The 144,179-nt window shown below is 40.9% G+C and overlaps 1 protein-coding gene across 1 annotated transcript; it reads left to right on the top strand.

Annotated features, from left to right (window-relative positions):
* The first annotated feature begins 72,408 nt into the window (after positions 1–72,408).
* Mtpn (myotrophin) lies at positions 72,409–104,687 on the top strand. Its single transcript, XM_059257569.1, has 4 exons — positions 72,409–72,787; positions 89,474–89,587; positions 90,377–90,460; positions 101,481–104,687. Exons 1-4 carry the CDS (start codon positions 72,716–72,718, stop codon positions 101,565–101,567), a joined length of 357 nt encoding a protein of 118 aa, XP_059113552.1. The 5' UTR covers positions 72,409–72,715; the 3' UTR covers positions 101,568–104,687.
* The last annotated feature ends 39,492 nt before the right edge of the window (positions 104,688–144,179 follow it).

The raw sequence follows: 144,179 nt of genomic DNA, 5'->3' as shown, positions 1-144,179 counted from the left end.
ACCACTGCCAAGCACCAAATATTCTGGTCATGCCACTCATATTAGCATCTGTCATGGGAGACAGTGTTTTCTGTAGTCTTTCTCTCCTTACCTTAAATTCTTAATGATCAGCCCACTTCTCCCTCCCTGGTTACCACCCTTGGTCTTATACCAGAACTATAGTAATAGACTTCTATCTGGTCCCCTACTCTTCAATCTCATTGGACTCTAACCAGTCCCACCTATATATCAGATTCATCCTAAAGCAAGCTGCATAGGACGTGTCATCACCTTGGGTTAAATTATTAGTGGGGATCTCTTGCCTTTCAGAGAATGCCTAAGTTGTTAGGCTCAACCAAAATCTGACATCAGTCCAGCTCGCCACTGTTGTCTCATGCTGTTCCCAGGCTAGACCCCTTCTCTTCCCCATTTCACCACTCCACTCCATCATGGAGCCCCAAACACTCACACTCAGGGTTCAGACCAACCACTTCCCAGTAGAGATGCCACCCAACCTTTCCCCTATGCCCCTTCCATTGCCTAGGTCAGAGGTCAAAATCATGGCCCTATAGATGAAGGGGGCACCAGCCAAGGAATACAGATGGCCTTGGGAAGCAGGAAAGGGCCAGTAAACAGAACCTTTCATGACCTCAAGGAAAACCAGGGCCCTTCTAGCACTGGTTTCGGCCTAGGGACATTCACTTCTGATGTCTGAACTTCAGGGTTATAAAATGATGCTGTGTTCTTCTTCCCAAATCTAATTGAAGTACAGCACATCTCTCTCACACTGTATGTACTCCCTAACAGCTCATCCCTTAGGGAACCCTTTTGCTGTCTCTGCCCAGCATTCATCACTTCTACTGATGATCTGGCCCGTGGCGTGCTCTATTCCGAGTCATCAATACTGTTTTAATGCAGGCATTCTACCCCTCAATAAGACGGAAAACTCTGAAAGGAGGTTGTGTGTAAACCTTATGGCACTTTTCCATCACAGCACCTGTCAAGCAACTCCAAATATTTTTCTGCCCAAAAGCTTTAATGGCTTTCCTTCACATCCTGTCAAATTAAGTGGAAACATTCCAACATAACGTCCTGGGCCTTCCATGATTTGAGCCAAACCTTTAGCTTTCTCTCCACTGTATACTGCCATGTCCCCAAATCCTTCCTAAACTTACCATCTCCCTGCTTCTATCAATGTTGTTTTCTGTTTTCTTCTGTTCTGCTCACCACAGCACAGCTAGCCACATGCCACTGCTCAGCTCTTGAAATGTGGCCAGTTCTATCGGAGATGTGCTGTGCATTCTAAGTCAATAGATTTTAAAGACCTAATTTGAAGGGGGAAAACAAAGTATTTCAATAGCCTCGTTGTATTTGTAATACTTTGATTATCTGGGTTAAATAAAATATATTATTAGAATTAATTTTATCTATGTCTTTTTTTGTTTGTTTTCTTGACACAGTTACTGGAAAATTGTGAATTCTACTTGGTACATGTTATATTTGTATGGAACATGGCATCAGGAGGTTCTCTCTCCACCACCTCTCTTGGACCCAACCTGGTCTCCTCTCCAGCTTTGATCCAACCACCAAGGCCTAATTGTCATCCTACTGGCACTGATTCTTTCCGGATTCGTGATCCTCATGATCAAGTGTGGTCCTCCCTTGTGAGCCACTCCCACATCACCTACGTCATCCATCATGCCATGGGCTGCGTGGTGTCCACAGGCATCAGTGGACTTTTTTCCTCACATCGTTTTCATCAACTAGGAGAGTTCATCAAGCTTAGCCACAGCTGTCTGTATTAAGCTCCATGGAGGGCAGGTTAAGGGTTCCCCAAGATGCCTACATCACAATCCCCAGACCTGTGATCTGTTTCTTTACATGACAAGGAGGGATTAAGGTTGTCAATCAACAGTCCTTTGAATAAGAAGATTATCCTGGATCATCCAGGTGGGCCCAAGGTAATCCAAAGAGAATTTCCTGCTTTGAACATTTGTGTTCCCTTCAGAATTCTTGTTGAAACTTTATCCTCAAGGTGATAGTACTTAGAGGCGAGGCGGGAAGGTGGTTAAGCTATGGGCCCCTCTACCCTCATGGATGGGATTCCTAACTTATAAAAGGTCTCTTTCTTCCACGTGAGGATACAGTGTTAGTCCCTTCTGGAGGTGAAGCAACAGCTGCCTTTTTGGCAGTGACAGAGTCATCCTTGACAGACACCAAACTTAACTAGGGTCCTGACGGTGGGCTTCTTAGCCTCCAGAAGTATATGACAAAGCTTTCAATAGTTGATTAATTCTCCAATCTCTGTACTATAGTAGAAGGTTCTTGTTGTGGAGGGGAAGATGAAGGCAGAAAAATCAGGGAAGAAGATGTGTGGCTGAAGTAGAAGCCAGAGTGGCATTGTTGCTGGCTTTGAAGATGAAGGGACTACCACACAAAGAATGAGGTGGTCTCCGAAAGCTGCTTAGGGCAGGAAAGGTCCCTTAGCACTTCCAGAGGCGGCCACAGCCCTGCTGACAGCTTGGCCCTATAGACTAGTGGAGCCCTTTGTAATTTACTGACCTCCAAAAGTATCCAGTAATAGCTCAGTGTTGTTTTGAGCTGCACAACTTGCCACATTTTGTTCTAGCACAACATCCCACTACAGCTCAGCATCTATCAACTGACGTGTTCTACGAACAACACTACAGGGCAGTTACTACTTTTGCTCTATTTCACGGGTGAGCAAATTGAGCCTCAGGAAAGTGACTCAAGGTCTCACCACACAAAACTGGTAATTGGTAAGGCCAAACATCAGACTGGAGATGCTCTGATGCCAAAGCCGATATGAGTAATCATTTCAAATCTGTCTCAATGTGAGTAAAGAAAGGCTCACAAGAGATTGTAGTTAAAGAAGTAAAAGAAACAGCATCATTATCTCTTGGCTAGGCAACTCATGGGAAACAAAGATTTTTTTTTTTAACTGAACTTGTAAAGTACAGAACGTACAGGCTGCATTCCACCTTCCCAATGCAGAGCAAAGCAACTAGGCAGCATGTGGGAGCCTCAGAGTTGTCTCTCTGGTGCCCACATTTTTTTTTATGAGAACCAGGGAAAAGGAGGGTAGGAGTGAGGCTTCTCTCTGCACAAACTGACTCTTTCTTTTGCTTATGTAGCCTCCCCAGATAAGGCAGCAGATCATCTGAAGGAAACAGGAAGCCTGTTCCTTCTGCACGTCACTTCAGACTTCAGCTAAAACAAGTCTTCCTTTGCGTGCTCCACCCCACCCATCTTGCACAGCAGCACAAATCTTTCCCTTGAAATACTGCTGCAATGCAATATTTTTTTCAGTTTACTTTTGGGAGTTATTTAATTAAAATTTGTCTCCCCAGTCCCTATGATAATGTCCGTCTTGGTTCACATTTGTCCCCAATGAATCATTGATTATTGTCTTTCTTAAATACCCCATCCTATACACATGCAGTAGTGGGGAGGGGAGGGGGGAGAAAAGGAGGGAGAAAAGATAGAAAGAAAGAAACAAACAAACAAACAAATGGAAGAAAGAAACTGAAGGAAGGAAGGAAGGAAATGATTATGAATATATGAATATCTTACTGGCAAACCAATCAGCTCTGCCTCCAAGTTTGTATTCCGAGTTGAGTCCTGCCCTTCCTTATTGCTGTTACCAATGTCCAGCCCTTCAAGGCCTTTCATTGGAGTTACATGTATGGCATCCTGCTCCTATTCTGTTATCTGTAAATTTGTCTAATACATGGAAAGAATATTTGCAGACGCTGTGAGTAGAGCTGAGCAGGGAAACATGTGCTTAGCATGCTGGAGGCCCTGGGTTGGATACCCATCCATTACTACCAAAAGAATAAAATACACATGCAAATTCTCCCTATATCATTTAGTCCTCCGTCTATTTGGGGGGAAACTGAATTCTGTAGATTGGATTTGGGCCAAATAGAATGTGTTCATCCTGGTTTCTGCCACCTTTTTCTATTTATTGCTCCTATACAAAAATGTCACTGTAAGTCTGAAGAAGCACATCATAGCTGCGACCACACCACCTCTCCTTCCTCATGAGAAATAAAGGTGGGATTCACTCAGGTATGAGATAGAAGAGGAAAACAGTCTTTGCGAGGTTTCACCTCCCAAAATCTAAAGGTTATTCTTTGTATTTTTCCTAGTTGTGGAAGTTAGTCAGAGTACATAATGTTTTGGTACCCAGTGAGCCAATAAACAATATATTGTCTATAAGAAGATATTTTTAATGAGAAATAAAATTTCCATTCCATGCTGTAAAGCATATTGTGATTTTTGGTTTAAAATTTTTTTATTCATTTCACATACCAACCACAGATCACCCTCTCATCCCTCCTCCCGCTCTCCCATAACCACCTAACCTCCCCCTTCCCGACCCACCCCTTATTCCCTCCTCCAAAAGGGTAAGGCCTCCCATGGGAAGTCAGTAAAGCCTGGTACATTCAGTTAAGGCAGGACCAAGCCCCGCCCCTCTGCATCAAGGGTAAGCAAGGCGTCTGACCATAGGTAATGGGATCCAGAAAGCCAGCTCATGCACCAGGGATAGATCCTGATCACACTGCCAAGAGCCCCTCAAACAGACCCAGCTACACAACTGTCTCCTGTATGCAGAGGGTCTAGTCTGGTCCCATGCAGGGTACATAGCTGTTAATCTAAATTTCATGGGTTCCTATGAGCTTGGTTCAGTTGTCTCTGTAGATTACCCCATCATGGTCTTGATCCCCTTGCTTATATAATCCCTCTTCCCTCTCTTTGACTGGACTTCCAGAGCTCAGCCTGGTGTTTGGTTGTGGATCTCTGCATCTGCTTCCATTAGTTACTGGATAGAGTCTCTATGATGACAGTTAGGGTATTTAACAATCTATTTACTGGGGTAGGCCACTTCAGGAACCCTCTCAACTATTGCTAGTAGTCTAATCTGGGGCTGTCCTTATGGATTCCTGGGAATTTCCCTAGCACCCTGTTTCTCCCTAGTCCCATGATGTTCCCTCCATCATGGTATCTCTTTCCTTGCTCTCCCACTCTGTCCCTGTTCCAGCTTGACCATCCCGTTCAATTATGTTCTAATCCCTTATCCCTTATCCCTTACCCTCCATTGCCCCCTCTCCAGTTTGTTCATGGAGATCTCGTCTATTTTCCCTTCCCAGGATGATCCATGTGTCCCTCTTAGGCTCCTCCTTGTTAGCTAGCTTCTCTGAAGCTGTGGGTTGTAGTCTGGTTATCCTTTGCTTTACATCTAGTATCCACTTATGATTGAGTACATACCATGTTTGTCTTTCTGAATCTGGGTTACCTCGCTCAGGATGACATATTTCATGATATCATTGTTTTTCACAGCTGAGTAATACTCCATTGTGTATATGTATCACATTTTCTTTACCCATTCTTTGGTTGAGGGGCATCTAGGTTGCTTCCAGGTTCTGGCTATTACAAATAATGCTGCTATGAACATAGTTGAGCAACTGTCCTTGTGGTATGATTGAGCATCCCTTGGGTATATGCCCAAGAGTGGTATCATTGGATCTTGAGGTAGACTGAGAAGTCGCCATACTGATCTCCAGAGTGGCTGTACAAGTTTGCACAAGTTTGTGTAAAACTTACAGATGAAAAAGTGTAACCCTGAAAAAACCAGCTTTTTTATTATTATTATTAATGAGATCATTTATGAGTTCTTTGTGTGTGTGTGTGTGTGTGTGTGTGTGTGTGTGAGAGAGAGAGAGAGAGAGAGAGATAGAGAGAGAGAGAGAGAGAGAGAGAGAGAGAGAGAGAGAGAGAGAGATATGCATGTGAGTATGCAGATGTGTGCACCGGTGTGCACACATGTGGAAACCAGAACAGGACATCATATGTCTTCTTCTATTGCTCTCCACTGTTGCCTTGAGATGAGGTCTGAGCCTGAACTGGAAGCTCACTAGCTAGGAAATCTGACCAGCAAGCTCTTGGGATCTACCTGTCTCCCGGCACCCCAGTATTGGAATTACAGGCTCATGCAGCCATGCCCAGTTATTATGTGAGAGCTTGGGATTCCAATCTGGGTCCTCGTGTTTGCAGAGCAAATGCTTTTCACCACTGAGCCATCTCCCCAGACCCTGAATTCTAAAAATGAGATGGAGAACAACAGTAAATTTGGAAACAAAGTGGATTGCAGCTCTCATTAACTAGGATCAAATGGCATTTTATTTAGCTTTCATTTTTAATGTATCATAGCTGAGACTACATCTCCCTAGTGGTAGAGATCACTGACATTATTTTACTGTTTAAAACATAAAGAGTTTCCAAGCAGCATATGTCACTGACTCGAGTATATATATATATATTTAGCCTGTTGACATCCTTGGACACCTCCTAATTCTTACCCCACCATTTTACAAAATAATACCCTGCACACTAGAGGGAAAACTATCCAAAGAAAGAAATGCAATCTGTAACATGGAAGATTTAAGAAGAAAAGCAACAAGCTTGGTTTAAAAAAAAAAAAAAACAGGCATGCAGAAGGTAATGGGCAGGATCTGCAGAGTACACGTGTCCCCTTTCTCTCAAATCCTAAGAAGTTAATCTTGAAACAAATTATCTAACAGAAGTCAAGAGTGAAATGGCAGTTAACCAGTCTGGAAAGAACAAGCATAGAGATGGATGAACAAAGGTTTGCTATGGGGAATAAAAATAAAGACAAGAAAAATAAGTTCTAGTGCTCCGTAGCAAAGTAGGGAGATTGTAGTTAATAATTCATTATATATTTCAAAGTAGCTACATTTCATTTGAACATGCCCAACACAAAGAAATATTAACTGTCTGAGGGCATGGATATGGTCATTGCTCCTTCTGGATCCTTACACCTTGTATACATGTACATATCATTATTGTGTGCCAATTAAAAGTAAAAAGAAATTTTAGAAAGAGGTGACTACACAACAGAATGTGCTTTAAAGATGGGGTCACCAAAGGGTCAATTCTCTAGTTTCTATTTTTATTAAGTAAGCAAGAAAGTAACCTTGCAAACAGGAGCAAACAAGCTCAGGAACCAAGCAATTTGAGTCTGTTAGTTGCCAGGCATTGAGAGCAAAATCTAAGGAGAAACAGAGCCTGGGATCCTGCAGGTCCCACTTTGAGAGGAAGAAGACATTGCCTTGTGAAAAGCTGAGTTGAGGAAATTTCTCTATTTGCTTCTGTCTTCTATTGCCAGAGAATAGCCTCTCAGTTTCTTGTCTAGAAACAAAGTGTTGCGGTCATTTGGACTGGGTATTAGAAAGAACTTTTAAAAGATCAGGGGATCACACAGACATAACCCTCAGAGAACAGATTCAAAGAGACCTAAACCTTCTGACTACTACCTACCACAACCAATGCAGCTTGAGTCTGAAAACCTACCGGGGTGGGCAAGAGAATTAAGAAAGGATGAACACATGTACAGAAAAGTTGGGATTAGGTTGGCTGTGCACACTCTGATGGAGTGGCACCAACTACCACAAGAACCAGGGACCATACAGCACAGGGCAGAGGAGTTAGTCTTAGTAGGAGGTGTCTGTGGGCAAACAGTCTCAGGATGTAAGTATCAGGAGGAGGAAGTGGCAGTTGCTAGTTTTTTCATACACTATTCACTTGTACTTGGGCCAAAGGAAGACTTTGCCTTTCATAGCTGACCTGGGATAAAGGCTTTACCAACTTCCCACAGGTCCAAGACTTTGGTCCTTGACAAGGCTGTGCCCATGTCAACAATACACATCCATTCACTTAAGATTTCATCCACTCTTTATACATTCACTCAAGACTTTTTCATCTCCCCACAGCAACCCTAACCCAAAAAATTCAAAACGTGACATGCTCCAAAATCTAAAACGCTCTGAATTCTGAAACAGTGACATGACACACTCAGCTGTAGATTTCTGTATTAAGCATGACCAACTGGTAAAAACCATAAAATATCCAAAATCCAAAACCCTCCCAAATCTGAAACACTTCTGGTCCCAAGCTCAATCTATATTTATACTCATCTTCAAATCCCAGACAATGTGAATATAGGGAATATCTTTTAGTTGTCTTTATAACTGTTGTTGCACCTAGCTGCATGCTGATCATAAGAGATTTCTTTAATACACACTTACTGGTCAAATGATTTGGTAAAGGTTTCTTGTGATGTTTCCTAAAACGTGTGTGTGTGTGATTCTGTCAAGCCCAACAACCTCCCAAGAGGGAAAAAGAAATAGAGACCCAAACCAGAGACATGTTAGATTTCGTGATGTTAGATTCCATCTCCTGGTGCTTCTTCCTTTGTTCTCAGATGGTTCTAAATTGCAGATTAGTCTACTAATTAATATAATTAATTAATTATATATACTAATATGTACTATTAGTATGTATCTTATATACTAATTAATTAATATATAATTATATATAATAATATACTATTAGTATATGTTTATATACTAATTAATTAATATGTTAATTAATATGTTAATTAATTAATTAGTATATAGACAAATGGAGATGGAGCATTATCTGCCTTGTGCTTCTCAAGCTGAATCCCTCTTTCTTCAAGGACAGTTCGTGTCTCGACTAAGCACATTTTGCTCCGTGCACAAGGCACCCTCCGCATCCCATGACTGGTTGAGATGAGAAGAGGCCTTGAATGAATGTTCATTCACTGAAACAAGCAGAACCACACTTCAGGTTCTTCAGGCTGAGTCCTATGTTCTAGTGTTTTTGGTTGGATTAATCTTTAGGTTTTTTTTTTTAATTATTTTAAAAACCACCGAAGTCATCTGCTTTGTCATTTTTCAAATAACTGTTAAATAGTTCCCAGCTCATTTGGTCCCTTCAACAACAAATCACATTTCTCTTTCATGTTGAGAAATTTGTTATTATTCCTTGAACTGTTTGCATAACCATTCCTTATGAACCCACAACCACACAGAACCAGACTCGGCACCTTCTGGGTGTTTATTCCGTCCACTGGGAAGGTTGCTGGTGTCTCCCTTGTCCTCTTCCAATAGCAGATGCCAGTCCCTCCTGCCATGTTTTCAGGCCTTCCATCCCCTGCCTTTCTTTTCTCAGTACAACGTTGTCAGTCAGTCTCTTGCTCTGAATTTGCAGAATGCGTCTGTAGAGGAAATCCTGCAGCATTACTGGTTAAATAGTCTTAACTGAACTCCCCAGATTGCCTACTTCCCAATTCCTAAGGCAAGTGTTGTTTGGCCATCAAAGACTTTCTGGTCATTTCTGGACTTTAGTTTACTTAATGATATCTTAGAGTTGGAAAAACTTCAATCTGATATCATATTCTCTTTCTTCTTTTTGTTTTTCAGTTTGTGGTAAAACTTTCCAAAATTCAGAAATTTTGAAGGAACTTCATATACTCTCTTCCTAGACAGTGTTTATTAACATATTACTACCTTTCAATGATTTATTTCTGCTTGTACACCTATATACACACAAAACTGGGACTAGAGGGGTAACTTGAGTAGATCACTTGACTGTTCAGAAGAAAATCTTAATTTTTCAATTATATTCATTTAGTTATTGGGAAGGGAGAACACATGCCATGGCATAGTTGTAGAAGTTAGAGGACAACTTGTGAGATTTGGTTCTCACCTTTCACCATGAAGACCCTGGGGACCAAATTCAAGTTCTTGGGTTTGGTGGTTTAGTGACAATCACCTTTATCTGCTGAGCCATCTCACTAACCCCATAAAAAATTTAAAATAACAAACTTTCTAATGGAAGGTACAAGAGTAATGAATGGCATTTCATCCAAAAATATTTCAGCAAGGATCTCCTAAAAGATATTCTCTATTCTCCCAATCACAGTCAAGAAGGTTACCAAAATTCTACTGTTATAATTTAACATTCAATCTGCCTCCCATTTTCCATACCTACTTAGTCATTATAGACTTGACAATTCCCCCAATGTCTACAAGCTTCAATTCCCTTATCAATAAAATGTGATCAATAAACCTACCATGACAAGTAGTTGTTAAATTATAAAATGTCATTCATTCATTCAACAAATATAGAGTACCTACTACTCAAGCCAGATGCTGGTGTAGGTAGACATGGAGAATTAAATGAAGAAAGGGTGTAGCATACCTACTCTGATCGGGGGAGTGAGCAACAAGCTTAGGATAGCAGTATAAACCTGTGAATATCGTAATTCAGACTAGCAGTTGGATAGTGAGACATAAAAGTCTGTCAAAAGATATATGTATTCCTCCTACATTTTAATCCAAAATTTTTGTGCATATATATTATTAATCTTTTGGTGTCGAAACAAAGCTTCTTTTTGAGCATGAATCTGCCAAATGATATATAGGCTACCTCCAAGATGCACCATCTCAGACTTCTGGTTTCCATCTAGGGACAATGTAAAAATTCTTATATTTATAGTGGAAGCTTAATTACAAAAATGACATCAAGCTGGGGGTAGTATCATCTTCCATCCCTGCACATGAGAGGCTAAGACAGGAATATTGAACATTCAATGTCAACCTGAGATATATCTGTATCTATGATTGATAGATAGATAGATAGATAGATAGATAGATAGATAGATAGATAGATATAGATACAGATATATAAAATACTTGAGGTATACTAAGTAGATATATAGAGAGATATATATCAAGATTAAATACATTGATATCAAATGGAAATTTTGTATTTCTTTTCTGTATTTTAAAACAGCTCAAATTATAGTAAAAATATTATTATTATCATTATGATTTAGAACTCTTCCAGTAGAAATTTTGAATAAGAGCAGAAGGAGTGGTGATGAGTCACCTGTTACCTCAGGTCACATCCGATCAGTTAACTGCGGTTACGAGTTGTGTGCTGGCACAGAGGAGAGACTGACGAGAATTGACATACTTATCTCTGCAACTGTGGGCCTCCAAACGTGCATGACCGGCTTGCCTGAAGAGTGAGTTCCTGCACAAAACAGGCTGCATGTGAGAGGCTGTATTGAACACACAAGATCAAAAACAAACAAACAAAGAAAAGAAAAAACCACTTGACTGGTGAAGCTGTCTGCACCGGCATTCCTCACACCCCAAGGCACACTTCCTCAACCACCTTCACCTCTTGGGGCAGAAAACTAAGTTTTGGGGCAAAAACTTTCCCTTAGCAACTAGTGTGCTTACTTGGGGAGGCTACCTCTTGAAAAAGAGATCAGATGGTCAGCTGAGCAGTAAAATGAACAGTCTTCCCTCCCACCATCCAATCAGCTTTCAATCTAGGTCCTCATCTGAGTGTATAAAATGGGCAATTTTGTGTAATATGTGTTTAAAAAGAAAGACTGCAACATTAAAGGATAACTTATTGAAGCCCATAGCTCTTTCCCCTCAAAGGGTTTTTAGAAGAAATGTAGATAACAGTTGGATAACATTCAAAAGCATTGTAAACACTATTATGAGAGAGCTCCACTGATGCGTGTATACGGAAGAACACAGTGGTGTTTTAATGAAGCAACAAGCAGGAGCTGATAGAAATTAAAAATGGGATAACCTAGACAAAATGCTTCATAAAAGGGGTGGAAAACAAGACCAGGGGAACCTCCGAACTAGTAGGGAACAGAAAAGAAAACAGAAAAATTGAAAACTAAAAAGGGAGGCCAGTACCTGACTATTGGAGTTCTCAAACAGAACAGAGAACCAGATGAGTGGAAGTTATGCTAGAAGTAATATTAAAAGAAGGTCTCTTCAGTTAAGTCTCAACATTCAAAAGCCTATCAAAAACCCAGTAAGGTTTATTAAAACCTCTAATCACATAATCATGGAGTTGGGGAACAGCAGGTGTGAAGAGAGGAACACGATCACACTTACCAGAATAGCCTGAGACTCTCCCCCAGTACAGTCACTGGGTACAGGAGAACACAATGAAATGCTAACACAACTCTCCCAGGGTTGTTTAGGGGTCTAGGTTGTTTGGTTGGCTGTTTGGTTGTTTTGTTAGTTGGTTGGTTGGTTGATTGGTTGGCTGGCTGGCTCACTGATTGACTGGCTGGCTGGTTGACTGGTTAGTTGGTTGGTTGGTTGGTTGGTTGGTTGGTTATTTGGTTGGTTTTGCATGGCTGGGAATCAAACCCAGGGCCTTACACATGTTAAGCCAGTGTTCTGCTCATATGCTTATTATCCTAGCCCCAGAAAATTATTTTCTACCTGCAATTCTCCCACACACTCAAGAAATAACTGTACATAATCAAATAAAAAATATATGATAATAACATATATAGCTGTGCACAGAGTGAAAATTATTTCCTATAATAAATTTCTAAGGAAGCTACTAGACTATGTAGCTTAGTAAATTAAAGGAGAAAATCAAGAGAAAGCTTTGAATCCAAATGTGCACAGTATTATAAAATGTGCTTTCTTTCTCAAGCCATCAATCAAAGGAAGCTTTGGACAGCAGCAGTACACCTGGTCTCTACATCAGCTAGCCCACAGCAACTCAGCAGTGACTGTAGGAAGAGGATGACATGTAGGGCATGGGGGTGACAATGAGTGACAAGATCAGTAAAATATGTAACATGCTTTTCTGGATGGTTGACAGATACATTGACCCATTTGGAGAGAGAAAAACATATATAATAATTCATATATAGAAAACAAAAAAGACCAAAAACTAATTCACTATTAGTGATGAGGGAAATCACAATTATACAAAGAAAATGCCTAATCTGAGAGCAGCATTTGGTTCAACTACAAATAAGGTTGATAAAGTCATCATAATATCAACTGTAAGTACAGGTTTAGCCAAGTGCTGTAACGGAATTATAAAGAGTAGGAGGGAGTGTGGCATGAGGTGGGAGGGGGATCCTCAATCAATGTAACAGGAAGTCAGTGACTACTGACTAAAATCAATCCAAAGCCACAGCCAAGGCATGTTGCTCAGATACATGGAGAAAAATATCAATAGAATCAAGTAAACATTATTAAAAGTGGCTGTCTCTAGGAGCCACCGACAACAGTGCCCAGCACATTGTGTATTAATCAGAATTATTTCAGGTGCAAGTGACAGAAACTCAAAGTAGTGGAAGCAGGGAAATGAATGGCTTGGTTTATACAGCTTAACAAAACGTGAATCACACTGGCAGGATCCAGACTTTCAAACAATGTCCAGCCAATGTCTACAAGAAACTGACTCTGATTCTCCAGTCCTCAGCCCTATATTCTTTCCCTGGGACTTGGCTGCATTTTCAAAGCAGCTTTCCCGTGAAGGAACAGAGATGATGCTCTATAGCTCTAGATTTATGACGGGCCCTTAGCCTCCAGGCTCTAACTGGGAGACAAACCATCTATCCTGGCAGTTCCAGCCCCAATGCCGAGTGAAGCTGATGTTCATCTCCTCTTTGTCACTGTACTAGTTATTTTTCCCATTGCTTTGGTAAATTAATAAAATACCTTACAAATGCAACGCGAAGGAGGGAAGACTTAGATTGCTCTGTGGTTTCCAGAAGCAGTAGGGTCCATCCTTGCAGAGAAAGCAGAGTCACAGATCTGGTTCCACCCAAGGTAGAAAGAGTAGACAGGCATGGGCAGACAAGGAGGCAGAGAAATCAGGCCCAAACTAGAAGCAAATACAGCCTTCAAAGACCTTCCCCTAGCCACCTACTTTCTCTAGCTAGACTCCATGTACAAAAGGCTTTGCAGGCCTCCAAAATAGCGCCACCTGCTGGGCAGAAAGTGTATGAACACACCAGCCCATTGGGGACACTGCGTGTTCAAACCTTAACAATCATGTTTCCATCCTTAAAGCAGTCTCCTTGGCTAGGGGAATTTGAGGCTATGACTAGTCAGGCCTGGCTCAGAATCATCTGTAAGTCCAGTTTCAGGAGATCCAACGCCCCCTTCTGGCCTCTACTACAGCCAAGTTTGCACAGACATACATGCAGGCGAAACACCCATACACATAAAAGTCAATAGATATGGATATAGAACTTTAAAAGTCCTTATTAAATGAGATGAAAATTTAAAAATCAGTATATTTTTAATAAAACATTATTCTCTAAATGTAGGTAATCCCCATCAAATCAGATAAAAGCCTTGTCTCCAAGAAACAAGGATTTAGGGGCTGACAAAATGACTCAGCAGATAAAGGCACTTGCCATGAAGCCTGATGGCCTGAGTTTGATATCCAAACCTACATGGTGGAAGGAAAGAATCAAGTCTCTCAAGCTGTCTTCTGATCTCCCTACGGAACACTTGAAACATGAAAATGCATGTACACACATAAATACACATATACATACATACATACATACATACATACATACATACATACATATACATATTTTTAAAATGAAAAAGAGGGACTCTTTCTGTAGACTGCCTTCAGAGGTCAGAGGTCTCCAACATCAACTCTTCCCCAGGCCTCTAGTCCATTCCCTACTCTGAAGATTTTGGCCTACCTATCTTTCTATAGCAACATGAGCCAACTCCTTGAAATGAATGTCTATCTGTGTCTTTCATATAGAGAGACAGATACGGATGATAGATAGATAGATAGATAGATAGATAGATAGATAGATAGATAGATAGATAAATAGATAGACAGATTGATAGATAGATAGAATTGATTGATAGGTAGATCATTCATGGATAGGTTCATTGCTGTGGTATGTAAATATTAAAAATCACTATAGGTTAAAGGACAGAGTAAAAGAGGGATGGATGTGGGTTAACCAAAACTAAATATTATGAAAAACTCTTACAGAAACTTACTACTTGTAAGCTAATTTAAAAACGTAACTTTTTTAAAAGGAGTTTGAACATAGGTACCTTGCATGGATGAACAATGATTCCCTCAGAATGGGTGAGTTAATGAGTGCAAATCTCCAGAACTAGTTGTTAGAACTCTGCTGCTAAAAACACAATGCCCTTTGGCTGAAGGACATAGGAAGTCTAGCTGGAACTGACCCGGAAGCTTTTTCCCTGGTGTCCAGCTTCCACAGCTCCAGAAGCTGCTATGCAGGCCACTGGGAATGAAAAGCCATCATCGGAGTTACTCAGCAGTGAGACCTGAATGCTGCGATAGCGACCTGCCTGGCAAGATGTGCCCAACTGGTACGGTAGTGCCATACCTGTCAGGGATGGGAGTTAACCAACCACTTTCTGATTGAATTTGGGGCCTGTTCCACGGGTGGGAATTTATGCCTGGTACTATGAACCCAGTCAAAAGGTCATAGATAGGCTGGGGGAGGGGAGGCTGCAGGTGTCCTTTTAAATGGACATATTGTCAAACTACCTTCTAAATATTAATGTTTCTACCCAAAGATGAGTGTTGTTCTCAACCTGAGCCAGAGAAGCTTCTCTCTGCAGTAGACAGAAGAAAATTCAGACTCAAAACTGGTCAAAGTGCTGAGAATAAGTGCTTGGTGAGTGCTCAGCCCTGAATGTGATGTCAATACTCACTCCCTCAAGGCTCAGGGAACATCATGGAAAGGGAGGGGAGAATGTAAGAGCTGGAAGATGGAGAGGAGTGCTGTAAAGCCCTGTCTTCTGGATATTACATAACTGCTGTACTCATGAACTCACAGCCCTCTCTGGGTACCTGCGTAAGACCTACATGAGATCAAGCCAACAAGATCAGTCACTATTCCCACAGTCGGCACTAGTTGGACTCCGTGGGTTATAAAAAGAAAGAAGAGGATGAGAAAGGGGACAGGTTAGAGCATTTGTGGGAGAATGGAAGAGGGGAGTTGGGTTTAATATGCTCAAGGTGCATCGCAAACATGTATGAAATTCTCCAATAATGAATAGAAGGTCTTCATCAGCTGGTCTGCACTACCTTACGGGGACACCAAAGCTCAGAATTTCTCAGTAACAAATGCCTATGGAAGGGTAAAGGGATGAATCATTCAAACTGATTAAATAAGCATTTATCTGTGAAATGTAATTTTCTATTTTTTTTTCAAACACAGATGATAAAGTCTGTTTACAGACTTGAGAAAATGGACAGAAGTGAACTAAAAGATGACTCACAGTGACCGGAGGCCTATATATAGCAGATAACAGCTGGTAGCTAATGAAAGATGATGTCATTGATGGGGTTCCCAGCCATGGCTGAGCGCTAAGTGGAGACTCCTGAGAACACTTCCTTTCAGGGTTCTCACCCAGTGAACAATGACACCATCTTCAGCAAACTTTCACCTGTCCTCATCTTCCTATGACCTAAAACATGATCACTGTTGGGGCTTTCATTGCTTAGAAGACAGGATTCTTTCAGTAAACCTTGCTCAACATCCCTCAGTATCAGTGTCTTGGGTACCACCAGATTTTTCTCAGGCCCTTAGACATTACCTAAGTAAAACATCCTTAAAACTTAACTCAGGAGCTAGAGAGTTGGCTCAGTGGGTGACGAGCACTTTTTGCTCTTGCAGAGGACTGTGGTTTGACATGAATCCCCATGTGTGTGAAGCTAAGAAGACAGTCAACCTTCCTCACTCCCCATAGATAACAAGAATAATTTAATACTATCTACAGAGTGCTGTTTGATAAGGCTCACAGTTTTTAGTAAGAAGGGTTATTTCTTAGATTTTACACTCCTGGCTCACTAACCCCAGTCTCTATTGAAAGTGGTGAGAGGCCACTGGCATGCCAACACCACCTCACTAGAGAAAGTTTATCATGAAGCTTTCTGCTGGAAGCAGACAGCGAATAGTGTGGATTTCGAACAACCCTGCAGGGAAATCTATTTCTTATGAAGGAAGTGTAAGTCGGAAGTTGACTCAATGCCAAAGCAGATCCCCAAGACAAGTAGAGCCAAACCATTAGAACCAAAAGTCGCTTTCCTATGCTAAACAAGAAGGAAAAGGGTCCACTCCAAGTTCAATTTCACTGTTTATGAAACATCACAACTATGATATGACCAACGCAGATAGATAAAATTATATGCCAGAAAGTAAACAGAAAGATACAGTGATATAAAATGAAGCATGATTAAATGGAACATTAACAAAAGGGTAAATTAAGAATCTCAAAAAAATGATGAAAATGGACAATATTAGGTGAAAGAATATTCTAAAGGAATAGCACAAAAATAAGGCCTTATAAAGTATAATAAATCCAACTGTGATAAAATGAGGTAGCCCTGCGGTTAAAAAACAAACAAAAATTAAATTAAAGGAATATCAGGAAGAAAAAAAATACAGTTATAAGTAGTTTGAGAAATTCAAAAGTCCTATGATTCATAGCCTATTAAAATGTAAATAGTCCCTTGCAGTATGATGACTAATGATTTTTTCTGCCAAACTGAAGGTTCCAGTTACAATTTTATGGGGCTTATTTCCCTGACAACTATCCCTTCTTATTGACATTTCTATAACTTCAGTTGCCTGCAGTCAAACTCAGTATGGTGATTTGAATGAGAACAGCTCCCATAGGCCCACGTGTTTGAATAGTTGGTCCCAGTTGGTGGAACTGTTTTGGAAGGATTAGGAATTGTGGCCTTGCTGGAGAAAGTGTGTCACAGGGGACAGGCTTTTGAGGTTTCAAAAGCCCACACCAGGCCCAGTTTCCCTATCTTCTTGCTTTTTGTGGACCAGAAATAAACTCTCAGCTACTGCTCCATGCCTGCCTGCTGCTGTGCTCCTCACCACGATGGCTGTGGACTCTCACCTTTTGAAACTGTAAGCCCCAATAAACTCTTTCTTCTGTAAGTTGCCTTGGTCATGATATCTCACCATGGGAATAGAAAAGCAACTAAGATACATGGTCAGAAAACATTAAGTGGGAAAATCCCAGAAACAAACAATTCATAAGTTTGCACATCACGTCATGCTGAACACATGGCCTCTGGGATGGAAGTCATCCTTCTGTCCAGTGTATCCATTGTGTATACACTGCCTGCCTGTTACTTATCTAGGAGCTGTCTCAGTTATCACATTGCAATGCTTGTGCTTGCTTTTACTTAGGAATGACCCACAATGCCTTAGTGTAGAGATACTAGCTGGCAACTGTGGCATGCCAAAGAGAAAGCTCGAGGAGTTTAAGTGCAAAGGTGAAAGTTGTTGGCTCTCTAAGGAAAGGGGGGAAATGCCAAGATTGCTGGCATCTCTGGACAAAATGCACTATGCACAGCTTCAACACCATCCTCAGCTTCTCCCCCCTTCCAACTCACCTAGGTCTTGAGGCATGGTTCTTAGGAATAATTGGGGCTCAACATTACCAAATCAATAAACATTTGAAGGTGGTTCTCATGGTGACTTGAAGTAAGGTTTTCAAACCACATTCCTAACTGCTGGTCAGTAAATACCAGAAGATTCACATCATAGTCAGTACATACCGCTAAAGCCAATCAGCTTCTTGGTAGACTGATTGGGAGTCAAAATCAAGAGTGACCTGCCTAAAACTCCCTGCTCCTTGAGAGCTGGTTCTCAGCATGAGACACAGAGCCTGGGAGTAATTAGCCATTGAACAGAGAGAAATCTCCAGCGGTATGGAAAGTGCATGCTAACAGTGTCATTAGGCTGTCCCTTTCATCTCAAAACACACTGCCAGTTTAATCAGTTCTCAACACACATCCCAGAATACGACTTATCTCAGGCTATAGACTGCAAGGCACTTCAAGCTCTTGGGGCCCAGATGAGAGTGGCAAGGACAGAACAGAAATGGGTCAAGGTCACAGGCTGCAGTAACCAGGAGCCAGGCATCATAGCAATGCACTTGTCAGTGTTTTTCACAGTAGGATCTGTGGACTTCCTTTCTTACACTCTCTGGGAGTTCTAGGTCAATCAGATCTCTGGACCAGATCTCAAACCTAACAAAGCAGAAGACTGAGGTGTGACCCCAGAATCTGCATTTTGACCAAGTAAAACTCCTCGACCTCCTATCCCCCCCCCCGCCGAGTTTGTTGGTATGCTCACTAACACTAGAGTTGCAGTGAGTGATGTAGAAGCAAAGGAAATGGGGGAAAATTGATGCTAATCAGCCAAGAATGTCTAGTCAAAGCCAAGAATGTAAAGCAAAAACAAAGGGCAAATCCAGCAGCCATAGTGGGAGCATGAGGCTGGAGTCTATTTCCTGGACTCAGCACTTCCTGGAAGAGGTAGTCCCATCTCTCCTACAGGCATGCCTCTGTAGCTATTAAAAGCATGGTAGTCTGAGGTCACACACAGATTCTTGATAATTAGACTGTAAATCTTCTTTCAACTGTTTAAAAAAAATCAAAGACATTAAATTGCAGGCATCTTAAAGACTAGGACAACACTGTTAATTTTGAAAACACACAGCAAGGCAACAGATTCTGCATCAGAGGGAGGGAGAGATCTTGGGAGGTAGAGATGGGAGTCACCAGCCTGACAGAGTAACGTTGCGTGCTACCAGAACAATGTGTACTGAGTGGGCTTAAAGCTTCAACAACAGTGAGAGCCTCCCTTTCTCATGGAAAGCCTACTCAGATGATCACAGGGCCACACACATTCTTCAGAGTCCCCCCCCCATTCCTGTGTCTGCTTACAGAGAACTCTGGTCAGTCTTCATCCAATCAGGGATGTGGAGATGCCCACATTTTTCTCGCCCTGTCTGTAATGAGGTAGGTATCTAATTATGGGTAAGGAGTCAGGAAGTTCATATGGCCGGGTGCTTGGCCTAAGCTGCATCCTCTCAGCCAGCATTATTATTATTATTATTATTATTATTATTATTATTATTATTATATTACTATTGACAGAAGATATTTGGGATTTGGTCAGCCTTCTTCTTCATCGCTGCTTACTTGGCCTATAGCCTCCTCTGAAATGCCAGCATTTAGTTTCCATGTTCAGTTTAAGAAAAACACAGCATGAATCTCTCTGGTTAAAGAAATCAGGAACTCTTCATAACCTCTGATTAAGACTGAGAAAGAGAAGAGCTTCCCATCAGGACTACCTTAATCCATTTCTGAATGGCTGCTGCTAGAAAAACACAAGCAAAACAGAAGGTATGTCAGCTTTGTGGACTTCTGTGTATCCAGGGAACAAGCCTGGGTAGAAAGCAACCCCGTTCTGGCCCTCCCGTTATCAGTTTTGGGTGGACTGAGGGTAAGTGCCATGCTTGCCATTTCTGCAGAGCTTGTGTTTCTGACCTTCACAGGTTTGCACATCCCCCGTCAGGGGTCCCTCCCCGTTCATCTGGAAGAGACTGGCCTATCCTTCATGATTTAAATCTTATTTCAGCACCCTGATCTTTTCAGACACAGATCAACACTTCTCTTTTTGTAAGTATTTCTTTTTTACTTCTTAAATTATGTTGTGTGGGGGTAGGAGGGTGTGCACCTGAGTCCAGTGCTCATGGAGGCCAAGAGAGAATGTGGGATCCCCTGGAGCTGTAAGCTGGGAACCGAACTCCAGTCCTCCTAGAAGAACAGTACACATTCTAAACCTGTGCTAGCTCTCTAGCCCCAATGGTTAGATACTTCTTTAGGCAGCTTGAGCATGTGATTGTTTTCTTCCCTCGATTTCTATCCTTATTTATCCATGTCTTTTACTTTCCTCTCACTCCCTACCCATTAGACTAGAAACTCTGGATGGTATAGGTAGCTACTTCACCATCTTTGCCATCCCCATCCCTTAACTCAGTGCTAAGCGTACAGTGATGCATAAGATGTGGGGGAGACTGGTAGATCAAAGAACAGAACAGACAGATGATAGGGAGACACAGCTACAGACAGCCAGATGCAAAGCAGAAAGAGAGACCCCGGAACAAAGACATACAAAAACAGACCAAGAAAGAAAAGAGAAGGCCTGGAGGGACAAAGAAAAACAGGAAAATAAAAGGACAGACTTGTTAAGGTGTTAATGATTGCTAAAGATGCCTGGGAATGGCGGGACAAAGGCCATCGCAACCAGGGACAGCGGCAAATGGAAACGATTGAGAAGCACAGGGCTGGCTCTGGGAAACTCTATCCAGAATCCAGAACCTGCATCCTCCCAAGACAGCAGGCAGAGAGATGCAAGCATCCCTGAGCCCTTCCCCATGAGGAAGCATCCAGCCTCCACTGTGTCCTGAACAAATGACTGATCCATTATTAATAGCATTTCCCGGTCCTTCTTATCTTGGTGTTTAAATAAAGAAGAGATGAGTTTAAACAGATTCGTTTTTAATTGTGATCACTAAATCATTCTGTTTACTTGCCTGTTGTGGGGCTTTTAGGAGATAATTTAAGCCTTAAAGTTTGCATCATGAGGCGCTTTTTCTGTAGGCATGCCATAAATTTGCGAGATGAGCTGTGATTCATTCCTGTAGGTGTTAGTATGTGATTATGTAAGCACTGCCAATAATGAAAAAATTTACTAGAAATGTGGCAGAGAATAAATAAAAGCAGAAATAGCTGTGGAAGTGTTGCTTCTCTGTATTATAATAAAAGATGGGTTGTGTGTGGAGAAGTAATTTATACCAGTAATTTATAGCATTTTTCAGATGATCGTCCGTCTAATAATTGTGGACCAAATAGGAAAGCAATAAAACAAAAACACAGCCATCTAAACAAAAACAACTAATCAGAGGTTCTCCTTTTCACACTGTTTTCTCACAATGAGTTGGGTTATGCCTCCACAATGACACAGCTCTGTGAGCAAGGGCCCACACCATGCACAGGCATTTCAGCATCTGCCAGCATTTATCCATAGTCTGCAGGAAAGTCCATGTGGCTGAGATGTAAGTGATCCTTTGTTTAGCATTTAGCACTATAGCACATGCAAATGGGCTTCATGCTCCTTTGCCTGTCTTTGCTGAAATTCTCTGCAAGGCCCTGTACAGTTCCTGGCACTCCACAACTGCTCCCGTCACGGTGCATTTTATGTAACTGAGAATAGATTAATCTCAGAATGGAAGGAGGCCGGTTTTTACTTTGAGACTACAAGGTAGTGAACCTCCCCCTCGCTGATGCTGAATGTGCCCTATGCACTAAAAATGCTTCGTTTGTTCATTAGTTGCTTTTTTCATATCTGACACGAAGCCACTTCAGAGAGAAGGATTTCTTTTGGTTCGGGGTTTGAGTAGACAGTATGTCGCAGCAGAACATTGAGTGCATGGAGGCTCGTAGCTGTGGCAGCAGGAACATGAAGCTTGCTTGCATTTCAGAGACTCAAGAAACCGGAAGACTGGGCCTGGAAGCAAAGCTGAGCTGTAACTCTTAAGACACGCCTCTCTACCCCTACAGGCCTACTTCCTCTAGCTAGGCCCCCCCTCCCAAAGATCTCACAGTCACTCAAAACAGTGCCACTAGTTATGGGCCAAGTCAAATAGATGAGTCTGGGAGGGACATTTTACATGCAAGGCTTAACAATTGACCAAATTAATGAATGAAAAAGAAAGCCCAAAGGGTCTATTTCTCAGCTTAGCATTAAGAACTAACTAACTCTTGGACCTCTGGTAACCCCTAAACATGTATCCAGGCATGTTGGTATCTTACAGATACAAATTTTAATGCTTGGACTAGATACTCAAATCTGTGGCCCCAAATGAAATTAGGAAACCCCTGCTACAGAATAATCTTAGCCTACATGATGCTTTTCCCTAAAACATCCTAGGAGAAATGTTTCTTACACGATTAAAACATGTAGGAAAAGCTTTGCACCTGGGGCAAGTATCATCTTTCATAAAACCCAAGAACTAATGATGAAAAATAGGAAACAGAACTGGGGGGGGGGGGAGAACACATTATACCCAGAGGCACAAGGCAACAATGTGCCCAATGAGACAGACAAGTTCTAATGAGGAAAACACAGCACACACTTGCCATACCACCTGTGCTTGGGATATATTAGAAATGAATGTCATTGCAATTAATAACCTTATCCCTCCTGCCCATATTCATCAGGAGGAAAACAAACAGAAGTTCAGTAATTGCAGCACTCAGAAAGCAGAGGGTTGTTAGTGCTGCAATAAATTCCAAGGAAAAAGGTGTTTCTCTTTTAATGAAACTACTAGCAGCCAACGGATAATATAAGGGAAATTTTGTGGCAATTCTAGACTGTTGTTTCATAACAGCACCCCTAGAAGTCTGACTTCAGCCATCTAGTATGAGGGGCTCCTAAGAAAGCACAGCCACAGAGCCACCCAGCCAGCTCCACTAACAGCTCACCCTGCTTTCCATGCTTTCTAAATGATTAAAAAAAAAAACTCCTGATACGGAAAAGATTGCTAATGTTACAGGAACTAGCTTCTTCGAATGTCTTAGTCCTTCCTAAGGCAAATTAAACCCAGGTACCAAAATAGGAAGGAGGCAGAGGTAGGAAAGCCTTGCCCTAGAGGGTCTCTCCGACAACAGCAATCAAAGAAAAATCTATGTGAGGGAGGGAGTCGGGTAGGACAAAGAGTTTCTGTCGTTGCTTATTGTGGGGGTTTTTGTTTTGTTTTGTATTGTATTGTTCTGTGGCAATCCCATACCTGTATATAATATATTAGTAGCATTTTCACCCTCCCATTTCTCTCTCTTATTCTCCTCCCATTTCTTTTTCCCAAGTCCCCCTCCCATTTGTATGTCTTTTGTTGATCACTTGTTTTAGCTTTCTGTCTTTTGTGACTCACAGAGTTTAATCAGGGTTGCGTATAGGAGCGTGGATGTGGGCTCATTAGCTGGAGTGTGGACGACTTGCACCGTCTACTCCACTGAAGGAAGTGACTCCCATCCCCAGGCTGTCACCTTCCGTAGCTCCTCAGGGGCAGCTATGGCCTATGAACCCCCCCCCACCCATGATAGAACGTAATTACACATTGTGTTTAATACCATTATAGAAGCAAGCCAGAAGTTCAAGTTTAAAATGACAGAGGCCCTTTTATTAGATAGTAAAAAAAAAAAATCTTCTTGAAGAAATGTCACTAGAACAAATACTTTTTTTTTTGGTTTTGGCTGGGATTTTTGTTTTTTAAAGAGCAATGATCAACATAAAATGAAAAAAAAATCCAGTGATTGAGAAAAAAAAGTGTTCAAAGACTATTAAGTTGTGAAAATCATTAGAAAGGAAAGGGGAGAGTGGATAAATTCTGTCTTTAAAAAGGGGAAAGTCTAAACATACAGTTAGAAAGAACAGTGCGGATTATCGGCTCCTGAAGCCTATGGGTAAGAGCTCAGACTGTGTGCTCAGTACAGTGGCAAATCATTGAAGGGTTTGGAGCAAGGACATCATCTGTGCAGTTTCTATTTCAGGATAATCAACTTTGCCTGGAGCCAGAGCTCAGTGGCAAAACTCTTGCCTTACATGTACAAAGATCTGAATTGGATCCCCAGCTCCACGGAAGAAAAAAGAGGTGGGGAGGGGAAAGATGAACCCCCTTTATAGTACTGCATGTGAAGAATTAGTGTGGAAAGATGAAATGATACTGAGCTACATACAATAAGTGGTAGCACTGGGTTAGGAGAGAAGAACAATTATAGTACATTTGAGAAATAAACAGAATTGTCTGATGAACTAGAAATGTGAAAGAATGAGAGGAATCAAGTATTAACCTGCTGTGGGATAGTCTGTATGTCAAGTGTGTTGCTGATTGGTCAGTAAATAAATCACTGATTGGCCATTGGCTAGGCAGGAAGTATAGGCGGGACAAGGAGAAGAATTCTGGGAAGTGGAAGGCTGAGAGGAGACACTGCCAGCCGCCACAATGACAAGCCGTATGGGAAGATGCCGGTAAGCCACGAGTCATGTGGCAAGGTATAGATTAATAGAAATGGATTAATTTAAGCTGTAAGAACAGTTAGCAAGAAGCCTGCCACGGCCATACAGTTTGTAACCAATATAAGTCTCTGTGTTTACTTGGTTGGGTCTGAGTGGCTGTGGGACTGGCGGGTGTCAGAGATTTGTCCTGACTGTGGGCCAGGCAGGAAAACTCTAGCTACAAATGGCGTCCAACGTGTTGGCAAGAGTTTCCACCTAAAACCTGAGTAAAAAGATTCTAAAATGGAGCTAAAAACAGTTGTCTCTTTCAAGCTAGCGGCAGCCTGTGTGTTTGAGCTACTATGGCGGGTTCCTGGCGTGCATGCAGTATGGCGGGAATGAGGCCTCTGCAAGTGGCACATTAAGCTGTGTGGTGGATTTAGCCTTTGCTAGTACAAAAAAAAAAAAAAAAAGAGGTTTCTGGGCTACACGCTACTTTGATAGAAGCATAGACCCACTATTTCTGAGAGTTGATGGCTCCCAGAGCTGGCAGAAAACGTACTACCGCCATGTTGGGAAGCTGAAGTGGGCGGAGCCAGCAGCCATAGCGCCAGCGCCGTTTCAGGCTTAGAAGGGCTGCAGTTTAAAGCAATAGGCTCAAGCTAATATAAAAAAATAAGCCACATAAAGATGGCTACCACACAGAGAATTTGGATTATGTTCTCTTTGATATTCGTAACTGAAGAAAAACATTTGATTACAAAAGCTGTTGAGTTATGCCAAAATGTATATTTTAAAGGTATCTTGACTTCAAAATTTGGATGTAAGGATATGTTGCTTTGGAAAGGAGACTCTGCTTTTGTTTCCACAGAAAGCCAGAGACTATGGATTTGTTCCAGATTAAGATACATCAGGTTTGACCAGCCAAGACCACCTGAAAGGTCTCCGATGACACCATGGCCCAGACAATCCAACATCCAGAACGGTTTGAAGGCATCTGGCTCAGATGATACAGCCTCATGGACTATTCCATAATTCTAAAATTTTCTTTGTTTCCCCATAAGATACAGCGCCCCCCTCCAGCAGGAAGTAGTAAGAGAAGCTACGCCCAAATTCCCAAATTATATGTAATTTTACTTTGTTATGGTTAAAACCTTCCTTTTTTAAGAAAAGAAAAGGGGAAGTGCTGTGGGATAGTCTGTATGTCAAGTGTGTTGCTGATTGGTCAGTAAATAAATCACTGATTGGCCATTGGCTAGGCAGGAAGTATAGGCGGGACAAGGAGAAGAATTCTGGGAAGTGGAAGGCTGAGAGGAGACACTGCCAGCCGCCACCATGACAAGCCGTATGGGAAGATGCCGGTAAGCCACGAGCCATGTGGCAAGGTATAGATTAATAGAAATGGATTAATTTAAGCTGTAAGAACAGTTAGCAAGAAGCCTGCCACGGCCATACAGTTTGTAACCAATATAAGTCTCTGTGTTTACTTGGTTGGGTCTGAGTGGCTGTGGGACTGGCGGGTGTCAGAGATTTGTCCTGACTGTGGGCCAGGCAGGAAAACTCTAGCTACATTAACCCTTGGATTCTTGGACAGGATCAAGGGCCATTTGCTGAGATTAGGCTTTATTTATAGGAGATGTTCCACATCCATTTTAAACTTGTTCATCTTGCCTGTGAGATGTTCAGTGGAGATATCAGTAGGCAGTTGGGTTTATAGTGGAGACGTAAATGTGGTTGATGTCCTTCAGCATTACACAACTATTAGAATCTACAGGGCAGATGAGGTCCAACCCAGGAATCTCTGGAGAAGGGAAGGACAAGCTTAGAGGACAAGCTGAAGAAGGGGAGCTACTGAAGAAGCAAAGAAAGCAAGGAGCCCCGCCAGAGGACTGTGCTCGAAGATGAAAGAACAGCTGTATGTGCTAGATGGCACCAAAAAGGGAAATCTAGTTGGATTTGTACCCTAACTTTAATGGCAGTAATTTCAGGAATGATGGTAGTCATCTGGTCATTTCAACTTAAGAAGGAAATGAAAATAAAGAAGCCAGAATTATGTCAATTGATTGCTTATACTGTGAAGAAGACCTCTAGTCAACTGTGCGTTATCAGTAGTTAAGATTTTAGGGAACCAAAACCTATTCACAGATTTTTGACTATGTAGGAGGTTGTCATACCAACTTCCATAGTTCAAGGATCCAGTTGAATACTTTAAAAATTAACAAAAGTTTTTGTCTATACATAACCAATTACATACCATTTTCTTCTCCATAGCGATACAACCACCTCTCTGTATCTGTCTTACAAAGGATAACAACAATTCTACCTAAAGACAACTCAGAGACAAAGTACCTGTTTAATAGAAGCAGGGCTCTGGGTTTGATTCTCAGCACCACAGAAAGTAAATCATCACCATCATAATTCTTGTCACTTTGGATCAGAGTGATACTCTTCTTTTCATTACCTGTGTTCATCATCTAGCAGGCAAAGCAATTTGGGGATTGATAATAAAACTTAAAAGTACATTAATGGATCTTAAATTCATGGACATTGCTTCTTTAATTGCATTGCTTGATGTATGGTGGGCAGTTTTTGCATGCAATTAAAGACATCAAGGAATGCCGAAGTGCTTAGATCACATCCTAGGAACTTCAAAGCTGAGACAAAGAGGTGAGGAGAGGAGAGGCAGTTTTGTAAAGGTCTACCACTCTAGCTCAGAATACCAGATAAAAGCTGCCAGCTGACTTTCTGAAGAAACAGTCTAAATATCAGTGGCATTTATTTTACTCAAAAAACCTGTAAGTATAACCAAAGAAGCAATGTCCATGAGTGTAAGCATGTGTTAAAAACATTGCTATTGCCTCACAATTACACTAAATTTAATTAAATGGTAGGCCCATGGTGCACTACTGATGGCATGAACACTGCTTTCTATGCCTGGTAAGTTGGCACATGGGCAAGCAATGGAAACATACCAGGTTTTCCAGCTGCCCTGCAGTGCTCTGGAAAGACTTTGAGACACAAGCTGATTCAGAAATGTCCATGTGTCAGAACCTGCATCTTGTAATTAAATATGCAGTATTCTTTTGCTGAGGTGTGGTAAATAATGGACCTTCATTTAATGCTCATGGTCATTTAAAACACATGGCTCAGGATTGGACAGATGGTTCAGCAGTTAAGAGCACTGGCTGCCCTTCCAGAGAATCCATGTTCAATTCCCAGCACCCACATGGTAGTTCGAAATAGTCTGTAATTCTAGTTCCAGGAGTTCTGATATCTTTTTCTGGTCTCCTCAGGCACTAGGCATGCAAGTGGTACACAGACATACATGCTGACAGAATACCCAAAAACCATAAAATAAAATAAATCTTTAATAAATAAACAAATAAAACACATGGCTCATTTATGCATTTTATAAATGGGAAAACTGAGATTTTAGGATTAAGTAGCTTCCCCAGTTATAGTAGACCTGAGCCCAGCCTAAATGACAATAGTCAAGTCTATATAATCAGATCTCCAAGTATTTCTCAATTAGTTGTATCATAATCAGCAACAATCACTCAGAAAGATTAATAATATTAACTTATATTACTAGTATTTTCTTCATTTACCTTTTTGCTGCTATTAACTGAACTATTGCTGGTTTTCTAAGAAATGTGGACAACACTATCTTAGTCACTGTTCTATTGCTGTGAAGAGACACCATGACCACAGCAACTTTTACAAAGAAAAGCATTTAATTGGGACTTGCTTACAGTTTCAGAGGTTTAGTCCGTTATCATCATGGTGGAGGAAAGCATGGTGTCGTGCAGGAAGACACGATGCTGGAGAGATAGCTGAGAGTTCTACAACTGGATCCATAGGCAGATCGAAGAGACTCTGTGTCTGGCTTAAGAATTTGAAGCCTCAAAGCCAAGTGACACACTTCCTCCAACAAGGCCACACCTCCCAATAGTACCACTCCCTGGTGACCAAGCATTCAAATACATGAGCCTATGGGGGCCATTCTTACTCAAACCGCCACAGCTACTAATGTAACCACTGTACAAGCTGACATTTCTGACACAGATAGGCAGGGTCCTAATGTACTTAAAGTTTTGAATCTCTAAGTGTATACAAGCATTTCAAAGAGTTATATTAATGAGAAGAAAAACGACCTGCAGTCGGGAACTTATGTCAATCTCACCCCACTTCACAAGTCAAAATGAAGCCATTCTCCCCTCACCCAGATGGCTCAGCAGAGAACTGTTAAATAGTTGCCTGGTCCACACAGGATGCGCCACAGTCACTGTCCCTCTCCAGGAAGAGACAGGAAAAAGAACGTAAAAAGTATCCCCAAACATTAAGCCCAGGTGCCATCCAGTGTAGGATTCTGGCTCTGAAAGTGACTCCAAGGAGTGGCATTTGGGACACCAAGGAGTCCCTTTGTCAGGAAACAGTGACACTTCCTGCTCCTAACTTGCCAGGGTTTGGTGACTATGATAGCTCGTCTTGGTTGTTAATTTGACTACATCTAGAATTAATTAAAATCCGCAAATGGAAGGCACACCTGTGAAGGGGTTCTGCTTAGTTTGAAGTAAGAAGATCCACTTCTCTTCCAGATCTTTGAGGTAGGAACCACGCCTTTAGTCCAGACTTTGTGGCAGGAAAATACACTTTCCGCTGGCAGCCTATATAAGGACATGGAAGAAGGAAGCTTTTGTTCTTTGCCAGCTTGTTTTCATCTTGCTAGCAAGTCCATTCCTTCACTGGCATTAGACATACTCCTTTGGGATTCCAACATAGACTAGAGACCAGCTGAGACATCCAGCCTCTTGGACTGAGCAACTACTGGATTCTTGGACTTTCTGTTCACAGCCAGCCATTGTCATTCTAATAAATTTCCTTTCTATATATAGATAGAGATTTATTCTATAAGTTCCATTACTCTAAAGAACTCTGACTAGTACAGTGGCAAAGGCAAGATTATGTCACCCCCAAATAAAGGCAATACATAAAGAACTATAAGAAGGTCATACTGATCTCCCCTTATGTTGAAAGACATTGTGCCCTTATCACTTAAGGACAGGCCTGGAGGCTGAGGGAACATCACATCAACAAACCTGGTCTAAACTAACCATGTCTTCCTTGTCACCTCTAGGCTAGGCCCTTTGACCTTATCACATTTTCACACTTGACTATTCTTTGTCAACTTTAGCATGTAATTGACTCCACTTCTCTTCATTTCCTTATGAGAACAACACCATCTGAAGTTTGAGCTATATAAATTTGTATACTTTTCTCCTAGGAAGCTCTCATATATTCATTTAATTCTTAGGCCCAGCGGGGAACCCTAAGAGGATGGAGGTGGGACTTTGCCTCCCTACACTAGCTATCACTGTGGGCAGATAGAAGATGGCGTAGAGCCAGGCAGCACCAGCTACTCCCCACTGGGGTCCAGAGTTGTCCCTTGGTGTAAAGAACAAATCTCTTGCCTGTTGAGTAACAGTAAATTAATAAGGCTCCCAATTAATGCTCTGAACCCAGCAGGAAGACCATTTGGACTCTGGTGTGGCAATTCATCCAGGGCACCAGGAGGCTCATAGCATTTGGTCCCTTGATGCTGGGGAACCCGCCCTAAAAGCCTCATTGACTTTCCAAAGGCTGTGGTTGTGTTTTTCTCTAATAGATTATTTAATGAACTGAAGAAGAACCCCATTATTATTGTTCAGAGAACTAAATAGAAGACATGAAAGCCTCTATGTGTGGGTTTAAATGCATTTGCCTTGTTTCTCATTTCCTTCTATTACTTTCAGATCCAAGATTGTTCTAATCTCCAATTCCCCATCTTTATGGTTTCATCGGCGTTGACTTAATTTTCTTTTCCTGTGCTGGCCATGCTCATCTGTATGGCTTCTCTTAAAAATCAGCACCCTCTAGTTGACTTACCCTTTTCTCTCTTTCTTTTGTGCTGTTTGTCCATTTGTACCACACACATCTATTGAGCCCTTACTACATCCCAAGTGCTGCTAGTATATTTGTCTTTGTTATTAGCTCACAGGGAACATTGAAATCACTTCAAACAGACACTATTTTTATTTAAGAACAAACAGAAAATTCAGTTCTATTCTCAGAACTCCACTCAGTTGCTCAGTTCCTCTTGGGGCATCTTAAGGATGGAGTCTGGATCTGCTCCTCTGTGTCATCATTCCTGCTGTTCCTGGGGAACATGAACAGTTGGAGAATTGTGAATTTGGACATTGGTCACACATGGTTGAAATTCTCTACCACCTATTAGGTGTGGGTTTAAAACAAGTTTTGAAAGTTCTCCATGTCTACATTTGGTCATTGACTCAATGGAACAATCATGCTTATCTCAGAGTTGTTCAAAGGATCCGATTGGTTACTGTAAGTAAAGCCACATACACTGGCAGTCAATAAGTGCAAATTTGCCAATGAATGTCACCCTTTTTAGATATATTTTATGTGTAGGAATGTTTCGTCTGCATACATTGGATCCTCTGGAACTGGAATTACTGATGGTTGTAAACTACAATGTGGGTGCTAAGGAACTGAACCCAAGTCCTCTGCAAAACCAAGTGTTCTTTTTCATTCATGTATTTCTTCTAATTATATTCCATTGCATATCTATCCCATGCATATTGACTCTATACCAACTACATAGCAGACACTGTGCTAGCTTCTAAGGACACATGGAGAGCAAAACTCACAGGGAGCAAGCACACCCCCTTAAGCTTATAAACTTGACCAAAAAAAAATACAAAGAGAATAAGAGATTTTCCTGTTTTAAAAATGGGACACATAGTGGTAGCTCAAAAATATACAAGCAAGAAAAGCTTAGAAGTGATGTGAATAAATTAAGATTTGCATGAAGGCTATTTTTGCCAAATAAGGTAACCTTTTTACTAAGACTCTGTGAACGTATAGGGTAGTTTTAGGGGGGTGCTGATAAAAGTATATCCTGCACACACAGAGAACCATTTCTTCCTTGGGGATCTGAATACCTTCTTCTGGTGACCTGAATGGTGTGAGTACCACATCCCTTCCTCCTGCACTGCTCCTGGGTCTTCTTGCAAACTGATTCCCTGTAAGGTACCTAACTCCCTGCTGATGAAGCTCTTCTTTGTGGCTCTGCACGACAAGACTCCTGAGTGAGCTTCCTTCCAACACCACACTACATTCTCTCCCTTCCTACTCAAATTGTTTCTTTATTGAACCATCTTGGTGTTTGTTTGATTGGTGTCAAAATTCCAAGTCTGCAAGCATAGTAATTTGTGCCCTGGGTATACAATACATTTACTGTGTTTTCAAATCCAAATATCCTTCCTTCATGCTATCTCATTGAAATATGACAACAACCCTGAGATGTAACTATTACTGCTCCTAATGATTTGAAGGTTAAAAACAATATTAGAAACACTAATATGCAGGGAATATTTTCAATGCTCATCCTACCACCCAGAGATTGAAGAATTATGATACTCTGCAAACAAACTCAAAAGTTTAATAGAATATACAAACAACCTTTGGGGCTGGAGAGATGGCTCAGTAGTTAAGACCACTGGTTGCTTTCCCAGAGGATCTGGGTTCAGTTTCTAGCATTCATGTGTCAGCTAACAACCAGCTGTAACTCCAGTTCCAGGAGATCTGATGCCCTCTGTTACCCTCCATGGGCATTGCACATACATGGCACAGACAAACAGGTAGGCAAAACACTCATGCACATAAAATAAAAATAAACCAATATTTTTTAGGTTAAAAATAAAAACAAGCCGGGCGGTGGTGGCGCACGCCTGTAATCCCAGCACTCGGGAGGCAGAGCCAGGCGGATCTCTGTGAGTTCGAGGCCAGCCTGGGCTACCAAGTCAGTTCCAGGAAAAGGTGCAAAGCTACACAGAGAAACCCTGTCTCGAAAAAGCAAAAAAAATAAAATAAAATAAAATAAAAAATAAAAACAACTTCTTCCATTGCCAGAATGGTTACTGTACTAAACTTAAGTTTCTTTTTAGTCTTAAGTACCTGGGCAATTTCTAATCTATAGGAAACAGTTGAATCTAAAATTTGAAAGACAACTTCTCAACTGCTTTATTCATTTCAAGGGGCTATTTAGTTATATATGTTCCCAAGCATGGGTAGACCAGATGACTTGTCAAAAGTAATAGAGTCCAATTATCACTGTATTCATCAATTCTTTGTGTCTTTTTTTGAATTTACTTACTGAGAAAACCTTTTTCTCTAGTGTCAGCACTATACATCTAATATAGCTTTAGAAGAGAATTGCAGCCTGGTCTGACTCATATATCACCAGCAAAATTACTAGCAAAGATGCAATTCTCAATTACAAGCACAAAAATAACCCTACATTTTATCATATAGAAAGCCCATCCATTTCAACACCTATTCTCCCACACTTAAGTATTTCATCAGAATCAATCAAGTCATTAAAAAACTCTGGAAGTCCTCTCCTCCCAAAATCATATTTATAAGGTGATATTTTTCTTGTAGAGCTTCAATCTGTGCCTTGCATCATAAAGTGGTGACCAGTTGCAAAGAAGTTTTATCTTAATTTTATTTATATTTATTTCATGCTGAATTTATTTCCATATAATAGGTCTGTTTCTCCAGTTTCCTCTAGGTTATCTTTTTTTTCTATGTAAAACTTCCTCTTCCTGTTTGTTTCTTTTCAATGAAAGTCGTCTCAGCTCTGCAGGGGCAGTTCCAACCACAAGCTCTATAAGTAGGCAATGTGTCTTGGGTACTTTGTTCATCTGGATGATACATCCAAAAACTAGAGAATTTACATCTAAACCTTCAAGTTCAGCATTACTCTCCACTATAAAGCATTTGGTATTAGTCATTTCCTTCACTGCTATGATCAAACACCTGGCAGAAACACCTTAAGGAAAGAAAACATTATCTGGGCTCCAAGCCTCTGAGAGATGTCAATCCATCATGGCGGGGAAGGTATGGTAGAGGGAGCAGCTTTGTCCAAGCTGTGAGTCTATATAGCAACAACTCCTCACATGGCAGCAGACCAGGAAACAGAGAGAGCTAGATAAAACCTAGAGTGAGTACAACCTTCAGAGGCCCACCTCTAGTGGCCTACTTCCACGAACTAGACCCCACCTCCTGAAGTCTACACAGTCTTCAAAGTAGTACCCCAAGCTGAGGACCAAGCACTCAAAATAGACCCTGAGGGAACATTCTAGATTTGAGCAAATCCACAAACCCTGTATCCAGTTTTTTGGCCACAAACCCTGTATCCAGTCTCTACTTTTCAGCCTAGGGACACCTAATGTTTCACCATTGTAATGACAGCATGGTAGACAGCTACTGGTGAGCTCTAGGTGCCACCCAAGACCAGGTTAGTAACTATAAGATAAGCACATTTTATTTGTTCATGACAATCACTAGGAGGCAGCACACAGTAAACGTAAATTTCTGTTGTGCAGTACTGTTATCTGAGTAGTGTTCTGAACTCTGGGGTGTGAGGAATTTCAATATTGGAAATTGTACTTTGTGATGGCTCTCCCTCTGTGGTCATGAGCATACAGAGTCACTTGCCCTTGGAGGGTGCTCCTCACCGATTGATGAAATTGATGAGATAATCTCTCAGAGCAGAACTTTCCTTAAGTCCAAACTTCTTGGACAAATCCTGATGTTATTAGCTTTACAAATTTTCCTGGACATGAGAAAGGAACAGGCAGGCTTTGATCCACCCTTCATCATCAGAAGCCTGAAAACATTCCCTGACATCATCACTGGAGGCCTGAAAATGTTCCCTGACATCATCACTGGGGGGCCTGAAAACATCCCTGAGTTTCCTCAAAGAATCAAGCAGCGTCTTTTCCATCCTGGGATGCTCTTAAGAGTTCATCTAAGAAATACAGATCAGTGAGAGTTACATAGAACACTAGAGCTGAACCAGAGAGAGGATGGATAGACTCTCTGGACATCTTCGGTTTTCTCCATTGGAGTTTGATTATTAGTCTGCAGTCCCTAGTCTGTGTCCACTTCTCCACCAGCCTCCTCTGGATAAGCATGTACTCCCTTAAACATGAGAACATAATGTCTATTTCTAGACAAGTAGAAATGAGTTCTTCTCTCAATTATTTTTTATAAGCCATTTGAATCTGAGTATGAAATTTCCAGTGCTCATAATTCATAAATTCAATTGTTATTGAAGTTCTCAATATATTAATTCTGCTGTGTAATGAACTAGTTTGCTCTAAAGATATTAAAATTTGCTATTGAGCCTCACACAGCGTGCTGTGTTCCCCCTGTCTCCTGCCTATACATGCATTCGTCCAGAGAATTAACTTATTAAGTCAGAGTCTCAGAAGAGGAAAACATTTAATCCAACTGTTTATAACTTGAAACAAATGTAGTAATTGGTTTGGGCACAGAGCTGGAGCAGCCAGCTATAATATTAATATATAACTTGACAAAATGTATGTGAAATACTGTTATAATATGCTGCTGCTTATTGCCGCACTGAAATATTCAAATATTAGCAAATGTGGTCATGTTTTCATGTATTTTAAATCAAACATCTGTTTTGCAGTCTTTTAGGAAAGGATTTGTATAATTGATTCCCTTCTTTGTTTTGAATTAGGCTAAACAGACAGCAGAAAACCCACCGGAGCTGTCCAAACACCTGGGGTAAAAACAAAAAAGAACTATACTTTTTGATGTTCATTAAACACCATTTCCCAAAAGGATTTTTGAGGGAATTGTTTGAGGAGTTGTGGCAGTTTGGTTGTTCTAGCAATGAGGTTTTATTAAAATGAGAGAGAATAGGAGATGTTAGGAAAGAAATGGAATTTAAAGGGAATTTTAAACTAAAAAGCAATTTTATACTGAAGTTCATGCGATTAAGACCCCTACTCGAGTTTTCATAATGACTGAAAATCTGATAGACCACACTCCTCCCTCCCTGGCCCACCATAAGCTCCATCCTTTCTACAATCAAGTTCATGGGTTCATGAGGGAGACTGTCTTCGAACTTCTTTAGGAGTATATGCATACCAAGAAACACCCAGGAGTGTTTCTCAGTATTTTGGTTCCCTATGCCTAATGAGCTTCATAAATAAAACTTCATAAATAATTTTATATTTTATAACCAGGAAAGAAGAAAAAAACAAAAGTTTTACAGACAGGAAAGGAAGGAAGGAAACAAAACCCTCCAAATTTGTCTAGAGAATTTGGACATGCACAGAAGGCTAGGTCAGGGACAGAGCATAGCCCACCCAGCATCACATCTCTCATATTAGCAAAAGATAGAACCAACTGGGTGAATTGAGTAGAGATATGTAAGGGGATCCCCATGAACATACAGAAACTCAATTTATTTTAAAAATAGACCACATATTAGGTCACAAAGAAAATCTCAACCAACCTAAAAAGTAGTAACTCTAAATCTAAGAATCTCATATTGCAGTGTAACAAAATTGGAAACAAATATTCAGAAGTATCTAAATTCTCATGAACAATTTGGTGAACAAGAGCAAACATTTCAACTGGCTAATAAAAAAGCATAACGAAAATATTAAGTGATTAAAGCATCATTCAGAGGAAATATCCTAACTATAAATAATTATTAAACAAAAAGGGGTCTGGAAAAATAGCTCAGTTGGTAAAGTGCCGTGCAAGCCTGGGGAACCGAGTTCAGATCTCCAGCTCTCCCACGAACAGCACAAACACACACAGGTGGATGGTGGGGAAACAGCCACAAATAACAAGACATTAAAAATAAATGCATATACACATTCATGAGCATGCAATGGAGAGGGGGAATGGAAAAAGGAGATATTTTCATCAGGAAAGTTCTGCTCATTTCTGGTTTAATCTTTCTGTTCATAATCATTTAAATCAATGGCATGTCCTATATTTTAAGTTCATTTTATAAATAAATGTATACATATTATATAGTTACCACAACAGAAAAGTATTTTTAATTTCTAGGATAAATTTAACTGAAAATCAGCAGTTGAGATCCATGAAAGAAGACTTTAATTAATTTATTATAAAATCTTATTTTTAAATTAACAAGCCTGAAGATACTGGTTTCACTCAAATGAATCTACAGAATAATTAAGAGTGGAGTAAAAATAACTAAGAAAGGCTTATTGAATCTTGTGAAGTTGTAACTTTTTCCTTTTGTGTCATTTCATTGGTTTACCCCTCTAGAACAAAATTAAGTAGTAAAGGTGGCTGGGAGTTGCCTCGATTGTCTCCTTTTGACTTTTAATTGAATTTTTTTCCACCACTAGCAATCATGCTGATACCTGGATGACACCCACCATACTATATATATATACTTTTATAGGTGCAGAAAAGAGATTCATCAACTAATTGTTCTTATGTTGCTGAACTTCTTAAAAATATCAACCCAACTTAACTCTTCTTTCTTTCTTTCTTCCTTCCTTCCTTCCTTTTGTGGCTTTCACGGCCACCACTAGAATCCCCTTTCCTGTCTATTCTACTCCTCTTCAGTAGTAGGAGGTGGCTCAGAAGTTCTGTTCACTTAAACCCTTGGAGTGTGCAGTCTTTTTGAGTCCACTTACATCACCCTAAGTTAGAATAACTGCCCAGAAGTCTCCCCCAAGAGCCTTCCTTATGTCTGTTGTCTTATTGGCATCAACATTGGGTGTCAAATAGGCATCTCAAAATTATAAAGCCCTAGATAGAACTCTGTATCCTCTCTTCTTAACTAATAACTTCACATGCTCTCTCTCCATCAATGGCAACATCAAGCACCCAATTGCTTAAGTAAAAGCTCATTCTTCTCTGTCCATCATCCTACATCCAATGTATTGTATAGTACTTCGTATTGTGTCTCTAAAATAAGTCTTCATTTTGTTCCTTTATATACTAGAATAAACCATTATTGACTCCAGCATAGACCACTCTAGTAGCCTCCTAAGTGATCTCCTGATTCTGTTCCAGCTGCAGCACCCACCACTTACTCTTGTCCTTTGTGTATAGACCAGAATATCATTTGAAAGCGTAAATCATATCCTGTTTATCCTTTACCCCTATCAAAAGCCTTAATCACAGCAGCAAAGTTCCTTTTGTAAAGGAAGGCGCTTCCAAAGATTAGGACATGTACATCCCAGGAGTTTCCCAGGGAGTAGGGTATGCCTGCATACCACAATGATAAAGAAGAAAAGAGTGAGAGTGAGAGATGATGAGCTAAGAGCCAGGGGTTCAAGAGTGCCTCATCGGAGGTCAGAATCATCAGTTTACGAGAATGCTGAGTCCCAGACCTGGCTCTACGCTGGTGTGCTAGTGTGAAAATGACTGGCCCCCATAAGCTGATAGGGAGTGGAACTATTAGGAGATGTGGCTTTGTTGAAGTAGGTATGGCCTTGTTGGAGGAAGTGTGTCACTGTGGAGGTGGACTTTGAGGTCTCATATATGCTCAAGCCATGCCACCACGATGAGAAACAGCTTGTGAAGATGCCGGTAAGCCACGAGCCATGTGGCAAAGTATAGATTAAAGGAAATGGATTAATTTAAGCTGTAAGAACAGTTAGCAAGAAGCCTGCCACAGCCATACAGTTTGTAACCAATATAAGTCTCTGTGTTTACTTGATCGGGTCTGAGTGGCTGTGGGACTGGCAGGTGAGAGAGATTTGCCCTGACCATGGGCCAGGCAGGAAAACTCTAACAACATACTCTCTCGGACCACTTCCTATTGCCTGAAAGATGCAGAACTCTCAGTTACCTCTCCAGAATCATGTCCCATCATGATAATAATGGACTGAACCTCTGAACTGTGAGTCCAATTAAATGTTTTCCTTTATAAGAGTTGCCGTGGTCATGGTGTCTCTTCACAGCAATAGAAACCTGACTAAGACAACTGGGAAGCTTTTAAGCAGTCTAACACCCATCCTATCCCCCAAATGAGATACATATGTGAATTTCTGAAAACAGACACAACAGAGTTTGTTTGGGGCTCTGGGACTGACTCCAGAGCCTCCCACATGCCAGACAAATGCTCTACCACTAAGCTGCACTCTAAAGGCCAAGGTCATTTCAGTGATTTCCTAGGAAATTCCATGCTTGAAAACCTCTCGAGTATCCCTTGGTGATTGCTGAAGACCTCTTCCTGTGGTGTTATTATTTTTGAATGAGAAGTGCTCCTCATTGTTGAAGGGGCCTCAAGTTCTTCTGCTGGGCTGACTTCTTCCAGACACTTTCCCACCCTACACCGCTTCCTCTCCTCAATCTCTCCAAGCTCTTGTTTCCTCAATCAGGCCTAAGTCTCCAAGCTGCTGGGAGATAGTACATTATCAAATGAGCTCCCATCCTTCTGGGAGACAGGAGCTGCTACTAGACACTCTTCCATTATCATCCCTGAAGTGTGGCTTTCCCATCTCCTTGGACCAGTGTTGCTCTCCTTTAGTAGCTCTCCAGAAATCAAACAGGGCAACAGAAATGAACATACAGATATTAATAGCATACCTGCAGATGGAAGTAAGGTCATGGGGTGAAAGGGAGGTAGGTGTACAGAGGGCTATAAAAATTGAAAGAGTTAAAATTGAGCACAATAGTTCATCCCTATCATCCCAGCACTTGGGAGCCTGAGGCAAGAATATCTCTGTGAGATCAAGGACAGCCTGGCCTTTGAACTAAGACTCTGTCTAGAAAGAAAGAAGATAGGGAGGAAGGCAGGGAGGGAGGGAGGGAAGGAGAGAGAAGAGAGGGAGAGAGAGAGATAATTTTGAGGAGTGAGGGGTTAGTTTCAAGCTGAATGTGTATGCGCTTGTGTCAAACTGGGTGAATGAAAAGTGATGATGATTTTCATCATTGAAGAACTAATTTAAAAAAACTAGCATTCTGTCCTGACCACATAAAAGATAGTACCAAGTGATTATTATGAGTCACTTATTTATGTATCCAAAAGACAATTATTCTACTGCATGAATGTACATACATACACATCCGTAAATGTATCAAATTAATGTATAAATTGCATCTGATAGGGATTCTTATATTAGTCATATGAAATATTAGTAATTTAGTGTTTAAAATATGGCCATCTATTAACATCTTAAAGAATTAATAAAGGGTATTATCTAATTAGACATATCCATAATAATTATATTACATGAATCCAAATATAATCAATAATTTTGTATCTAAGAGGATCAAGCCCATTGCTTGTCTATACTACATCTGACCACTGACAATGAGTCCCGCTTTATCTGATAACTCTCGGCAGTCTTTTAGTCATACCTGACCAATAAGCTGTGGCCTAGTCTAGTAATGAGTGGTAAGCTGAAGTTATTTTCAGGATGCAGCACATTGCTACAGCACACCTAAGATCCATTTTTCCAGCAGGGGGCTCTCTCACCATTAGAAGTACAGATAGGAAAAGTTTGAAATGCTATAGCCTCACAATCCATTTGCTCTAAGAAAAATATTACTGGGTTTCAACTAACTGCTATACTCTGTTATTTTCTGGAGATACAATACAAAGGCCTTTGTCCCCATGGAAATTAGTTCTCGTGATATCTGAGTTTTGGCCACCTCCAGCACAAATCATCATTGTTTTCAAAGTAAAAGCTGCTATAACGAGAACATCCATTTGGGGAAAGGGTGATTTGGATTGCTGGGAAATTAAGTACTTTGGAAATGGCTTTGAGTACACATTGCATTTGGCCCTGTGCTCTGCGCTCTGAAATGTGTTGATTCATGAAACTAGAAGCGAGATTGCCTCGGTTCCTTCGGTGCCCTCTCCTGAGATCAGCCAATATTGGGTTCTGAAAAGAAGCTGATCTAGAGGTAGAAGATCCCTAGGCTAGCAACTTCAGGATTCTATGCCTAGGATCTACAATCCTAGAAGTGGTAAGTGACATTGAAACAGTGTTTAAGCTGGAGACTGAAAACACCATCTAGTGAAACTACAGTACCACGAAAAAGTCCAGAAAATTTGAAATTTTTCAGATTGTATTTCTTTTTTCCAAATGAAAAATTAGTCCACTGTGACTTATGGATTGGATCCATCTTACAATGTGGATTATCTTGCTTTCATGATAAAATGTCAGTGAGAAGATTGGTGTTATTTTATAAGCCACTAAAACATTAGCTTTTGGATAGACTCGTGAGGTAAACACTGTGGCAAAAGTTCCAGTCTTTTTTCTTAACCTTTTCAGGCCAAGTGCCATTCAAATGCCAAGGAATATGCACAATGGATATAGGAGACAGCATCTCATTTCACAGACTAGATACTTAGAGCCCAGGAAGAATCCAGGGCTTGTCCATATCCCATGCAATGCATCCTCAAGACATTTTCTCACGCTCGGTTCTTAAAGATATGAAACCAAAGCATCTTGCATTTAAAACCGAATCTTGGGAAGTCACCAGTCCAAACTCCTGCCCAAAGTGAAGGCCACTTCAGTAGCACCTTTGAAGGAGCTCCATCTGAGAGGTGACAGAGCTAACTGCTCTCAACCCTGAAAGGTGTCTACTCCTTCCACAGGATGTTCTAATGGTTGTAAAAGTCTCCTAAGGGGCCTAGAAAGATCATTTCTCACTGCTCCCTGTTTATCATCTGAGGCTATACAGAACTATGCCACAGTTGTTTAAGACTGATCGTTATAAATCGCAGTTCTCAGTTTGTCGCCCCTTCTCCAAATGTTATACATGTTTCCCTTGACATCTCCCGCTGACTTCCACCCCAACCTTAAATTTGTGCCAAATGTGGAATTATTACAGCTTAATCTAGTAAGCACGGAGCACAATGGGATGTACAGAGACACAACAGCAAGTATATCCGTTTCTGTCCCTTCTTTCTCTCAACCCCTCCCCCCACCTCCCCATAGTGCCTTTTGATATTTTTGTCTTCTGAGAAAGGGTCTTACTCTGTAGCCCCAGATGACTTGAATTCAATTCACTACGTACACTAGGGTATCCTGGAACACGACAATCCTCCTGCCTCAGCCTCCTAAGTACTGGGATTGCAGGAATGAGCTGCTACATCTGCTTCCATTTCACAAAAGCACACCTTACCTATGGATCAGAAAGGATATTATTCTACACCTGAGTAATTTAAAGCAAAACTGCCTCTCATGCCATTTTAATCTGTGTAAAGACTTTTCAATTTAGCCAGTTCTGTAAACTAGAGAGTACCAGCTGGACTAGGGAGATGGCTCCACAGGTAAAAGTATCAGCCATGTAAGCCTAATGGCCTGAATTCAATCCTAGGATTGAAGTCGAATATGATAGCCTACATGTGTACCCTCAGGACCCTAGAGGGAGATGGGAGGTGGATACAGGAGATTCACCCAGAGCTCCTAGGCCAGGTAGGCTGTGGTAGACAGTGCAGCAGCAGAAGAAAACGATATACCAAAGTTAATGTGGTAGACGGTGACTACTACTCCGAAAAGTTATCCTCTGACCTCCACATGGGCACTGTGGCCCAAGTGCAAACACACACACACACACACACACTAATAAAAACTTTTAAAATTTTTTAAAGAATGCAAACCTAAGAAGGTAAAGAAAATTCATTTGTTTATATTACAGCTACAGAAATCAACTCAGTAGTTTCCAATGTCAGCATCCCCCAAAGGGGTAACTGGGCTCAAGTTAATTGGGTTCGAGCAGATCAATATATACTAAACAGTTTGGGGCTTTCTTAGGGATTAATCATTACCAGAAGGGAAATACACTCCAAGGTTGAGAGATATAACTAAAAGGGATTTTTGGATTCAAACAATAAACATACCAAGAAAACAACCAAGAAGTCTTCAGCACAAATCACTTTGATAAATACAATGTGGATGCATTTATGCAAATAAATGTTTTTTTTTAAGTGCCAACCGCAACAATTTCCAAATAACGTTCAGTTCCTAAAACTAATTTTGGCTAATTAACCATCTTCAATCTAGCTGACCAGATAGGATTGTGTCCTTTAAGACACGCTAAGATGCTCAGCAATCACTCAAAATAGCCCTGGGTTGAAAGCCACAAAGTCAAAATTGGCAGATGTTCAGAATTAAACACCAGCCCCCAGCAGCACACCTGTGATGGTCTCCTGTCTGTTCTCAGAGGAAATGAGCTGCATGCTCACCTGCTGTCAGAGCATCAGAGGAGGACTTCAGAGTCAAAAATGACTAATAGGTTTTAGTATCTTCAGAAAATTTTTGTCAGATTACCCACACTCATGTCAGTTTCATCCTGGGCATATTCAATTTGATGATCTTTCTCAATACAAAAGCCATTACAATCTTTCATCCACACTCCACTTACTTCCTTTGAAGGTACGAGGCACTAAGGTTATTGCTAATAATGCACCTCCTTGACTGGAATGCCTTCCTCTCATCCTTATCCTCCAACTCTTTTCCAGTGGGTATTTTATTCACCTCCACTCTGTAGATGAGGAAACTGGATGCTGGAGAAGGGAATTCACTGGCTCACGGCCATTTAACTAGGAAATGGCAGAACTGAAATTTAAACCCAGGTCTGTCGCCGGTGTTTAGATGAGGTAGTTATACAGAGTATGCTAATCCTGAAGAATGCATCTCTTTAATGCTGGACAGGATGAAGAGTGCCCAGGCTGGAAGACACTCTTCCTCTTTTTAACAGTTTCGTTGAACCTCAATCAAATACAAATACCTAACTTTCTAAACACTCTAGATGGTTTGAATGAGAATGGCCCCCATAGGCTCATATATTTGAATATTTAGTCCCCAGTTGGTGAAACTGTTTGAGCAGAATTAGGAGGTGTGGCCTTTTTTGCAGCTGGTAAGTCACCAGTGGCGGACTCTTGAAATTCCCAGTGCTTTTCCCTCTCTGCCTCACAGTTGTGTCTCCGGATCTGAGTTCTCAGCTACTGCTCCAGCACTGTGGCTGCGTACCTGCTGCCCTGCTCCCACCATGATGGATTCCAGCCCTCTGAAACTGTAAGCTTTGATTAAATGCTTTCTTTTATAACTGCCTGTGCTTATGATGTCTTATCACAGCCATAGAAAGTAACTACAACACTCTTATTTTCAAAAATCCTAAAAATCTCTTTACACTCAATATTGAGATCCAGATCCATTATCTTTCCTGCACAGAGGTAGCAGTATCTATAGGATGATAAGTCAGGAAATTGGGTCCTGTATCAGTTTTACTGGCTATACCATTGTGGTTGCTACTCTCTATAACTTGACTCCATCAATACTAAAATAAAAAAAAAAATAATGTTATCAACTTCATGAAGCTATCCTGTTATAAATGAGAATAAAATATGTTTTAAAATTCTTTGCAGAAAACTATGCAAATACTATCTGTTCTATTTATATTGCATTGTGCTTTAGTGATGAGGTGTAGCTGAGTAGAGGATCTTGGTAGTCCATCCTTTTATGGCTAAGCAATAATCAGATGCAAACAGAGTAAAGGAATTTTTAAATGTAAATTTTTATGGTTTGGCAAACACACTGTAACAGCTTAAACTATATCACTCCTATCATTTTATTTTATTTGTTTTAACAAGTACAACAAACAGTGACTTTGCTAAGACTGATTCCCAATTAACCTCGCTAGCATAAAGCACTCAGTTTTTATAGTGTATGAGGAGCAGGTAATAAGCACGGATATATGTAATTGCTTCTTAAGAAATATTTGTTTTCAATTTAGGCTTTGGAGTAATGTGGAGAGCCGAATTACATTATTTTAAATGGCCTTAGTCAAGCAAAATACTCAGTATTGGCAATAGATTAGGTAACAGAAGCATAGTTATAGAAAAAAAGGAAAATTAATTTTTAGAAGCATTGGACCTTAAATGCTTTCATTTCTCTATAAACCACAATGAAGACAAAGACTACCATTAAGATAAGACATTATCACTCTTATTGCATAGTATTTTATCTGCAATTAGATGTACTTTGTTACATTATTTTTAATACACAATTTAACTCTATTTTTTATAACCAAGAAATAAGATGCATGAGTCCAAATAGATTCTAACTTAAAATTCAAATTCTTTCACCTCTGAGTCTTTCTCTCTTCATATATATATTTTTTGAGACTCCATGTTTATGAATACTATTTAAGTATACGTTTGAGGCTCTTGGTCCCACACAGATCCATATACGTGGGTGTCCCACTCCATCTCCTTTTCCTTTATTCTAGTGCTGAACTATAATTTTGGAATTTCCTTTACTCCAAAATCCGCTGTTATTTCCTCTTTCCTCTTTGTCTGCCCAATTCTATCCTAACTGCATTCCAGTTGTTTGTCTTGAAAATTCAATTATCTGCAGATCAAATCACTCTCTTCACTCAGGAAAGGCCAGGCAGGAAGAATATCAGCCATCTTCATCCTCAAAAGAAAAATATGGTCATGAAAATAGGCTTAATGTGTTCCTTGTCTAAAAGCAAAGATGCCAAGTGATCATAAGTGGCCATCTATGTGTATGTTCATTCATTCAGAGGTCTGTTCATTCATACTACATTCCCAACTCTGCCTCTCGATAGCTTTGTTATCTTCAGTAACTTAACCTCTCTGTGCATGTCTAGATCTGCAAAATATATGAAATCACTGAATGTGTTCTAGAGGATCATTGTAAGAAGTGATCAAATTAATGTGTATAAAGTTACATTACATGTTAATGTAAGTGGGTTTCTTGTTATTATTACGGCTGTCATCTGTTTAATATTCATTAAACATTTACTGATCTCTGCTAGTGTTGTGATGCCAGGCATTATATACCAGCATTGAACAAAGGAACATGGAAAGTCCTCCTGGAATCTACAGAATGAAGCAGATCGTTTCACGGATACATCAAGATAGAGAAGCACCTACAAATATGATATAAATACCTAAAAGATGACTATCCTCGGGGGGGCGGGGGGGACATATTGGACGTACCCTCCAGGTTTCCTAATGCCTATGGTTCTGTTTCTCCTAGGTCAAAGGAAGGCTCTGGCTCTGTGACCAGTCAGTAAACTAGTCCTGACTTGCTCACCGGAGGCCTCTATGCCCTAGTCCCAGACAAAGGCCTGGCTCCTGCCATCTGCAGTCTTACTTCTGACTACCCTGTTGAACAGTCTCCAAGGCAGCATCCTAGCACTGCTCCTGGGAAGTCAGGTCTCTGCTCTGACTGCTCCAAACCAGCAGTCTATCCCCTGGGCCCCTTTGAGGTCCCTCTCTCCTGCCTGCCCCAATACGTTCTTTTAAATGCCTGCACCTGGCTTTTGATGTTTCCAAGGCAGTCTCTGCTACTTACAGTTGTGTTTACTTGACGTGCTTACCCCAGCTCTCTCAGCCTGCCATCACATCAGTAAAGTGGAAAGCAAATTATCATATCTGCATCATAGCATTGAGAGGCTTAAATGACAATGAGCCTTTCAAACAACTTATAGAATCTTAGGACCCAATAAATACACTCATTCATTTAGTAATATTTATTTCCAGGCACTGAAGATATTTATGCAAGAGATAATCGCCAAGCATTGGATGTATAAAGGTAAAGAAGACAAATTATTTCTTCCTTTGTAAGGTTTATACCCTATAGTGTATTAGCTACTTTTCTTTTGCTGTGATAAAATCCCACAACCAAGGCAACTTACAGGGGGAGAAGTCATTTATTTGGGCTACAGTTCCAGAGAGAGTCCATAGTGACGGGGAGGCATGACAGCGGGTGGTTGGAGCAGAAAGCCGAGAGCTCACATTTTCAGCCACGAATATAAAACAGAGAAAGCAAACTGAAGGTAGTGTAAGCGTTACAGCTTGGATGGAAAGGTATCCTGGCAGCTGGGAGCCAAGGAATACCACAAAATCACACCGCACAACAAACCGCACACAAGAGATTTATTGGGAGGGAAAAAAAACGAGGAGGGTGGCTGCTTCTGCTCCGGTGAGAAACAGCAGCAAACTGAACAGGATACAGGGCTTATATAGAATTTCTTGGGGATGGGGCATGGAACATTTCAGGGTGGAGCTTTCCAGGATGGAGACTGGTGGGATCTCACATACAGAGACTGGGCTTTTTACTCTGTAGGGTGGGGACAGGGTCCAGTGTTTAGGGCAGTTAGAGTGCTCTGTGGGGTGGAATCTGGTAGTTAGAGGTCCTCGGGGGAGGGGCCTGGCCACTAGTATGGCTCAAGGGGCTTACAAGCAGAACAAGACCACGAACTCTCAAAGCCCACCCCAGCCACGTACTTCTCCCACAAGGCTGCATCACCTCCCCCAAACAGCGCCACCAACTGGAGACAAGTGTTCAAATACCTGAGCCCGCGGGGAACATTTTTCATTCAAAACACCAAAAACAGGAAAAAGCAGGTATGAAGGTGATTGATTGATTACTCATTATAATGAGAACTATACAAGAAACAATACAAACTGATGAGGTAAAAAACTAAGAGAGATTTACTGTATATAGAGTGGTCAAGAAAGAAAGAAAAAAAGAGGTAGCTAGATGAAAGGGTGTTTACCAAGGTTCTGGCATAGGAAGAGTTAACATGCCTGAGGGCCTAAAAATTCACTGTGGCTAGAGCACAGGGAGACAAGAACTAAGAGTCACGTGTGAGGTTGGAGAGAAGAACCTCCTAGGTTTTCATAGCAAGTGACTTGGAGATTTCTTGTAGTCTGATTTCCTCTCCCTCCTATTACTACCTCCAGCCCCTAGTTTTGTGTTTTGAATGCTAGAGAACTGTAACTGCACAAAGATCTCATGGATCCCTGCTTTAGGAACTAACCTGAACTATTTCCTTACGCAATAGTAGGAGACGGGGAAGGTTACACAGGGTGATCTTCAATTTTCTTCTTTCTCTTTGCAGCATGGGTAACCCTGAGGTTCAGTCCCATCTCTGTGCTTTCCCTAGAAATGACTGCCAGTATCGTGTCTCTAGGCTGTATTTATATGCCAGTGACTCCCAGTTTTGTCCCTACTTCTGACTTCAGTGAGCTCTAGCCCTCTGTCCTGGCTATTTCATTGTCCAAAATATGTTTCCTTTAAGTTGGACATGACCTTAGTTGTCTTGAAACAGAGATGCTGTGGTGAGCAGTAGGAGATTCTTAGAAGATCTTGCCAACCAACACTCCCTCGTGGAGTGAGAAGAGAGGCTCACAAGACTCACAAGGCTCATGAGACCCCCCACAAGCACATCACGAGGCCCTTCTTCTCCACAAGATTCCAACTGCTATATAAGAGGCAAACAGTTGGCTGGGGTGAGACTTCTCGGTGGTGTAGCTTCCCATGAGTCACTCAGGGAACTCTGGAATGGTGTGGATGCCTGTGAGTTACCCATGCTCTTGTACATTACCCCATTGGTCCTTTAAGCTGGACTTAGAAGGAATCTTTTTCTTTCATCTCTCAGGACCCTCTATCTGGGGTGAATAGATACAATTCAAGCTCCTTATCCTGGGTCCCCTTCCAACCTTACCTGGATGACTCAATTCCAGACATACTACCTTGAAACACATCACAAGAGTTTCTACCTTCCATCTTCATGCATCTTGTGCCCTCAGCTGAGCACACCCCATCCCTAGGTCTTCATAGATCAGGTATTTTCTCTTTTCCTTCAGGTCCAGTTTTCAAAAGCTTTCCTATTAGAGACATCTTCCCTAGCTTCTCATTTTAAAGAACCCCCTTCTGTTAGTTAGGGTTTCTGTTGCTGTGATAAAACACCATGGCCAAAAGCAACTTGGGAGGAAAAGGTTTATTTCATCTTATGCTTCTAGATAACAGTCTGTCGGAACTGGAACTCCACGAGGGCAAAAACTGGAGGCAAGAACTGATGCAGAAGCCGGGCGGTGGTGAGGCACGCCTTTAATCCCAGCACTTGGGAAGCAGAGGCAGGTAGATCTCTGTGAGTTCGAGGCCAGCCTGGTCTACAGAGTGAGTTCCAGGACAGCCAGGACTGTTTCACAGAGAAAATGAACTGATACAGAGGCCATGGAGGGGTGCTTACTAGCTTGTTTCATTATGACTTGCTCAGCCTGCTTCCTTATAGCACTCAGGACCACCAACCCAGGGGTGGTACCACTCACCATGGGCTGGGCCCTCCCCATCAATCATCAATCAATAAAATGCACCACGGGGTTGTCCATAGACCAATCTGGTGGGGACATCTTCCCAACAGAGGATCTCTCTTCCCAATGACACCAGCTTGTATCAAGGTGACATAAAACTAGCCAGCACAGCCCTCAATTTTCTGACCATTCTCAACAATATCCCAGGAGGACTTTCTGGGATGACAGGAATGTACCAGAATCAGCACTGTTCTATACAGTGGCCATAAGTCAAGCCACTAGTGGCTACAGAGCTCTCAAAATGCAAATACCCTAGCCAAAACACTGAAATTTTTATCTTAATTTATTTTGATTATTTTTTATTTTAAATAACCATTTGTACATGGTGACAGAACAGCTCTATAACATCACATGTTTAGTCTCCCCAGAACAAAAAATACTACCTGAAGTTCTCATGTTCACTTTTGGCATAAGTCCCATGAAGATAAGGACCTAGTCTACTTAGGAAAAGTAGAAGAAACATCGAAGGTATTATATAGATCATCCATTTTCTCATAACAAACTACAACAAATTCAGAAGCTTAACACAACACATTTGTTACCTTGCAGTTTCTGTGGGTCAAGAATCCTAGGTATAGCTTAGTGGGTGTCACTTCAGTGTGCCTCACAAGTCTCAACGTGTTGGGCAGACCTGTGGTTTCATCTGAAAGCTTGACTGAGAAAGGACCTGCTTCCATCTCACGTGATTGTTGACAGAGTTCAGATCTTCACTTTGTTCCAATGAGTCCTCTACTTTGGGGTGGCTTGGAGCAGTCTTCAGCTCCTTGCTACTCCAACATGGGAGCTCATTTCACGACAGCTTGCTTTATCAACATGTGCAAAAGAGAAAGAAAACAGCTCGTAAACAGGATAGAGGTCACAGTTTCATGTAAACTAATTATGGAAGTGCATCTCATCACTTTTGCTGCATTGTGTTGGTTACTAAGAAGTCATTGGGCCAGCTCCATCTTAAGTGAGAGAACCACTCCAAGGAAGGACTGCCTGGAAGGGAGGCTCATGGGGGTCCATTTTAGGAATCTGCTTAGCAAGGCTATTCTAAAACACATGTTCTAAACGAATAAATGGATGGATTAATTAATAAAGTAACCCATCATGAACGGTGGTGCCCATGTAGCACTTTATCCCTCCATGCATTCAGAATAACTAAGATAGAGGATCTTTCTCAATGAAATCTGTCTTAGTTAGGGTTTACATTGCTGTGAAGAGACACCATGACCACAGCAACTCTTATAAAGGAAAACATTTAATTAGGGCTGGCTTGGAGTTTCAGAGGTTTAGTCCATTATTGTCATGGCAGGAAGCAAGGCAGCATGCAAGTAGACATGGTGCTGGAGAGGTAGCTGAGAGTTCTACATCTTGATCCACAGGCAGCAGAAGGAGACTGTGTGTCCCACACGGGCATAGCTTGAGCATATGATACCTCAAAGGCTGTCTCCACAGTGACACACTCCTCCAACAAGGCCACACCTACTCCAACAAGGCTACACCTCCTAATAGTGCTTTTCCCTATGGACCAAGCATTCAAACACGTAAGTCTATGGGGACCACACTTACTCAAACCACCACAAAATCTCAAGATTTCTAGCAGAACAGGCAGATCTTTACTTGACAACTATTTAGGTGCATAGTCCCTGATGTCAAAACACTTATTCTTAACCTTGCATTTTTTTTTTACCAGCTGTATATTTGGTGAGTTAATGAATGTGATTAAACACAGAACCATGCCTCGCATAAAGTAGGCCTGCAAGGTGTGTTACCTATTGTTAGTATTGCCACTGCTGTGGATGAATTTAATGTTGAAAACAAAGTTTCTGATTCTGTTACTGTTAAAGTAACTTTCCCAAACATGATCATATCACTCCGGGTTCTCAGAAGCAACACAACCTTACTCTAATTAACTTAACTAAAAATTAGAAAGTAGTTTTTAAAGGGGACAGGTCCCAGAATTCCTGTGAGAGCTGGACAGAGGGGTCTGAACTCCCTGATGGTGTCACCATCACCTCTGAACCTCAGACCTAAGACTTGTTCCGCCAACACCCTGGCTCCACAGGGCCAGCTGCCACTGCCTCACCTTGCAGTTCTCACAGTCCCCACATCACGGGCTCCATCAGACTGGCTTGTCAAACAGAAGCTGGAATAGGATGCAGTTGGCATTTTAGTCTTCTGTGGCTGCAGACCAGCTTGCTTCCTCCAATTTCGAATTTTCAAAAACATAATTTAAAAACATAAAATAGCAAATGTCCACTACAGTGGACAGCAATAATTTCTCCTTAATGAACATTTTTTTAGTATAAGATTAAAAATTCATTAAGTTCCTGTGGAGTTCTCTGAAAGATTCACATCCATCATTATAATCCTTTTCTAGGTTTAAATAGTAATTATGGAGCTGGAATAAAAGAATGGTCAAAATACTAGTTGTTTGACTGATTTACTGTGTTTTCGTTTTTTTAATGGCTTTTCCTTCACCAGAAAATTCACTGTGATAATCTATTTCTCCTCCAAGCGTCCTGCCTTTTCATCAGCCACAGACTCTTTTAAGCTTTACATAATCATTATACATATTTGTGGGACACAGAGTGATGTTTTAATGCATGTATACATTGTGTAATGATATAATCAGAGTATTTTGGTGCATCTTTCACCTCAAATGTTTATCCACTACAATAAAGCATCCAAATCCCCTATTCTAGTGATTTTCAAATGTACAAGTTGCCTCCCTCTCTGAAGAGGATCAAAATCTTATCATCTGGATGATTTTACTTGTCTCTCTTTCTTGAGAGACTGTTCTCATCAGACACTTCTGAATGGGTGGCCTGGTCTTTGTGATGAAGCAGCTGAAGCAGTGACTTCAGATGCCACAGTCAAATACAGATGGTCTTTCAAAAATATAACACCATTTTACAGGCCTGGGGACAGTGACATTGCTTATAAAAGGTAGGGACTTGAGAAACTTCTGCTTCAATTACTACTCTATTGCTAGTATTTTAGCAATCTAGGGGTTTCCTCCAAAGTCCTTTTTCGTGAGACCATAATTTCCCCTCATATTTTTTTTCTGGTGTTCCTCACCTGTAGATGGTTCAGTGAGTGTATGTTTGGCAGTTGGAGCTCATTGCCTTAAAAACATACACTCAGCCTCCACATCTAAGGGGTCCTACATCAACAGATTCAACCAACCCTTGATAAAAAAAAAATACAATAAAAAAAAAATAGCCAGATGGTGGTGGCTCACACCTTTAATCCCAGGCAGAGGCAGGCAGATCTTTGTGAGTTCAAGCCCAGCCTCATCTACAGATTGAGTTCCAGGACAGCCAAGGCTACACAGAGAAACCCTGTCTCAGGAAAAAAAAAGTAAGAATGTGCTCAATGGCCAGAGAAAGAGCTCAGTGTGTAAAACACTTGCTATGAAAACATAAGAAGCAGTGTTCTGATCACCAGAACTACATGGAAGTCAGCTAGGCACGGTGGCCAGCCTGGAATTCCAGCACAAGGCGCAGAGACAGAAAATCCCCAGAGCAAGCTAGCTAGCCTCGCTGAAACAATGAGTCCAAATTCAATGAGAGATGCTGCCTCAAAATATAAAGTAGAGAACAATGGAGGAAGACACCAGAAGTCAACTTTGGGTCTTCATGATGTGCATGCATATATACCTGCCTACACACATGGGAACACATACACATGATGTGTTCCACACACACATACATGCATACACACATGAAAACTGTACTATATGTGCACAAACTTTTCTTTTCACTATTCTCTTAATAATATGGTCTAAAAACTATTTAGACCACATTTTCATTGTGTTAGCTATTATAAGTAATCTAACAGGCCTATGAAACCTGTGGACAACAACTGTATGAAGCAGAGGATAACTATCAATGTGGTCCGATGCAAAAAAAAAAAGTGTAAACTTAGTTAAAATATTATGAGGGTGGTTTGTGCACTTTTTTGAAACTCATTTGTGCATTGTTCTCAAGCATGAACTTTGTAGATGATGATCTCACAGTTAATGTCAAAAGCTTGGGCATGCCTAAAAAATGTGGGAGGACATGCCTAGGGGAATGTGACTACTATAACATTTTACATAAAGGACTGGAGCATGCATGTATTTTGTTATCTGCAGGAGGTTTTGAAACCAATAGCCCACAGTTACAGAATAACTATATTTTAACAGTTGAAGGGGATATTGAGATACAATCTACGCATCAGCAGGTAAACTCGAGGCATACTATCTTGGTTACTTAATTCAATTTAGTTTGCTTTAAATAATAGTTCTCAACTGTCAGTAATTCTGCCTCTTGGAGAGCAGTAGCTAATGTCTGAGGATATGGTACTGGAGATGAGAGGCAATGCTCTAGTAGGCAGAGTAGGTAATACCTAATAGTAACTGTTAAACACCATGCAATGTATATGACAGCTCCTTGAAACAAGCAATTTTCTCCCCTAAAATGCTGGTAATGCTTTTAGATTCCCTTCCTCAGTCCGCAGCTGCTCCCTTTCTTGGTTGAAAGACCTATCTTCCAACTCTCAGGTCCATAAAGATGCAAGATTGATCCTGACTGTTCACCCTCATGCTCCAACCTGGAACTGAAAGAGATGAAAGTGTACTCTGATCCCTTCTGAGAATTCTGAAGCATTTGTACTCGTTATGTGCACTAGAACCTGGGATTTTAACAAACTCCAGTCCTGTTCCCACTACTCCATGCTTGTCTGGCCCACTTTTCGCCACTATAGTACTAAAGCCAAGATGAACATCCACTTCCACCACTTGTAGCTTTGCAAAGTGAAGGATCTCCCCATGCTTCATTTCCACACCTACAAGATGACATAACAACACAGGCTACTTCAGGTACCACAGGCCTGGTGTTCAGGTAAAATACTATAAGAACGTTTGACAGTCTATAAAGCAATAGAATATTTTTATCATTATTCTTTTCCTTCCCAACTCCTTTCCATACTTTCCTCCTTTACTATGTGAATATGTGTCACTGTGGTTGAGTTAATAAAGAAGCTGACTGGCCAATAGCTGGACAGGTAGAGGTTAGGTGGGACTTGCAGAAAAAAAGAGCATGAGGAAGAAGAGGAGGTTTTCTCAGTTGGGAGGAGATGCAGAAAGAAGCAAGGTGAACATACCATTTTGGAAAAAGAAAAGGTACTGCCACATGGCAGAGTGTAGATAAGAAATACAGATTTTAAAAAAAAGAAATACGGGTTAACTTAAAATACAAGAGTTAACTAGTAACCAGGCTGATCTATCGGCTGAGCATTTATAATTAATAATAAGTCTCTGAATGGTTATTTGGGAGCAGCTGCTGAGACACAGAAAAACTCTGCCTATAGGCCTGGTGTTCAGGTAAAAATGGTATAAGAATGTTTGACAGCCTATAAAGCAATAGAATATTTTTATCATTTTTCTTTTCCTTCCCAACTCCTTTCCATACTTTTCTCCCACGTAGTTAATATATCTAAGCCTCTGTAACAAACACATTATACAGCATATCAGTCAGGTATTTGTTTACAATACCATAACCTCTTTTTTTTTTTTACATTACAATTCTTTTTTTTTAATTTTTATTTTGCAATACAATTCAGTTCTACATATCTGCCACGGATTCCCTTGTTCTCTCCCCTCCCGCCCTCCTCACCTTCCCCCCAGCCCGCCCCCCATTCCAATCTCCTCCAGGGCAAAGCCTTCCCCGCAGACTGACATCAACCTGGTAGACTCAGTCCAGGTAGGTCCAGTCCCATACTCCCAGGCCAAGCCAAACGACCCTGCATAGGCCCCAGGTTTCAAACAGCCGACTCATGCAATGAGCACAGGACCCGGTCCCACTCCCTGGATGCCTCCCAAACAGATCAGGCCAATCAACTGTCTCACCCACTCAGAGGGCCTGATCCAGTTGGTGACCCCTCAGCCATTGGTTCATATTTCATGTGTTTTGGTTCGTTTGGCTATTTGTCTCTGTGCTTTATCCAACCTTGGTCTCAACAATTCTCGCTCATATAAACCCTCCTCATTCTCTCTGATTGGACTCCCAGAGATCCACCCAGGGCCTAGTCATGGATCTCTCCATCCAGATCCCTCAGTAGTTGGATGAGGTTTCTAGCACGACAATTAGGGTGTTTGGCCATCCCATCACCAGAGTAGGTCAGTTCAGGCTGTCTCTTGACCATTGCCAGCAGTCTGTTGTGGGGGTATCTTTGTGGATTTCTGTGGGCCTCTTTAGCACTTTGCTTCTTCCTATTCTCATGTGGTCTTCATTTACTATGGTCTCCTATTCCTTGTTCTCCCTCTCTGTTGTTGATCCAGCTGGGATCTCCCGCTCCCCCAAGCTCTCTTTCCCTTGACCCTCGCCCTTCACTACCCCCACTCATGTCCAGGCTGGTCATGTAGATCTCATTCCATTTCTCTGTCATTGGGTGATCCCCGTGTCTTTCTTGGGGTCCTGTTTTCCAGGTAGCCTCCCTGGTGATGTGAGTAGCAGTCCAGTCATCCTTGTTCCACATCTAGTATCCTGCTATGAGTGAGTACATACCATGTTTGTCTTTCTGAGTCTGGGTTACCTCACTCAGGATGATTTTTTTCCAGATCCATCCATTTGTCTGCAAACCTCATGATGTCATTGTTTTTCTCTGCTGAATAGTATTCCATTGTGTATATGTACCACATTTTGTTTATCCATTCTTCAGTTGAAAGGCATCTAGGTTGTTTCCACGTTCTGGCTATTACAAATAATGCTGATATGAACATAGCTGAACAAGTGCTCTTGTGGTGTGGTTGAGCATTCCTTGGGTATATGCCCAAGAGTGGTATAGCTGGATCTTGGGGGAGATGGATTCCCAATTTTCTAAGAAAGTGCCATATTGATTTCCAAAGTGGTTGTACAAGCTTGCATTCCCACCAGCAGTGGAGGAGAGTTCTCCTAGCTCCACATCCTCTCCAGCATAAGGTGTCTTCAGTGTTTTTGATCTTAGCCATTCTGACAGGCGTAAGGTGGTATCTCAGAGTTGTTTTGATTTGCATTTCCCTGATGATTAGGGATGTTGAGCAATTCCTTAAATGTCTTTCAGCCATTTGAGTTTCCTCTGTTGAGAATTCTCTGTTTAGTTCTATAGCCCATTTCTTAATTGGACTGTTGGGCATTTTGATGTCTAATTTCTTGAGTTCCTTATATATTCTGGATATCAGTCCTCTGTCAGATGTGGGGTTGGTGAAGATCTTTTCCCATTCTGTAGGCTGTCGCTTTGCCTTGTTGACCATATCCTTTCTCTACAAAAGCTTCTCAGTTTCAAGAGGTCCCATTGATTGATTGTTTCTCTCAGTGTCTGTGCTACTGGTGTTCTATTTAGGAAGTGGTCTCCTATGCCAATGCATTCAAGACTACTTCCTACTTTCTCTTCTAGCAGGTTCAGAGTAGCTGGATTTATGTTGAGGTCCTTGATCCACTTGGACTTAAGTTTTGTGCACGGTGATATATATGGATCTATTTGCAGCCTTCTACATGTTGATATCCAGTTTTGCCAGCACCATTTGTTGAAGATGCTTTCTTTTTTCCATTGTTCACTTTTAGCTTCTTTGTCAAAAATTATTTGTTCATAGGTGTGCGGATTAATGTCAGGGTCTTTAATTCGATTCCATTGGTCTACATGTCGATTTTTATGCCAGTACCAAGCTGTTTTTATTACTGTAGCTCTATAGTATAGCTTGAAGTCAGGGATCGTGATGCCTCCAGAGGCATAACCTCTTATTATAACATGCATAATTTATTTTACCTGGCCCATCCCTATGGACAGTAAATCTCTTCAGGCATGTCTAGAAGAACATAATAGAGAACTAGTTATTATACAATTGAACCGTCTTCAAATTTACCAGAAAAAAAGACATAGTTAAGAATTTTTCTGTATGATGCCTAGGAATAGAAAATAAAATGAATCATCATAAAATAAATTTCTCAGAAGAACAATATTATGGTTTGTGGATGAGGAAAATTTTTATATCAAATTGATCTAAGAAATAATAAACAAAAAGAACAAAATTGTATAATATTTAAAGCATAAATATGTTCCTGACTATATACAATCATTATAAATGTATTATACACACTGAAGCATATTTTTCCTGATTTTAATATTTATGAGACATTTTTATTCGTGACTTGGACAGTTGGCTTCATAAAACCAAAATTCATGGAAATTTGAATTGTTACCTTGTTTTTCCATTAATAAGTTTCTCTAAAACTCCTAGAATCATCCAAACTCTTCTACAGAACACTGCAGCTCAAAATCTTTCAGTTAGAGTTCATTGCAGAATCTAAACACAGATTTCCCAAGGTACTCCATTTTCTCCCTGGTCATTGCCGTATAGCATTGAGTAGGAAAATAAATCACTGAAGAAACGTGATATAGTTATGAATGGGGGAGGGGAATCAGAGTACTCTGCTGTTGAACGCGGGAAGGCATTAATGAGTTGACATTAAAGCATGAAGCTTCATGGACAGCCATTCTCCCTACCTTTTATTCTTGCCCTGGGTTACCTCCCAGAACAAGAAGCACAAAACACTGCTTTAGAGACTTATGGAATGGACTGATCTACTCAGAACAAGGTGAATTGCAGTATTAATTACCCAGTTACACACATCAGTGTCTATTTGTCTACATTTTCTAGTAGCTCACATATTGTTTTTACAAAATATGGTTCCCCTGCCACATGTGTGTTCTTTAGTAAGTTAAAAAAAAAAGACATTGCAGAACTATTATATTCAAGGACGTTATAGATATAGATGGTTTTCCATGTGTGAGTTGAATAGAAAGTCCACTCTTTCCATCTCCAGGCTTGTTTGGGGGATGTTATTCCTGATTTGTCCAAGCAGCTTTACCCTGTCTCTCTACTGCTGCTGTGATCATGGACTCATGAAGAAAGATGTTGAATAACAGTCACCTGATAGTCTAGCTTCTTTAAAGAGACGTTTAGTTGTGCCATAGACTCAGTTCAATGTGACAAACTTGGCCAGCTACACCTCAGACTCTTATTCCATCAGTCCAATGTACTTCTTCAAGGTCCCTTTCAGTCATCGTTGTCACCGGTGTGAAACAGCTTCACATTTGGCTTTTCAGCTGTAAGTTTGGGAATGCAAATTTAACATTTCAGCGATAATGTATTCCAACCTAGACTGTACCCAAAACTCAGGCACCAGCAAAGGTTAGTACTGGCACTTCTGTGATTCCACATGGGTGTGGGCAATTAACAGGGAAAGCAGCTTGCTTTTTTGTTTACTCTGTTTTCATCTACAGCAATACATTTGGACCTGCATTACTTACTTTTCTGTTGCTGTGATAAAATACCTGACCATAAGCAACATTTGGAAGATATGGCTTAGGGTTCCAGAAAGGAGGTCCCTAATGATAAAGAAAGCATGACAGCAGTCCAACAGAGCAGGAAATGGAATGATCACGTGCCGTCATAAAGGAAGCCAAAAGAGTATACTAGAAGTGTAGTGAGGCTATGTACTCTCAAAACTGTCCCCAGTAATATACTTCCTCCACATCCTAAATGTTCCATAATCACACAAACAGTGCCACCAACATGAGATCAGCTGTTCAAATGCTTAAACCTGTAAGAGACATTTCCCATCCAAACACTACAGCTCTTCCTAAAACATAAAATTATAAAAATTATAAAAAATGATCAGGATACTATGTCTACATAATAATATATGTGACTTAAAGAGAATTCAAGATAAATGGGGAATTGAAGGCTGTATTCACATAGACTTTCTACGTGGTCCTAGTGCTATTTCAGCATTGCGATTGTTCTCGTCATGTTGGAAGAGTATCAACAATACTTTATACGTGTGTTTTCCTTCTTATAACAACTCAGCAGGTCCAAATTATCATCACAATTTGCCTTGACTCTTTGCATACTCATTTCTACTATTAGAGTCAGCCCAATCCCTGATTCCATCAAGTCTATGCTTACCTTGACCTTTGTGATTGCTGTTCCATTTGCCTGGAATATTCTGCTGCAGAAAATTGGGCAAGTTGCTCTTTGTCTCACCTTAGATGTTCCCACTCTGACAAAGCCTTCTTTGAATACTCTATATAGCTAATGTTGGCCTCCCACAAACACGCCCTCTCAGCCTCATCATAACACTTAACCCAAGCTGAATTATCTTACTAATTTATTTGTTTGTTCTGTTTCTTCCATGAGAGGGAAGCTTGTTTTAGTTACTGTTCTATTTCTGTGAAGAGACATTGTGACCAAGGCAACTCTTATAGAAGAAAGCATTTAATTGAGGGCTTTAGATGTTTAGTCCATGATCATTATGGCAGGAAGCAGACAGGCATGGCACAGGAGCAGTAGCTGAGAGCTCTTATATCCTGATGTGCAAGCAGCAGGCAGAGAGAAAGGCAGGGAGACAAGGTTTGGTGTGGACTTTTGTGAAACCTCAAAGCCTACTCCCAGTGGCATACCTCTGTCAACAAGGCCACACCTACTCCAATAAAGCCATTCCTCCTAATCCTTCCCAAACATTTCCACTAAGTGGGAGGCAAGCATGCAAACATATGAGCCTAGTAGGGGAAGGTGGAACTGTACTGGCTAGTTTTATGTCAACTTGACACAAGCTAGTTTCTCAACTGAGAAAAGGCTCCATAAGACTAGGCTGTAGGTAAGCCTGTAGGACATTTTCTTAACGTGATTAATGAAGGGTTAATGGATTAGCCTATTGTCTCTGGGACCACCCCTAGGATGGTAGTACTGGGTTCTATTTTAAAAAGGAGACTGAGGAAGCCAGGGGGAACAAGTCAGTAAGCAGCAGTCTTCCATGGCCTCTGCATCAGCTCCTGCCTCTAGGTTCCTGCCCTCTTTGAGTTCCTGTCTCAACTTCTTTCAATAATCATTGAAGGTGATGAGAAAGCATAAGCCAAATAAATTCTTTTCTCCTCAAGTTGCGCTTTTCTCCTCAAGTTGTGTTGTTCATGGTGTTTCATTGCATCAGTGATAAGCCTAACTAAGAGATGGTCATTCTCATTTAAACCACCACAGAGTGCTTATTCAAAGTCATCACTTTCTTCCTGATTCCTAGCACAGTTTGGGGTACTGAATAAAAGTGTATAAATTATTTGTTCTAAGTTTGCATTATGTTGAGGATCAAATAGAATTGGGCCTGTTTCATTGCTTCTTTCTACTCAGTCTTTATAAACTTAATGTAATCATCATAAAGTCCTTCAAGTAACCCTATATAGATAGAAAATTATAACTTATTTATAAAAATTAGAAAGTTTATACAAGTATAAAGAAGAAATCAACTATAAGCCCACAATTTGGGGAATATTATATTTAATATGATATTAACTCTCTGTTTACCCTCCTTTCCCAGGGTACTGGAAATTGGACCCTCACCAGAACTCAATCATACTATCATCTGATCTTAGGCTTCTTGGCCTTCAAAACTATGAAAAATAAATGTATGTTTTTAATCTTCTTGTGGTGATATATTGTGTACCCTAATAAAGCTTGCCTGAGGATCAGAGGACAGAGCCAGCCACTAGATTAGACATAGAGGTCAGGCAGTGGTGGCCCACACCCTTAATCTTATCATTCAGCAGGCAGAGATCCAGTCTGGATCTCTGTGAGTTCAAGGCCACACTGGAAACAGAGCCAGGCAGTAGTGGCACACACCTTTAATCCCAGTGCTGGGAAGAACACTCACCTCTAATCTCAGGAAGTGATGGCAGGGCGGAGAAAGGTATATATGGCATGAGGAAACAGGAACTAAAGCAGTTCAGCTGAGGCCCTTTTGGGTGAAGACTCTGAGGCTTTCAGTCAGAGGAAACAGGATCAGCTGAGGAGCTGGAGAGGTGAGGTTGGCTGTGGCTTGCTCTGCTTCTCTGATCATTCAGTTTTCATCCCAATATCTGGATCTGGGTTTTTTATTGTAATACCATCTGAGATTCAAACAACATCTTTTTTATTAGTATTATTAAGAAAATTTCTATTCATTTTATATACCAACCACAGATCCCCCTCTCCTCCCTCCTCCTGCTCCCCCCCATTCCCACCTCCTCCAAGGCAAAGTCTCCCATGGGGAGTCAGCAGAGCCTGGTACATTCAGTTGAGGCAGGTCCAAGCCTCTCCCCGCTACACCAAGGCTGCACAAGGTGTTCCACCCTAGGCAATGGGCTCCAAAAAGCCCGCTCATGCACCAGTGATGAATCCCAATCCCACTGTCTGGGGGCCCCCTAAACAGTTCAAGCTAAACAACTGTCTCACCTATACAGAGGGCCTAGTCCAGTCCCATGGGGGCTCATGGTCCACAGTTCATGTGTTTCCACTGGTTTGGCCGGCTGTCTCTGAACGTTTTCCCATCATGACCTCGATGTCCCTTGCTCATAGAATCCCTCCTCTCTCTCATCAATTGGACTCCTGGAGCCCGGCCTAGCACCTGGCTGTGGATCTCCGCAGCTGCTTCTATCAGTTACTGGATGAAAGCTCTATGATGATAGTTAGGGTATTCACTAATCTGATTACCGGAATAGGCCAGTTCAGGCATCCTCTCGACTATTGCTAGTAGTCTAAGGTGAGGTAATCCTTGTGGATTCCTGGGAACTTCCCTAGCACCCTGTCTCTCTGTATTCCCATGATGTCTTTATTTATCATGGTATCTCTTTCTTTGCTCTCTCACTCTGTCCCTGTTCCAGCTCAAACCTCCAGTTCCCCTATGTTCTCATACCCCACCCCTTGCCTTCCATTACCCTCCTCCTCACCCCCAGTTTGCTCATGTAGATCTCATCTATTTCTCCTTCACTGGGCAATCTGTGTGTCCCTCTTAGGCTCCTCCTTGTTAGCTAGCTTCTCTGGAGCTGTGGGTTGTAGTCTGGTTATCCTTTTCTTTACATCTAGTATCCACTTATGAGTGAGTACATACCATGTTTGCCCTTCTGAGTCTAAGTTACCTCACTCAAGATGATATTTTCTAGTTTCAGCCATTTGCCTGCAAATTTCATGATATCACTGTTTTTTACTGCTAAGTAGTACTCCATTGTGTATATGTACCACATTTTCTTTATCCATTCTTCAGTTGAGGGGCATCTAGGTGGTTTGCAGGTTCTGGCTATTATGAATAATGCTGCTATAAACATAGTTGAGCATGTGTCCTTGTGGTATGATTGAGCATTCTTTGTGTATATGCCCAAGAGTGGTATAGCTGGGTCTTGAGGTAGGTTGATTCCCAATTTTCTGAGATATTGCCATACTGATTTCCAGAGTGGCTGTACCAGATTGTATTCCCACCAACAGTGGAGGGGTGTTCCCCTTTCTCCACATCCTCTCCAACATAACCTATCATCAGTGTTTTTTTTATAATAACCATTCTGACAGGTGTCAGATGGTATTTCAGAGTCGTTTTGATTTGCATTTCCCTGATGACTAAGGATGTTGAGCAATTCCTTAAATGTCTTTCAGCCATTTGAGATTCTTCTGTTGAGAATTCTCTGTTTAGTTCTATAGCCCTTTTTTTAATTGGATTGTTTAGTATTTTGATGTCTAGTTCCTTGAATTTATATATATTTTAGAGATCAGCCCTCTGTCAGATGTGGTGTTGGTGAAGATCTTTTCCCATTCTGTAGGCTGTCATTGTGTGTTATTGACTATGTCCTTTGCCCTAGAAAAGCTTCTCAATTTCAGGAGGTTCCATTTACTAATTGTTGCTCTCAGTGTCTGTGCTATTGGTGTTATATTTAGGAAGTGGTCTCCTGTGCCAATGCGTTCCAGACTACTTCCTACTTTCTCTTCTATCAACTTCAGTGTAACTGGATTATGTTGAGGTCTTTAATCCCTTTGGAATTGAGTTTTGTGCATGGTGACAGATATGGATCTATTTGCAATCTTCTGCATGTTGACATCCAGTTATGCCAGCACCATTTGTTGAAGATGCTTTCTTTTTTCCATTGTACAGTTTTGGCTTCTTTGTCAAAAATCAGGTGTTCATATGTGTACAGATTAATGTCAGGGTCTTCAATTCAAATCCATTGGTCCATGTGTCAGTTTTTATGCCAGTACCAAGCTGTTTTTATTACTATAGCTCTATAGTAGAGCTTGAGGTCGGAGATTGTGATACCTCCAGAGGTTGCTTTATTGTACAGGATTCTTTTAGCTATCCTAGGTTTTTTGTTTTTCCATATGAAGTTGAGTATTGTTCTTTCTAGGTCTGTGAAGAATTGAATTGGGATTTTGATGGGGATTGCATTGAATCTGTAGATTGCTTTTGGTAAGATTGCCATTTTTACTATGTTAATCCTACCTATCCATGAGCATGGGCAATCTTTCCATTTTCTGATATCTTCTTCAATTTCTTTCTTCAGAGACTTAAAGTTCTTATCATACAGGTCTTTCACTTGCTTAGTCAGAGTTACCCCAAGATATTTTATATTATTTGTGGTTATTGTAAAGGGAGATGTTTCTCTGCTTTCTTTCTCAGCCCATTTATCATTTGTATATAGGAGGGCTAATGATTTTTTTGAGTTAATCTTGTACCTTGTCACATTACTGAAGGAGTTTATCAACTGTAGGAGTTCCCTGGTAGAATTTCGGGGGTCACTTATGTATACTATCATATCGTCTGCAAATAGGGAAAGCTTGACTTCTTCCTTTCCAATTTCTATCCCTTGATCTCCTTTTGTTGTCTTATTGCTCTAGCTAGAACTTCAAATACTATATTGAATAAATATGGGGAGAGTGGACAGCCTTGTCTTGTTCCTGATTTTAGTGGAATTGCTTTGAGTTTCTTTCCATTTAATTTGATGTTGTCCATCAGCTTGCTGTAAATTGCCTTTATTATATTTAGGTATGTTCCTTGTATTCCTGATCTCTCTAGGACCTTTGTCATGAAGGGGTGTTGGATTTTGTCAAAGTCTTTTTCAGCATCTAATGAGATGATCATGTGGTTTCTTTTCTTTCAGTTTGTTTAAATGGTGTATTACATTGACAGATTTTCATATGTTGAACCATCCTTGCATCTCTGGGATAAAGCCTACTTGATCATGGTGGATAATTTTTTTGATGTATTCTTGGATTTGGTTTGCCAATATTTTATTGAGTATTTTTGCATCAATGTTCATGAGGAAGATTGGTCTGTAATTCTCTTTCTTTGTTGCATCTTTGTGTGGTTTGGATATCAGGGTAACTGTAGCCTCATAAAAAGAGTTTGGTAATATTCTTTCTGTTTCTATTGTGTGGAACAATTTGAAGATTATTGGTATTAGCTCTTCTTTGAAATTCTGGTAGAATTCTGTGCTGAAACCATCTGATCTGGGACTTTTTTGGCTGGGAGACTTTTAATGTCTATTTCTATTTCCTTAGGGGTTATTGGCCTATTTAAATAATTTATCTGGTCTTGATTTAACTTTGGTATGTGGTACCTATCCAGAAAATTGTCTATTTCTTTCAGATTTTCCAATTTTGTGGAGTACAGGTTTTTGAAGTATGACCTGATGATTCTCTGGATTTCCTCGTTGTCTATTGTTATATCTCCCTTTTCATTTCTGATTTTGTTAATTTGGATATTCTCCCTGCCTTTTGGTCAATTTCAATAAGGGCTTGTCTATCTTGTTGATTTTCTCAAATAACCAGCTCTTTGTTTCATTGATTCTTTGTATTGTTCTCTTTGTTTCTATTTTATTGATTTCAGCTCTCAGTTTGATTATTTCCTGGTGTCTATTCCTCCTGGGTGACTTTGCTTCATTTTGTTCTAGAGCTTTCAGGTATGCTGTTAAGTCACTAGTGTGAGATTTCTCCATCTTCCTTATGTGGGCATTTAGTGCTATGAATTTTCCTCTTAGCACTACTTTTATTGTGTTCCATAAATTTGGGTATGTTGTATATTCATTTTCATTGTATTCTAGGAAATCTTTAATTTCTTTCTTTATTTCTTCCTTGATACATTGGTGATTCAGTTGGGCATTATTCAGTTTCCATGAGTTTGTAGGCTTTCTGTAATTTGTGTTGTTGAAATCTAACTTTAAGCCATGGTGGTCCGATAAAATACAGAAAGTTATTCCAATTTTTTTGTATCTGTTGAGATTTGCTTTGTGACTGAGCATGTGTTGATTTTAGAGACGGTTCCATGGGGTGCTGAGAAGAAAGTATATTCTTTTGTGTTAGGGTGAAGTGTTCTGTAGATATCTATTAAGTCCAGTTGAGTCATAATGTCTGTTAGTTCCCTTATTTCTCTGTTAAGTTTCTGTCTGACAGACCTGTCCATTGGTGAGAGTGGGGTGTTGAAATATCCCACTACTAGTGTGTGGGGTTTGATGTGTGATTTAAGCTTTAGTAATGTTTCTTTTACAAATGTGGGTGCACTTGTATTTGGAACATAAATGTTCAGAATTGAGACTTCATCTTAGTGAATTTTCCCTGTGATAAATACGTAATGTCCTTCCTGATCTCTTTTGATTGATTTTAGTTTGAAATCTATTTTATTAGATATTAGGATAGCTACACCAGCTTGCTTCTTAAGTTCATTTGATTGGAAAGTCTTTTCCCAGCCTCTCATTCTGAGATTGTGTCTGTCTTTGAAGTTGAAGTGTGTTTCTTGTGTGCAGCAGAAGGATGGATCCTGTTTTCATATCCATTCTGTCAGCCTGTGTCTTTTTATAGGTGAATTGAGACCATGGATATTAATGACCAGTGATTGTTAATTCCTGTTATTTTTTGGTGTTAGTGTTGTGTTTCCCTTCTTTGGTATTTGCTGGTGTGGGATTATCTATTGCCTGTGTTTTCATGGGTGTATCTAACTTCCTTAGGTTGGATTTTTCCTTCTAGTACTTTCTGAAGGGCTGGATTTGTGGATAGGTATTGTTTAAATCTGATTTTATCATGGAATATTTTGTTTACTCTGTCTATGGTGATTGAGAGTTTTGCTGGGTATAATAGTCTGAGTTGGCATCCATGGTCTCTTAGTGTCTGCATAACGTCTGTCCAGGACCTTCTGGCTTTCAGAGTCTCCACTGAGAAGTCAGGTGTTATTCTGATGGGTCTGCCTTTATATGTTACTTGACCCTTTTCCTTTGCAGCTCTTACTATTTTTTCTTTATTCTGTAAGTCTAGTGGTTTGATTATTATGTGATGAGGGGACTTTTTTTTAGATCCATTCTATTTGGTGTTCTGTAAGCTTCTTGTATCTTCATAAGCATTCCTTCTTTAGGTTGGGAAAGTTTTCTTCTATGATTTTGTTGAATATATTTTCTGTGCCTTTGAGTTGGTATTCTTCTCCTTCTTCTATCCCTATTATTCTTAGGTTTGGCCTTGTCATGGTATCCCAAATTTCCTGGATGTTTTGTGTTATGACTTTGTTGGCTTTAGTGTTTTCTTTTACTGACAAATCTATTTCCTCTATCATATCTTCAACTTACATCTGTTGCATTCTGTTGGTTGTGCTTGCATTTGTAGTTCCTGTTCATTTACTTAAATTTTCCATTTCCAGCATTCCCTCAGTTTTTGTCTTCTTTATTATCTCTATTTCATTTTTCAAATCTCAAACTATTTCCTTCACCTGTTTAATTGCTTTTTCTTGGTTTTCTTTAAGGGATTTATTGATTTCTTCCAATTTTTTTGTTTGTCTTTTCTTTGATTTCTTTAAAGGAAATTTTCATTTCCTCTTTAAAGGCCTCTATCATCTTTTTACAGTCATTTGAAGGTCAATTTCTTTTGCTTCTTCTGCTTTGGAATGTTCAGGTCTTGCTGATGTAGAACTACTAGGTTCTGATGGTGCCATATTGGTCTTTATGTTGCTGACTGTATTTTTACACTGACATCTACCCATCTCTTCCTCCACTTGGTGCAAGCAGTGTCTGTGTCTGAGGGAGCCTTTCTTGGTCCAATCGATACTCTTGGTCCAATGGGAAGCTCTTGGTCTAATCAGAGATCTTGGTCCAATTGGTGCTGATGGATTCTGTGTCTCAGGGAGCAGCTCTTAGTCCAATCAGCACTGGTGGGCTCTGTCTCAGGGAGCAACTGTAGTCTCAGAGGATAGGTGGGTTTGGGAGGGGTGGGGCTTGTAGGTTACAGGGTCTAGTGGGGGATGGTGGTAGTCTGATCTGCCTGTAGGATACCTGCCTGCTAGCCTGAAACTGGGACTGCAATGGGTGGTGGTGTGGGGGCACTGGGTTGTGCCCTTGGGCCCAAAGCCTAGAGGCTTGGGTGTCGAACAACATCTATCCTGTAGTATATTATGACATCTTTCACTGTAATGCAAGAGATAGATAAGTAGTAGTTTTATTATTCAAGGTGAACTGTGTTATTTCACTATGGCATACAATGCCTGAAATTTTAGTGGCATTCAATACAAAACATTCCTCAATGATATTACTTGTCTATTATGGGTAACAGAATCTTCTTGACATGGTTACTCCAGAACCTGGGTTGAGGGTTGCCACTGTATTTGGAAAAGAGTGCTACAAAAATGCACAATGCCTATCAAATGTTTAGGTGTTTTCTTAAATGTTAAATGTTCATATCTCACTTGCAAGAACTACTCACAAGTGCCCACTTAAGCCTTAGGGACCAAAAAGTGACCTCTCCAAAGGAGGAAGCAAGATCAAAAACTATTGATAATCAGTTTGCCCTTCTGGTCCTTAGATATTGGGGTTATGCTTTTTCCCACATGCAAAATAAATGTATAATGTCTTCTGAGGAAAATAATCCAAAAAGTTTTATGCTATTAGAGCATCAGGCCTGCTGGGTAACATAGCTCAGTGGTAGAGTGCTTTGCCAGCATGTGAAAAGACCCTGAATTCAAATCTTCAGAACTACAAAAACACGGGACAATAGAGTTATCAAACCCAACTTCCAGGGTCTCACAATAGGGTTTGTATGCCTTTTGTTGATCTAGAGACATATGAACTGAGTAACAAAGTATCATTCCCCTGAACCTAGTATACAGATATATGTGAGAACATGATAACCACAATAACCACTCCCATTCAGAAAGAGGAAGAGTGGGGCAGAGACACCAATCATAGTCTGTGGCTATTTTGCAACCTTGCACAGGCGTTGCAAGGAGCCCCTTGGGGGAGGGGTGGTCTTTGATTAAGCCCCAGTTCGAATCTATAACACCTTCCTCCTGCAGGTCATGGCTTTGGGCTGTTCTTAGCTATCCCCTTCTGAAGGGCTCTTTTCCCTGATCTCACTTGTCATCTTGAGCAAGTTTCAGAGAATATGTGCTTCTTAGAGTTCAAGCAACTTTCTCAAACTAAGAATATACAGAGGAAGAAGCCCCGAGTCATTTCAAGACTATCCACAGTTTCCTATAAATATGACGACAGGTATTCTGGCCTCACTCTCAGAACTTCAGTCAGCTACTTCTACAGTTGATCCAAGTGAGCTCTATGTGTCCCAATCCCAGCCATTGTCATTCTTTGCTTATTTCTTTCTTGTCTTTCATCCTATTGGGCTAGCGATACATGTGCTATTTCATCGTGCTTTCATCCTATTGGGCTAGCGATACATGTGCTATTTTGTACTACTGAAAGGTTTCACTGAAATACTACTTTAATCTAGAATGTGTTCCATCCTCAAGTTTACATGCTAATCAGCCTTTGTTGCCCTCTCTCTTTCTCCCCCACCTCTTCTATCTCCTCTCTTTTTTGCTTATTTTTAATAATTAAATGTAAAAATCACTTGTTTCTTCTAGTTGTTCATGTTTCCATATTTTTGGACTCCCTATAATCGACTTCATTTTTCAAATATTTTATTTTTAGCTATGTGTATATATGTCTGTGTCTGTGTGTAGGAATGTACACATGAGTGCCAGTGACAGTGAAGGACGGAAAAGGGCACTGGATCACTGGAGCTGGAGTTACAGGCAGTTAGTTACAAGCAGCCCAAACTGGATGTTGGGACCTGAACTCCCTGCTCCAAGGGCAGTACACACACTTAACTGCTGAGGCATCCCTTAGGCTCACTTGCATTTTTATTTGCAAACTGGACAGTTATTTTCCAAGCTGAACTTTCCCTGCACTGTTTTATGTAATCACTATTTACCAACACGGAGAACTGTGCTCCCAGTGCCAGCTTCCTCCACTACAGCTACAAGCCTATGGATTACATCATCTGCCTCCAGACTGCACCGTTCTCATGACAGTGCTTCCCAATCTTTTGCTCCTGTGAATGTGAATCCCCATCCTCATGACTTCTATCACTTCCTTTTCTGTGTACTCCCTGGTCCTTAAGTCAGAGTAATTCATTCACTGCTTTTGTTCCAGCCACTTCTTCAAACTGGAAATTAGTTCTATATTCATCAAGATTGGCTCAGTGCTGCTCCAGGAAAGAATCCAAGTCTCGGTGGTTTAAAACAACGAATTATTTCGTTTATATTACACATTCAGCATAGGATGGGGCAAGCTCTGTGCATATGCTCCTCCACGACCCCCAGCTACCTTGTAGTCACTGTCAGAAGTGTTGTTCATTGCTACAGAAGAAGGGAAAACTGGGTCTTGAACCAGCCAGCCTAGAAGTGACTCGTATTACTTGTACTCATAGTAATAGTCTAAAATTAGTTCCATGACCTTACTCAGCTACAAAGAATCCAGGAAGAGCAATTCTCTCTTGTACCCAGAATGGTATTGACAGATAAAAGGAAGTATTTTTTGAATGCTGTAAAGATCTTCCAAAATAGGTAAGTAAAAAGTAATGAAAATCTTTGGATAAACACTGTGACTTGGCAAAAAGTGGGGGGCAGGGAGGAAGCTATATGACTGAAGTGAGTAGTTTTAGAAGCCTTGTGTAGCTAGAGTTTTCCTGCCTGGCCCACAGTCAGGACAAATCTCTGTCACCCGCCAGTCCCACAGCCACTCAGACCCAACCAAGTAAACACAGAGACTTATATTGGTTACAAACTGTATGGCCGTGGCAGGCTTCTTGCTAACTGTTCTTACAGCTTAAATTAATCCATTTCTATAAATCTATACCTTGCCACGTGGCTTGTGGCTTACCGGTACTTTACATCTTCCTTGTCCTGATGGCGGCTGGCAGTGTCTCCCTCTCAGCCTTCCACTTCCCAGAATTCTTTTCCTTGTCCCGCCTATACTTCCTGCCTAGCCAATGGCCAATCAGTGATTTATTTACTGACCAATCAGCAACACATTTGACATACAGACCATCCCACAGCAGCCTTGCTTCAAGGTAACATCTGCAAACGAATTCCAAGCCGGCAAGAATTAGAATCCTAGACAGGAATAACACATGTGAAGGCCATAGGCGGGAGTGTGCATGGCTTTTCCTGAACAAGACAAAAGGTGAGCTAAAACCTCAAGAAGCAGTGGTGGGAGGAGTGTCATGGGATCAGGCTTTCCAGGGAAGATCACAGGGGCCCTGATCTGATGGACACAGCAAACAGGATGTACTCTCGGAAGCAGCTCTTAAAGCAAGGAGTGAATGCTGTGTTTGAGCTTTAAAACAGCAACGCTCTGTGTGGGAAAAAAAAAGTTACCTGGAACAGGATGAAAGCAAAACTGAGATCTGCTAGAGCTGCCTCTGCAGCAGACAGAGATGACAGCTTGAGTGAACGTATGGGTCAGTACTGAAATCTACAAGTCAACCAATTCCGAAGCATTTTGAGGGACTTCAAAGGTTGGATTAGGAGAAAGCTGGGAATAGCTGGAGGTATTGTGACTTTCATGTTTCTGGTTTTGGTGACTGGGTGGTCGGTAAGGCCATTTATAGAACCAGGAAGAATAGAGAGTTATTGAAGTTTAGAATCTATGAGACAAGATTCCATTTTAAACATACTAAGCTTGAGACAATCTCATGAAATGCTGGATGTAAAAGTAGATCACATAGAAGTCTTGGTTAGTGATGAACCAAGAGTTGCCATGTCCTGTAACTCAGAGATCACTTGGGAAAGTTTGTGAGGAATCAAATTTTGCCTCACATTGTTTTTACTGAAGTTTCCTTCCAGAGAGGTGTCACTGATGGACATGTGGTTTTGTACTCTCAACCATCAGAGCCAAAATGAAAAGTATAACAACATAAGCAGTTGACAGTTATTCAGAGGTTTTCTTTGTGGTGGAAAGTCTTTATCGGTTGTTACTAAATGATAGCAAATGTACACATACTCACCAAACAGCCTTGTTCTGCTGCAAAATTTGAGGCAAAAGGGGTTAAATAACTTGGAGATGACACAAAATCAGTCAGAGTGCATCTTATATTTAAAAACCTATGCATTTCACTCCACTCTGTGCTTTCAACCTCTGTACTTTGTGGAACAGAAGTAAACTCGTTTGGTTTAATTATTTACTGAATGATAATAATATCCAACATGCATAATAGTTCCAGTAAGATTTTTTTCTCAATGCTCCTTGGTACACACTTATGTTTGAATCATTAAGATTATAAGATAGTATCCACCAATTAAAAAGTGAATGCTTTTTAAACCACACAAATTTTTAATGCAAATTACACTCAACATGTTAGGTGTCACTTGCTAGACAGGAAAATGAGTTAGCTTTCCATCCCCATCACACAATGAGCGTTTCCACCACGGAACGTAATGCATAGTACTAATGTGCTAAAGTTACATGGGTGAGTCGGCAAGATGGCTCTAACCGTAAAGATTCAGGCAGCAGAGCCTGATAATGACCTAAGTTCAATCCCCAGCACCCATGTAGTAGAAGTAACAAACTCTTCCCGCGAGTCGACCTCTAACTTCTACATGGATGCTGTAGCACACTCATTCCCATCTATGTAGATCTGCACATATGCACCTAAGTAAACAATTGAAAACATAAACATATTGACATTGTTGTCTTAACTGTGTGTTGAAGATTTCCTTCTGAGCAAAAATTGCTTTATTCTTTCCTTTTTATTTCCTTCTGGTGGATAGCAGGGTCTTGAGTCCCAAACAATACTGCATAGTTGAGGAAAGGAAGGAGAAAAGGAAGGATGGTAATGGGGAGGGAGAAGAGAAAGGATAGAGCCCTACCCAGCCAAAGATGTCTAAGAACAGGAATTCAGTTTGAGGCCTCAAGGCTAAAAAAAAGCAGGTCCTGCATGCATGCATGCACACACAGGAAGCACAAAGTGGACCCAGTGGGCTCAGAGAGAGAGAGAGAGAGAGAGAGAGAGAGAGAGAGAGAGAGAGAGAGAGAGAGAGAGAAGTGATGGAGAGATGGAGAGATGGTTAAGAGCATTTGCTGCTCCTGCAGAGGACCCAGGTTTGGTTTCTAGCATGGTCCGTATGAAGGCTCACAACAGTCTGTAACTTCAGCTCCCTGAGATCTGATGCCTCTCCTGCCTCCTTGGGCAGCAGCACACATGTGATGCACATAAATACAAACATCCAGGAAAAACACAATATATAAATAAAAATAAGTTTTGGTTTTTTTTAAGAGAGTGGGCATATAATTGGGAAGAAAAAGTGGTGGTGGAATGAGCAGAGAAAGGAGAAGAGAAAATAGGGAATGGATTTGATCAAAATACGTTATATGTATAGATGAAATTCTCAATTTTTTCAGAGTGGCTTGTTTCGTTTCTCCGTTTGTTAATGATTTAAAGTGGTAAAAAGAGACGGAGACGATCTAAAGTAAACACTTCTTGGCATTATTAGAAAGTGAGCCCTCGAATACTAACATTTTCCCTTCTGTAGTGGAGTGGAAATGTTCTAATCTCACCCAAAACATTGTAACCTTCCCAGGTTTAACCCCTGACGTTCGTGACCTCCGGGATCTCTGTCACTCAGCCTCCCGGCCCCGCCCACTGGACCACGCCCCTCCTCTTCTCTGCGCCCGCAAGCCCGGACACTGAGTCTGCGCACAATTGGCCCTCCCGAGGTAAGCAGCCGGGGCGGGGTCCAGAGCCGGGCGTTCCGTGGAGAGGAAGAGGAAGAGGAAGTCGCAGGCGGGTCCTAGCGGGGCGTGAACCGGAAGTGCAAACGTCCTGCTTCTCCCCAGCCAGGCGGAACCTGTTCGGCTGGGCCCAGCGGCTGCAAAAAGAACTTTCTCCCGCCCCAACGGTCGTTGCGGCCCGCAGCCTCGCCCACGCGGCGGCCTGAGGCGCGTCGTTTCCTCGTGTCCCCTCGTCGGGCGTACCCGCCACTTCTGCCCGGCCTGCCGGCCCACCCGCTGCCGTGATGTGCGACAAGGAGTTCATGTGGGCCCTCAAAAACGGAGACTTGGATGAGGTGAAGGACTATGTGGCCAAGGTGAGCTGGGGATGCGCTGGGGTGGCGTGGCCGCGAAGCCCAGGGGGCGCCGGGAGCTAGGCAGGCGGGGGAGACTCCTGGAGGCCCAAGGGCCTGCAACTCTGTGGCCGATCGGTGCCAGGGAACCGCTGTGTTGCTACGGCGGCGGTGGCCTTTCTGACCCCCCCGCCCCCCTCGGGTAACTGGCGCCCTGGTAGTTAGTCTCTCTCGGTCGTTAAAGAGACCAGTTACTGGAATCTTTCTTTGAATGAGGCGGTTCTCCATCTTGGGCTTGCGGGTTACTGAGAAGTAACCTAAGCAGTTAGAATCCGGAACGGTTTCTTTCTTGAACTTGGGGCCTGGTGGGAGTGGAAAGAATCCAGAGACATTCGTTAACCGAGAAAGTTCGTGAGTGCCCCCAAAGAGCCGCAGTTCAATTCCTGAAACTTGGTGTCACTTCACTGTGAAGTCTTAACTTTGGGTGTGGCCTTTTCCCTCTCCTCCAACACACATACATATATGTGTATGTGTTTAGTACTCGCTTCGGGTGATAAGGTTGTCATTTGGCATCTGGAGTGGTTAGGAAGTCGGAGGAGTTTTTCAAAAGCATTTTATTTGGGTGCTCCATTGATTTCATCTGGAGTCTGTATGTGTGTAGTAAATAGTACTGCAGTCTACTCATGCTGTATTTGAGGGTAAAAAAAAAAAATAGGATTAAGAAAGCCAAATTCAAGTCGAAACCCAAATTAATAGAAATAAATTCACTTTGTGAGGGACTTGAAAAGTTCTAAGCTAACCTGCCTTTGGACCTTAAAACTGCACCTTTTTAATTATAAAAAGAACTTAATATTATTTAAAATTGTTTTCTGAAAGTATAATTTTATGACAACTGTGAGCATCTTGGTCCTCTTCCAAAAGTGTGAGCCTGTGGTCGAGATTTCAATTCTTAAAAGGTGTGAGCAGTGGTGTTCAGTGGTGTCCTGCTTCATGGGCCTGTGTTAGGAGGCAAGCAGAAGCAGTTTTGGGGCTTTTGATTGTTTTAAAACAACCACATCATTATACAAGGCTGATAGTCTTTTCTCCATTTAATGGCATCACAATTTAGACTTTTCACGTGTATTTGATCTGCTTAGTTGTGGATGGATGCTTAAGACATGCTGCTTTCTGAACTGCCTTAGCTAGTAGCAGACCGAAACCTGAATCACAACCTCTTTCAATGGAGGGTAAAAGAGTAATACATCAACCAGTAGTGGAACACCACACTACTCTCTCAAAATGAGTTGCCTTTGTTTTTCCTGTCCTGCTCAAACCTAAGTGATTGGAAATACAAAACATTGGTAAGACTAACTGAATGTAGTTACAATATAGCATGCTTGACTCCCCGTTAACTTCATAACCGAACCATTCATCCCAACTGGAAACTGGGGGATTTCCCTCCGTATCTGAGGGTTGTCAAGACTACCTTGCTTCACTCTCCAGTCTTAGCACCACTAAGTCAGCCCACACTCCGTTTTCTTGCTTTGCCCAGTCCCCATCCTGCTCATCTTAGTTAACTGAAGGGATCAGGATTTATTTAAGCGTGTTCTTTTTCTCAGTGAACTTCCTTCTCTAACTTGATGGTAGAGTCTATGTCTTGTGACTCTGTGTCACTTCCAGCTCCTCTTTCTTTTGGTCTACTGGGCCATTGTGATGTGTTGAGGGATTGTTTTTCTCACCTGTCTGGAAGCTCTATTCCAGACCCTGACTTGTATTTCTTGCAGTAGTCCATGTGCACTTAAGCCCTGTTTGGCCAAGTCAGCTTCACAAGTTAGTCTCCAAGCTGGTGAACTCATGTTTGTCCTCTTAGCCTAACTATCACCTCTTCCAGGAAACATTTCAACTTGAAAGGGAACTCAGCTTCTTAATGCTGTTTCATTTGTCAGGTCACTGTGATTTTGCTGTGTTTGTCCTCCGTTAGGCCCTGAGCCTCTGGGTATTAGATGCTATGTTCTTTTTCATCTTCACAGCTCCAGGATAACCCAAAGGAGTTTCACACATTAAAGTCTATGTTCCTAGTAAGAAATTCTTCCCTTAGCTATGATTTTAATAAACCTCGCTAGTTATGTAATAGTAATTACCATTCACTGGTTAATTTGTATGTTACACAGTAGTAGAAAGCACTCTGCGATTTTTTTTTTTTTACTCATTTTCAAATTTTTTTTACCATCCTATTTCTATATTCGCATTTAAGAATGAGGAAATTAAGATTTGGAGGAGTTAATTTGACAAGGTTGCAGACTACTAGCCCAACTTGGGTTTAAATCAAAGGCTCTCTGAATCTAGAGCATACACATTTTTTTAAAAGCTTTATCAGTCTGCTTTGAAGTAGTTGTGTTTTTTCCACTTTCTTAGCTTACTAAGGCTTAGAGTCAGCCCATTAAGAAAATAAGAGGCTTGCTAGAAGAACTTAGTCCTGACAACGAATGTAGACAGAGAGGGCTTTTTATTTACGTGCAACAGTTTAGAAATAATTAGCATAAAGGCAAGTATCTGGTAAACTTAAATTCTCATCAAACTGTCTTGTACAGTATGTGTCTGCAAGATGATTATTTGGTAACTTGTGGAAATTTTTTTTATAATCATAAGCTTGTTCCTTATGTTTGTAGTTGCAATCCTGAACAATAATCCAGAAAAAGGTAATATTGTGTGTTAGCCCTAGGAAGAAATGGATAACTAAATTACTGAGATTCCTATTCATAATTGCTTAACACTTTAAAAAAGAGTTATGTTCTTAACATTTTATATATTTGACTATTGTGATGTAATATACAGATATTATTATCACATCAACCCATGAGTATAATTTTAGACATTTTAGAGGTAAGATAAGTAATTTGCCCAAGATCGTGAAGCTCTCGAGTTTGTACTAGGATCTCGAGTGAGATCTGAACTCACTTTCACAGGCTATGAAGGACTTTCAAAATTCCTTGATATTAACCTCTTAACATGCTCTTGGCCTTCACTTCTAAACAATCTCAGATAGCTAAGGGGATATGTTGCTACTGTGTCCATAAAAATTAAAGAGTAGGGCAGGATGGTAATGGTCCCTTGAGGCTATTTAGAGATACACTCTACCATAGCCTTTGAGGATCCAAGGTTCCTTGGGGGAGTGCTTGTGAGTTGTGCTGGTGAGTAGCCCGTAGATGTCAGCAGCTCTACCAGCTCTAATACATGTCCTCTCTTGTTTACATGCACTTCTGTTTCACCGGCCGTGAAACACTATACTAGGTCTCTAACTTCCCTTTCTCTGTGGTTTCTCTCCAACCTCATTCTAATTACATCAGCCTTTGACACTCTAATAGGCTTGGGAAGCAACAGTTGTGCACCATGTAAAAGATTGGATCCATTGAATCCAAGAAATGTAGCGAATCTAATCTAGATCTTTTTTCACTTTTCTAAAAAAAAAAAAAGGAGGGGGAGTAGGCAGTTTTAAAGTGGTCCAGATGTAGTCATCTTGAATTTGTTGTTTTCTGTCATTTTGTTTACTTTTTTTTTAATGTTTTTAAATTAGCAGTGTTTTTCTTTCAACAGCTTGGGTGGTGAGCCTGTAAGAAAGCTTATATCAGCTTTTAGGAAATAGAAATGCTATCAGTAAAAACAGAAAATTTAGTACAATATAAGTATTTATCTTTCTATTATACTTTGTCTTTTTCTCAGATGAAATAATAGCAAAGGATCTTTCAACAAAAATATACAGAAGACAAAAATTAGTTCATAATCCTACTATCCTAATAATCTTAAGTAAAATGAGGGGCTTAGGGAGATGGCCCAGCGGATAAGGACTTCTTGTCCAAGCCTGAGGACTAGAGTTCAGAGCTCCAGCACCCAGGATGCAGAGACAGGATCTCTGGAAAAAGCTGGCTATCTAGATTAGCTGAATCAGCGACACCCATCACCAACTCTTGGCCTTCATAAGCACACGCACGCATGTGGGGTGGGGGTGGGGGGGCCGCAGATTACTTCAGACACAGATTTGAAAGTGCAGCAGTTGGGACTAAAAGGTAAAGACCTCTCCTCCCAGCCTCTGTGAACAAAGCCATCTAAAGCGGTTTGTGTAGTTCATATCAGAAAAACTTTGGAAATCATTTACTTATCCATTTCCCCCCACTTAAAAGTTTTTAAACACTCTCTACTTGCTCTCCTTAATTCCTTAATTTATCTTAAAGATGCTATATATTGAAATTAATTAATTACTCTGAAATGGTGCATGATATTTTATTGCATGGGTATGTTATTAATATCTATGATAAGCTTTTTATTTCCAGTTTTTGCACTAAACAATATTATAGTGATCATGTTTGTGTTTTAACAACTTTTGAGAATAGATCCATATTTTGAGTCTAAAAAGTTTCATGGATTTAGGTATACATGGACAATGCACTATGAACAGTCCTGAGTATCACTAAACTTTTTGGTTTTACCATTGGATAGAAAAAAAATGTATGTTGCTTTAATTTGTATTTCATTAAAAATAGAACAATTTAGAACATTATTGGCCGTTTGTATTCTTTCCCTGTTTGTTTTTCTTTTTCTTCCCTGTCCTGTGGTTTTGGGTCTTGTTTTTTAGTCCAGTCTATCCTGGAACTTGCTCTGTAGTCTAGGCTGGCCTTGAACTTAGGTTCCTCCTGCCTTACTCTTTCTGATCCTACAGTTAAGGTGTGTCCACAACATTTCTTATTGGATTCTCATTTCTTATTTGTACCTGTTGTTCATTTTTTAAAATTAGGTAGTTGGCCCATTTACAGATTGTGCGAGTCCTATAAATTAAGGAATTTTTTGTCATGTAAATATTGTCCCAGTGTATCTTGATTTTTAGCTATTTGATCTATAAACGTATTGTGACTTGGCTGTTAGTCCCTTTCTGTTACTTATTTGGACTAGTAAAATAGGGAGTGTAGTTTATTGAATTATATAATATTGTGACTGTCATGGTGTCTTAGGGTTATTATAACTGTGTTGAAACACCATGACCAAAGGCAAATTGAGGAGGAAGAGATTTGGCTTACATATCCCAAGTTACAGTCCATTGAGGGAAACCAGTAGCAGGAATCTTAAAGGGTTTTATTAATAAAATCAAACCTGAGGCCAGTTATTGGGATGAATGCTGGAAGATCAGAGAAGCAGAACAAGCCACAGCCACCTCACCTTGCCAGTTCCTCAGCTGATCCTGTTTCCTCAGACTGGAAGCCTCTCGGTCCTCATCCAGAATGAATCTCAGCTGAACTGTTGCTCAGAAGCCTAAAAGCTTAACCAGCTCTAGTTCCTCGTCCTCACGCCTTAAATACCTTTCTGCTTTCTGCCATCACTTCCTGGGATTAAAGGCGTGAGTCACCATGCCTGGCTGTTTCCAGTGTGGCTTTAAACTCACAGAGATCGAGGTGGATCTCTGCCTCCCAAGTGATAGGATTAAAGGCATGTGTACCACCATTTTCTGGCCTCTGTATCTAGTGGCTGTTTTGTTCTCTGACCCCAGATAAGTTTATTAGGGTGCACAATATTTTGGGGAACACAATATCACCACATGTGCATGCTTAGAATAGAATTTATACAGTCATAAAGAAAAGTGCAATTATAACATTTGTGGAGAAGTGAGTGGAACTGTAAATCATTATGTTAAGTAAGCAAATCTTAGAAAGACGAGTACTGTTTTCTCTCACATGTAAAACATTTAAAATTGTGTGTAGGCCATGGAACCAGAAGGGAGATCTTGAGAAGAAAGGAAGAAATTGGAAGGGAATGGGGGCAAAGATAGGGTAATAGGAGCCATAGGACATGAATGCAAAGGGAGGACATTGGAGAAAGGAAAGGAACCAGTGGGGTGCAGTGGAAAAAGGACCAATTAGAACAAAGTATATTGATAGATATGTGTGAAATTTCATAATAAATTTCATTACTTTGTATGCTGAATTTTGACATTGTTAGTATCATCTAGTCCAACACTTACATAAGGAAAACTTGGATGTTAAAAGCCTTAACTAGGGCCTTGCTACTAGAATTGGGACTTCAATTCAGTTTAATCTGAAATGAATGAATTTTTTCAAAACCGACTATTGTGTTTTCTAATGGAGTACTTTATCCTAGCTACTCCTTCTATGGGAATGTTGGGGGTTTGTCCTACTCTATCTGCTTGGTAAATTTCTGCTTTTGTCGATCAGCTTTTTAACATGCTAGAATGAAATACCTAAAGCATCTAACTTAGTATTAAAAGGAGAGGCTTAATTAGTTCACGGTTCTGAAGGTTCAGGGGCATGGAGCTGACACTGCCTCAGTTCTAGTGAGGTCCCTATTGGCTATGTCACATGAGAGTTGGGGAGGCATGGAGAACCAGCCATGAAACAGTTAAGCTAGGTTAGAGAACTGATAGAGGTCACACTCAGGCTTTGATAGTTGTCCTCTCTGAGAACTACCTAAATCCCTTCCCAGGGGCAGCACCTAGCCTTATATAATATAGTAGAAACCACACACCCAAAATTTCATCAGCTTTCACACCACCGTACTGAGAACCAAGCTTTCAGCACATGAACCCTTAGGGAACAAACTACTTCCAGATCCTATCACTGTTTATATTCAAGTTTTTGTTCATGTGTTTTGTTAAACAAAGCTCCCAACTTGTGCAGTTATAACAGTATTGCATCTCAGCATACAGAGCTTTCTTGCTGAGTTTGTGCTGTGGAGTTTTTTGAACTTTTGGGAGCCAGAGTTAACTGACAAATTGTAACTTTGCAGAATAAATCCTAGTAGACAATAACCAGAGAAAGGAGAAGGGGAAGTAGGAGAGAAAATGAGAGTTCAAGTTTTGCCTTAATGGCTGCTTTAAAAAATGAAAAAAGAGACCCAAAAGGTGCATTTATAGGTGTTGAGTAGTTAGTACTATTTATATGTTTTAGTATATAGTATATGGTTAGTATATTTATATATTTAGATAGTGCTCCTGAGAACTAGGCTGCTTTCCTTCCCCCAGAAGGCTTCAGCTAATCTTATGAGATACCATGTCTAGTGGAGCATTTGTCTTGTGAGAGGAGCCTCATAAACAATTGAAGCCCCTTTCTGATCTGGTGGATTCCCTGCTGTACAATATGAATCTTGATGAAATGTGAAGCCTGGCCCAAACCACAACAAAATCCAAGAAATAACTTGCTTTCTCCTGCCCACACAGGAAATGGGTGCAAAACTCAAATATGACTAATGGGATGCTTCTGACTAGAGCTGATTATAGAAGCTTAAGCACAGTGAAGGGCAGTAAAGGATGCAGTGGCCACAAGAAAACACTCGGTTTAGAAAAACCACACTAGTGGCATCTCTTCTTTTGTCCAGGTTGTTCTTATGGCAGATTTTCATTTTTTATTTCTTGACTGTAAGCCTTATTCTTCTGCATGTCTTTGACCTGCTCAGCAGTTCTGTTAGTGTTACACTTCTTAGTCAGTCTGAATGGGCTTTTATTGCTCATTTTTAGTTGCCAACTCTTCTGGGTTTTTGGTTTTTGTTTTTACTTTTATAAAGACAGAAATTATCTTTTAAAAAAAAAAAAGGAATTATCATTGTATTCCCAGTTATTGTCACATTTCTCTTATCTACCATACAGGTCAGCTAAATTTGGTTTGGATTGGATTGCTATTTGGAGAAGCTAGCCCTTCCTTTCTTTTTTTCAAGTGGATTTACCATATATACCCTCTAATTGGTATAATGATATTCTTTCTTTTCTTAGAAATAGCCTGTAGTGTTCAAAATCTTGGTTGTTTTGGTGAACTTTATGCAGTTCCCATGATTCTAGTGACAGTAGTTGTCTACATATCTTGCCAGTTTTAACTTTGTCTTGTGACCATCATTTTGGAATTTTAGTCAGATGTTTTCAAAATCACCCATCATACTTGAAAGTAAAGTTTTGCACTTGGGCCGGGCGGTGGTGGCGCACGCCTTTAATCCCAGCACTCGGGAGGCAGAGCCAGGCGGATCTCTGTGAGTTCGAGGCCAGCCTGGGCTACCAAGTGAGTCCCAGGAAAGGCGCAAAGCTACACAGAGAAACCCTGTCTCGAAAAACCAAAAAAAAAAAAAAAAAAAAGTTTTGCACTTGATGCTTTATGAAAATTAAGAATCATTAGTCTTTTTTTTTCTAATAGTAACATAAAAGCACCTGTTGAAGCCTCAGCATTCTCATTTGAGACAGGATCATGATGTTGCCAACTCATATTTTATGCGATTTTTAAAGAGACAGTAAACATGTCTAAAAAGAGCAACATCTCCACTACATGTTGCAGCTGTGCAGTAATGTTTGCTATTTATGTTGCCTGCAGATTATTTACTAAGTGAAGGCTTAGAGAGAAGTAAGGCAAGAGGCTGGCAAACTTGGCTTTGTTTTCATAAATGACCAGTTAGTACTTATTTCAGGACTTGTCAGCCATATGGTCTCTATCTCTACTGTTGTGCAGAAGCAGGAATAGATAGTATGTAAACAACTGAACAGTTGAATGTGCTATTTGTGTTCCAATAAAACTTTATTTACCAAAAATAGACAATAGGCTTGATTTGATCCATTAGCCATAGATTACTCATCTTTACATAAGACTGAAGTTAAAAAAAAAAAAAGTGAATTCATCCAGTAGACTAAATTTCTTCTTTATCATCAAGATTTTGACATCTAAAATAAGTAGGATACATGATAAAATAGAAGTTTTATTTTGAGGATGTTTCCAAAAATCCATTTCAGAAATCCTTATGGTTGAAAGATGTTGAACTGTAATGAAAACTGAAGCATAGAAAGCCATGTGTGGGTAGATGGAAGAGATGTTAAACTAAAATTCTCTAAACGAAAAAGCATAGTCTCTACTGAATTTGAACCTTAGGCAAGGGATGTGGAATTAGTCTATAAATTGAGCATTAGGAATCTTTATTCACAAATGTGTAAACAAATTAACCTACATTCTTAAACTGAAAGGAATTTCTAGAGAATCTTTTCAGCTGTCAAAATGTTCAGCAAAATATTCTAGAATTCTCTCCCCAGCTCTGGTGCCAGTCCCATGACCTGGTTTGATTTCTAACTCCAGCAGTGCAAAAGAAGGCTAGTTAACACAGTTTTCATTGGTTCATTCATAATTAATTCAGCGAATACCAGTTGAGCACCTACAGTGCCGGCCGGTGTATTAGATAAGCATGAACAGAACCAAAGTTAATGCTTCTAAGGATATGTGTTCTTTGGGGGGTTCATTTGAATGTACAAGAAAACAGCAAAGACTGATTGTATGGGTTCTAAATAAGTTGTTTTTCTTAAATACATGAACTATGAATAAAACTGAGGAGCTTTACATTTTGTTAATAAAATATAACTCTATAAAAAAAGATGCTATAAAATCCATGATAAATTTATATTTGGTTCCAATAGAAAGAAGAATAAACACTGTAAAATACCAGATTTAAATCAGAATTCCAGTAATGAGAAAAGAATGTCCCTTCTTTGAGTGCTGTGTTGTATGTATATAGTCAACACAGCAATGTACATATAGATAAATGTATCATTTAACTATGCAGGTCAGCCTAACCCTCATCTTACAGTTAGGGAAGTGGGAATTGAGTAACTTTCCCTAGCTTTCACAGCTAAGTCACAGCAGGACAGGATTTCAGCTCAGATCTGAGTCATTCCAAAAGAACATTCCTGTTCTTTCCCATCATTGTTTATACAGTGTTTGAGAACTACAAATGATTTGGGGGTGAGGGAGTAAAGTCTTCTTCTTTCCCACTTGTTTCCTTCTTGTCAATAAGTTTATTTACAAATACAGCCTTTCAATCTGTAATCAACTGAATCAAATAGCAGATACTTTCCAGGCTGCCAGAATTTTTTCGGAAGGAATTGTAACTATGGATAACTGAGTTTGTATCTTGTGAATGAAGCTACATTTTGATTTTTTTTCCCCCAAACTGAGATAGAACCATAGTATTTTGAATGTGTTTCTTAATTTGGTGAGTTTCTTCATGCCTTTGGCCTACTAAACTCTTAGTTATATACCACAAATAAAACTTTTCTTTAAAAACAAATTACTATTTTAGTTGCAAAATGTATGTTTGACTAACTACTTTTGGACCTTAGGAGAAAAATTAAGGGTCATTTAGCAAACAAACTAGCTGTATAAAATTTAAGAATTTACCATAATTTGAATCACTTAACTGGTTATTTTGAACAAAAAGAAAAATTGCTGAATTGAAGTAAGTGCATAGGTAGGGGAATAAGATCAGGGTCTTAACTTCATGGGTTCTTCCTCAAACCCTTTTTATTGTAGTCAGAAAGGTAGATATTTAAAACCTTTTATTGTCTTAAAATACTTAAACAGCTAAGCATTGCATTTCTTTATACTTAAAATTTTTTGTAGCACGTTTTATTTTTCACACCATCGATACATATCCTTCTAGAACCTGAATGGTCCTAGGATAAGAATCCCAGAAGTACTTGGTCACCAGATTTTGTAATCTTCCTTCTTAAATGTGATATTTTGTTTTATTTGTTCCTGTGAATAGTTTCTTTCCTGTAAGATCCACAGCCGTCACTACCCACTCTGGAAGTGATCCGTAAGTAGTTTGTCAGTGAACTACCTCTCAATTAGGAAGCAGTCTGAAATGAGGGCCCTGCTCAGCTGTAGAAGGTGATCACTAGCGGCATGATTTTAACTAGGAGTAAGAACTAGCCTTCAAAACACTTGAAGGATTTTAAGAGGCTATGTTACTGTATATTATATTAACTGAGCAAGTGCCTATTAAGTAAAATATAGTTGTGAGGATCACTATTCATTACTTTAAATGAACTTTGTTATTAAACTTTATGTAAATAACATTGAAGATTTGTATTTATTTATATACCAATTAACTTTTTAGAAAACAGGGAAAGGGTTGGAGTTATCTATCATACCTTTTTACTTTTTGCTGTCAGTTTTTCTGTATTAGGCAGTTACAGATAAAGTATCAAAGCTTTCCTCACCTCTTTTGGCTGCTTTACCATCAAAGGTAGATTTGAACCCACTGCTCTGCTGTAATTATAATTCTGGAACTGTGCTGGAACTGCTCTGCACTCTTACCACCACTGGTACAGTGATGTTAGTCTCTGCAAAATTACATCCTAAGGTAAAAGTTTTAGCTAGTGAGGTAGATAGGGTGAGAAAATAAGGTATACATGGGGAAAGGTAGGAAATGATGGGCCAGAATATTCTTCTCAAAAGGACCTTAAGAATTAAGAGCTCTGATCTATTCTAAATAGGACAGGAAATACTTAGCACTGGCTGAATGGCTAGGAACATTGGCTCAGCTGTAGAATTTGGTAAATTTAATACATCTGCTGTTTGCTTTCTACTCACTCAGGTGTCCAGTGTTAATTTACATGCTGTCCTACAAAATTGTCACACATAGCCTGCTTTTGAGTAGCTTTGGGGGCCATTAGTCCTTTGTGACAATACAGTATGAACTCATGCCTTAGATCTTGGTTTCACAAAGTGTGCACATTTGGAAATGAAAGGGAGAGAATTATTTGTTTCTTTTCATCTGAAGAAAGGCCTAAAAGGGCTAACAGCCGGAGTCAGATGGCCAATTAATTTAAAATGGTTTTTCTATCTATATTTCTAACCTAGTGTAGTTTAAGAGCCATATAAAAGATCTGGGAGTTAAAGGAGAAACTCTGGCTCTTAAATGTATGCCACACAAGATTTGAGTGGTGTCCTTAAACTGTACGGTGTTCCATTTGTATAAGGATAGTTTCTACACCTGCACACACACACACACACACACACACACACACACACACACACACACATACCACAGATTTTGAAGCATGTTTCTATTCCGTGTTAAGACCAATTAGGAAAATAGAAGAGACACAGATTGCAGAAGGCTGGGAGAATAAACCTAGTCAGTATTGCTGTCTTTGAATCATGCCTGCCATGCCTTTATCTGCTAGAGAACCAGGGTGCTTCCTTCTCTCATCAGAGCTGTTCTCATGTTATTGTCCACATAAAGACACACGACTAACGTAAACATGTTTAAAGTACAAAATTAATGTGTCTGCTTTTTTGCTTTGAGTTCTCCTTTATCATTTATTAATATTCTTAGTTTTATAGTGAAATATGCCTAAAATATATGTTATCCTAAGCAAAGTCACAGTAACTCTGGTTGAGGTTTGACAGTACTGTGAGTCATGGTGGTAGAAGGAAAAGTTGTCCACTCTGACCCCTATAATAGGGCCTTTAAAATCTAACAAGACGAGACACACATACCTGAACAGTCCATTCACACGGAAAGGTAAACTGCCAGGGAGGTAAGCTTTTGATCATTCCCTTGGTTGAATTCCTTTAATTTTGCTGTTCTTAGGACACAAAACTAAATGGGACTCATTATTTACAATGTTAGCCTTCCCCAAAAGGCAGCTAATTCTTTGATTCATTCAGAACTTCCTGCTTCTTCTCAAGCAAGTAAAACTGTGCCTAACTTACAGTAAATATTTGTTTAGTTAAATCAAGTTGGGTAGTAGGTCTTTTTCTGATACCAAGTTTCATCTTTTCTAACCTTTGCCTACTTTTATAAGTAAAATTCAGAATAACATTTTAAACAACATTTTTACTTGAAAGTAATTTTTTCCTATTTTATTTGGTGTTGTGTTAAATCTGTTTTGTTGAGCCAGTTCATGTCAGATATTAAGTAGATATGGCCATGGCCATTTGTAGCACTTTGTCTTTGGAGAACTGTTTTCACTGTCATGTGTGCAGAAAAGTCTTTCCTGGTCTAGGAGGTGAGAAAACAGAGAAGTTGTAGACTGCCATAATAACGGAGAACCTTTACCCAGGAGAGAAAAAAGGTAGCTGAGATGGTTTGAGTGCAGCCACCAGCTAAGGCCGACAAACAAACTTATTGGTGTCCATACGGTAGGTAGTGGCACTTGCCTGACTAGAGGCCTGAAGCTTCTGCACAGAGAGCTCTTTGTTCACGGTTTAATAGCCATCTCTTCACAGAAAATAGGAAGTAAGCAGATAATGAAAATGTAAGATTTAAATAACCGGGGGAGGGTTCCTAACCTCTCAGAGGGTGTGATTCTCAAAGCAGGCTCTTGTAATGTCTTTGTCTTGCTTTAGAAGACTGTTACTGACCTCAGAATTAGTTGAAAAATCTTCCCATCCATTTGGTTTCTGGAAGTGTATAGAACAGGTCTGAAGACATGTAAGTATTTGGAAGTTTCTTTGTAAGGTCACCTGTAGAGTCTGGCGCTGGCATTTAATGTGCTTTACCCTTCTCTTCTGTTCATGTTTCAGAATGGTTTAGCAGTTGCATTGATCTCCCTGAATCACCTTTTTATTTATCTCCATGGTGTCCTGTTTTCAATTTATTTGATTTCTACAGTGACCTTTATTCTTTTGTCCTTTTTGCTTTGCTTTAAGTTGCTTTTTCTAATTTGTTTTGGAGAAACAATTATATACAAAAATATAGAAAGGGCATTATCTTTTAATGCTACACATTTCTTCTCAGTGCTGCTTTGCAAAGGACTCGTCTAGAGAATCCTTTACTTTTGATCACTTGACAGCTAAAACAAGAATTGTAATACAAGTGTGAAGGAATAAAGGAGAAAGTTTAAACATGACTTATTTCATACATATTTTGTAGCCTTATATTAAGAATACAACATTGTGAGCTGGGCAGTGGTGGCGCAGGCCTTTAATCCCAGCACTTGGGAGATGGAGGCAGGCGTATCTCTGTGAGTTTGAGGCCAGCCTGGTCTACAAAGTGAGTTCCAGGAAAGGTGCAAAGCTACACAGAGAAACCCTGTCTCAAAAAACCGAAAAAAAAAAAAAAAATACAACATTGTGATTCAGAGGAGTGTCTTTTTAACAAAAGCATCTTACTGGGGACTTACCAAGGCCATTTATTTACTGCATTTCAATACAGTGATCCATACAGATAATACTGATATGAAAAGGAAATAATAATAATGGGAGGAAAACTAACTTTATCAGTGATTGATCTCATCAGTACCTCTTGTTGACTTGTGTTTCTTCATTTGACTGGAATGTAAGATGATACAGCAAATCCCTTTTATTATTTAAATTTCTTTCTAAGCAATATATATTAGGTTCAGCCATATGTTTATTTATATTTCAGCCGTTCTGCAGAAACTTGCTTTAACTCAGCTTTGGATAGTCTTTTAGTTTCAGTGTAAATTAGTAATAGGACTGGTTAGTGGAGTGCTTGCTCAGCATCCCCAAAGTCAAACATGCTGTCTTCAGTTCCACTTAAAACCAGGTGTGTGTGCCTATGGTCCCATCATCCTTAGCTACATCATGAGTTCAAGGCCGGTCTGATCTACATGAGACTGACTCATTAATTAATAGATGGGATGGATAGACAGATAGATAAATGGGTTAAACTGACACCAGTGCTCCATAAAAATGATAGTTAACTTTCATTTTTTTTCTGTGTTAAACATTTTACAGCATACTCTTCACTTACCACCACAGTTGAAATTTAAGCATTGTGGAGAATACAGACATTTTTACTCTTCTTACTGTTAAGAAATCTAAGATTTAGGAAGGTGAGAGGTCTCTGGTCCCGTAAGTATACGGAAAAGTTGGAACACTACCCTTTCTCCTCCATGGGTCTTAAGATATTATGCACCTATCTTTATATGTGTATATTTCAAGTCCCCGTTTTAACAGATGTTAGCATCAGGTGTCATATGTTCCACTCAAGAACAGGTCATATGTACATGGTGGTTCTGTAACAAAACACCAATGAGGTTGGTAGCTGTCAGTTTTTTAAGTATACTTTATTTTTTAAAGTCTGTTCTATGATGTGTGTTCAACAACAAAATCATCCAACTACAGAACACTTAAATCTCGTTTTTCAGGGAATGTCCTCATAATAAACTGGCTGAATTGACTACATAAACAGCCGGTTGGAAGTCACTGCTTTCAACTGCCATAGTAGTCTTTTTTTTTTTCCTTTTCTTTTTTTGGTTTTTCAAGATAGGGTTTCTCCGTGTAGTCTCGGCTCTCCTAGAACTAGCTCTTGTAGACCAGGCTGGCCTCAAACTCACAGAGATCCACCTGCCTCTTCCTCCTAAGTTCTGGGATTAAAAGCACCACCACTGCGGAGCGATAGTAGTCTTAACTTACAAAAGAGTTGTTTTATCATCCGTTAACTCGGAAGAGGAAATTAATTTCTGGTGAAACCCAATCTTCTAAAGAGACAGTATATTTGCACTATATGGGGTTAAGTGCTTTGCTTGGCTCATTCAGTTTACTCTAAAACCCAATAGTTCTGTGAAAGCTAAGTACTTTGATCTCTCTCCATCTTAAATTATGAAAGCTCATACACACAGAATATAAGTAACTTGCCTAGTGTTTAGTGGTGACGAAGCATATATTCTTAACCCATACAGCATACTGTAGGGAGAGGTAAAGAAGAAAAATATGACTTCTGCTCCTGGAATTTACATCCCATTGAGAAAGAAAGCATATACATGTAAAAAGTGGCAAAAGCACTCGATACCTAAATGATTGCTGCAGTTTTGAGGGAGGGAACGCTTACCATAACCGTAAAAGATGATGTAGATAAGAGAAATCTTGACTTTTCTATGATACATACATTAATGGAAGAAAGGAAAGGACTGGGCTGAGGGGAAAGGATGGGAGTTGAGGAACTTGAAAGCACAGCTGGTAATGGCTGTGAAGTGGTGAGGCTTTTCTGTCTTTATCCAGGGTCTGGTGAATTGACTAAGCTAAGCCAAGTGAGTAGTATAGTCACTGAGAAAATAAACTTTGAGGCATTTTGCTACTTTGTAAAATCTGAACTCCTTTAAAAGGAAGCAAATTTGAGTTAGAAGCCTCTTGGCACTATAGAAAAAGAATGGCATTCAATCTATACTTTCATTAATTGAACCTCATTTGAAAACTATTCTCTTTTAGCTTTACATTTGATGGATAAAAGGCCCTTGTCCTGGGGTACTTTGCAGATTAGAAATTATGTATATATTTTTATTATATAGCATGATACCAAAAATACAATAGTTGGTCACTAGAAAAGCTAGTGTCTTAACACTACATCCCTGTTATTAAGATTACATCATAGTCTTCTGGTAACTGTGTGATGATGAATTTCTTTGTTTTTGTTTATAGAACACCAATATTTTCAAATTAGGTCATCTCCACACATTAGGTGGTAAGCTACATGCATTGGAAACCATTCCTTTGTTCACCTTTGTCTTCCCAATGCCTGGTGGTATTCCTGTTTTACCACACCACTGTAGTAAATACTGAAAGAATAGAATGGTTGTTAAGTATTACTTCAGATAATGATACATGACACAGGAAATACAAAATCTCAGTACTTGAACTTACCAATCTTCTGTGCCTACATAGGACAGTATGCTGACTGAACTCATTTGAGGTACTAGAACACAGTGATGTATTTCATTGCATTTAGCATTATTACATATTGTTTTCAGTTTGCCTAATCATGACTTGAGTACCATGTGTTATTATGTAGGCTGTGACTTCTTTACATTTTCATTTCACTTTCCAAAAATAGATTTTTCATGAAACTCTTTAAAGTTTTAAAGAAGTTTTAAAAGAAATAGCAGGTGCCTTGTTTTGTTTCCCTCTTCAGTCTCTTATCCATATAAACATTGTTTCATTTGGCTACTCTGACTAGGGAGAAGATGTCAACCGGACACTAGAAGGTGGAAGGAAGCCTCTTCATTATGCAGCAGATTGTGGACAGCTTGAAATCCTGGAATTTCTGCTGCTGAAAGGAGCAGACATTAATGTATGTACTAGACAGACATTAATACTTTATGGTATATGTATAATATATGTGATTCTAGAAAAATATCGATCATATGCTTCGAGGAAGTCTTTGCTGTGGGTTTATGAAATAGTTACTTTAAATGAAATAGTCCTCCCCAAATTCTTCCTGTTTTTGAGTTAATGAACTGTTTGCTGTCTCTCCCCCCCCCCCCCCCCCTTGGCTGTTGTTTTTCAAGTTCTAAAGCTGGGCGAGTTAGCACAGTAGATGCTGTCATGTAATGGAGCATGCAGTGGTAGGCTGCACTAGCCTGGATCACGGGACAAGTGTGAGCAAGTCCCCAGGCAGGAGTTGTCATCTCCTGACTGGAGCCCTCTGTAATTTCAGGATTTCAGGAGATTGTTTTGATGATCATAATAGTGAAAGAGAGAACTTTTCACCATGGTAGTTGGCCCAGTCGGTCTGTCTCTCTTGCCTCCTCATTGGCGTTTTTATCCCTCCTTCCTTTCTGAAGCACACTGGCATTTCTACAGTAGTGGGAAAGCTAGCTTCAGAGGAACTAGTCACATCAGGGGGCAGATAAAAGAGTCGAGCTTAGGTCGGATCTCCTCTCCACACTGATTCCCAAGAGAAGACACTTGTGTGCTTGGGCTTCGTGGTAATTTTTAAGTGACTAGAAACTTCTCTCTCAAGTAATTTTTGTACAGAAAGGAAAATGGGTATTAATTTTGAAATAGTCCTAAGAATTCCCTAATTAGATATAAAAGATTTTTTTAAAAGGAAATAAAATTATCTCTTTGATGTCTATAGGCTCCAGATAAACATCATATTACCCCTCTTCTGTCTGCTGTCTATGAAGGTCATGTTTCCTGTGTGAAATTGCTTCTGTCAAAGGTAAGACCAATGTTCATTTTTATTGCTTATTTTAAAACCCTCATTTCTTTGGAACCATTTAAACTAAGTGTGACTGCAGGGACAGAAATGGAAATCTAGAACAGTGTTAGTTATGATTGCTGGCTATAGACTGTTTGCTTCCAGCTTGTGATGGTTAAAGTCCTTGGCCTAGTTTCCTTCATAAGAAAATCTTGTTAAGTAAAAGAAGTCAGCTAAAGTAAGCAAATATTAATGGTGTAAGAAATGGCATCATCGTGGATGGGTAGATTTGCAGCCTGGTACAAGGTGATAGAGCACACTTTAAGTCACAGGGGTTTGAAATTTTACACTTCTTTCTGTAGTCTATACTGACAAAGATTATCGGAAGTGTCTTACTTAAGGGCTCTCTACTTTGTTGATACGATTGAGATAGTGCTGAGTCTGGAAGTTTTCGAATGTTTTCATCTTTGTTAATGCATGATAGAGTACAGAATCCAGCCTTAAGAGTAACCACTTAGCCGGTTGGTGGTGGCCCACACCTTTAATCCCAGTACTCGGGAGGCAGAGGCAGGTGGATCTCTGTGAGTTCGAGGACAGCTTGATCTACAGAGCGAGTTCCAGGACAGGGACCAAAACTAACTACACAGAGAAACCCTGTCTCAAAAAAAAAAAAAAAAGAGTAACCACTTACTAGGAACCATTCTAGCTGTGTTATATTCTATAAGGGAAGACATCTCTATAGAGTAAGTCACCAAACTTACATTTTATGTCCATACACTGAAGAGTCTAGACTCATTTCCACTTGGGATCTTAGATTATGGCCTGCTAAAAGAAAGCAGCAAGGAAAAAGAGAAAGAAACTAAATTAGTAAAGTGTATATATAAAGATTGGTCAGGTTCCTGGCACAAAATACTTATGTAATCAGTGATGAGTCATTTTTAGAACTAAGACTAAAGGTGGGCTTTGCCCTTCTTTGCTAGTTTCAATACAGTAGAGGGAACTGGGGAAGATAAACACTTTTGTCTTAACTCTTACCACTACCTCCTTAGAGCTCTACAATGGGTCCTGGTCCTATAACACTGCTGTTGAGTTCTACTCTTAGAGTCATATCAAACAATGACTGGGTACCTATAAATGTGTGGTTTTCATTCTTTTATAATAAATTCAGTGTGTTCTTTCCTCTTAGCCATTTCTTGAACTATAGATAGAGCTTTTTTTCTTTCTGATATACTTGTTTTTCATAAGAAAACAAAACAAGACATAGTTATCTTAGAGAGGGGCCAGTCACTGTTTTACATTCTTTAGTGTCAAAATATTCGTCTTCAATTCATTTAGACCTGTATTATAAGTTTCCATTGTTAAAGAATCTTCTACAATAAAGAATTCTTAAAATTCTTGATTTGTGTATGTATTAGGCCCTCCTATGTCCTAATAAATGTTTTATTATTGAGTTATTATTGAGTTATGTTAACTAGTTTGTTTTTTATTTTCTTTATTTTCCTTTGGTCTGTGCTTTGTTTTGTTGTCAAATAAATGACATTAGAGAAGTCTGTATTGGTGGCAGTTACAGTTATATATACAGTTTATATATATATAACTATATATACAGTTACAGTTGTGTGGAACTGGTATCTTATGAATTTTTTAAATGGAGAAAATTTAGTTCTGCTTTCTCAAAATTAACTACTTTGATTTTAGTATTGTATGACCTTTTTTTAATGAACACTCTGTAATATTCTTAGCCAGTCTTTTTTTTTTAATCAATGATACTCCACCAGAAATTTTTTATTGCTAAAATGGGGCTATTCCAATGTATCTTTTAAAAGATTCAGTCAGCATTATATTAATTCTAGGTCTGCCTTCCACCAAAGCTAGAATCCTTATAGATTCCAGAATTGTTCACATTTCTCATTTCTTATGCAACTGTTATACTGATAGCATAAGGATAAAATAATAAACAGCAATTTAGAAACACTCAGTATGATCACAGTTAATAGGACATAGAAACAAAGAAAATTGCTAGAATCAAAATTGTGTTACCAAGTAATAATTTACTCACAAGTCAAATACCATAAGCATCATCTCTTTTTATGGATAAAGAGACCGTTTGTCTCAAGGAGATCTAACTGCCTGAAGGCCTAACAAAATTTAATGGATTCAAAATCTGTCCCAAGATGGAGGTTTAACAGCCTATGTTCTCTCTACTACTTAAAAATGCTGGAATTTATCAAAGCAGTTGTGAGGCATGGAACATACCCATATCTATAGATAGAAAGACATGCAGACTGATTAATTGCTGAGCTGATAAATTAGAAAAATGCAGAGAGATCCACGATATGACTTCCATTTCAAGACTGAGATCTAACCACATGGCCTTGCCTCCTGGTTTTGGGTAGGCTTTTGTTTTTGTTTTTTTGTGTTTGTTTGCTTTGGTTTTGGGTTTGTTTGTTTTTTATTTTGTGGTGTGTGTGTGTGTGTGTGTGTGTGTGTGTGTGTGTGTGTGTGTTTTCAGCCAACTGACAGAAAAGATTTTTTTTAAATTAATGAACTAATGCCTTGTAGTGGATCATAGAAAGGAGATTCATTAGGCATTAGACAAGAAATGGTAGGGAACCCTTAAAACATAGGAAGCAGAGAGGGTAGAGTCAAAGAAAACATTTTCAACTATATTCTAGATAGGATTTTTACCAAAGGGAGGAGCTGCTCCAAGCCCAAAGGTACTTGGTACCCCTGAGCAAGTGGAATGGAAGTTGGATATGCTTCAGGACGAAGCACAGTACAAGAAAGAAAAATTAGGGTAGGGGTAAATCTAAGCAGATCTGGAAATACAAAATGAATATTAGCTAAGACCAGAGAATTGGTAAAGCAAATGTACAGTATTGACACCCATGAGAGAAGAATGGTGACTAATGGCACAGCATCGGGTGAGTATAAAGGTATAAGGGCCAAGCTCACTGTGCTCATCCTGGTTTTACCAAAGCAAAAATAGACTGGGTAATCATTTGTCATTTAGAATTGTAATTATCCCAGTTGAATAAAAAATCTTTTCCAGAAAATTCTTTGAAATGTAAGCACTGCATATCAGTGCTATAAAAATACAGGTCAGGCTCCTGTAATCTCAGTACTTAGGTAGTGGAGGCAGGCTAGAGAGTTCAAGACCAGCCTGGGCTATGTGAGGCCCTAACAAACATGCATACCATGGGAGGAGGGGGAGAGGGTGCCACATGTTCTCTGCCTTGCAAACCATGTTGTCTTTGTCATAATTTTGTGATAGCAGCTCCACATATTCTATCAGTGAGTGGAGGGTAAAATGTTTTTACAAAAAAACGAGTACTTAGACTGTAGCTTGCTGTCCAGCCCCTTCTGTAGCTCATAAGTACTTTGGAGTTTATAGTAAGCATCATTTTAAAGCCTTGAGTGGCAGCATGATTCTTCCAAAGTTGAATTGCATCATCTTGGACTTGTATTACTTACTGTTGAAAATGAATGTAGCCAACAAGAGTTCATAAAACACACTAATCTGGATCTTCATGGTTCATTACTAAACTCTTCTGATTCATATTTCAAATGTTGAAGTAATAGCATGAGTATATTATTTTGAAGAGTGCTGATAGTAAAACCTTATTTTTGTTAAATCTACTATTTTTAGCAAATGAGTTTTTATAAACCCAAAACTCATTTATTTTCAAGTTACATATAGTATGATGTTACTTTTAAAGTTTAAAAAAAAAATTAGTAGCTTACCTCTAGCAGCTTTACAATGTCATGTTGAACATTTCTTACATTATTTACCAGCTGCTAAATTTTCTACATTATTACTTTTTAAAAATTTCTTATAATTTATATAATTTCTTATAGTTTATAAGTGATAATAAAGGATTTTTAAGCAGTCCAGTATCCTTGTTCTTTAATCCTAAGGGGGGAAAAATTCTGAATCTGTTAGTATATGGTATTATAGAAAAATACCCTTAATAGACCCACCCTAAAAATACCCTACTTCTATTACCAGTCACTTTTAAATGTTATTTTTTTGTGATAAACTGATAGTCAGCAGACTACATTGCTTATGTAGTATACACTGCTGTTAAAACTAATAGGAGCTAGGCATGGTAATTCATCCCTGTAATCCCAATACTCAGGACACAAGACAGGAAGCTCTGGGGCCAGCCTGGGCTATAGCTCAAGATTGTCTCAAACAGCCAAAACAAAGAAATAAGGTAGGACTAGGAATTCTTTTAAATAGACATGTTACATCCCAGTAACGTAAGTTTCAGAGCACTGTATCTTAGATTATAAAAACAGATGGTATATTTAATTTGTTTTTATAAGTCATCATTCTGTTACTAATTGTATTTAGCATTTGAAGGCTTAATAGTCCTCATGCTCTGGAATATTCTGAGGATCAGAGAAAGTAGTGATCGTTCGGTTTTTAGTACAGTACTTGTCTCCCTGATATATTTGTATATTTGATCCTTTTCTGTGCCAACTACATTGTGAAGTAGGAGAAATTGTTTCCCTTTCCTCAGTACCCTACAATATAGTGAAAATTTTCTGTGACGGGCCAGATAGTAAATGCTGTAGACTTCTTGTACCCTCTAGTCTCTGTCATAAAAAACTACTCATCTCTGCCACCAGATCACCAGAGTAGCCATACCTACTTACAAACAAGTAAGTGGCTGCAAGTTTTTATTAGCAAAACTGCACAGATGTTGTTAATAGAAGCTTGGTCAATATTTGTTGAATTAACTTACAAATTGTCTTTAAAATGTTTCTTAAGCACTGATGATGTAGTTCAGTGATACAGCACTTGCCTTCAATAAGCAGACCTTTGAGTTTGATTACACACAAACACCCTCTGTGTGTGTGTGTGTGTGTGTGTGTGTGTGTGTGTGTGTGTGTGTTTTCTCTCAGGCTTCAACAGATGAGATGAGACATCCTGTCTGCATTTTACAAGGTTCTGCACTTTTTTGTAAGACACACAATTAAGTTGCAAGTATCTCAAGGGAACTATGTCTCATCCTGACATTTTTGCCCAAAAAAGCCATGGGTAGTTTTCAACTAAAGATGGCACAGAATACAGGACTTATAATCAGGAGATCTAACTGACCCTAAACCAAGTTCCTTATCTCTCTGAACTTAAGAACCCCAGTGTATAATAAAGTAGTTAGTTAACAGTACCTTACTTCATAACACTGCTGTGAGAAAAAAGTAAGATTTGTCTATAATATGTTAAAAACCAAAAATTACCAAAATGTAAGGGTCATAATAATGTTTAGTATTAAATTAGAAGTCATGGGGGCTACTGTCTATATTGTCTTTATATAGTGTATCTAGTATAATATGCAAATTAAATGTGCTATCAAGTCTTGTACCAGTAAATAAAATTTTACAATGTATGTAATTTATGTATTTGGATAGTTTTTCATGTCACTAAATACCAAATCCATTTTTAGTAGTCTCTGAAATGGAACAGTATCATCTGTAAGATCCTTGGCAATGGTAATATTTAAATATACATTCAGTTAAAAGTTTCTCAGGTTTGCAATATCTTAATACAGTAGGAAATGGTGGCACATACTTAGATGGGATGATAGAAAAGCAGTAAGAGACTGATGTCACTGAGCATATGTCCAGTAAGGGTGTAGTGTTCCTAAGTATGCAGTTACACCATGAGACAGGAATATTTATTTTCATTAAACCATTATATAATAAGCATTAGTGAATATGAGGCACTGTCCAGGGTGTCAGGTTACAAAGACGACTACAATAAGGACCCTGTGATAATGGAATGCAGCTTAAGTCTGTAAAATTGTCTGTTACTCCAGTGAGTAATAAGAGGAGTAGAGTTCTGTTGTGAGTAACAGAACCCCCTATTACAGGACTCTACGCAAGACTGTGTCTCAAGATAAGCTGCCTAATGGTTACAGTCCAAGGCTGAGCCACTGGCTCTACTGTATATATAGTTATCATCAGCCCACCTTCTGTACCCTGCCAGCCCTGTGGTCTTTATGGTTACAGAGTGAGTATTGGACCTGCAGGGATTATCTGTTTTTGGAAAGGAGGAAGGAAAAAGAGGTGAGAATGTTCTTCTGAGCTTTTACTGAAAAAAGGTGATGCATGAAAGAAGCTGTAGTTATATCTTATATATCATACACACACACACACACACACACACACACACACACACACACACATATACATATAGATGGTGACCTCTAGATTGAAGAGAGCTTGAGAATTCTATTTCTTTTCAACCTCTATGTGTAAAGAAAAAACAGAGATAAAGAGGTTGTTTTACTGGCCTTCAAGAGAGCCAGGAGATAGTGTTCATTCAGCTCAATATGATAGACAACATGCCACGGACAAACAGAAGCTGGAGCCGACTGCCTGGGATATCCAGAAAGCCTTCCTAGAATGTAACAACTGAACAGGAGTTAATTGAGTGCAGAACAGACAATGTTTTTGTTCCTTTGCATTTTTCAGTTGGTGGGATATTTAATATCAAATAAAGGAAAATAAACTGTTTTCATTTAAACACCAGGAGTATATAGGAGAACAAAGTGAGTACATCCTCAGACCTCACAGACCTCATTTTCTAAAGGCAGAAATTTTAATTTCAGATAGTAACAAGTACTTCAGGAAAATAAAATAGAAAATGCCTTTATAATATTTTAAAAAGTTAATTATTTGGATAGAAAATTTTTTGAGGGTATATCTTCCTCTTAGGCAAAATAAACACAGCATGATTAAACATTTCTTTGAAGATTTATCATCGTCGACATCATCCTGTTTGGGGCCTTTTGTAAAGCCCTGGGAGTGCAAAGACTAATAGGATTGGCTCCTGCTATCAACATGTGTACTGTGGTAAAGAACGAGTTTGTAAGAAAAGATGTCAGATTGACTTTAGGAGATGTTGAATTTGAGGTGTTTGTGAGGCTTGATACAGATACATTTCAAAGCCGATAGGTAGGGAGGGAGGGTGAGGCTTAAAGTTGAAGGTAGATGTTCAGGGTAGGGATAAAGGAAACAGATACAGGGAGCAGCACGTGTTAGGGAAGTACTGGGCAAGAGCTAATGTAGCTAGAGTTTTCCTGCCTGGCCCACAGTCAGGACAAATCTCTCTCACCTGCCAGTCCCACAGCCGCTCAGACCCAACCAAGTAAACACAGAGACTTACATTGCTTACAAACTGTATGGCCGTGGCAGGCTTCTTGCTAACTGTTCTGATAGCTTAAATTAATCCATTTCTACAAATCTATACCTTGCCATGTGGCTCGTGGCTTACCGGCATCTTCACATGCTGTTTCTCATCATGGCGGCTGGCAGTATCTCTCTGACTCAGCCTTCCACTTCCCAGCTTTATTCTCCTCCTTGGCCCACCTATACTTCCTTGCCTGGCCACTGGCCAATCAGTGATTTATTTATTGACCAATCAGCAACACACTTGACATACAGACCATCCCACAGCAAGCTAACATGTGAAAGAGGAGGAAACTGAAGAAAGAAGTCCAGGGAAGGGTAGTACAGGGTAGTGTTACAATACCATGTACCCCTCACTACTCTTAGGTCAGCCAGCAGGGGCTGGGAAGCTTAGAGACTGTCTTAAGAGTCCATAAGGGAACTGAGGTATCATTCAAGGCAGAAGCATCAATGAAAGAAGGCTCAGGTGGAGATAGAGACATCGGGAGATATGATAGGTTTTTTAGAAGCTACAGTGTGGGTGAGAAAGCATTTGTCAAGAAGTAAGAGATAAGTAATGTTCTTGTTTGCTTTCTCTTAACTGTGATAAACACCATGACCAGAAGCATCTTAGGGGAAGAAATGTTTATTCAGCTTACACTTCCAGGTCAGTGTCCATCATCAAGAAGTCAGAGCAGGCTCAAAAGCAGGAACTGAAGCAGAAACTGTGGAGGGAAGAACACTGCTTTCTTGGCTGTCTCTCTGGCTCATGCTCAAGTAGCTTTCATATACAACTCAGGTGCCATCGGCCTAGGGATGATGCCACCCATACCAGTTAAGATAATGTCTCATAGATAACACCCCAGGCAGTTGAAGTTCCCTCTTCCCAGGTGACTCTAAGGTAGAGTGTCAAGTTGACAAAAATGAAGCCGATAGTAAGCAGATTGCTTGTGGCTTTTTGTTATTTGTCTCCATTCTCATTAATGAGGATGTCACTAAAGACTCTTAGGAAAGTGAAGAGAATTGTGAGCATTGTGTTTGAGAAAGATCACCCACATAGATGTGAGTAGTCCGAACTGCATGCTGCATGATAAAGAAGCAAAACCAAATAGCAAACTATTGCATCTAAAAGTTGAGAAGATCCTGAAAATAAGGATAGCAATGGAGAAGGTAGTTGGGAAACATTAAGATAGTGCAGACTTAATGACTGGTTAGGTGGAAAGTCAACAAGAAAAGCTTCCAAGTGTGCTCACCTTCCTTGGCTAAGTTCCTCACTATGAGAGAACACTGAAAAGCAGTGAGTGTGTAGGGAGAAGCTACAGGCTTGTTTTAGGATGTGTGGTTCAGCTAATGAGAAGCACCCGAGCACGCTTTGCAGCTCTATAATGAATGGGGAATATGTACAGGACAGCCAGAAAGGGTGGAAGGAGGAGAGCAAGAGGAAGGAGGGCCAGGCCAGACAGAGTAGAGAAACGTAGCCATCCTGTCTTGCAAGTGGGCAGGCGTATTGAGGTAGGAGTTGGTCCTCACTGCTCAGATACATTAACACCCAGTGATCTCAGCATTTAGAGAACAATACAACTCATTCCAACTTAGGTCAGTTGCCAGTTGTGTACTATGTCTATTTTTCCTCTCCTTTTAGGAAGGGAAACTGAGTTTACTTTGTCTTCCACTTTTATTTTACCAGTTTACCCTAACTAAGTAACAAAGGTTCAAAAGTTTGTTTGAAAATGAATAAGACTGAGCAGCCTCAGGCTGTTACATAGGTATAACACTATTTACAGCTCCTTCTGTTTGTGAGGGCTGCGCAGAGTTGCAGCGTTGGAATAACAAAAAGATAGCAAAGGATAGTAGTGGCTAAGAGCTGCAGTAAGCACTACTTACGTCAAATAATTAAACATTGCTGGCACATTTTAACTTTGAGAGTCAACATACACACAAGTTTTACAGACCAGAATATAACAGTTAATCCTAAAGTACATAAAATTTGGCAAATTTAAAGTTCCCTAGGGAGAATCACAGGCAAATCCAGGAGGGTATCTAATAATACTACTTTATGGAAAATGATACACCATCAAAATGTATGAAGAAACGTAGATCCAAATAACTTTAAATTTGCAAAGCAACAATATGATACATTAAGTATAAGAAAGTGGGAGTCTGAGGAAGTAAGCGGGTGTTAGTAAGCTAGGACTCATCGTCTCTGTAGCAGGAAATCAAGATAAAATCTAAAGCTAGCAACTCAAATAGTAACAGGAATATATTATCTAAAGCTATGGAAATTATCACATAACTAAAAATGAATGCACAAAAATGACTTGCTTCCTAAAGAAAGGGATAGGGCCAGATACACCCAAATTCTCCAGTAACTTCATTAGTCTTAAAAAACCACTTTCCTTAATATTCTCACCCATTTTTTGTTATTATAGGAATTGCCTTTTAATTTCATTTAAAACACTAGCATTAGTTGTATCTGGCCTATAGAATTGTAAATATTTTGTCAACTAAATGTTGTCATAATAGAAATTCACTCTAATAGGAACTTTTTGAAAAGATTTTGGGCTGCTGAGAATTATTGAGAGCCTGAGAAGTGGAAGCTGGGTAGCTTAGGGCTTTGAGTAGCAGGGATCTTTCAGATGTTTGATGTAGGTAAAGCCACAGTTAAGTGAGCTCCAACTCCCTGTAGTCATCCCCAATCCTCCCTCCTAGCTCCTCTCAACTGTGTGTGTGTGTGTGTGTGTCCGTCCCTGTCCATCCCACAGAGTCTAGTTGGTGCTGACCATACATTCCTAGATATGAGGCTATCCACTAGAAAGTAGCTGACCTACCAGGAGCCATACCCTTTAAAAACAAAACAAAACTGTCTCATCCTCTCTCTTTCCCCAGAAGCCAAGGGATATGTTGTTTTGAAACTTAGTTAATTGGATAAATATGATAAGTAAAAGCTGATCCACTGTTTTCCATGCTGATGCTGAGTTGTGGTGGTGGTTTAAATGAGAATGAGAATGTCCCCAGTAAGCTCATACTTGAATGCTTGGTCCCTTGTTGGTGGAACTGTTTGGGGGAAGGATTAGGAGGTGTGGCCTTGTTGGAGGAGGTGTGTCACTGTAGTTGGGTTTATGGGTCAGAGGTAAGCTCTCAGCTATTGCTCTAGTGTCGTGCCATGATGGTCATGGACTAACACTCTAAAACTGTAACCAAGCCCCCAATTAAATGCTTTCTTTTATAAGTTGCCTTGGTCATAGAGTTTCTTCACAGTAATAGAACAATACCCATATTGGTGGAAATATTAAGGCAACTCCACGTAGTTAAAAGGGAGGTTTCTTTTGTGAGGTAACTTAAAAGTAAAGGGATAGGTTACAGGGTCTGGGAAAGGTGTGGCGCAGTCCGGCAGTGTTCTCTGGAGAACTCTGCTTGGCCTACCTCCAGTGTCCAGGATCCAGGAACCAAGAGAGCCGGCACATCTGGATCTCAGGTCTTAAGGGCTCCTCTCTCCGCCCGGCCTCATAGGTGTGACAGTTACTGGAAGCCTCAATGGGGGTAGTACTTCCAGGGCAAAGCTGGAACAGCTACCCACTACATACCCAAGACAGTTGTTTTGTTTCTTATAATTTCTAACACCTGGAAAATGATAATGTACTATAAATTTTTTTATCTTACTTCTGTGTGTATGTGAGTGTGGTCATGGACATGTCATAGCACAGAGTGAAGGACAGAGGACACCTCTCCAGTGTTGGGTTTAGTCCTTCACCGGGGGTTCCAGGGATCAGAGTAGAAAAGGCCTATGCCACTTAGCCACCTCTGACACTCACTGTTCTGTAGTGTGAGTTCAGTTAATGACGGTGTCTCCTCTCTTTTCCAGGGTGCTGATAAGACTGTGAAAGGCCCAGACGGACTGACTGCTGTTGAAGCCACTGACAACCAGGCAATCAAAGCTCTTCTCCAGTAATGGATGGATGGATGGATGGACTGATAACTTGGGAAGAATGACTCTCCTGTGGCCTCACACTGCTGCCTGTCTGTCTGTCACTTTCTATCTGCCAGCTTCTTCAGCTAAATACTTTAAGAGGGGTGAGGGGAGAGAGAAATTCATAACAAATCAGACTACCAAGGGAGGGAAAAACATGTTTTGGAGGAGCAGTGGGGAATGTGATCAGCCTTTTACTGGGATTCCTGATCAAACCAGCCTCTTTTCCATTTCTGGTAAAATATACAGCTTATACCCAAGGGAGAGCAAAAATACAGTGTATGGGGATCATTGGACCTTCTCAGCTCCCTAGCTGATTATTAATTGGTGTGTTGAAGGTCTGACTGTACAAGGCCAACTTTACTTACTGGGTAGCCCTAGCTGTGAGCAGTAGTGGCTGCTGTTATGTCAACTTAGGGTGCTGAGACAAGCAATTAGCTACAGCCTTCTGCCTTAAGAGTGCACTCCCCTGGGGGTTCCTGGCTAGGTAAGAGCGCTTGCTGCCTGAGGTTAGTGACCAAAATCTTGAAAGACTTTAATCTTTATGTGAAAGCTCCGATAAGCAGCGCACCCCTAAATTGCTGGATGACTAAACTTTGGATTTTCTCTCCCCTTTCACATCAATTTTATGTCTCTTTAGATAAAACTGACTAGTTTTATTTATAAAATGTTAAATTCTAGGAGCCTAAAGGAGGAATCATTCCAGTATGCCTATTTCTTTTTTTCTCCTTTAGACTCAGACATTTATATAACATTGAAACACTTTGAGACTCCTGCTGGTAGTAAAAGGAGATTTAAAAATAAAATCATAGCCATAAGCGTGTTAGTATCTTATAAAGAGAGAACAGTTGTCTTAGTACTTAACGGATTTTCTTCATTTGCTATTTGAGTGACTCAGCCTTAGTTGTGTTTGGAGAATGAAGACAATTCTTTGGAATGCCTCTCTAAGACCCACCATGGATGCTGACTTTGTAGTGCACCAAAGCTATCACTGGGGTGAGATGTACTGTTTGGATAGATGGAACCTCATCCCTTCAAAAACATGCTTGTTACCAGGTTTCCCTGAGCTGTCGATTGACTCTTGCTGGGCCAACACCACCCCGCCTGCATAGTGTTTTTGTTTATCTTAACAATCATGCATTGCATACATGTAAAATATTCTGTGTTCTTAGAATACAGTGCCCTAAAATGGTGTTCTTCGAACCTTCAGAAAATTTAGACTTACCTCTAAATTTTAATTCATGAACAATAAGATGAGTTAAAACATACAACCTTAGATTTGATATCCTACATTTAAGATTTCTTTGACTTGCCATCCATACAGGCTTACAAAAACTATTCCAATCTTTCCTTAGCCAAGTCATGCAATAATTGAATGTACCTCAAATTTGTAAAGGGTGGGTGGGATAGGGACTTATATTCAGATTATGGATAATAAAAAAAAACTAATAATTTTTTTTAAAGGCAATGTAGCATTCTATAGCAGGATTAAACTATTACCAAGAACAGTCAGCCTGGCTAAATAACTATTGATCAGTTGATGGTTGGTTGGCGTGTGTGTGTGTGTGTGTGTGTGTGTGTGTGTGTGTGTGTGTGTTATCCCATGAACTCTTTTTTATCCTGTGGCTTTTTCACTTTCAACTAACCTGACCCTGTAATTTTCTATGTCCAAGAAAACAATCACAAAACAATAGTTTAAATACTTTGGTATATTTGGCTAACTCTGCTGTCTTAATGCAACCTACTAGAGTTGGACATCCTACACTTGATCTTAGCCAAAAGGCCAAAAAGCTATAGAGTTGGACATCCTGATAGTAAGTGGAGGGCACTCACTCGATCAGTCTGTAACTATCAATGTAATGCACCAGGGTGTCTTGAGACCGTTGTTTTCACCTCTTGGCATACTGCTATTTTAAAGGCTTGAATTTTAACCCTTTACACGGTTTTCAGTTTTTCTTTCAAAGTGTTTTGTTACAGTTGGCTATTGCAGAGAGTAGATTGTCTTAGCATTCTCAAACTTGGTCTGCTTTCTACAGTCGTTATGGTACTGAACCCGTAGGATTCTTTGTACAGTGTGTCCTGGTGTTCCTTGTGATGCAGTAGAGGCTGGCCTGCCTTCCTCCCTTTGGTGACCATTTTGTAAACCATAACTAGGAAGCGATTGCTTGAGAAAATAGCATATAAACATAGACTAGGATAGACTGACCAGGATGGTTTACAGTTTCTTTAAAAAAATAAATAAATACAAATAAAAAACTAGGTTATTTATAATGTATTTCTGAACCACTTGGCAGAGAAATTCATGACGCTTAATGTTAATATTTTTGAATAAAGGAAGCTAAAATGTCTGTTTTTGGTACTACACGCATTAATAAAAGGTTAAGTTTTGTTCTCCTCTGAAGTACTATTTAACATCTCAGAAAAAAAAACTGCATGTTCTATAGTTTTATATCACATCCATCATTTCATATGCACTGTATCAAATAAAAACAGGTAATTTGCCTTTTGGTGGTTAGTGTACTAACAAATCCCCCACAGCTTCATGCCGGCATCTGTAGATTTAAGTTCTAATACAGCACTTGCACATCCCAGCTCACCTTTCTAGAGCCAGCTGGGCACAGAAGAAAGGCAATAACTGCAGCATGTGGATGCTCAGACAAGTAGCCTTCTATTCATTTCTTTCTTTCCCAGATAAAGGAGCTTCAATTTATGTGTACTTGATTTTTTTTTTTCAGCTCAGCTGCTGAATTTCTTCCTGTAATATTGTATACTTGGTTGTGTGTAGAAGAAGCTGGTAAGAGTGCCCTCCTACATAAATAAGCAATTGCAGTGTTTTGCATGCAAACTTTAAAACTTTAAATTGTCCTGATTCTATTTTGTAAATGGAGAAACAATCAATCTTTCTAAGCAGTATGGAGGAAGACTAGTGCTTTGTGCACTTTTGGTATATTTGAGTTCTTGGTTCCACAATGTCATTCCTTTGACACAGTTGGGTTTCTCATAAGTATCCTAGTTCATGTACATCCGAATGCTAACTAATACTGTGTTTAAGTTTCGTGTTGCAAGAACAAATGGAATAAACTTGAATTGTGCTACAGATAACACGTCAGCAACATGTTTATCTCCCAGTCACTGTCACCTTCCTTTCCAGACATCCTTCAACTATATGAAAAACTTGACTGACTTGATCTTTTAATTTGATTTTATCCCACTTCTAGAAGAAATGAGTGGGGAAAGAAACTAAATATTAAAGACCTAATGGGACTAGATTGTGCTACTTAGGGAGAGGCGCTTACTTCAGTGTTAGTCTTCTGATACACACTGTTGCTGTATACAGGTCCAGGAACCCTCCTTACTGACTGAGAACAAGACACTGCCAATAGAGCATTGGAGTTATTGATTGACGTTGAAGAAAATAGGTCACGAGCTGTCTTTGCAGTTCTTCATTGCTCTCTTAGGTTGCTGCTTTTTTCTTGAAGACCTACATTTCCCAAATTAATGACCGCTCATACATTTAGGGTATACTTTTCTGGATGAATGATCTCTTTGAATCTCAAAACTGAACTACATTATATATGAAATCAGTTTGTTTCTGTTGTAATCTTTGTTGATACCAGAAAACTTTTTAAAAGATATCCATTAGTAAAAGTGAGGAAACAACATGCCAGCGTTAAGATACCGCAAACCCTGTTGTTGGCTAAAGTATAAACGGGTATCTGGTATGGCTTTAGCTGAATGTGTTCACAGAAATTTTTTCAGATAATTCTCATTTTAAGGTGTTGGTGGCACATGCCTTTAATCCCAGCACTTGGGAGGCAGAGGCAAGTAGGTCTCTATGAGTTCAAGGCCAGCCTGGTCTAAGAGCAAGTTCCAGGACAGCCAGGGCTACACAGAGAAACCCTGTCTCGAAAAGCCAAATAATAATAATAATAATAATAATAATAATGTCTTTAAGAAGAGGCTTCAGTCTGTTTAAATGCAATAAAGGGAATGGAGCCCCTTTATATAACACTTGGAGAGCAAACTAGTAAATATGGGTAGAAGGCATACCTGTAAAGAAGGGTGAACTTAACACCTAACTTACTTTGTCTTCGAGAACAACTGCACAGAACTCGCCCACTGCACAGTGCACACACTGCTCTGACTTCTCTGTCTGCAAGATCAGTGACCTCCGAGTGTGGTCTCTAGACCAACTGCATTGCCCCAACTTAGAAAGTTGATATAAATGCAAATTGTCAAATCCCAGCTGAGACCTCTAAGAGTCAAATTCTGGGCTGGGCCTCTGGAGGATTTTGATGCACGCTAAAAGGAAAGAACCGTGAAAATAGCCATAGAGAGAGAACATCAAATATCAGGCATGGTTTCCCAGAGATGAGGGAATAGATACTGTAAAGTGAAGTTCTCAGCACCCAAGAAAATCATCAAATGAGCTTGAGTATGCTTTGGCTGAAAGAAGGTTTAACTGTAAACCTCAGGATGCAATACTGTTAGAATGATCCTTGATTTTTTTCTTAATAATGTATGTCATACCAGTTGTTTTAGACAGTATTTCTGTAGTTCACCAGCCCAAAGTTATCATCTCCACAGCTAAATTTCTAAGACCTATGCCTTGCCTAAGCTTCACCCCTCTTTTTAGTCTCCGTAATCCCCCAAAAGGTAGTATACGTGAGTGTTTGGAAAAGATCGTGAACCAGTGTCATACTTCCTACCATCAGGTTCAGGTGGGATTGCTCTAGCAGCAAACCTGTATGTCCACCAATTCAGAGAGCACTAAGGCTGAGTTCTACCCTGCAGCATATGAAGTGGAACCCACTACCGTGGATGCACCTCTACTGGCTGAGGAACAGCAGCCTTTGGCCCAGGTCTCCAGGATACAATGTCTTCCTTCACCCACATTGCAGAATGGCCTCCTCCTCCTGACTTGATGATGTCACTCACCCAGTGAGCTTTCCCAGGTATAAGCCAGATCAGCACACAGAAGCCTCTTCAAGGCTTTTTTACTTCATTGAAGTACAGTTGTTGATAAAGAAGAAAGTTATCAGCAACTTGAATAGTGCTTGACCATGGCAGACATTCACCCTGTCCTTAGTTAAAGCTATCAAACCATTATACATTAACATATGAGAGACATTTTGATTCACTGAGTCAGCTGAAGTCAAGGAGCCCCTAAATAAAACCAGTACAAACCCAGATGGATGAGATGGAAATATACAGTAACACAGACACAATATTTCATTGAAATGCTGACTACCAGGTCAAATGCAGGGAACCCTCTGCTGTTGTGGGATATGCTGAAACAGCTGTAAATGACATAGCAGAACAAAAGATCCATCCAGCCCCCCTAGCAACTTCCGTAGGCTCAGCTGCGACGACAGTTCTGGACAGAACACTAGGTCACATGTGACAATATTCATAGCAACAGCATCTTGTATAGAAGAAAATAACTTCTAGCTATTGGATACTGGTTTTGAGACTGCTACTAGGTAAGCACATTTTTAAAGAATTGCAAATTTTTGAACTGACAATCTAAAGGGGTACTGTGTATTGCATGTCTTCTTCCTAGTATCTGATAATGATCACCATTTATCCCGGGAACAAGCTACCATGTCTGTGTTGCAGTGGATTGTGACTTTCTGGTCAGATTTCAGTAAACTTGAAAGTAGTGCTCAGATCTGAATGTACTGAGAGTGGAATATATGCCGATTTGACCCTCCAGGGGAATGGCCTACTCACCACCGCCAGCCTAGCAGGCAGGGAGGGTGGCAACCCTGGTGAGTTCTGCACTAGAGCTCTCAAGTAGCCTGTCCTAATGGGAGCCAACAGAAGCTCAGCACTTCTTCAAGGACCTAAAATGCCTCTGGACTCATGGACAGGACCATGCAGCAAAAAAATGTTTTCCAATATTTGCTCCCCAAAACACAGAGGGCATTGAAAATTGATTTTCATCTTTTTTCTCCCTCTTATAACTCAGATAAATCCTGTAGTTCACCTCATCTTCTGTAACTTTAAATGTCCCATGTCACTATAAGTAATTCTTCCCAAAGTAACAATAATCCATAAAAAAAAAAAAAAACCCAATGGAAATGTGGACAGTCGCCACAGGCAACAGAACAGCTCACCAGGGCAGTGTTGGGCTTCAATAGTCCAAAGAGAAAATTCCTCCCCAAGACAGCTAGTCCTAATGTGTTTTGGTTGCACAATGCAAGTAGATTATCTTTTAAACATTTAAATTCTTCCACGTCCAAAAGTTGAAGAAAAATATAAAGATATAAGTAAATATGAAATATCTTTTAAAATGAGACATTACCTTTAAATTTCAAAAGGCATGGCTTTAAGAGGAAATCTGGCTGCTTAAACATCGGGGAATTTATTTGGTCTAATCGTTCTCATCCAGAACAATTTCACTTGCTAGAGTGTGTTTTCTCTCTCAAGGTGCTCACTAGTTTTATTGGTGAGTCAAAGGTATGTCTCAACATGCCTGCTATTAGTACTGAACAAAAAGAAGGTAGCTGTGGTTACTGGTTTTCTCTTGCCAGAGTTGTCAGGGTTTGAATTTGCCCCTTGCTTCCTGACATACTATGTTTAGTTTTGTCATGCTGTGAAGCAACCCTTGAGATTTTTTTCTAAAACTTACATTCATGTTTTGGCTCCACTCTTCTTCCCCTTTGAAGTTGCCTGCTCATGAAGGAGGATATATGTTTTCTTCATAAGTCTGTGGGCTAATTATACAGAGGGGGAGGTGTGGAAGCAGATTCCAAATATAGGATTCTGGACCATGCGCCTTCAAAGTCAGCCCACAACTATGGAGCAGCACTTCCTGTTACCAGACCCAGAGGAAATCCTGCAGTGACCAAATTCCGTATGTCCACAAACATATCCATCCAATGAAAATGAAAAAGTTCTCTTTGCTCAGCCCTGCTCTCCTCCCCTAATGATATTCAGTGGGTCTAAGAAAGTACAATTAGATCTTCCAGATCTCCCTGGGATAATATGGCATCTTGAGTGACCCCAATTTCAACTATATTTACTAAGGGAATCAAAAATGCCAAGAGCACCTGTCCTTGAGCCTGAAGAAAGCTCTGAGAACTGATATCACAAGTTGGGAGCACAAAACAGGAAATTATTTTAAGGCTGTTTACAGTGATGAGTTTTGAGGCAGTTGTGCCAGATTTTCAGAAATCTAAAGGTGTTTTGGTTACAAGATTAAGTAGGATTCTAAAAGTATGGAAACGGGAACAGTGTTCCAGAAACAAGGATGTTGGACCATCTGGCTGACTCCTAAGGTACTTTTGTCATTTCAGAGAAAGCCCTCCAGATCACATCTCACCCAAGTTCTGGGTCTAAGCTAATACATGTCTGGGAAATCTTCACCACCCAGCCACCTACACTAAACATTTCTTGCCTTCCAAATAAAGTGCTAATTAAACAATTTATGTTCGCTATTCTTGTAACCACCTAAATTTAAAACCTGTATTTCATCTTGACTACGGTCATAGTTCCTTTTCAGTCATTTTCCACAAAAAACCAACAACACCGAGCTGAATGAATGTTCCATTCACGTTGCTGCCCCTGGTGCAGGATGTGTCCCAACTCCCAGCAGGAAGTCTTTCCTACTTGAAGGAGTCTTCCATTCAGACTCACTAACACCCTGCTTTTACTAGCTCATCCATTACAGGTTCAATTGGGTCCTCCAAAAAAAGAAATTGAAGTCCAGGACCTCAGAATGTGACCCCATTTGTAAACAGCTGGGGCCATTGTTATAAGACAATAGGAAGGCACGGACACAGATATTACCAAGTAAAGATAGAAGCAGACACAGGAGTGACAGCTGTCGGTCAAAGTCAAGGATGGACAGCCACCACAAGAAATGAGGAAGTGGGGAAGGATTCTAGGCTGGAGTCTGAGAGGGAACCCAGCCCTGCCAACATCCTGATTTCTGACTCGCAGCCTTCAGCACCAGGAGACATCCTCTGGTATTAATCCACCCAGTTTCCGGTGCTTCATCTGCCATTGTCTCCACGACCCTTTATTTCTGCCTGCTCATAAACCCCCTGAGACTGGCCTTTGATATTTTCAGTCTCCGGAGAGCACACGAATTCTCTAAAAGTCCTTGTAAGTGAATTGATCTAGTACTGTTTGAACTAACTTTTCCCTGGACCTGAGAATGAACCACTCTTAGGGACCACCACTGTCCTCATTTTGTGTCCCCATGCCTAGCACAGTGCCTGGCCTTTCATAGGTGCTCAAATACTTCAGTTACTTTAAAACTCTAGTACTCAAGTGTATGTCCTGGGTCCATCCCAGGTACACAGTATCTCCACCTTCTCTGAAAGAATTTGCTAATGAAATACCTTTAGTTTCTCCAGACAAAAGTGACAAAGGAAAGGGAAAACTATCGTTTTTTTCCCTAGTAGCCTCACTAATAAGTCATTAGAGCAGGCCTGGCAGGAAGCTCCTAGGGAGCCCATTAGTCCTTGGCGATCCCTCTTGGAAGAGAACCCTCCTCCCATGATCAGCCTTCCTGTTTATTAATACATGACAGGCTCGTCCTTTCACCCATTGTTACCCGGGCTTCCAGAGTCCTTTGAAGGCATAAATAAATGATAGTCAGCTGGTCTGTTTACCCCAGGAGGCTGTCAGTGCTGGGAATTCTGACAGCTCTCGTAGACAAAGTTTGCCACTGCCAAGGCCAATTGAGGGAGTCCTGTCCCGTTCACAGAGATGCTTGGTAATTCAAAGAAGCAACAGAATCAAACAGGACAAGTCTTCAAGTATGACAGCTGTGCAGGTGGCTTTTGAAATGGTTTCTACTTAGCAGGTCAGAGGACCTTAGCTCATCAGGTAAGTAAGTTCTCCAGAGTTCTGCAGGAACCACAGTGACTGGGGTATCAAAGTCAGGCAAGGGGCCCAACTGTCTTCCCCCAACCCACCTCGACAACCCTCTCCATTCACTGGTGTATCAGTCAGGAAGGGGCCCAGAAGATGTTTGCTCTCCCAAAGAGAGCCTTTGCCTGCCAAAGCCTTTTTTCCCCACCCACCTCCCCTGCCTTTCTCCAGCACGGGTATTTCTTCAGCCATAAATAACACTGAATCTTGCCACTCACTGAGTAGAGGAGACAGAGAAAAAGAGGGATAGTATAGGAAAGTCTAACCCTGAAAGAAAGTTAAAAGCCGAAGAAGGACCGATGGCTCAGTAGGTAGCAACATACCACCAAGGCTGAAGACCTGAGTTCTGTTCCCGGACCCAAATGATAGAAGGAAAGAACCAGCTCCTACAGGTTATCCTCAAACCTCAGCACAGTCTCACACATGCATGTACTTACATACAAATACACACACACACACACACACACACACACACACACGGAGAAGGAAAATGAAGAAATGATTAAAATGAAGGACAGAGAGTGCAGTAGAGATCAAGTGATGGCACAAATCATAGTAGGTCAAATCTGGGTCAGAGTTTTGCAAAGAAACACATTTTTAGAATGGATTTAGAAATCCATGGTGTTGGGGATTTAGCTCAGTGGTAGAGTGCTTGCATAGCAAGTGTAAGGCCCTGGGTTCAGTCCTCAGCTCCGGAAGAAAAAAAAAGCTATCAAAGGATAGATAGCAACTTTCTAACCCAAAACACTCAACACACTTCACTTTCCCAAAAGAAAAAGCAAAGGAATGCACTTGGGAGTGTAAAAAGAAGGGGTGGGAGATAGGCTCAGCCTTAAGGACGTATGTCATCTCTAACAGCTGCTGCTGACCATCTGCTTCCTCTCCAAAGTCCCTTTGGGCCTCTGAGTCATGGCTGCCAGCTGTGGATACTTCTGAACCTCTGTCGTGGATAACTCACTTTTGGGTAGTGTTAAGTCATCGTATAATCTAAGAAAGACTATTTTAACAAGGGGCTACACAATCTTCCAGGCCTTATAGTCAGTCCATCTATGAGGTGGCTGGAATGTAGTAGGGTGGCTTACTTTTGTTTCTAGGGGACCTCAGAATTTCAGACACTGACAGTTGAAAGCAAAAAGCAAAAATATTGATACTGGGGATGAATCCCAGGGCCTTTGTCATGGCAGGCAAGTATTGTATGTACCACGGGGCCACACCTCCAACCCCAGTGTACTGCAGTTACTTTTCCTATCGCTATGATAAATTTTCTGATAATGGCAACTTAAGAGAAATGGTTATTTAGCTCACAGGTCCAGGTTGCAGTCCATCATGGTGGGAAAATCAAAGTAACGGGAACTTGAAGCAGCTAGTCGAATTACAGCCACAATCAAGAGCAGGAAACAATGAATTGATGTGTGCATGCTAGGGCTTGCTTCAGTTTCTCCATTCATACAATTCAGGACACCCTGCCCAGGGACCACTCAGTGAGAGGGTCTTCTCACTAATCAAAACAATCCCTCAGAGACAGGCACACAAAACCAACCTATTCTAGACTAAACCCCTTGTTGAGACTCTCCAGATGAGCCTAGATTGGTGGTTCTCAATCTGTGGGTCACAACCCCCATGGGGGTTGCATATCAGATATTTGCTTTATGATTCACAACTAGCAAAATTACAGTTATGAAGCAGCAATGAAATAATTTTATGGTTGGTGGTCACCACACCATGGGGAACTGTATTAAAGGATCACAGCATTAGGAAGGTTGAGAACCACTGTTCTAGACGGTGTCACATTGACAAAACCAACCATCACACCTAAGAAAATATTGTTAGAGGGGGGAAAGCAATGTCCTTTTATTAATGTTCCCCCCACCATAGCAACAAGTACACCACCTACTTCTTAGTGTGTAAATTTCATTCTCCTACAACAGGAACCAGGGCTCCTTTGAAAAGTATCTGGTCCAGGCTTAGGCAAGAAAACCACAGCAAGGCCCTGGAGCTTCTAGAGCCAAAAGTAAGGAAGTGCTTTCAGGAGACTTTTTGCCGAAGCACAAAATTCAACTGGAACAGTTCACGGTGACCAAAGATAAAACAATCCAAGGGACAAAGGAAATAATAACATTGGATTCTGACTTACAGAACAACCACAAAACTTAAACCATGAATCTATTCTGATGTAAGTGAATATATGAATTACCAAAAAGACATAGCTCTTCCTTACAAAAGTCTGATTGATAAACAGAAGAGGAAATAGAAAACCATTAGACTCCCAGAGAGTAGTAGTACTGGGGAGGCAGAAACAGGAGAATCCCTTGAACTCATTAACCAAAGTGAAAAGTCTATAAAAAAGACATATGTAAGCCTACTACTTTGTAAGCCAATTTAAAAATATAAGTTAAAAAGTAGTTCTGCCTGGCTGGCTGCTGCTGCTCCAGAAGCTATTGTTCAGCAAACAAGTCTTAGTGCCAGTATGGAATACCCTCTTGTGAGTTGTTGACCAGGGAGGCCCAGAGGCCCCCAAATCAATACAAGCTACTGCCATTTGCAACTTCCCCCTCTCCCTGCCATTTGCGACCCCTCCCCACTCAGGCTGGTTCCACTCCCTGTTAGCAGCTCTCATTGGCAGGTATCTCGTGGCTCTGGCATCTCCAATCCAGGCTTCACCTTCACAGCTTCACACTATTGCCTCTCTAGGCCTCCATTCAGGGACACCCCTGACACATGCCTGGCCTAAGAGGCTTTTCTTAGGCACAGAGGGAAATTCCACAACCCATTCCTTCCATCCTTGACTCTAAAGCCAGAACCATGTAGTCAAAGCCAAGTTCTGCTGCTTGAGGGGGCTGAAACATAGCCCCCTTGTTCAATTACATTTTCACCAGCTTTCTGTTTTCAATGGTTTCCTTCACTGCCTAAGCTTGGCTGTCCTGAAACTTGATCTGTAGACCAAGCTAGACTCAAACTCAGAGATCTGCCAGCCTCTGGGAGTACTGGGATCAAAGGCCTGCACCACCACATCAGGCTCTAAGCTTTTCTTTAATTCCTTTTCAAATTTGGCACCTTAGCTGGGTGGGACCTTGCCCTGAGGTCACCACTCCCTTTATTCCATTTGCCATCAGGCTTTCTTTAATCTGTTTATCTCCTTGAACACAGGATTTAGCTCCAATCCATTTCCTGGTGCCCCTTTTCTCCTTGAACTGTACATTTTCTATTTTTCCTTGCTTAGCTTGCTCCTTTTTATAGATCTTCATAAGAGAGAACACTAATAACCACACAACAGAGTCAATCCTTGGCTGTTTTGAAATTTCCTCTGCCAGTGCAATTAATCCAAAACTCTTCCATATAGCCTCAAGCAGACCTTTTGGACAAGGGCAGAGCAGCCACATTCTTCACCAAAATATCACAAGAACAATCTCTAGGCCATATACTAAAATTCTTCTCCTCTGAAACCTCTGACCCATGCCTTCACAGTTCAAATCACCTTCAGCACCATTGTCTTCCATGCTCCTACTATTGTGGCCCATTAAGCTCCACTTAAAGCATTCAGCTGCATTTCTCATCCAAAATCCCAGAGTCTATATTCCTCCAAACAAAATCATGGTCAGGCCTCTCACAGCAATACCCCAGTCCCTGGTACCAATGTCTGTCTTAGTTAGGATTTATTGCTGTGAAGAGACACCATGACCACAGCAACTCTTATAAAGGAAAACATTTAATTGGGGCTAGTATACAGTTCAAATGTTTAGTCCATTGTCATCATGGTGGGAAGCATGGCAGCATGCAGGCAGGCAGACATGATGCTGGAGAAGGAGCTGAGAGTTCTGCATACATCTGGATTGGCAGGCAGCAGGAAGTGAACTGTCAGCCATCAGGCCTGATTTTAGCTTCTGAGACTGTGGGCACCCACAGAGCTTTTCTAGTGAGATCTGAGCTTCTTTTACCCAGGAGGGCTTCATAAGGGGATGGATTGACCACATGTGTGGTTACCAGGTGTTTAGAAGGGTCTGCACTTGGATGTGCAGTATGCTTTGATCTAGGAAGGGGAGGGCTTTTGCCCTGCCCCTTGGCATATTATAAAAAGCACTTTTGAAGAGGCAGAAGGGGCTGGTGGATTTTTGATCCAGGTCCTCCCGAAGCTATCCTGTGTTTCTGTCTCATCTCCGCTATCTTTCTATCTACAAGTTCCTTATTCCTCTCTCCTCCTTGTAGGAACCCTTTAAAAGGTGGGAGCAGATCCTCCACATGAGACCTCAAAACACATGCCCTAGTGACCCACTTCCTCCAACAAAGCCACACCTCCTAATACTGCCAATTCTTATAGATGTATGAGGGCTATTTTTATTCAAATCACCACATCATTTTTCTTGATTTTCCACAAGAACAAAATGCTAAAACCCTATTGCTTAAGGCAATACTGGGTTGCAAGATACAGTGAAATCAAGCTGCAACTGAGTTGGAAGCTTCCACTCCTCTAGCTGGTTTTCACAGTGCCAGTAGGTGCTTTTAAGGATCCAGGGAGAGATAAGGTATTAGTTACCCATTAGTAAACCCAATGAACTGTAACACCAAGCTGCCAGGTAAGATGTGCCTAATGGTACAATAATGGCACAAGTGTTATGAGATTAACCAATCACTCTGGTTAGATTTAAGACCCACTCCCCAGGAGGGAACACACACTTGGTTCTGTAAATGTGGCCACAACCCATGGCTAGGTAAGTGGCAGGCCATCGGGGGAACTCACTATTGTTGATTAGCTAAGCTGACACGGCACCAAACTGCTTTCTAATTATTTATGTTTATATCCACAGACAGCCAACTCTCAGCCTTAATCAGAGAAGTCTCTCTTTTCAGTGCATGGCAGTGACTATAGAAACCCATGTTGAAGATGCTGAGAGTGGCAGGTGAATGCTCAGTTCTAGAGAGGACATTTGTACCACCCCCTTTAAGGCTCAGAGTACATCGCAGAAGATGAAGCGGAAGAAAATGTAAGAGCTAGCAGATAGGGAGAAAGACTATGAAACACTGTCTTCAGGATACGGCCCAGCCATTGTTAGCATCTCACAGCAGCTGCCGTGGCTTAGACAGGGCCTGCCTAAGACCGAACCTATCAACAGCCAACAGCCAAGTGGTTCATGGGAATCCACCTCTCCCTGATCAACTAGTGGTCGTTTCCGGTGAAGGAACTCTCATTGTCTTCAGTTGTATATCAAATAGCAAGCCCACCAGACTCTAACAGATAGTCCAAACCCATGGCCATCCAGACAGACCTAGTTTAGATCTGTGGGTCCCACAACAAAACAAAAAGATGTGAACATGGGAAACGGACCTGTGGGGAAGGAGGATTATAGATGTAGGAGGGAGATAGTAAGGGGCAGTTAGACTAAACAGAATTTACTATATACATGTATGGAATTGTCAAAGAAATATGTGTGTGTGTGTGTGTATATATATATATATATATATATATATATATATATATATATATACTTTATGTCATTTTTAAACGTTTCTCTTGGCCCTTGATTATCTGCTAAGGAAAGAGAATAATAGCTTCACGTTGCCTTTTTCAAAAGAGTCACTACACAAGTGAACATTTAATAGTTGAACATGCAGTCGGTTGTAGAAGATGAAATTATGTGAAATTTAAGAGACTTATATAGCAAGATTGTGCATTTGGCCATAACACAAGTAAATCAGAAAACCACTCTTAAAAGATAACTGGAATTTGTTTCAAACTTAATGTGCTCATAAATAAGTCAGGATCTAAAGAAATGATGTCTCACTAAACAAAAACATTAAGATACCAATCCACTCCAAAGTTGCCACCAGTTTTTCACTTCAGGTCTCCCAAGAGATTTAAACACTGTAGAAATTAGAAAAAGGAGAGTGTTCTGTAACTAAGGAGAGTTGGTGGAGGTCAGTTTGAAAAGCTAACGCCTGAAGAGCCTCCTTCTCCCCTGGAGGCAGGCTGGAGGTGAGCCTGGAGAGAGTAACAGAAGTCCCGGGGACCAGGAATACCAGACAAGGAGGTATTAGCCATACTGAGACTGACAGATTTCATAGAAACTTGGAAATACTCGCAGCTGAGCTTGTGGGCTGCAGGTAAGCCTGGAGGAGCCTGCCCTGGGGTCTCTCAGTACAAGCTTCTGCAGCTTGGGCTCCTTAGGCAAATGGTCTGAACAGAATTCACAGTTGATAAACCCATACACCAGCTCGGGGCTTCTTTGCTCATTCTGTTGTGTTTGCTTTACCCTTTGTAAAACATATACAGCATAAAATATGCCATTTGGATCATTGTTAAGCTTACGCCTCACTGGCACGAAATACATTCGCAAAGTTGTGCAATCATTATACCACTACCTGTTTCCACAATTTTTCATCACCCTAAACAGAAACTCTGTAACCTGTTAAGCAATAACCCTGCTCCCAGCTCTAGTAACCCCTATTCCACTTCCTGTCTCTAAGACTCTTCCTACACAAGATGCCTATTATAAGTGGGGTCATGCAATACTTGTTCTTTTGTGTCTGGCTTATTTCACTTAGCACATTTCCCGATCCATCCAGGTTGTAGCATGTATCAGAATTCCATTCCTTTTATGACTGCAAAGGATTTTATGTAGATACTATATTTCTACTGTTATCTTCATCAGTTGGCAGACTTGTTTCCACTTCTGGCCATTGTGAACTTTCTTACTGCTGTGATAAAATGCATGTCAGAAAGAAGGGCATGTTGTGACTCATGATGGAAGGGGATAAAATCCACCCTGGCAGAGATGGCATGGCAGCAAATGGCTCCTGGGCAGCAGGAAGCTGAGATGCCTCACGGCCCAGGGGCACAGGAAGCAGGGAAGGGAAGGATGGCACTCATCAGGTTTTCTCCTTTTCCTTCTTCTACTAACCCCGGCCCTACAGGCCTAAGGGGTGAGCTAGCTATGTCCAGGACGGACCTTCCACCTTCTTAATCCTCTCTGGCAAAGCCCTTGCAGACACTCCCAGAGGTATGCCTCTAGTGACTTAAATCTATCAAGATGACAGGTGAAGATTACCCATCACAGCATGAAAGAGTCTGAATCCTTCTACAAGTCTTGGGATGTGCTAATCACTTTTTAATTCCTTAAAATCCCCTAGTGAAAACCAGGGCTCAATGGACACTTGAGAAATACATGTTTAATGAAAGACAAACACAAACAGGGAAAAAAAGAAAGAAAACCCTAGAGGAAACAAAGACCATCCAGAAAGGGAAACATACAACAAAACCAAATATATAGAAAAGCATGCCCTAAGAAAAATAAAATACTGCATCCATGAAACAAGAACTGACCCTAAAACAAACAAAATAAATAAACATACCCAGAAGAACAGCAACAAAAATGACCCCTATAGAAAATAATGTTATGTAAACAGTGTAAGAGATACAAATGTTAAAGTTGAAAAGGTCACCCAGGAAATACAAAGAAAGAACAAGGTGAGAAATAGGAAAGTAGAGAAGCTGGAGAGAACTGGCACCAGACAGGAAGTGCCACAGATATGAGAGAAACAGCAGCAGCAAAAAGAATGAGTAAAATCACAACAACAGCAACCTCAAGAGGATGTCCCGCTGACGCCGGTGAGAAGGTGTGACCGAGTGTCCGGCTCAGAGGGTGCACACTCAGGCATTCTCTCCAGACTCAGAGCACTGGGTTCTGACAAGAGACCCAGCTGACTTCCAGAGAGTCCTGACTTCTCCCTACAGCTCTGGAGACTAAAGACGGTAGAGTAGTGTCTTCACACTTCTGAGGGACAATGAAGCACTGTATTTGGCAGTTTTTCTAAAACATCCACCACACACACACTACCATCAAGGAATATATTTCCACAGAACACTTGGAGTAATTTTCGCTTATTAAACTGAGTCATTTTTTTTTTTTTTTAGTGACAGGAAGCATTTGTTGCTGATCTGCTTTATAGAATATGGTTAGACTGGAGATCACTAATCTTACGTAGAACTGAAAAAATTAGACCCACAGACTCTTTAATAGCAGATTGACTGATGGTCACTTTCTTTGACATCATACTGAAATAGTCTGAATTTCATGTTTTTATTAAACCAACATTTTTCACTAATACGAGAAGGAAAACATTTAATCTCCCTAAAATTGTCTCATTCTTATTTCCATATTTAATATTTATTTGTCATTCATAAATATTATAATTATTAAGATGTGGAAATATTCTTTGACTTTTTCTACAAATGTATGGAGGAAAAGAACTATAGCACTTACATTTATTAAATAATACATTACATGTAATCAAAAATCATGTCTATTTTTAAAATTATAAATAGATTTTTTTCAAACCATGTATTCTGATCACACTTCTCCTCCCCAAATCCTCCCAGATCCTCCCTGCCTCCCCACCCACCCAAATCTCCACACCCTTCCTTTTTCTCTATCATTAGAAAACAAGCAAGCAACTAAAAAGAAAAAGAAATCCAAGATAGGCCACAGAATGAAACAAATAGGAAAAAAGAAAGAAGAGCCAAAGGGGGGGAGGGGAAAAAGCACACGAAACATATACAGACACACACAGTTGCACACAGAGAAATCTCACCAAAACACAGAACTGGAACACACAATATATAAGCAAAAGACCTGTAAGATTTAAAAAAAAAAAAAAAAACTGCCAGACAACGCATTATGAGACAAACAAAACAAAACAAAACAAAAAAAAACAAACAAACAAAAACCCTGCAAAAATACCATTGAGTGAAGAGGGGTTCCATGCCTCTGTATAGAAAACACTGGAAACTTTACACCTTATCAGCCTCTATGACTGACATCAGACGGGAATACTATAAACCCTGTTTGGATTTTTTTAAAACTTCCTGTCTCTGTTTGGGTTTTCCTCAGAATTTCTATTCCTTTATTGAATTTTATTTTCATATCCTCAATCATTTTCCTTATTTCATTCAACTGTGGGTTTTGTTGTTTTGTTTTTGTTTGCTTGTTTTTGTTTGTTTTTATGTTTTTTGTTTTGTTGTTTGTTATTTTGTTGTTTGTTTGGTGTCTATTCATGCACTCCGAATTCCTTGAATGTAGTTATAATTGCTACACACAAGATCAAGCTAGCCAAAGTTCCAGCATGAAAAGGAAGGAGCTATTGGCAATCCATGTTTGTTGGGAACGGGAGAGTCGGTTTTCTTCAGGGATGCAGCTCCTGGTTGGTGGCCCCAGTTTCAGTGGTTGGTCCTAAGCTTCAGCCAACCCTTCACCTACATCTCCAAGCTAACTCAGATCATTCCAACTTGCTCCCTCACTGAGTGGACTTGGCCTCTCTCTTCTTGCAGTGTCAAGTTACATGTACATAGAAGTGGCATGGTCCTCTGCAGGTTGGTAGCATTGTTTGTGTTTTTCCTGTGTTAACACAGCCACCAGCCTGGGCTGCAGACCGATGGCTTGTTTGTCCCTGGATGAAATGTATAATTCCATAATTATTCTTTGTTTAGCATCCTCTCTGTTGACGTGAGGCCACTTTATACTTTATGGTTTCCTTTGCTAGTTATAATATTACAGGGATTCATTCATATGTACTGCATGGACGTTATTTCTTTGTATTTCATTAAATGGATCTAGCATAATTATCCATTCACCCACAAAGGGACATCTGTTTTTTCCCCTAATTTATGGCTGTTACAAATAAAAAGTTTACAAACATTTATGTACAAGTGTTTTAGTGGGCATATGCTCTCATTTCACGTGGGTAAGCAATAGTCTTCAAGATGATGTACAGCTGTTCTGTGTGCCCTCTGTGACCAACTCCAGGCATGAGTCTTATGGTCAGGGTACCAAAGATAGTGGCAGGAGAAGTGATTATGTTAACTCAACAAGAAATTGCATCATCATTTCTGGCCTGTCTAGCAGGCTAAAGCTTGTAACTGAAGCCCCCAGGGGAAGGTGATTCCCCAAACCCCTTTCAATGGCTATTTTTCTATAAATGTTCAAGTGACATCATTAGATGATCTTTTATCTTTCCATTTACCCAGCTCCCTTGTCATGTCTGCCAGTCCTGCAATTTAAGTAACATCTCTATGCTGATGGCTTCCCAAGTATAGGTCCATACTTGAACTTCTCACCCCACACCTGGACTTATATTATCTCTCTGGTTCAGATCACTCCCACCAAAATTCTTTCTCCTCTGGTTTTCCCATCTCAACAAATGGTGACTCCGTAGTGCCATTTCCTCAAGCCACAAGTCTTGAAGGCATCTCTGGCTTTATTTTCTCTTTCATCTCATTCCAAATCTGGCCTGTAGTAAACCCTATCTGTTTTACCACCGAACCATCATGTCCCATTGTGGTAGCCCCTGCTCACCTTTGCCCCATTAAACCTATCTTAACGCAACAAAGGAGCCCTGTAAGGAAGACCTGGTCTCTCCTCTGACTTTCATGTCACTATGAGCAGCAGTACTCCATATGACAGATGCCTTTGCTGCCCCTGGGACTTCCTTTGTCCACTGTTTTCCTTTCCCACTTGCTTCTAACCACAGAACTTCCTTGCTGTTTATAAACAGCAGCCACCTCAAGGCTTCTCAACTGGTGTCTCCTCTCCCTGGACTACTTTACCCCCAGACAACTCACACTGGTTCTTTCACTTCCTTCAGGTATTTTTTTTCAGAAGGGATACATCCTGCTATGGGCTTAATCATGCCTTCCCATTCTATATTGACGTCTTCACCCCTAGTGCTTCAGAATGTGACCATTTAGAGACAGTATCTATGAACAGGTAATTAAGGTTAAAGTTAGGATGCACTGCATCCTGATATGGCTGGTATCCTTATAGGAAGAGGAGATTAAAACACAAACAAGGAAAGAGGGAAAGCCATGTGAAGACAGAAAACAAAATCCATGAACCTCCAACTCCAAGACAGTCAACCCTGCAGGCACTTCAGCATCTAGAAATGTGAGGAAATAAGTTCCCGTGTTTTCACAGCCCCAGACTGTGGTATTTTGTCACAGTAGCTAAGCTGACTAACACATCAGCTCTTACACAGTTCAAATGTTCCCCATGGCACTCAAATCACTCTCCATGATTTATTATTCTCTCTCTAGAGTATGTTACCTTAAATGTAAGCTTTTCTTTGTCATATGCCTCCATTACTAGGATACAGACTTAGGACAGTAGAGATTTTGCCTGTTTCCTTTGGGCCTTATAACATGATAGGTACTAGGTAGCTGTTATTTATGAATGGATTGTTACTGTTGTTTTCTATGGTCATGAGCTTGTGTTTGCTTTGCATGTACACATGTGTCTAGATGGTACTGGCTTTGGCCATGCAATATACAAGGTTTGATGAACTCTACTTTCTAGAAGATAAGCATTGTAATTGAACATTAAAGCAGAAAATGGACATGATTTAGTGGAGAGAAGGAAGCAGCCTACCCAATAAATAAACCATTGACATAAACAATAAACATTGTGTTCCCTAGATTCTGAAGATGTATTCATTACTTTTCACATTGCTATGGCCAAATGTGTGGCAAGAAGTAACTTAGGGAGGAAGAGTTTATTTTGGCTTACTGTTTGAGGGGGACACAGTCCATTGTGCTGGAGAATTTGTGATAGCGGAAGTGTGAGGTGGTTGGTCACATTGAGTCAACAGTAATGTTGCAAAGAGATGTGAATGTTGGTGCTCAGTTGGCCAGCCCCTTATATTCTCTTCTCCACATTGCTTTGCTTATTTGTTAGTTAAATCATATGGCCAGAGTTGGCCATGCTGTTTCTAAATGGGTAGGTTCTCCCCACTCCCTCCTGTGTGTGTGTGTGTGTGTGTGTGTGTGTGTGTGTGTGTGTAGTCTTGCGTGTGTGCATGGAAGTAAGAGAAGGCTTCTTTTACTCTCCACCTTGTTCCTTTGAGGCAAGATCTCTCTCCCAACTTAGGCTAGGTTCCCAGCCAGCAAGCCCTGGTGATCTGTCTTGTCTCTGCTCCACATAGTGCAGGGGTTACAGGTATGTGTGAAGCCATGCCTGGTTTGTTCCATGGAGCTGGGACCTGAACTCAGGGTCTTCATAGCTATGTAGCAAGAACACTTATCTGCTAAGCCGTCTGTCTAGCCCACCCTAAATGTGTTTCTATGCCAAACTTCCAAAGCTAGCACACCACCCACAAAGCCCAATTTGTTCCCCTGTTGTGGTCCGAGGCTCCATATTGACCCAAGTGGTCCGAGGCTCCATATTGACCCAAGCAGACACAAGAGGTTACTGCAAAGCAAGATTTAATACAGGCAGCACAAAAGAAGAGGGGAAATGTCAGCTGATTGATCAGGGCCACAGAACAGACTCAGGAGCTGAACTGGGACCCTGAATGCTAACTGACACAAGTATTTAAGCATAAAAATAATAAACATTTGTTGCTAAATTACAGTTACAATTTTTCACCAATCAGAATTCAAAGATTAAGACTTTTCTTAAGTGTTCTATCATTGTCAATCAACATACAATGCAAGTTTTTCAGTCCAGCCAGTCAGATTCATTTGTCCTTTCTGTTGTTAGGAACAGCCATAACGTTTCTAGAGAACTAAAGATGCATAAGGACTATTTCTATGGTTTGAGGAAGAGGTGGGTCATCTATTGGTAGGTTCCCAGGGCTTGGGAACCTGAATTTTGTTTCACCCTACTGGTAAAGTAGAGTCTGAAGTCAAAATGGCAGCACTTAGGACAAAGTGCTCTTTGCCTGTTCTCAACATCCCGTCTTTCAGAATCTTTGGGCAGGTCTTATTGCTTTGTTGATTTAGATGCTGTAAGAAATAAAAAACTGAGACCACATTCAATTAGAACATAAAACTAATGAAAGCAAGAGCTATTGGCCTGGATTCTCAGCAAACAGTGATCTCTTTGAGGGGACGATAACATGCCATGGTCACAGACTTCACCCTAACCCGGGCTAGCTGTTTCTCAAACATTTATGCATAGCTTATAAGACCATTTCTTGGGATTGGGGAGATAGCTCAGTTGGTAGAGTGTTTGCCTAGCATGCAAGAAGCTCTGAACTTGATCCTTGGCACGGTGTGAACCAGGCCCATGCCCATAATCCCAGCACTCCGGAGTGGAGGCAGGAGGATCAGAACTTCAAGGTCATCTTTGGCTCACAGTGGAGAGTTTGTGGCCAGCCTAAGTTACATAAGACCCCGACTTAAGAAGGGGGAAAAAAAAAGAACAAGAAAGAAAGTGATTCTTCCAGACTGGCTCACTGCCCAAGAGACTTCTTAGAAATGCACGTGACCAGGACTCACTGAAGACCTGCTGGGTCGGGAATTGAGTGTGGGTTCTAGAAATGTATGTTTTAATAAAACTGCCCATGGGGTTGAGAACCACTGCTTTTTATCTCCGGAACTAGCCAGCTTTTTAGAACTATAACAGAACATCCAGCTTGGGCAACTTAAAAAGAGACGTGATGTATTTTGGCCCCAGTCAAATGGTGAGTTGTTCTTGGCTTTGTAGCTGAGAACAGCAGAAAAGAGAAAACCAAATGGGTCTAGCACCCATAATCCCATTGCAGGTCACACCTTCAGTAATTTATGGACCTCCTAGGCCCAGTCTTTGAAAGGTCCTACCACATTCCCCTGGAGACCAAGCCTTGAATGCATGGGCTTTGGGGCAACACTCTACAAACAACCACAGCATAGACCAACTTTGTTTTTCTGTTTTGAGAACAGACAGAGGCAGAGCTGATGTCGTCCTGTCATGGGCAAAGAGAAGCAGAGCCCTGTCTGAGGACACTGGATCCTCCTCTTTCTGGACTCTGTGTCCCCTAGGATTGTCTGATCTGGACCTGTCTCCCCCACCACATGTATGACCTTTGCCACAGGACTAGTTGCTGACTATGAACAAGGAGTTTGGTGTGTCTTACCAATTCTCCCCTTCATGGTCCCCTCCTCCTGGCTGCCCTGACCACTGAGGTCTTTGGTTCCTGACCCTGGAAATTGCTCAGTTCCCTGAACACAGATGTGAACCCACAGTCCCCAGTCAACAGGCTAGTAGTTGGTGTCTATGGTGATGAATCATACTCCCTCAGTTTTGAAATTTATTTCATCTTTCTGCTCATCACCTGGGGCTTGCCGATGTCTCTGTCAGCTGTGATAGTGATTTCTCTATATAAAGGATGACATATTTGCTTTGAATATTACACCATGGACTGCAAATCTCAACTCTGTAAATTGATACATTTAAACCAACTGTCATTACTGTGGTGGAAGAAACCTGAATTGAAAAACAATTCTGTTGCTGGCTTTCTCTGGCACTGAGAGCCCCCTTCAGGCTCACATTAATTTTATATGCCTCCTGTACGGTGGGATCACCACCCAGCTCAAGGACAGAGGAGAAGACCACATACATCCCACTCTGGTCACCTCTACTGAGTAGAAAGAGTGGACTCTGCATGGGTTAGTATTATTTTTTGGTGTGTTATGGACTGAATTTATGCTTTCCTCTCCACATTCCTATGATGGATTTCCAAATCCCAGTTCCTCAGTTTGTGACCATATTTGAGTTAGGGGATTTGAAGAAGAAATCAGAAGTTCACCAGGGCGGGCCCATGACCCAGTGACTGCAAGCTTTGCTGAGTGGCAAGCATTTTCTCCAGCAGCCTGTTTCTTACCAGCTTATGTCTTGAAATCCATGATCATTACCTATAACTGGAGGCTTTTCTGTATCCAGCCGGGTCCCACAGTTGCTTATAAAATAATTACTCAGAGGCTTGATATTAATTACAAATTGTTGGGCCTATTGCTCAGGCTTATTACTAATTATCTCTTACAACTTAAATTAACCCATTTCTATTAACCTATGTTTTGCCACGTGTCTATAGCATTACTGGTCTGCTGGCATGTTGCTCCTTGGGCAGCTGGCTGACTTCTCCCCGACTCTGCCTTTCTTCTTCTGTATCTCTGCTTGGATTCCCACCTGCCTCTATCTTGCCTTGCCACAGGCCAAAGCAGCTTTATTTATTAACCAATGGGAGCAACACATATTCACAACGTACAGAAAGACATCCCACATCAATTACCTGACTTTCCCTACCCACCCCTAAGCCCCTTGTCTCCTTCAGAGAGGCCTTCTCACTGTCTGGTGACTATTGATGTTCATGCACACCTCTGCCCACATCTGTTCACACCATTCTCCCCTCTACTGTGCCATCTGTCTCCAGTTCTGCAAAAGCATTGTTCAGAGATTAAAACAAACAAACAGAAAAAAACAAACCCAAATATACAGGCTGCTTCCTACACCAATGACATCAGAATATCTTCCATGCTCCTGCATCAACATGTTTTATAGCTCTGGAAATTCAGTGTACAGCCAAGTAGACAGTGACTTGGTCTTCTGTATTGCACTAAGGCTTCTCCAACACTGATGTGTTCACATATCACAGAACTCCGCAGGGCTCTGTATTACTAGCACCTCCAGGTGGTGCTGCTGGTGCTTGCTCTGGAAATATATGTATATATATTTGGGGAAGAAAGGGTTTATTGTAGTTTACAGGTTATAGCCTGCCATGGAGGGATGCCAGGGCAGGAGCTCCAAACAGGAACTGAACTAGAGAACAGAGAGGAATGCTGCTTACTGGCTGGCTTGCTTCCTCTGATTTACTCAGCTGGCTTTTTTGTACAGCCACTGTCTAAGGATGGCACTGCCCACAGTATGCTGGGTCCTCCTATATCAATCACATATATCAAGACATTTCCATAGGCTACTTGGATGGACACAATTCCTCAATTGAGGTTCCCTCTTGTGGTCAAGTTGACAACTAAAGCTGATTGTGACGATCACTGAGAAAAACTGGTCAGTAAAAGGTGTATGAGCAAGACAGTATGACTGACACGGGGGTTAAATAATCATTCTTTTAAAAGAGTTTTTACTAGAAAATAGATTTTTTTCTCATATAATATATCCTGATTACAGTTCCTTCTCCCTCTATTCCTTCCAGTTCCTCTCCATCTTCCCCCGATCTGGATCCACCCTCTTTCTGTCTCTCATTAGAAAACAGGCTTCTAAAAGATAATAATAAAATATAATATAATATCATAAAATAAGATAAAACAAAAACACATTGGAATTGGACAAAACAAACAGAAAGAAAAGAGCCTAAGAGAAGGCACAAGAAACAGGTATAGACTCAGAGACCCACTTGTCCTCACACTCAGGAATCTCATAAAAACACTAAACTGGAAGTCATAATATATACACAGAGGACCTGTGGAGTGAAAAGAGAGAAGAAAATATATAAATAAAAAAATAAATATATTAAGATAAAATTTAAAAAAAATGAAAAAGTAAAAGCCCCAACATAACATTATGAAACAAGGAACCTCCAAAGATGCCATTGTCTTCATTTTCTGTTGTCCAGCTGCTGCTGGGCAAACAGCTTACACTCAAGAGTAGTTTGTTTCCCCAGTTATACTCCTTTGCAGAAAACTAAATTTTTTCATTTTCAAGTGGTTATCAATTAGAGATAGCTTCCAGGTTAGGGATGGGGGCATGTGTCCACTTCTCCTTTCAGCTCTAAGACCCCATCTGGGGCAGACTTGTACAGGCTCTGGGCTGCTGTGGAACAATCTTTTGGTACATTGTGAATATGTATTACTCTCATTGGTTAATAAAGAGCTGACTGGCCAAGGAAAAGGTTAGGTGGGACTTGTGGACAAAAAGAAACACAGGGTAAAGAGGGCAGAGTTGCCACAAGATGCAGAGAAAAGCGAGATGAATATGCCATGCTAAAAAAAAAGGTACTACCACATGGTAGAGCATAGATAAGAAATATGGGTTAATTTAAGTTGTAAAAGCTAGTTAGTAACAAGCCCAAACAATTGGCCAAGCATGTATAATTAATATTAAGCCTCTGTGTGGTTATTTGGGAGCTGGCTGGTGAGACAGAAAACTCTGCCTACACTGGGACTATATTTTAAAAACAAAGCAGTACACAAATGAAGGTATTTATACCCATCTTTCCCATTAAAATTTTAAGATAGCCCATGGGATGTAAAGAAATAAAAATTAGCAGTTGGTTTTATCTCCCTTATCCAGACATGGTTATAAAGAACTTAGAGAGAAAAACAGAGTGGGGTGAGGCAAATCAGAATGTGGGGTGAAGGATGTGTTAACTAGCTTGACAGTGGGAATCATTTCACAATGCATGCCATGCAAGTGTGAGGACCTGAGTTCAAAACCCTAGAACCCATGTAAAAAAATCCAGGCATGATGATACATTTTTAGATTTATTTTATGCTCATGAGTGTGGTATATGTATGTGCATGATGGGTGTGCATTGTCAATGGAGGCCAGAAGAGGACATCGGATGCCCTAGAACTGGAGTTAACAGATGATTTCGAGCTACCACCTGGGTGCTGGGAACTAAACCCAGGCCCTCTGAGAGAACAGTAATGGCTTTGAATTATTGAGGTGTATCTCCAGCCCCCATAGTACATTTTTAATCCCAACTCTGAGGAGGCAGAGATGGGGGAATCCCTGGGGCTCATGGGCCAGTGGCCTAGTGGAATTGGTAGCTCCAGGTCAAAGTGAGAGAGTTTGGCTCAAAATACAAGCTGGAGAGTGACAGAAGAAGACACTTGAGGTTGACCCCTGACCTCCACACGCACCCACAAACATCCACATATACCACCACACAACGTGCACTCACACACATGAATGAGCATACCCTCACACATGAACAGGTGTGTAAACACACACGGATCAATCGATCCATCAGTCAATCAATCGGTTCATCACAAAGCAAATTTTAAAAGAAAGATAGTGGCAAGCGTGGTGAGCAGTGGTAACAGGCAGGTAAGTCGGGGAGCCAGCAGGACAGCCTGATCTTCGGAAGAAGCAGAAGGTGGCACAGCGCCCCCATCCCTCCAAGGAGGCTTGAGACTGGAGACTTGGGACTTGGGACAGAGGCATCCTTTTGTTCCACGACCTCTGAGGTATGGGATATTTTCGGGAGATCTTGGGCTTTGACATTTAGGAAAACGTGGGCTCTGTCACTCTCTCACACCTCGTTCAGGCTGGAGGAGTTGCTTTTGGTTTTGGAAAAGCCTGTGATTTCAGCGGCAAGGTATAATTTTAAGCAAAAGTCTCTCTTCCTTAACTAGGTCACAGCAACCGGGAGAGCAGGGATTTCTGTTTAATTCCGGCACAGCGCGCGAGAACAGAGCCCCATGCTAGGGATTGCTTATTTTAACAAACTGCAACGTGGATACATTTTCTTGTTGACCATTGTTTGGAGGCTGCCTCTGAAGCCTGGGAACACGTTCTCCTGCGATACCAGGGTCATTATCAGACTCGGACAGGCCTTTCCAGGACTCTGGCCACAACCTTGAGAAGTTGGCCGCTGGAGCATGGCTAACACTTGGAGCACTCTAAGTAAGAGGAACATGAAGTCACCGAGGCCAGAGAAAGAGATGCTGACTGGGTGCCGGCTTGCATCCTAGTGTCTTTTTCAGGTGGTGTTTTTGTTTTGGCAACAGGGTCTGGTACAGTTCAGGCTGATCACAAGTGCTATGTAAACGAGGATGATTTTGAACTTTGTATTCTCTTGCCTCTACCTGCCAAGCATGGGACTACAGGCACTGCTATGCCTGGTTTATGTAGTGCTAGGAATTGAACCCAGGGCTTTGTGCATGCCAGCCAACCATTCTGCTAACAGAGCCACATCTCCAGCTTACTCTGGATTCTTAAAAGGGACCCACATCATACAAGCTCCCAAAACTTCCCGCTAGGGGCCAATATTCATCTGTGACCTTTCAGCACTGGCTTGCACAATCTATGAAATGAATTTCTGCTCACTCCCTTTGAGCTGCAGGAGACAGGCAATCATTCTGTCTAATATAATTTTTTTTTAGAATTGGCAATTGCCCTTTTCTTAGCTGTTCAATTAAGGAAAATGGCTTAGACAACGGACAATATCTAAGATACTTGTCACTCCCCCAGGTCACTGGGTCTTCTCAACACACTTGGGACAATCTATTTAAGAGGAATCTGGTCCTTCAATCTGTGTCATCCGAAAGCCCCTCTGAGTTGGCCTGGTGGGCAGCTCAAGGAACTGACAGGTAAAGCTGGGTTCCATCAGTTCATCTCAGGACATGTTGTCACACTGTGCCAGGCTGGTACCTAGGTACCCACAGGTAGGTGACAGTGCTAACAGAGGCTGAGCAGTGATACCTTCATGTGCTTAGTACACACCTTTTTTCACTCACACTTCACAATCGCATGTCCCCCTATGAAGTCACTGTGTATTAACTAGTCTATTGAAGGGTAGAGGACAGAAGATCAAGTAGACGACCTCACTGTCTTAGGAGACTCAGAAAAGACATCATGACTAAGCTAAGAACCAGAGTAAGGCAATGGAAATCCAACATGCTGTTTGGCAGATGTTCCCTGCATCCCCCACAGAGGAGGAGGCGTGAGGGTGTTTCAGATGTGAGAAGGAGCGCTTTCATGGTCTGGAAGGTAATCATAGTTGGTGTGTTGAGAGGGCAAGGGAGAGGATTTTATCTTTGACTCGGGTAATGTGAAGTCACTGAGTTTCAAGTAGGCAGCGAGGAATGAGTACTGGAGGAGTCAAAGCAGCCACAAAGCCTCTTGGGAGGATGTTGTCTCAACTCCCAATAGGAATCCCACAAAGACACTAGGAGCGTCAGGAGCAGAGACTAAGCTGTGTGAGCTGAGAGTGTGTGTTGGAGGTCTCCAGAGAAACAGACCAAGATATCGAGCTATGCATGCCTTGAGAGATTTATTATGAGGAGTCAACTTACCTACTGTGGAGGCTGAGGAGTCTCACAGCCTGCCAGCTGCCAGCTGGAGACCTACAAGAGCTGGTGGTGCAAGGTCCGAAGACCTGAGAACTAGAGGCTGAGGGTTCGAGCTCAAAGGCAGATGGATGGGTAGCTCAAGCAGCGAGGCTGGAAGCAGAAGTGGGCAGATCCCTCCTGCCTCCGACCCTTTGGACGTACTCAGGCCTGTCAGTGGGCTTGATGACACTCACCGCCTGGTGTGGGCTCTGGGAATCCAACGTAGGTCTTCTGCCAGAGCAGCAAGTGCTCTTAACTTCTGAGCCGTCATCTCTCCAGTCCCAAATCCTGTAATTTCAGTCACATATATGCCTAAGTCATGTATAGACATAAGAGGGTAAATGGGGATTTTCTCATAGAAATTCACTCTGAGGTCCCAGTTCACTTAACTGTCCTTGTATCTAAAGCTTGTTCTGATTGGCCCTACTTGTTTCCTTCTAGCTCCAGGATGTGTGTGACTTCAAACAAGTGGGTAGTTGCCAGGGAGTTATTAGGGCAGAGTGACCAGTCACTTTGCTTAGATAGATGCAGGTGGGGCCATGGGTTGCTAAGCTATCCCTGAAAACTACCTGCCTCAGAAGAAAGATCTGCCAAGGTCTCAACTCAGACCTTGTTTGGAGCCATTTTGGTCCCCAGAGGACATCTGGCATTGTTTTCATACTCTTTTTATGCATGTGTTTGGTGTATGGGCTTGAACCCAGGTCCTGTGCATGCTACACAAGCGTTCTACCACGGAACTGCACTCCCAGTCCATGAGAGGTCCTAGTGGCATCTAATGAGAGGAGGGCAGGGATGCTGCTCAACATCTTACAGTGACTAGGACAGCCCCCACTTCAAGGAATTATCCTGCTCAAATGCCAAGTGTGAGGAGTCTGGGCCTAAATTAGGAACAAGCTTGGCCCACTTAAGGACTGGAAATGAGGTCAGTGCCCGGCAACTGGGCTGCAAAGAATGAGTGGTGGAACATGAGTCAGAGAGGTGGGCGGGGCCAACTGACAGCCCTGCTAGGACTTGATGAGGGCTTGAAGTGGTTAGGGGGTTTAAGTAGGGAGGTGGCTTGATAGAAGCCACATCCTAGAATGACACTCTACTGTCTGGACACGGATGGTAGCGGGATGGGACAGGGAGGCTGCTGCAGTTGTCCGCTGAGGGAGACAGTAGCTTAGGAAATGGGACTGTAGGAGAAGAATGGGATGTACGTGAGCTATGAATGGAGCTGATGGGGTTTGTTTGATGGGTTGGGTTGAAGGCTGAGGAAAAGTAAAGACTCAAGCATTAGTTCAAAGGCTTTGGTTTGAGCAAGAGGGTGAGTGAAGGTATAATTCACTATGATGAAATGACTGGACAAGGTCTGGATTTAGAAAAGGCAGAGTGTGAATTCATATCACACACACAAACTATATACATACATATATATATATATATCCCTGGCTGGCTTGAAACTTGATATACAGACCAGGCTGGCCCTGAATAATCCAGATCTCTCGGGCTTTGCCTCCTGGATACTGGGATGAAAGACAGCACCACCAGGCCAGGCAGTGAAATGCATATTAGGAGCATCATTTAAGGGCTAGTGAGAAGGTTCAGCAGGTAAGGATGCTTGCTGCCAAACCTGATGACTTGCATTTGGTTCTTGGAATCCACATGATGGAAAGAGAGAACCAGCTCCCCCAAGGTGTTCTGACCTTGATATAGATGAGGTGGCACTTGTGTGCTCTCCCAAACATACACACAAACATACACACATAATAAATAAATGTAAAAAAAAGTGTTATACAAAAGCATTATCCAAGTAATAAATGAGAATTCAGCTTCTGTTATGTTAATTACTGTGTAGTTTGATGTAATTGCAAACAACCTAACTGCCCAATAATAGAAGAGTGACTAAATAAATTATGGAACCAGAATAAAGTAATAATATATAAATACATTCATTAAGATGGAAATATGGTCACAATGATTACATGAGAGAATGACTGTGAACCAGGTTGCAGAATCTGGTTCTATGGGATGCTGATTTCACTTTTGCTACCAAAATCAGTACCCTATGAAGCAACAAGCTAAGAGGAGAAGTAAAGTTATAAAAATATTAGAAGAAAATATGGATGACTATTTTTATAATCATAGGTGGTGAGAGCCTGAGAGTATCATCCAAAAAAGGGAAGCTATGAAGAAAATATGAAGATAATTGAATGATGGGCAAGTTTAATCTCTCATAGAAGGAGAAACTTATTAAGTAAAAAGGCTAGAAGGAAGGCTGTGGATAATAACTCATAATGAATACCACCAAGTAATACTCTAAATAAATTTAATTTTTAAGACTTAATTATTTTGCCGGGCGGTGGTGGCGCACGCCTTTAATCCCAGCACTCGGGAGGCAGAGCCAGGCGGATCTCTGTGAGTTCGAGGCCAGCCTGAGCTACCAAGTGAGTTCCAGGAAAAGGCACAAAGCTACACAGAGGAAACCCTGTCTTGAAAAACCAAAAAAAAAAAAAAAAAGATTTAATTATTTTATTTTATATGTATGGATGTTTTAGTGTACGTATACCAGGTGTGTGCGCTAAGTAAATTTTATAAATTTATAGATAAGGCAAATATTCTAACAGAGAAATGGACAAGACATGAATAGGGAAGCCATGCTATCAGTATATGAGAAGTTGCATACTCTATTTAAAGATTTATTTATTTTTATTTTGTGTGTGTGTGTGTGTGTGTGTGTGTGTGTGTGTGTTTTGCCTGCACGTGTGCATGTGTACCACATGCATACTTGGCATTCAAAGAGGTTGGAAGATGGTGGCAGGTCCCCTGGAACTGGAGTTACTGATGGTTGTGAGTTACCATGGGGTGCTAGGAACCCAGTTAAAGTCCTCTGCAAGAGCATCAAGTGCTCTTAACCACTGAGCCACCCCTCCAGCCCCAAAGTTTCATATTCTCAATTATGAAGAAAATACTGGCTGGTCCTGGGGGTGTACACCTTTGATCCTAGGACCAATGATGTAGAGGCAGGTAGATCTCTGTCAGTTCAAGACCAGTCCAAGCTACCTAGCAAGTTCTAGGCCAGCCAAAGCTACATGATGAGATCCTATCTAAAAAAAAAAAAAAAAAAAAAAAAAAAAAAAAAAAAAAAGCTAATTGAAATTATTTTTGTTGTTGTTGGGTTTGTTTTTTTTTCTGTTTTTTTTGTTTTTTTGTTTGTTTGTTTGTTTTTTTTTTTCTGAGACAGGATTTCTCTGTGTAGTCCTGGATCTTGCTCTGTAGACCAGGCTGGCCTCCAACTCACAGAGATCCGCCTGGCTCTGCCTCCCAAGTGCTGGGATTAAAGGTGTGCATCACCGCCGCCTGGGATGAGATCATTTTTAAATGATCAGATTGGCAAAGATGAAATGCAGCTAAGTGATATACCACTTATCTAGTCTATACAAGGTTTTCCATTCAACTCACAACAACCCAACAAAACATAGGAAGTCTATAATATCTGTTGTTGGAGGAGGTGGGGAGGGTAAATTAGTATAATTTTTTCTAAAGCATTGTTGGGTACCATAAGAATGGGGTTGAATAATGTGTCAGGGGGCTTGTCACTGGAGAAAACTGATCTCTCTCTCTCTCTCTCTCTCTCTCTCTCTCTCTCTCTCTCTCTCTCTCTCTCTCTCACACACACACACACACACACACACACACACACACACACACACACACACTCAGCAGTTGTCTGTAGCTCTTCATCTAGGGATGGGACCTTGGGAGATTTCCCCCAACTACGTTGGCATTTGATGGGCATTGTCGTTATGAAGATCTTGTTTCAGGCCACCATATTGTTGACAACTTCTCTATCATATCTAGAAGACACTAGCAGCAGGCATCCCGGTCCTCTGGCTCTTTTACGATCTTCTTCCCCTCTCTTCCTCAGTGTTCCCTGAGCCTTAGGTGTAGGGATGGTGTTGACTATGTATCAGTTAGGGCTGAGCACCCCACGGTCACTTACCCTCTGCATTTGGACAAGTTGTGGATCTCTGAAGGAGTCCTCTATCTGCCGCTGTAAAAAAGAGTGGAGGAGGCTACAGGCACCAGGCGGGGCTAATGCTCAGGCTGAACGACTGCAGCTAGACCTGAAAGTGTGGGGACAACATGGGTGGGTAGGGGTCTCTAGGTCCTTTATGTTTACATGTTAATGTTTCAAAATGTGTAGAGTAATGTACATTATGTATTGCCGTCTTGGCAAAGGTATATTCAACATAATTACGAATGGAAAATATATTCCTTAGGTCATAATCATGTCTTAGAATTTCCTCCATTATCCTTCCGTATCGTTTTGTTGTTGTTGAGACATAGTCTCATGTATCCCAGGCTGGCCTCAAACTCTGTGTAGCTGAGAATGACCTTGAACTTCTTCTTTAAAAATCTTTTGTGGGTTTGTTGTGTGTGTGTGTGATATGTGTATATGTGGGTAAGTGTTCACATTGTTGAGTGCAGGCAAACACATAACACGACAGGCATGTGGAAATGAGAAGATGACCTTGATTTTTACTTTATTTGAGGCAGGCTCTTTTCTGTGCCACTGAGTGTGCCAGACCAGCTAGCCTGGGCGTGCCTGAGGATTCTGCAGTGTCCACCTCCCATCTCACCACAGCCACACCAGGATTGAAGCACATGTGTTACTGTGTCTGGTTTTGTGTGGGTTTATTTGAACTCCAGTCTTCACACTCATGTGGGAAGTGCCTTACTGACAGGGCCATTGGCACAGCCCAACCTTGAACTTAGAATCCAACAGCCACTAGCCCTCGTGATAGGATTACACACAAGCACCTCCACACCTGGTTTATGTAGTGGTGAAGATCAAACCCAGGACATCTTTACCAAATGAGCTACCCCCAAGCATCTCTTTTTAGTTATTTGTTTGTTTTTTTCCTTTTTCTTTACTTTTCTTTGCACATCCTTGGCACCAAGCTACACCTCAGCTCTGTCTCTCTATGTCCTAACATAGCAATATGTGCAATTAGAAGAGAAATGAATAATCCTATTTGATGGAGTGTTAAGTCAACATCATCCTTTAGTCCTCACTGTTCTTCAACACATGAACGGGGTGCCAAGTTGTCGCCCAGCCCCTTCTTCCAATGCATCCATAAATCTTTATATAACCCAGCAACAGCAGAAGACACAGACAGTTGTGACTTGTGTAAGATCTGAAACATAAAAGAAAACAGCTGGGGGAGGAAAGGATGGAGCAGGGATGGTGAATGAGCAAAGGGTGCAGGTGGTTAGGAGGAGGAGCAGCTCCTAATGCCATGGAGCATGGTGGGATCGCTATGCTTGACAACAATCAGTCAAATATTTCCAAACAGGTAGCATAGTTGGAATGTTTCCTAACATACAAAAATGGTAAATACCTAAGGTAGTACATACAATAATTACCTTGGCCTGATCATCATATATTGTATAGAAGTATTGAATGCCACACTGTACCCCATAAATATGTATAATTACCACATCAATTAAGGTCTTAATAAGTATATTAAACAAACAATAAAATGGTGGAGAAAAGAATGCAGCTGTGATCTGTAACAGTCTATAAGTTCATTATGCAAAATAATTAATGTCTTCAGAAAGGAAGTACTGGTGAGGAATATTCCTGTTTAAATTAACCAATATCATCTCCTATAAGAATTATCTACTTTTTTTACAGTGTTTGCACATGCTAGGCAAGTGTTTACTACTGAGTCCCTAACTCTTGTTTTTTTGAGATGAGTCTTTGCTATGTAGCCCAGACTTTTCTGGATTTCTTAGCCTGCCTCTGTCTCCTAATAGCTGGGATTACAGGCTTGCAACACTGTGCACACACACACACACACACACACACACACACACACACACACACACATATGCACACACACCCAGAGACAGAGACAGAGAGAGAGAGGATCTATTTAAATTTATTCAAACTTACTATGTACTTCTGGAAACACATATAAAAATGTGTATGCAACTGTCAACACAGAGAGATACATAACAGGCATATTGGTCACTTTTCTGTTGCTGTGACAAAATACCATGACCAAGGCGATTTACAGAAGAAAAGGTTTATTTGGGCTGAAGGTTACTGAGGGTTTAGGAGTCCATGATGGCAGCAAGTAGCAGGCATGGTGGCAGGAATAGAAGCCCAGAGCTCATAAGCAGGAAGCAGAGAGAGTAAACTAGAAATGGTTCAAGACTTTAAACTCAACTCCAACTCCAGTAACATACTTCCTCCAACAAAGCTACACTTCCTTATCCTCCTGAATTCGAGTAAGAGACTGAGTGCTCAGCCCTGAAAAGGACATTTACATCCTATCGCAAAAGCTCAGGGAACATCATGGAAGAAGAGGCGGGAAGAATGTAAGAGCCAGAGGAGGATGAATGCTGTGGGATGCTGTGCTCTGGAAACGGCATAGCTATTGTACCCATGAACTTATAGCAGCTGAGGTGACCTACACAAGACCGACACAAGATCAAGCCAGGCAAAATTCTGCCATAGATGGCGTTGATGGAGCTATTGGCAGTTGGCAGTTGCTGGGGCAGAGCAGGACGGGTGCAGAACCACTCCATTCTGAAACTGTGGCAGGAGTTGGATTCCCATGCTCCAGTGGAAGGCCCCACACCCATGCACATATGGTCCCAGCGGTCAGAAGGTATTTACAGCAGACTCCCAGTAAGCATTTCCATTAGTGTCTTGGATAGACATTTGGTAGACCGTTCCAACTGCAACTCCTTAGCTGGTCTTTCACTCCTCATCATCCCTCACTTGTCCTTAAGCCTTACCAACCAGGACTGCCCAGAGCCTCTTACCACATGGCCCACTTTTCCAGAACAAGGTTCTTACATTCACTCTCCAAGCATGAGGCTGCTTTCTGGATTTGGCTCTCTACCCTGTGGCCCTAGGCTGCTCTGAGAAGCTCGGGCATGACCTGGTTCTGAGTCCTTTCAATCCCTCAATTTCAGTAGACATTTATTAATCTCTTCAAGTTATCCCAGTAAAGCTCTCTCACTGACTTGAGGTGAACGAGGTATCTGCTTCATTCTCCAGATTCTAGCATACTGGTATTTCTCCTCCAAATCTCTTTTTTGATTCTTAGCTCTTTTGATCCTTTTAGTACTTCATGTCAGTGAGGGGGTTTAAAAGTTAAAACACTGGCTCTTGGATTGTAGTAGTTAGAATAGATTGGTTTCTTGTATCCAATCCTCTAATTTAACATTGCATAACATACACACGATGACGACTCAAAACTAAGAATGAGGGAGAAGCTGATGCAGGAGGAATCATTTTGGAGGGAGCAGAGGCCTCTTTTCTGTTGGGACATGAGAGAATGTAGAAACAAATTCTTGCATTCAAGGAGGAAGGCTGTGATGTTAATTTTAAAAGCTTAATTTTTCTCTTTGACATTTCTACACACACACACAATGTATTCTGAGTATTTTCACTGCCCCTCTTTTATCTCCTCCCTGTCAACCCTCTCCCCATCCTCTCTATATGATTATTGTATATGGCTATCCTCTGAGCCATCTTTGGGAGTTCAGCTGTGCCGACCTGCAAAATATCCCATCTGGGCTTGTGGACCATTTACATCCCCCCATAGAAAGTCAGGGAGGGTCATAGGACCCTCCCCTGAGTATCTAGCTGCTCCAGAGCATAATCTGTTGTGTATGGTAGTGCTGCCTTAACGGTACATGGCCTTGGGGTGGGGTGTTCTAGAGTATACAAGCTGTGGAAGATTAAGTGAGGGGTGTGGCTATGGGAAAGCCCTCACCCCTGTTGGTAAAGGCGTTCTGGTGGAAAGTCTTTTAGGGGAAGCACCCACGTTTCTGCAAGTGTCCCCTTGCCTATGCTCTGTAAGTAAACCCAACAAACTCACCGGTTTCCCAAAATGAACTCTGGTGCAATCACACCTAGGTTTGTCATTGGAACCTTAGGAGGACAAGTAGACATTGCTCACATTTCCCCTCGAGAAGAAATGTTAGCACCAAGGTCCCCTCCCCGTGTTCATGTCTTTTTGTTTGTGACCCACTAGGTTTAACTAGGGTTTTCTGTGTGACCGTGTGTGACCACAGGTGTGGAACTATCCAATGGAGCCTGGTGGGCTCACCATTGAGTGCATATCTGCAGGTAATGAGTCTCCCCAGAATTCAGTGTGTGTGTGTGTGTGTGTGTGTGTGTGTGTGTGTGTGTGTGTGTGTGTGATGGTTAATCTTTATTGTTAGCTTAACGGGATCTGGAGTCAACTAAAAGACATGCCTCTTGTGGGGTCTATAAGGACATTCCTAGAATGGATTCATGGAGGGAGACCCTCTCTCAGAGTGGCAGCGCTTTCCTGTGGGTGTCCTAGATAGAAAGAGTTCTGAGAATGCCAATGTTTCCTGTATGCCTTTACTTCTTGCTGGTGAGTATTGTTGCTGCCACCTTGTCTGTGGTTGCTGGTGTTGCTGCTGTCTTATCCATCCTTCATTGATATCAGACTCCAGCTTCTTCAACCTTGACTGAAGATCAGCGACTCTCCAGGAATCTTCTAGGCCTTCAACATCAGATCATGACTGTTGTGGCATCCAGCTTCATCGCCTGAGCAGCTGCTGGGCTCACAGCATCTCCCGTATGCAGACACCCACTGCCAGGCATGCGATCTCTGTGGCGCAAGTCATTCTAATGAATCCCTCTTTTTAATATATACACACCCCATCAGTTCTGGGACCTTATACACAAGCAAAGAATTGCTAGAGCTTCCCCTTTACAATTTCTATTTTCTCCCTGAAATGAGAAGTGAAAACTTTATTGAAATACCATGATGAGGGAGAATTCTCTTCTGAATTGGTCTGAGGTGTTTGTATGATAGAATTCTGAAGATATTTCCAGTTCATCTTAATGCTATGCAACCCAACAATGGTAAAGGGCAAAGGGCTAATGAGTTCCCTCTGATGGGCAGAAGTCTAATCTAGATTAACAGTTCCCAGACCGTTAGGAGAAGAAGAGAGTGGACACATACAGAAAAAAGAAGGGTGTGGCATAACAAAGGAATTCCAGAAATGCCCAAAGATGTCTAGATTCCCTGTTCAGAGAGGAAATTTTATTTGTTTACTTATTTTTTTTTTTTTTTTTAGACAGCGTCTCACCAAGTTGCCCAGGCTGGTCTTGGACTCATGATGTAGTTCAGGCTGGCATCCTAATAGAGGTCCTCCTGCATCAGCCTCTTGAGTGCTGGGGTAACAGGTGTGCAAAATCACAGCTGATATGAAAGAAAACTTAGCAAATCTTTACAAATGGACTCAGTCTACAGTTCTGAGATATGAAAGCCTCAAGTACACACTACTCAGAACCCAGCTGAATTCCAAGGCAGAAAAAGAAAGATGACATCAATGAGAAGTCACAGTGAGATTTTCAGTTACCTGCAGGTTTCAGGGGCTGGTGGGAATTAAAGAAGAAGCCTCTTGGGCTTACTCATCTTCTGGATCTCTGACCTGTTCAGACCTGGTGTGGCGATTTGAATGAAAATGGCCCCTATAGGCTCATGTATTTGAATGTTTGGTCGGCAGTTGGCAGAACTGTCTGGAAAAGATTAGGAGGAGGCATGTACTGGGAGTAGACTTGAGGTTTTAAAATCCCACACCATTCCCTGTTAGTTTTCTCTGCCTCTAACTCGGATCAGATGCAAACTCTTAGCTACTGCTCCAGGGCTATATATGCCTGTCTGCTGCCACGCTTCCTGCCATGATGATCTTGGATTTACCCTCTGAAACTGTAAGCAAGACCTCAATTAAATGCTTTCTTTTATAAGTTGCCTTGGTCGTGGTGTCTGTTCCCAGCAACAGAAAAGTCACTAAGACTTGTGGTTAGAGTCTTATTTGGGGAATGATAAATCCTTAAATTGTTCCCCAAATCCATCAGCATTTCTCATAAGGTTATGCTAGATTAACTATGGGGACACAGAGAAGCCATTTTGAATGTATGGGAAAAGAAAAAACATGTCATGGGTTTTTCTTCAGAGTTCCCAATCCTTCGCCTGTCTACTGTGGATGTTTGATTGATAAATAAAACGCTGATTGGCCAGTAGCCAGGCAGGAAGTCTAGGCGGGACAAAAAAGGAGGAGAATTCTGGGAAGTGGAAGGCTGAGGGAAAGAGATGCTGCCAGCCGCCATGATGAGTAGCAAGATGTAAGTTACTGGTAAGCCACGAGTCATGTGGCAAGGTGCAGATTAATAAAAATGGGCTGAGGTTAAATGTAAGAGCTAGACAGTGGTAGGCCTGAGCTAATGGCTGAGCAGTTTAAGTAATATAAGCGTCTAAATGATTATTTTATAAGTGGGCTGCGGGACTGCAGGGGCTTGGCAGAGAGAAACTCTCCAGCTACACCTGTCACATTGCGGAGACAGGCAGGACAAATCCTTGGAGCTGTGGCACTTAACATATATAGAGAGTCTGATTATGTTTTTCTCTAAATGGATCAAGAAATCTTTCATTTGATAAGTGATTGTGTTCCAGTGAGTGATCAAAGACGCACCCTGCCTAAAGGTGAGCCTGTGAATGTCCTGGGAATAAAGGAAATAAACATAGTTCCTTGGTAAGACCAAAGGCTTTGGAAACGGCAGTATGGTTGACGTCTCCTGTGACAATTATGCCTGGGTTCACTGAGCCGAGGTGCTCTGATGTCGGCTTGCTGTATGTAAGTGAAGGCTCTTCATCTTAACGCTGCAAATCTTCTTAAACAACCACAAAGGCAACTGTTTATTTCCATCTCCACTTACAACACCTGCTGACTGATACTTGATTATGTGTTTTGAGGCCTGTGATTGAGAGCCTAACACCTGGCTGATTAGGTTGTTTGCGAATGTTTCGGAATGCAATTTTACTGCTTAGCAAGAAGTTCCAGGCTGCCACTCATTCCGTGGCTTGGCGGCCTCAAAACTCTTATTTTTGTTTTAAAAATAATTATCACACAATAATGGCTTGTTTTTATTAAAGAGGAAATGACCCTAAAAGCTCTTATACTATGATGCGGAGTCATCCTTTGTGACAGTGTTTTCAAACCATGCTACAAGAAGCTTCACCGGGAGCATTCTTCAGATGCCCTGGTGGAGGGGCGCATGAGAAACACTGCAAACGAACTCTTTAAGCTGAGAGTGTGATATTAAGAGACAGTACTTTCAAATGGACTCTGAGGTAGAACAGGTTGCTTTCTGGATTGAGAGTTCTATGATCCCAATCTGCACCAAGAGTTCAGAGTGTTTCTGTTTTGGAGAGCACTCTCCTGTGTATAACCTGAGTCATGGTTGCTTGGGTAGTGAGCGCCTGTGTCCAAGAGGCCAGTAAGATAGATGCCTACAGATGGTAGTCAGTAAAAACCCTCTCCATTTACGAATGAGGAAATTGAGATGGAGTAAAATGAAAGATAATGGGAAATAGAGTTGATTTCGATAGAGACTGAGCCCTACAGCTGCTGCTGGTTGCTCTTGGTCTCAAGTTCCTAAGGTGAGAACTCTTAAGATGAGTTTGGGGGATGCCTTCCATTGCCCACTCCATTTACTAACCCAACCTGGACCACAGTGATCTTCTTCCTGCTTTGTGTCCAGGAGGCTGGCCTATTTGGATGTTAGCCAAGAGCTCTTGGCCTTCTGGCTTCTGGTTGAGTTTAGTCTGTGGGAATCCCCAGTGGAAGAGAGTGAAGAGGAGCTGATTGGCTCACCTGAGGATGCTGCATGGGTTTGGTGAGGCCCGTAGTGTAACCAACTGTGGTAGTCCTTTCCCAAAGAAACAGAGCCGTATATACACACACACACACACACACACACACACACACACACACACACACACCTATCTATATCATCTATCTATCCAACACTTATCTATATCTATCTACCTATCTATTTATCTATCTATCTATTTATCATCTATTTCTATCTATCTATCTATCTATCTATCTATCTATCTATCTATCTATCAAGGAATAATCAGATTATTCAATTACAGAGGTCAAGAAGGCCCACATATGCCATCTGTCAGCTGGAGACCCAGGAGACTGAGTGGTATAATTGAGTTCTTGTCTAAAAGTCTGAGAACCAGTTTGTTGATAGCATCAATCCAAGTCTAAGGGCAGAGGAGGATGGACATCACAGCTGAAATCAGCATGCTGGAAGGAATGGGGAAATCCCTGCTTTTCCTATCTCTTGTTCTGTTCAATGGGCTGGATTATGTCCATTGATGACAGGAGGATGACCAATCAGCTGAGTCCACAAAACTGAATGCTGTTCTTACCCAGAAGAACCCTCAGAGATACACCTAGGAAGAATGCTCTAACTGGCCCTTTGGGCCTAGCAAAGTTGTCATATAAAACCAACTATCTTAGACACCTCTTGTCACCCCTTGACATCTCTTTAAGTCATTGTTAACCTCCAAATAAAGACAGTATCACAGTCATCATTTCTACTGCTCTGCGTATAACTCTATAATATAAATACTATAGTGTAAAATTATCAATGCTTAATCTTATATGGTAAGAGTGAGAGATGAGAAATGTCTACTGACACAAACATTCATTGCATAATAAGGAAGAAAATCCTCATGACAGTTGGTGTTTCTGTAACTTATCACATGATGGTGGCTGGTATGTTTAACACTTTCTTCCAGTCTACTCTGTGTTCCCTTGTTTTCAGGAAGCACCTCAGCTAGTTTTGGTTCTTTCCCTGGTAGACTGACCAAAACCTTTATTCCTACAGAGTCTGGGTAATTAGTAGTCCTGTCTGTATTCAGTTGTCTCACTGGCCTTGATCCCAGGGTTTAAGACTGAGAGAAATTCAAGGACTCTCTTGCCAGCACAGGCATTTTATATCATGTGATAAACAATAGCAACCTTTGTTGGAAATGGTTTGCCTTCCAGCTCTAGTCAAGGGTATAATATTTTTAATACCTTTAGATGTTTGTGGTTCTCTTTCCTCCCTGTTAGAAGATCAGGCACCAGCCTGACCCAGGACAGGGAATTGTAGAGGACACTTGAGATAAGCTTGCTCAAGTCTGAGAAAAGGGGCCAATCCCTTATTCCCAGAGTCTGCACAAACAGTATACGGCAATATCATTTATGTTACAAATGGCAAGGGTTGATTGCACTCATGTCCTCCATGGGAGTGTGGGAGGAGTGGAAAATAGTTTAGGTTTTCCTTTCACTGTGGAAACAGGAGCTCTTGACTCCAGGACTGGCTGGCCCAAGAGTCCAGTGGTAAAAATAAGTATGACATCATTCCATGTTGTCCCTAGTGACTCACTAGCAAAGTTTTTGGTCCTGTCACTCTGCTTTTTTTGGCCTACAGGTTTTGGTTCTAGAGGGAAGAATGCTTTCATCAGGAACACAATAATGACAATGACTCCTTTGAACTGGAAATTAAGACTGCCATTTTTTTAAAGAGGCTGTCTTAGTAGATTTTTATTACTGTGAATTGTTGTTTGTTTTTTACTCCTTGGCTCTCTACTCTTTGCGGGGGGCTGGCACCCCCTCCCAAATAAATCACACAGAGTCTTATTTTTTCTTATGTCTGTCCAGCCTTAGCTTGGCTTGTTTCTAGCCAGCTTTTCTTATCTTAAATTATCTCGTCTACTTTTCGCCTCTGGGCTTTTATTTTTTCTCTATTTCTATATACCTTCCTTTACTTCTTACTCCATGGCTTGCTCTGTAGCTGGATGGCTGGCCCCAATGTCCTCCTCTCCTCCTTTTCTTGCTCCTCGATCCTTTTCTTCCCAGATTTCTCCTCCTATTTATTCTCTCTGCCTGCCAGCCCCACCTATCCTTTCTCCTGCCTCACTATTGGCCATTCAGCTCTTTATTAGACCAATCAGGTATTTGCCTGAGTTACAGGCAAAATAATACATCTTCACAGAGTTAAACAAATG

Source organism: Peromyscus eremicus, chromosome 3, assembly GCF_949786415.1.
Source record: "Peromyscus eremicus chromosome 3, PerEre_H2_v1, whole genome shotgun sequence".
Classification (NCBI taxonomy): Eukaryota; Metazoa; Chordata; class Mammalia; order Rodentia; family Cricetidae; genus Peromyscus; species Peromyscus eremicus.
Note: the sequence above shows the minus strand (reverse complement) of the source record. Positions and strands in the feature narration are given on the sequence as shown.

Excerpts from the sequence above, each read along its gene's own strand:
- Mtpn (XM_059257569.1), top strand. The coding sequence starts at position 72,716 with ATGTGCGACAAGGAGTTCATGTGGGCCCTCAAAAACGGAGACTTGGAT. Across the intron at positions 72,788-89,473 it reads TGAAGGACTATGTGGCCAAG|GGAGAAGATGTCAACCGGAC; the intron begins GTGAGCTGGGGA and ends TACTCTGACTAG. Across the intron at positions 89,588-90,376 it reads TGAAAGGAGCAGACATTAAT|GCTCCAGATAAACATCATAT; the intron begins GTATGTACTAGA and ends TGATGTCTATAG.